Raw genomic sequence first — 144,179 nt, forward strand, 5'->3', positions numbered from 1 at the left:
TCCATCCAAATAACAATTTAAAAATTAAACCATTATAGGTTAAAGTACGGCCTTCAACACGGAGCCTTGGCTCACACCGAACAACAAGCTATAAAGGGCCCCAAAATTACTAGTGTAAAACCATTCAAACGGGAAAACCAACGGTCTAAACTCTATTTCACACAGTCTGTGAGAAAGCTTACAGGTATTTGTGTTTTATCAATTCTAGTCTTAATTTTCTGTTTAACATTTAAGAATAGCCCAAACAAAATATACTATTACAAAATCGTGACTCAAACCTTTAATATAAAAGTATGTTTTCAATTTGAGAGCATTGACACAGGCATTTAAATCTATTTTTAATGCTTAATCATCATGATCATCGAAACTTTCCAAATAAGACCGTTCAAATTTCCTTATATAGATCATATGTAATATTTTTTAGAGGTTTGTGACTAGACAAAAATTCATTTAGACAAATATCACATTTGTCATGTTTGTGTTTTCTTTTTTCTGATTACTTGACCCATTTGAAAGATATTAACCTAAAATGACATGTATGACCATATTTGGGATAAATAACTGCTGCTTCTATAACAGACAAACAATAAGTATAAACGCAAAACAAAACATTATTATGGCATTACGTACAAACAGGCCACATTAATCAAAACTTATTTAAAGCCTTTAAATGATTTTTAGAACCTTTTGATATTTCATATGACCAGAAATATTTTGTTATTATCGTATATAATGATGCTGTGTTGGTCGTCGTCAAGACATTTGATTATCAGACAATAACCTGAATATAATAGTATGGATCTTTTTGATTTTTAGCGTATGGGAATTTGTGTTATAGTTTTTATTATATATCGTATATTATCTGATTTTTGTTTGGGGTGTTGTCTCTTTGATATATTCCCATTTTCATTCTCAATTTTATGAAATTTACTCTTCATTATTAGATATTTTGAAAAAATAAAATATAAGTTTTATAGATTTTTTAATTGTATTAAATTAAATGACGAAAGATTTGGAAAATTGTTTACTTTCATGTTTTGTGTTAATGTCTTAAATAAACTCGATTCCGTTTTGTTTGTTATCCGACAGTAAATTTGCTAAATGTCAAATATAAAAACAAAATGTAGCGAACCCCTTAAAAAAACTGGACTCATATTTCTATCAACAAATAAATTAATTAAATTATTGATGAATTTATATGTGCCGTGTATTCAGGTTTTGTATATTATACCATAACACGCGACAATTTTAAATTTGCCAGTTCGTCTGGCGTACTTATTTATAACCCTGGTACCTTGGATAACTATTGCCAGTTCTTTCACCACTTAATTATGTGTCAGAAACATATGCTGTGTCGAATGATTAATCTTAACTATTTTATGCATTTTTCCTATGATTTTTTGCTACTCGCTTGAGATGACAAATTATCGCTTGAAACTAAGCAGGCACGTGCCGTTACTAACGAAATTGACATGAAATTGACAACGTCGTCATAGGTAAATAGCGATAAACAAATTATCATTGGTCATCTCAACTCGATTGCCTTTCTCGCTTTCGCCGTCCCGGTTCAGGCGAGAAAATCAATCTCATTGAGATGATCAACGATAATCTATAATTATAATACAAATTCAGAGCTGTACCAAATTATAATGAAGGATCCATACTTGTCCCAATTGTATCAAGTTCCGCCCTGCGGAGCACTTTATTTTATCATACTATGTATCTTAAAAATAATTAGGAGAGGGTGAAACACAAAACGAGAGAAATACAATGCCTGTTTTGTGAAGACCGACTAAATAGTGGTACTTGGATGACTTATCATTTTCACTCATCCAGTTGAATATCAGAATAAATAATTTTCGCACTGAAGAAATCAGGTATAAGATTTGACTTTACATGAAAGAACTCGTATATCTACATATATGATCTCTTTATGAAATCTTTATGGGTTTACATGCGTTATGATTTTCCTTCAAAAGCTTTTTTTGAATGCCTTTAAATTTTATTTGATAATAAAACTGAATGCTATATTTTTTTCATCTGGAATTTTAAATTAAAAGTTAAATGTTTGTACACTTTTGGTTTTTCCAAAAATTTCTCCCTTATATCACATCTAAGAATAATCTTATTCAATTTAAATAATGAGAATTCAGTTAATTAAGGTTAGCAACCGTATCCAAATGAAATGTGATATTAAGACATGAGTGAAAGTCAGTTTTAAACATTACAGGTAAATATATTTATAACACAATGATCATATGAAAAAATATACTAACAAGTTATTAAGGACTTATAAAGTAAATAAGGATATCGAATGTGGAATGTTATGAATTATAATTTACCACGAATACCTCCCGATGGTTTTGATAAATCTCTTGAGCGTCGAACATGTTGAAATTATTTTTCAAAAAACTCTTCGCAACAGCAACATGTAGCTACTTGACAATTTATGTAACCAGTATCTGCTAGCTAATGCGTTATGGAAAAGTCAATAACAAACATATTATAAGAAGCGGCAATTCCATCTAATTAAGTTATGTCAAAGAGAAGGCAACTGTTTAAAGATTACATTTTACATTGATTCGGCCGAATTTAAAAGGGCTACTCACATTTCTTTACCATAAATGTCAATCAATGTTTAGTTGACCTCGTCTGAACTCCGAATCGAGAGTCCTTGCCATGCAAACTCTGTTTCGATAACAAGATCGAGCCGTTCACTATAATCAGATTTAAAAAAATGTATGAAAGCAGCACACACGGGAATAACCCTTTAGCTATTCTCCGAAAAAAATAAAAAGAAATGAGATTTCAGCTCTCACTGGAAAACAAGTCATTCCAACTAATGAGATAGAGTTTTCTTGTACATTTTGTTCTCGTTACTTCATAAATGATTTAAACATGTATGGTTATCTGGCTCTCCGTTCACTTCCGAATTACTGGCATACACTAGTATATTTGTATAGTATAGTAAAATTGAGAATGGAAATGGGGAATGTGTCAAAGAGACAACAACCCGACCATAGAAAAAAAAACAACAACAGAAGGTCACAAACAGGTCTTCAATGTAGCGAGAAATTCCCGCACCCGGAGATGTCCTTCAGCTGGCCCCTAAAAAATTATATACTAGTTCAATGATAATGAACGCCATACTAATTTCCAAATTGTACACAAGAAACTAAAATTAAAATGATACAAGACTAACAAAGGCCAGAGTTTTATATTATTTATATTTGATATTTAATATTTTGTGTTTTAAACTTGAATTATATATTTAAACTCATCATAGATACCAGGACTAAATTTTTACGCAAGACTCGCGTTTCGTCTACAAAAGACTCATCAGTATCGCTTGAATCCAAATAAATTTTAACACATATTCTTTTAAGAACATCATGCATCATTATCTAACAAATACAAACGTTTTGACAACCACGGAGGTACATTAGTTTTATAAGTGTGGGATAACATGACATAATATATAAAGGGCAATATATTTGGTAGGAATGCATAACAATTTAGTTAATTTCAAAAACCAATAAGTTGAAATAACTGACAACATCTGCCAAAAATAGAAAAGACGATGAATTGTCAAACAAATTCACCAAGGACTACATACAAAACTGACAACAGAGCAATACGAAATATATAAGAAACTGTGTGTGTGGTCACATATGCTCTCAAAGGATTAGCAGATCCTGCTTCACTGGGGGTTTCGGTCATGTTACTCATGGTATGTACAAGTTAGATGATTATCTCATTCGATAATGTGACAGTCAAGGGAACCTAACTCGTGAGGGCGTCCGTAAAACAATAGAAGCAATCATTTGATTCAAAGCTTCCTTGAAAGAAACAAACTGTTTCGAGCCAATCATAATACGAATCTAAATCATTAATATATTGTATCAACTGAAAATAACACGCTCTATATGCAGGCGCTGTCGATGCTGGAATGTTGCTGTGTGTCATATGTGTTTTTTGGAATTTTCGTTCTCAACCCAATCCCATCGCCAATCAAAGGTGTAAGTCAACCTATGAAATAGACTTACCTGCATATATACATGGGGTATTCTTTATTTCAAGTACAACAGGGTATATGAGGGGGTAGGAGGGGTCCTGATCCCGAAATCCCAGGCTTAAAAACACGAAATCCCAATATTTTTAAATAAATTTAAATCCTGACATCTCGGAATTCGGAAAAAGGATTCCGGATCGCAAAAGGGTCAATTCCGATATCCAGAGCTAAAACACACCCGTTCCCGAAGTCGCGATGAAGGTCCTATCCCCCTTCATAGATGCGTTCAACTTTTGATTTTTTAGAGAAAGAACATCATCTACATAGCGTGAGGATACTGTTAGCAATTAAAAAAAAATATCAGCACATTCATTGCTTTAAACACGTTTTTGTATTACTAAAGCTTTTGAATCTTTAAGCATTTTCAAATGGAGCTGTAATTGTATATGTATATATATTTAGTTACAGTATGTTCAAGTCATCACTTTTTATAATAAATGATTGTATTAAATGATATTAGCAAATAAGCCCTTATACGGATAAATCAGCATATGCAATACTGAAAACGTTTCACTGTCGACATAAATCAAGATTAAATATAGCTCTTCGAACAGGGCCAATTCTAAAAAAAACCAGGTCCAATACAAGAAAAACCGGGAAAAAGGCCGTTTAGGTTTGACTACGGGTTTTAATGTTCTTTTAATCATTTAATAAAATGGTTATGATCACATACGGGTCTCGAGGCCAATACAGCAAACCTTGAATCTATACCAGTGCCAATACAGAAATGGCCAGTTAATTATTCTATAATATATAAATAATTAGATTTTTTCTTTTCAGACATGGAATAGAAAATATATTTTCAACCGAATACTCATCATTTCAACGTCTGTGTCATCGTACAAACGTGCAAAACATTATTTGACGATGTTCTCAAAAGTCCAAAAATGTAAAATGCTTAATTTAACAGGTTAAGCGTAAATTCTAAAAGTAATCGATTCGAAAAAAGTTACGAGTTGCAATGGAGGAATCTCCGTCTGATCTTGCAGAATTTAGGGGAAAAAACAAAGTAATGCTTGATACTAAAGAGAAAAAATGTCCGGAAAATATAGATACTGAAAGACAAAAACCTACAGTCGATAAAGTGAGGAATAGCGATATATATAAAGATATAATGAACGAATATGTCAATAAACAGTCAACGGACAGTACAACAGTGATTACCCGCTGTACTGACGAAGAACATGAATTATTAGTCGAAAGTAGCTGTCGGGGTATACTAGTACACAATACGGAATGGGAGATAAAAGATAAGGCAATTGAAATTACAACCAGCCTATTACCAAGTCGTGTAAAAAATAAAAGTTTCAGCAAAACAAAAGAATTTTTCTCAAAAAAGGAAATGAACAGATATGAAGAACAACTAAAAACAAATGAATTAGGTTTCGATATTTCGCTCGAATTTGAAGATATAAAAATAGGCACATCGCATAGTAAAGAGGACAACTCAAAACATGGCGCTGACATTTTGACAGACAATGTATTTTTTGCCATCGTTGATTATCATTCTGTCACAACTATGTCGCTGCAGCTATCTCAAACCCAAATCAGGCTTGCTCCCTTAGTGCTGGAAGAAATACAAATACTACAAAAGCTTATTTCAAAAAAGGACTACAGCAATAGTGCAGTTATGGATGCATGTTGCAAATTTATTGACACATTTGGATCCCATGTAAGCACTGGAAGTGTTGACATAGGCGGAATCTTTAAGACGTCGACAATATATGACAGCACTACGCAGATGACTGAAAAAAAATATAAAGACTTTGCAAAACAGGGACATGCCGCTTACATAAAATTGATGAAAATTGCAAATCTAGAAGCTAGTTTAAAGATAGAAAATGAACAAAAAAAGGAAACAATATATATTAGAGAAGACACGAAACTTCAGCATACTTGTTCACAGATTAATTATCCCTTGAATGTTTGCAACTCTGAAGAATGGAAAAACAAACTTATTAACAATCCGGGTGCATGGTGTATTATAAGCCGTGAATCCCCTACGGGAATTTGGAACATACTTTTAAATCATAAAGACGAGATAAGAGAATGCGCTACTATTGCATCAATGATCAGAAATGCTTGGCAGAAAACGTGGCGTCAGTGTGAAATTGATAGATTCGACAACGTAGTTCATATTATTATCGAATCCCTGTTGGAGAACATTGACAGAAGCGAAAGCTTTTCACGAGAACAAATAGAAGAATTCATTGATAAATTAACAATGGCAGCATCTTTAAATAACAGATTTAAGGAATATTTTCCAGTGACCAAATTTATTCCATTCTTTCGCAATGCCGTGTCGAAAAGGAACGAGCTACAGTTAAAATACAAAGTACATCTAAAGGTATTGCTCGGTTTCATAGACGATTTGAAACTTATTGAAGATAATGAAGATATTATGAATTGGTTTTTATCGCCCCTGTTTAGTTGTAAAGAAAGCGTTTATGAATATACTCTTCGATTTCTGACCACTGAACTTTGTCCTATTTACAACGATCTTTTAAGAGCTAAAGAAAAGCACTGGATGATTCAAGTTAACAAACAAATACAAACAGAAATAGCGCACATCATAAAGCACAATGGGTATAATTTAAACGACGAAACGCAATGTATTCTGTTTGCACGATGCGCTGTTAAACTTGGATTTGACTTTGAAAATATGCAAACAACCGATCAACAGGGACACAAATCCGTTGAAGATTTTTTTCTAGCAGTATCTCAAGAGAATGCCAAAAGTTCGCTCTCCCTATTTTTACAGTTTAAGCAAACGATTGAACGCGATTTCTTCCAAGCATTACAAGCATTTAAATCGATATCAGTTAAATGCAATAAGCAACAAGTTTATAAAGCTTTCCAAAATGACTGCTCCAACATCTGTAAAAATTGTTTGGAAAATGCTATAAATCAGAGGGATTTAGAAACAGTTTTACTATTAGCAACACTAGGATTTGATATTGATTTGCGGAAATTTACAATAAGCGAAAACATGTTGATGCCTTGTGTGGAAAGAACATTTCAAAGGTATGCAGTAGTTTGGGATGCGGGGCGTAGTAAAACATTTTCCGGAAGTGTCTCCTGTTATGATGTAATATCTGCACTTAATTCAGTATTTATACAAACAGTAGAAACACTCGAAAAGAAATTTCCAGAATTCCTTGATAAAGCATTCGAATTCTATGTCTGCCTTCGTTCGAACATCCGCGCACAATTGAATGATACGCAGAAAGACATCGTGAACCAGAAAGAATGCATTTTGTTAGAAATTAGTATCTCAAAAGCTTTACAAAATATGGAGGACAGCAACATTTCACAACTAGCGTCAAGTGATGATTTACGAATACTAATTGAAGACATGGCCACTCGTTTGAAAACATCTTCAAAACAAATCAGCCTATATTCGGGAAAAACACCAAACGATCAAAAAACCTTCATTAAATTTTTGAAGGAACGCTTTCTGTCTTTATGGCAAACCTCACGATTACAGTTGCTTACTCGAGGTCGAAATGAAGACCCTGCAATCAAGGTATTAGACGAATTCTTTAAAAGAGATTTAGAACGTTTGTGTCGTTCGACACTAGATATGTGTACAACGGCTAAATTTAAAGATATTCGATATAATATTCTTCAGAATGTTTGTAATCAGTCTGAAGTAAACTGCAAATTAGAGGTTGAAATATTGGTAGATATTTATTCGTCTGTCTTCAAAAATTTTTGGCATAAACTTGTTAAATTTATAAAATGGTTATGTAATTCAGTTAAAAAATTGACCAATTTAATTAAATCAGAGATGTCTTCCAATTTGGATGTCAAGGAATGTTTACCGTTGTAATGCAGTCTTGATAAACGAAAAACCTTACGTCTCAGAAAAAAAGAAATCGGTTCACCAAGGTTAAGACTAAATGACTGACTTGATAGCCATTCAAAAACAACTTCCCTCAAACGAAAAATAAATACATAGATAGATTTTAGTCAAAACAAAAATCAGCAGTATTACTAAGTGGCAACTAAGACATCTAAAATATAATAAAACGGGGCTTAAATCGATTATTAGTTCACAATGTGTAAAATGCATATATCTAATACAGTGATTCTGTTTTAGATAATTCATGGTTGTTAAGAATGGATTTTTTCGAGGGACATAGTGTTTGGTCATATAGATTCCCCAAAATACTGAACTACGAGGCATTGCCTAAACGTGATATAATTGTGGTTATGAATGTAGGAATCATCATTTTGTTAATGTTATGGCAAGTCAATAAATTTTAAATCAGTGTGATTACTATATTAACTATCAATATCAATGTTCCTCAACAAATACTAACGTGGTATGCGAGGTCATTGAACTTTTAAAATAGATATTTAGAAAAAAAAAAAATGTTTATCAAAAGAAAAAGTAAACTAGAATTGCCATTGCAAGCAATAGCGCATGTCACCCTGGTCCGCCAATTGCCACTAAGTGGCAGCCATTTCGAATTTTTTTTAACTGAATTAACTTAGATTTCTTCACCATACTTCGTAGATGTAAGTACTGTTTCTTTGGCAACGACGGCCATTTTGGAATTCCAAATAAGGAATGGCAAGTCTTCGCATGCCAAGTAGCATTTTCACAAAGTTTCATTCATTTTGGAAGACTTCACACTTCATCATTTTGCAAATTTTAAGAAACTTTAAATCGTTTTGAATTTTTTTTATGCTTGTACTGTTTCTATGACAACGACGGCCATTTTGGAAATCCAAAAATGGAAAGCAAGTCTTTGCATGCCAAGTAACATTTCCACACGATGTAAAGATACACTGATAAACTTTCATTATAACACAATAAGAAGTTTAAAATATATATTTACAAACATTAAACGTAACCCAATAAGTTTTAGGTTTTTATAACTCACTTTGAATGTATATATGTATATATTGTATTTTTACCCTAGGTATTATATGTCTTCGTTTTGGCTTAAGGACCCTCTAATAAGTTTTGCTTAGATTATTCTCTTAAAATAAAGATGACGAAATTTAGATTATTACTGTTTATATAAAATGAATGCTTCCCTTTTATGTCATTGAGGCGCTAACGAGCTGACCTGATCACTTTCGTTTTATGTAGTGTGATAAACGCTTTCACTTCCCTACACAATTATAAAAAGTAGCATCAATTATTATGTACAAGGGACTTTTTTACTTCTTTTTCCACTTTTTTTGTAATAAACATGTAAGGTATCCAATTTTCAAGTTCCAGTTTCAATACAACATTCATAAATGCTGATTTTTTAAAGATAGAGCAATATTTAGATTACAGCCCATACTGCGGCCAATGTATATTTTGGTATATTAAGTTGCACATTGACTTTTTTTAAAAGAATGGTGTAAGATGTAGTGAACCTGAACGGTCTTTTAATTTATTTGATACTTTTTGCAGACGACACTGTCTTATTTGCCAAATCTGCCAAACTTCTTCAACAGCTACTTGACAACCTATCCAAATACTGTAGAAAATGGAACATAGAAGTTAACACTGATAAAACTAAGATAGTTGTGTTTAGAAATGGATGGCAACCTGTAAACAATCATTTCATATATAATAATCAAGAACTTCAAATCGTAAATGCATACGTTTACCTTGGAATGTTGATGCACTTTAACGGGAAATTCGTACACACGCAAAAGCGACTATCCCAACAAGGATCAAGAGCTCTCTCATCACTCTTAAAATGTTTAGATAATATTTACATTTCTATAAAGCAACAATGTCTTCTTTATGACAGTATGGTTGGATCGGTACTGAACTTTTCTTCCGAAATATGGGGTTTTCACCGTGCCAACGACATAGAGATTATTCATAACCGTTTTTTGTAGGTTTGTTTTAAAATTAGGTAAACGTGCTCCTATTAATTTTCTTTGTGGCGAACTTAGTCATCTACCTATGTATGTTTTGAGAAAACAATTAATCTTAAAATATTGGTTACGTATTGTTACATATAAACCAGCTTTTGTATATGATGCATATAAAATTTTATATGACGATGCAAATCATGGTAAAATTAATTGGGCATCTAATGTGCGTGATTTTTTATTTAGTCTTGGAATGAACCATATTTGGATTGATCAGAATAATATTGATATATCGTTTGATGTTATAAAGACACGCATTAAAGACCAATATCTACAAAAATGGTCAGCAGATATATGTGACTGTGAGAAATTAAGTGTGTATAGTAGCATAAAGTTTGATTTTTGTCTTGAAAATTATTTTGGCTACATTAATAATAGTATCATTCTTACAAAACTACGAAGTGGTACATTGAAACTTAATGTTGAAATTGGTCGCTTCTCTGATATACCAAGAGAAATGCGTCTTTGTGTATGTTGTAATATGCAATGTGTCGAGAACGAATTTCATTTTGTATTGGTATGTCCAGCATATAGGGCAATTAGAATATTGTTTTTGCCACGCTATTATTGTTCATGGCCTACTATTTTTAAACTATCTTGTTTGTTGAAAGCTAATTCAAGATCTCTAACAATTAAGCTCTGTAACTATTTAAAGAGTGCATGGCAAGCTAGATCTGATATTATTGGTTAGCTACATTATGTATGTTATTATTGTATTGTTCTCTGTTACCAGTCTTTTGTCACATTATGTATATATTAGGTATTGCCATAGCATGTTCTATATGCTTTTGCAAATAAAATTCATTCAATTCATTCAAGTAACTTGTAGATGGAAAAGATGATGATGCCTGGTTTTGACGACCTTGGCTACAGATGAGCGTCTTGTACGGTCGAGATTAAAAAAAAAAGTACTCAGCAACGTTCATTTAATTAACCTTTTTTCAAAATTAGTAATATGAGACAGCAAGTTATCGACAAAACAAAACCAAATATTTCTTCATGAAAAAGATGATGTCGAGAGTACGTAGATGAGACATCGACACATCCAAGAAAAAGCATGAGAAATTCAAAGATGAAATAAAATAACAATTTAAGTATACGTATACATTTTATCGGACAGAAATCAATCGAGAAAATATGTTGACTTATTTCAATATGAATAAAAGAAGATGCGGTATTGTTTGACAAAAATGATATGGTTAAATGTTGTCTGTCACATAACGGATTTATTAACAACTTTGTCTCGCACGTGTTTGAAACAAGATTTGACGACTGTCCTCTCCATTTTTGTTGATAGTCCAGAATTCAGAAATAAAAACTGTTATGACAAAAATGTTCAAAAGCAAGAAAAATCTCATATTTATAACTTTATCCATTGACTTTGATACAATTAATTAATTTCAGATGGTATGTACTTAAAAGTCGTTTGAGTGACACACGTGTTCGAAGCATTGTTTTACATCTCAAACTTTTTCATTTTAATACGATGGTCTAGAAAAGGAAGCTGTCGTTATGAAGAAATGTTTTCAAAGATTGGGAACCATGTCCAATAGTTTGTTATATTTCCGCGACTTGTATCTTCTTTATTATCAAAAGGAAGTGGGTCTTTTAGGAAAGTTGTTCCAAAAAGGGAAAAGGACAATTTTAAACGAAAATATATTTATGTTACTTGAGGGAGAATAAAGTGGCGAAAAAAATCAATTATTTTGCGAAAGAGGTGGCGAAACAAATAATTGACCATTAGGCAACCCTACATATATACGCATATGAAAGAAATTGAGAATGCATGAAAACCGGAAATGTGTCATACCCATTCGCAGAGACAACCACACAACTAAAGAGCAGAAAACAGTCGCATGCCATTCATGGATACACATCATTGCGAGAAATTCCGCACTCTGAGGTGGGCTACAGCTTGCCCCTTTAAATGCCCAAAAGATTAAAACTAGTTCGTTCAGCAAAAAAAAAGATGTGACACTAAACTAATGTTATAACATCGCAACCCTCCCCCTCGTGTAATGAGACCTATTAAAACACATCAACACAATTTTTAGTGTATTCGTATTGGTGTCAGCAACCCATGAACAAAAGCAATTAGAAGACATTGTAAAAAACAGAAGATGTTTCATAAACGTTAACGTTATGAGACAGAAACCAATTGTCAAATTAAATTAAAAAAATAGTTATAAATGAATAAATGAAAATAAGAATCAGCAATAAATTAAAATAAATCAAAAGACAGTCGAATATTAAATAAAAGAAGACATCTGGTGATCATTCGCAATATCATATTTAAAAAAAAAGTTCAATATGATATATATTAAAAAATATTTCGGGTTCCGTTTATGAAACAAAAACCAGCTGATAATAGTTATTGTATCTATTATGTTTACTGTAGCTAGATACTGTATTATACTTACTTGCAACCCTAACATTATACAAGTTTTGAAAAAGATATGGACTGCATCGCTCTACACGAATTTAAGGTTATATGTGTGGATGTGGTTGTTAAATTACTATTGGACACGTGGTATTTTTAGATAATGACTGATATAAAAAGGATATACTTTAAGAGTATGCGTTATACACCCATGATAAAAAAAAAAGAAATCTTCCTGAAAATTAAAACAATTTTAAATTTAGACACGACTCTTGAGATGTGCCTTTCTGGAGGTGTGCCTATATTATCAGAAGTTATAGAATACAGATAATGCATTTTTGTAAACATTGTATACATATGAACGTTGTTTAGCAAAGCAAATCGCGCAAATTGCAGAGTAACAAACCAATTAAGCACGTATTAATGCCATTTCAAAATTGAATTTATCTGTGAGACGTATACATAATAAAACGAACATGGATTAATGACAGTTGATCGGAACTGAAATACCCATAGTTAATTTTCCGGCATTTGATGTCTTATCCTGGACGAGTTAATTTCCCGGCATTTGATGTCTTATCCTGGACGAGAAAAGTCTGTAATTCTTTATCTCATTAAAGCCAATAGCTGTTGCTGTATCTCAGCCTCATTATGCAACCAATCAGAATATATACGTCACTTTGAATAAGTAATGTATTCATGATGGCGAGTATTTCCACTGAAATAATAGCTCCGCACTGTGATGCGAAGCAACTAGTAGTATTTGGTCCATGCATTGATATGATAAGACAAGATAATTTTATTAACCAATCAAGCCGAGGTGCCTAAAATTTGAGCAAAACAATCAAATGAGTTACTAAATTAAAGCTCAGAAAATGATTAGAACGATTAAAGTACATGTAAACTAAAAAAGACATGAATTCATATCCACACTAAGTAACCGGATTATATATCAAGTTGTTGACGAAACAAAAAGTTATTTCGGGTGTCACTGTAAACTGGAGAAAATTTAATTACATATTTTGTTTATAGTTCTAGGTCTATTGGAGACAACTCCTGATCGATTTTATTACATAATATACATATTTATAGTTATCTTCTTCTATTTTTTTCATACAGCAATGATATTTTCTATGATTTTATTTCGTTCTTCATTATAGCTAAGTTGATCAATACTCTAAATCAGTATCTGAATATTCAACAGAAGTGTTTATCACTTGATTCAAATGTCTCTCAATCTCTTGTGTGATGACATATACATTTTCCGTATGAAGAAGTATATTTGGCTACCAATATAAAAAAGAAGATGTTGTATTATTGCCAATGAGACAACTATCCACAAAAGACCAAAATGACACAAACATAAAACAACTATAGGTAACCGTACGGCCTTCAACAATGAACAAAGCCCATACCCCATAGTCAGCTATAAATGGTCCCGATAAAAACCATGTAAAACAATTCAAACGAGAAAACTAACGGCCTTATTTATGTAAAAAAAAAATGAACGAAAAACAAATATGTAACTCAGAAACAAACGATAACCACTGAATTACAGGCTTCTGACTTAGGACAGGCACAAACATAAATTATGTGGCGGAGTTAAACATGTTAGCGGGATCCCAATCCTCCTCTAACCTGGGACAGTGCTATAACAGAACAACATAAGAACGAACTATAAAAATCATTTGAAAAAGTCTTAACTCATCAGATAGATAAAACATACAAGTGGACGTGGCAGGGTACTTATACATCCTGACACAAAAAGACACAATGAACAGATCTGAGAGTACTCGCAGTTATTTGACAGCTAGTTCAAAACCACGAATAACTTCATTTCAATCTTAACCGCTTTATTCAGATTCAGGAGAGTCATGACCATCTTCTGTTTGTTAATTGGACATACAGAAAGACAATAGGGAATACCGGTTTGATGTCTTTCAGTTTTTGTAGGTGGAAAGGATTTCTATATAATATCCCCCTTTCCGTATTTCAAAATCACTGATAATATCAATTTCCCTCTGATAATACTAAAAGTTGTTTTTTTACATGATCAATTGTAAAACTCACGATCGAGCATATCTTTCAAATGTTCTATGTAATATCTAGGAGTCAAAAGTAGAAAGTTTTAACTTGAAAAGTGTTCATAGATATAAATACATGTGGTACAAGTGGCAATGGGATAACTGTATATCCAAGCCACACCAAAAGCTTCCGCCTACAGATTAAAAGAAAATTAGCCGGAAAGACATCTTGTTATCGCCTTGCTCCACTCGACTTTTTTTCCTATAAAAATATTAAGTTTAAAAAGTTCTTCCTGGAAGTAATGAAGGAGCTGAAATAGAATGAATGCAATGTGACCACAACAGCTATGTATACTCTAAATAAAAGTTCCCAGTAGTAACAAACATCTTGCACACTTCAAGCAATATTGCATTACCGATATGCATTTTTATTAAATGATAATCATATAAATAGAAACTGTAATTACGTATGTTTGATGTAAAGAATAAAATTATTGAAACTTTTTTTTTGGGAGGGGGGAAATTTTCATGTCTCTGTACTAAACATATTTTCCATCTTTTGAGGTGACTTCAAAACGTTAGAAAAAATCAGATGTTTTCTCAAAGAACATGCTCTCCAAATGAGAGAAATGACCTTCAATGCATACCCGTTCTGAGAGCTCCCCTCATGAAACTCACTGTCTGGAAGTTTTATTTATAAACATTGAGATGGCCCCTTATTTACATCAGGAAGTCGACGAAATTCAGAGTAAAAGATAATTTCATTCAGAAAATAAATAATATACATTGTTTTGAGGACAATACACAAGGCCTAGATTGCAGGTTAAATATTTCCGAATTAAAAATTAATAACGAAAGAAGAAATGTCCGGATATCATACAGGTAAATGATATACACAGGTGAAAATTTACAAAGGGAGATAATCGATGTCTATTTTTGTACCAAATGTTTTTACATTTTTGTAAATATTGAAATTATGTATGAGTAGTCGTAGTTTGGAACATCTTAACAAGTTCTTCTATCCGCTATTAAGAGGACGAAAGGTACGTACCTACTATTGTTTAAAACTTGTTTTAGATTCATCCTGGGGTTAAAAAGTTGTGAACTAGAACCACCCCCCTTTTCCAAACTTCTTTACAGGAAAAGATACGATTATAACTTTGAACAGTTTTCGGTCCCTTAGATCTCAATAATGCAGATCATATCGTTAAGGAAGTTCGTATTAATGGAATCGGATCCTGCATTATAGTTTAGAAATATTATTTATAACAAAGGAGGCCCTCATTAGGGACAATATATTGGCATTGAAGTGGGCTGTTCACATTAAATATGGACACTATGCCAAAACATCACAAATATTTGATCAGAAATGTGGTTCACATTAATAGAACAATTAAGAACCAGATTTAATCCAAACGGCATACCCCATATACTTCTAAGAGGGTGGTAATGGGGGTACCTGCATGACGAATCACGATAAAAATTCTTGCCAAATTACATTAACAGTCATTTTTGATGCATGACGATAAAATGTACACTTTCTTTTAGACAATAAGAAAATTGACTGATTTTGACGAATCATGTTAAATTTTCCCTCAAAATATGACAGTAGCGTTAATTATTTGAGACCTCTGACGAAAAACAGTAAGGATAGTTTGTCGAATCACAGTAAATAAAAACCAATTTGACGCTAACAGTAGCTCAAAATAACTGTATGACACATGACAGTAAAAGGCATTACTACCCTCTTCTAAACTGACTTTGTTTCATTGGCAATCATACCACATCTTCTTTTTTATAATTAATGCCAGTACAATATTTACCCGGCCACGTCCACTTGTATTTTTGTCCATCTGATGAGTTAAGCCTTTTACAAGTTGTAACAACTGATTTTTATAGTTCGTTCTTATGTTTTTCTGTTTTACCACTGTCTTAGGTTAGGGGAGGGTTGGGATCCCACTAACATGTTTAACCCCGCCACATTATTCATGTACATGTATGTGCCTGTCTCAAGTCAGGAGCCTGTAATTCAGTGGTTGTTGTTTGTTTATATATATGTTACATATTTGTTCGTTCATTTTTTTTTATATAAATAAGGCCCTTAGTTTTCTCTTTTGAATTGTTTTACATTGTCTTATCAGGGCCTTTTATAGCGGACTATGCGGTATGGGCTTTGCTCATTGTTGAAGGCCGTACTGTGACCTACATGTATAGTTGTTGGATCAGTCACTGCCTGATATAGCAAGGTCCAATTAGTCCGACAAATAATTAGTCTAACATCCCACTGATGTTTATAGTCAGCATAACATACTCATATCACAACATTGTACAATTGTACTAGACTTAAAAGCTGTGACAGATTTTTAATGTTTTAGTTTACAAATTACAAATGGCTATAGATACAAAAAATGTACATAAGATCTCAAGAGCAAGAGTCATTATACACTCAAGAAAAGTCTGACTCTGTATTGAAAGAAGAAGAAGAAGATACCCAAACACATTATTTGACTTCAAGCTGACCAGTCCATGTTTTATCTTCTAGATGTTGCATGCTTCGCAGAAAAGCAGCAAATACCAATTTTCAAGATTGTTTTTTTTTGTATACGCCAGTCTAAGACAGGACATATTATGGTATACCTTTGTCCGTCTGGTGTCCACACTTCGACAATTTCTAAAAAATGCTTCCTCCAACTTTTATGAAACTTTGTTGAATTGTTGATACAAAAATGTATCTTTTGACATAAGCTCCCTTTCCATTTTTATAAATTTCAGATTTTTGGTTTCAATGTTATTATAAGTTTTCTCCTTAATAAAAGGCGGGATTTTCTAGTTTTCGTACAATAACTCCAAAATGCTTTCATCAACTTTAATGAAACTTTGCTTAATTGTTTATACCTATTGACGTATGCTCCCTTTCAATTTTTATAAATTTCAGAATTTACATTTCCATGATTTGAATTTTTATGCTTAAAAAGGGGGGATTTTTCAGTTTTTGGACAATCACTAATAAATACTTTCCCAAAATTTTATGAAACTTTGGTGAATTGTTTATATCTGTTGACTAAAGCTACCTTTCAATTTTTATAAATTTTTATACTTAAAACATTGTAAAAAAAGCCTAATTAATGTACAAAGAAAAACACATTTCAAGCTTAAAGACAAGCAAACTACTAAATTATTTATATATCACCCTGTCCTTCTATCCCAGCCACTCTGTATGAGTGTTCTTTCTGTACTGCACTCTGCCCTTTCTATTTTCTCTATATCCTCTTTATTCTCCAATTTGTCCTTTCTATATGCTCTTAATTTTGTTATAGTGCGATGTAAAGCAATCAACAATCAATCAATCTATGCTCTTGTTGACCTGTGTATTGGCCTCTCCTTTCTATACCCCCTTTCCTTTTCTATGCTCATGTTGCCTTGTTCATTCGCCTCTGGCTTTTCTATACCACCTTTCCCTTTCTATGCTCTTGTTGTTCTTTTTATTTGCCTCTGTCCTTTCTATACCCACTTTCCCTTTACATGCTCATGTTGTCCTGTTTATACTCCTCTGTCCTTTCTACACCCCCTTTCCCTTTCTATGCTCTTGTTGTCCTAGTTTATTCTCATCTGGCCTTTCTATACTACCGTTTGCCCTTTTCCATGCTCTTATTGTCCTGTTTATTTGCTTCTGTCCTTTTAACAACCCCTTTCCCTTTCTATACTCTTGTTGTCCTGTTTAGTCGCCTCTGTCCTTTCTATACATCCTTTGCCTTTCTATGCTCATGTTGTCCTGTTAATTGCCTCTGTCATTTCTATACTCCCCTTTGCCCTTTCTTTGCATATGTTGTTCTGTGTATTGGCCTCTGTCCTTCCTATACTCCCCTTTCTATGCTCAAGTTGTCCTGTTAATTCGCCTTTGTCCTTTCTATACTCCCCTTTGCCTTTCCTATGTTCATGTTTTCCTGTGTATTGGCCTCTGTCCTTCCTATACTCCCCTTTCTATGCTCAAGTTGTCCTGTTAATTCGCCTTTGTCCTTTCTATACTCCCCTTTGCCTTTCCTATGTTTATGTTGTCCTGTTTATTCGCCTCTGTCATTTTTATACTCCCCTTTGACCTTGATATTCTCTTGTTGTCCTGTTTATTCGTGTCTGTCATTTCAATACTCCCCATTGAACTTTCTATGCTCTTGTTTTCCTGTTTATTCGCATATAGCCTTTCTATACTCCCCTTTGCCCTTGTTATGCTCTTGTTGTCCTGTTTATTCACGTCTGTCCATTCTATACTCCCCATTGCCCATGTTATGCTCTTTTGTTCTGTGTATTCGCCACTGTCCTTTCTATACTCCCCTTTGTCCTCTCTATACTCCCCTCTGTCCTTTCTATACTCCCCTTTGTCCTTTCTAGGCTCTTGTTGTCCTGTGTATTGCCCCCTGGCTTTTCTATACCCCCTTTCCCTTTCTGTGATCATGTTGTTCTGTTAATTCGCCTCTGTCCTTTCTATACTCTCCTATGCCCTTTCTATGATCATGACGTTGTCCTGTTTATTCGCCTCTGTTCTTTCTATACTCCCCTTTGCCCTTTTTGTAGAGCCTTCGACTTAAGTCGAAAAAGCGAGACTAAGCGATCCTACATTCCGTTGGCGTTGGCGGCGTCCACATATATTCACTCTGTGGTTAAAGTTTTTGAAATTTTAATAACTTTCTTAAACTATACTGGATTTCTACCAAACTTGGACAGAAGCTTGTTTATGATCATAAGATAGTATCCGAGGTAAATTTTGTAAAAATAAAATTCCATATTTTTTCCGTATTTTACTTTTAAATGGACATAGTTTTTTTCTGCGGGGAAACATTACATTCACTCTGTGGTTAAAGTTTTTAGAATTTTAATTACTTTCTTAAACTATCCTTGGTTTGTACCAAACTGAGACAGATGCTTGTTTATGATCATAAGATAGTATCCAGAGGCAAAATTTATAAAATAATAAATCCATTTATTCCGTATTTTACCTTTAAATGAACTTAGTTTTTCTGCAGGGAAACATTACATTCACTCTGTGGTAAAAGTCTTAAAATTTGAATAACTTTCTTAAACTATCCTGGGTTTGTACCAAACTTGGACAGAAGCTTATTTATGATCATAAGTTAGTAAATTTTGTATAAAGATAACTCCATTTTTTCTGTATTTTACTTTTAAATTGACTTATATTTTCTTCCAGTTAACATTACATACAGTCTACAGTTAAAGTTTTCAACACATTTATTAGATTCATTAACTGTCCTAGATTTTTACCAAATTTGGACAGAACCTTCTTACAACATGTACAATCAAAATATAGTATCAAGAGGAATATTTTTATTGATTTTTTGCCTCTTTTTTGTTGAGCCTGCAATTTACAGCAAAAGTAGGCGAGACACTGGGTTCCGCGGAACCCTTACAAATTTTTATGTTTTTTTTGTCCGATTTATACCCCAGTGTCCTTTGGATAATCCCATTTCCCCTTTCTTTGCTCTTTTTGGTCCTGTTTATTCGCCTCTGTCCTTTCTTTACTCCACTTTGCCTTGCCAATGCTTTTGTCCTGTTTATTCTCCTCTGTCCATTCTATACTCCCCTTTGCCCTTTCTATGCTCATGTTGTCTTGTTTATTCACCATTGTCCTTTGTATACTCCCCTTTGCCCTTTCTATGCTCATGTTGTCGTGTTTATTCGTCTTTGTCCTTTCTATACTCACCTTTGCCCTTTATATGCTCTTTTTGTCAAATTTATTCACCATTGTCCTTTGTATACTCCCCTTTGCCCTTGTTATGCTCTCGTTGTCCTCTTTATATTCGCCTCTCTCCTTTCTATACTCTCTTTTGCCCTTGTTATGCTTATGTTGTCCTGTATATTCCACTCTGCTCTTTCTATACTCCCCTTTGCCCTTTCTATGCTTATGTTGTCCTGTTTATTTTTCTCTGTATTAACTATATTCCCCTTTGCCCTTTATATGATCTTGTTATCCATTTTTTCGCCAGTATCCTTTGTATACTCCCCTTTGTCCTGTGTATTCGCCTTGTCCTTTCTATTCTCCCCTTTGCCCTTTATATGCTCTTGTTGTCAAATTTATTTGCCAGTGTCCTTTGTATACTCCCCTTTGTTATTGTTATGCTCTTGTTCTCCTGTTAATTCGCCTCTCTCCTTTCTTTACTCCCTTTGCCCTTTATATGATCTTGTTATCCATTTTTTTCGCCAGTGTCCTTTGTATACTCCCCTTTGACCTGTGTATTCGCCTTGTCCTTTCTATACTCCCCTTTGCCCTTTATATGTTTTTGTTGTCCAATTTATTCACCAGTGTCCTTTGTATACTCCCCTTTGTTATTGTTATGCTCTTGTTGTCCTATTAATTCGCCTCTTTCCTTTCTTTACTCCCCTTTGCCCGTGTTATGCTCTCATTGTCTTGTTTATTCTCCTCTGTTCTTTCTATACTCCCCTTTGCTCTTTCTATGCTCATGTTGTCTTGTTTATTCGTCTCTGTCCTTTGTATTCTTCCCTTTGCCCTTTATATGCTCTTGTTGTCACATCTATTTGCCAGTGACCTTTGTATACCCCCTTAACCTTGTTATGCTCTTGTTCTCCTGTTTATGTTCGCCTCTCTCCTTTCTATTTTCCCCTTTGCCCTTGTATTGCTCTTATTGTCCTGTATAGTCCACTCTGCCCTTTCTATACTCCCCTTTGCCCTTTCTATGCTAATGTTGTCTTTATATGATCTTGTTATCCAATTTTTTCGCCAGTGTCCTTTGTATACTCCCCTTTGCCCTGTGTATTCACCTTGTCCTTGCTATACTCCCCTTTGCCCTTTATTTGCTCTTGTTGTCAAATTTATTCGCCAGTGTCCTTTGTATACACCCCTTTGCCCTTGTTATGCTCTTTTTGTCCTGTTTATTCGCCTCTCTCCATTCTTTACTCCCCTTTGCCCGTGTTATGCTCTTATTGTCCTGTTTATTCGCCTGTCCTTTGTATACTCTCCATTGCCATCTATATGCTCTTGTTGTCCTCTTTATTCTTTTCTGTCCTTTGTATATTACCCTTTGGCATTTATATGCTATTTTTGTCATTTGTATTCGCTTCTGTCCTTTCTATACTCCCCTTAGCCATTTTCTATAATCTTGTTCTTTCTAAACTCCAATTTGTCCTTGTTATGCTCTTGTTGTCCTGTTTATTCGCGTCTGTCCTTTGTATACTCCCCTTTGTCCTTTATATGCTCTTGTTTTCCTGTTTATTTGATCTGGCCTTTCGATACTGCCCTTTACATTTGTTTTGCTCTTGTTGTCCTGTTTATATTCGCCTCTCTCCTTTCTATTCTCCCCTTTGCCCTTGTTATGCTCTTATTCTCCTGTTTATTCGCCTCTCTCCTTTCTATACTCCCCTTTGCCCTTGTTATGCTAATGTTGTCCTGTATATTCCACTCGGCCCTTTCTATACTCCCCTTTGCCCTTTCTATGCTAATGTTGTCCTGTTTATTTTTCTCTGTCTTTTCTATATTCCCCTTTGCCCGTTATATGCTTTTGTTATCCAATTTTTTAGACAGTGTCCTTTGTATACTCCCCCTTTGCCCTGTGTAATCTCCTTGTCCTTGCCATACTTCCCTTTGCCCTTTATTTACTGTATACTCCCCTCTGCCCTTGTTTTGCTCTTGTTGTCCTGTTTATTCGCCTCTATCCTTTCTTTACTCCCCTTTGCCTGTGTTATGCTCTTATTGTCCTGTTTATTCGCCTGTCCTTTCTATACACCCCTTTGCCCTTTCTTTGTTCATGTTGTCCTGTGTATTTACCTCTGTCCTTTGTATACTCTCCATTGCCCTTTATATGCTCTTGTTGTCCTCTTTATTCGCTTCTGTCCTTTGTATATTACCCTTTGGCATTTCTATGCTCTTTTTGTCATTTGCATTCGCTTCTGTCCTGTCTATACTCCCCTTAGCCATTTTCTATAATCTTGTCCTTTCTAAACTCCAATTTGTCCTTGTTATGCTCTTGTTGTCCTGTTTATTATCGTATGTCCTTTGTATACTCTCCTTTGCCCTTTCTATGCTCTTGTTTTCCTGTTTATTTGATCTGGTCTTTCGATACTGCCCTTTACCCTTGTTATGCTCTTGTGTCTTGTCAATTCGCGTCTGTCCTCTCTATACTCTCCTTTCTTCATGTTATGCTCTTGTTGTCCTGTGTTTTCGCGTCTGTCCTTTCTATACTCTTCTTTGTTCGTGTTATGCTCTTTTGTCCTGTGTATTCGCCACTGTCCTTTCTATACTCCCCTTTGTCCTTTCTATGCTCATGTTGTCCTGTTTATTCGCCTCTGCCCTGTCTATACTCCCATTTGTCATTTCTATGCTCTTGTTGTCCTGTGTATTGCCCTCTGGCTTTTCTATACCCCCTTTCCCTTTCTGTGCTCATGTTGTCCTATTAATTCGCCTCTGTCCTTTTTATACTCCCTGTTGCCCTTTCTATGGTCATGTTGTCCTGTTTATTCGCCTCTGTTCTTTCTATACTCCCATTTGCAAAGTAAGATTGACAAATAAGTCAACATGACTGAAATGGTCAGTTGACCCCTTTAGGAGTTATTGCCCTTTATAGTAAATTTTTAACCATTTTTCGTAAATCTTAGTCATCTTTTACAAAAATCTTCTCCTCTGAAACTACTGGGCCAAATTAAACCAAACTTGGCCACAATCATCATTGGGGTATTAAGTTTAAAATAATGTGTGGTATGACCCGGCCAACTAATTAAGATGGCTGCACGACTTAAAATAGAACGTAGAGGTAAAATTCAATTTTTGACTTATAACTCAAAAACCAAAGCATTAAAAGCGAATTTGACAGAAGTACAATTGTTCATTAGGTCAAATATATCTGCCTTAAATTTTTTAGATGAATGGGACAACCCGTTGTTGGGTTGCTACCCCTGAATTGGTAATTTTAAGGGAATTTTGCTGTTTTGGGTTATTATCTTGAATATTATATAGATAGAGATAAACTGTAAAAAAACAACAAATGTCAGCAAAGTAAGATCTACAAATAAGTCAACATGACCCAAATTGTCAGTTGACCCCTTTAGGAGTAATTGCCCTTTATAGTAATCTTAGTTATCTTTTACAAAAATCTTCTCCTCTGAAACTACTGGGCCAAGTTAATTATAGATAGAGATAATTGTAAGCAGCAAGAATGTTCAGTAAATTAAGATGTACAATTTACAAACACATCACCATCACCAAAACACAATTTTGTCATGAATCCATCTGTGTCCTTTGTTTAATATTCACATAGACCAAGGTGAGCGACACAGGCTCTTTAGAGCCTCTAGTTATGCTCTAATTATCCCATTTATATGCTCATGATGTCTTGTTCATTCGTCTCTGTCCTTTCTATACTCCCCTTTGCCCTTTATATGCTCTTGTTGTCCAATTTATTCGCCAGTGTCCTTTGTATTCTCCCCTTTGCCCTTTTTATGCTCTTGTTGTCCTGTTTATTCGCCTCTGTCCTTTATATACTCCCCTTTACCCTTTATATGCTCTTGTTGTCCAATTTATTCGCCAGTGTCCTTTGTATTCTCCCCTTTGCCCTTTTTATGCTCTTGTTGTCCTGTTTATTCGCCTCTGTCCTTTCTATACTCCCCTTTGCCCTTTATATGCTCTTGTTGTCCAATTTAATCGCCAGTGTCCTTTGTATTCTCCCGTTTGCCCTTTTTATGCTCTTGTTGTCCTGTTTATTCGCCTCTGTCCTTTCTATACTCCCCTTTACCCTTTATATGCTCTTGTTGTCCAATTTATTCGCCAGTGTCCTTTGTATTCTCCCCTTTGCCCTTTTTATGCTCTTGTTGTCCTGTTTATTCGCCTCTGTCCTTTCTATACTCCTCTTTGCCCTTGTTATGTTCTGGTTCTGTTTATTCGCCTCTGTCCTTTCTATACTCCCATTTGCCCGTACTTTGATCATGTTGTCCTGTGTTTTCGCCTCTGTCCTATCTTTACTCCCCTTTGCCCTTTAAATATGCTTTGGTAGCAATACACAGTTAGGAAAAAAACTTAAAATTGACACTCATAATTTTTAAACACCCCCTTTCCCCTCCTGTCTAACAAAGAAGGCTTTATATGTGTGTTATGCATGTATATACTTGTAGAAAGAGAATCTTCCATAGATTTGATTTCTAATGGTCATAAGGGTGAAATATAATCCCTTTTGGGTGTAACCATGGCAACAATCTGCATTTCTTAGATACAAAATATAGCAAAAAAGGGGGGTGAACATGTCACAAAAGTCTCCAAAATTTGGTCTAAAGGAAAATTTCAATGAATTCCAGTGATACCTTTCCTGAATCCATAGGTTTATATCTATCAAGTGGTCCAAAAAAAATCATATGTCTTCCTGCTCGTTTTTCCATAAAATTGAATTGAAAAGATCGAGCGCAAAATCTTTGTTGATAAACACTACAATAATTTATGGACCTATGAACGGTACGGATAGGAAAATACGGACTGTCAATCATTGAAATGGCCTATAAAACATGTTAAAATCAATATAAATGTTCATATAAACCCACTAAGAAGGCTATATTATTCTTCAATTACCTAAAAATCAATTTTATTGTACAAAAACTTTCATATTTAAAAAATTCACAGGGGCCATAATGCGAAACTAAACTTCTAACTGTGTATTGCTACCTTAAGGATTAACATTTTTTTTCCCAATTCCACTTTAAATGGATTTCTGTTTTCTACTAGTTAAAACGAGCATTTTCGCCTGCTAGTTTTGATAATCGGTTCAGAAATAAATATTTTATGAAGGTTAGCAGTTGACACTGAAATGCAACAAAAAAGTGATTTTATGAAACATGCCATGTCAAAGTGCATTTTCTCCTTTTTTAGTCAATTTTCTAAAACTATACCTTCTAAGCCTGTCTTTCCTTGTTTAAAAACCTAAATTAACCTTAACAGTAGACAACTTTTACAAGTTAAAGCTATTTTAAAGATCTAGAATGTCAATTTTGTTGTGTATTACCATACCAAGGCCTTGGTTAAAATTTAGTCAATACTGAATTTATTTATAACAGCGGGGAAAAAATTGGGCTTAATTCATGCTAAATTGTGACTTTATACTTGCTAAAATAATAAATTTGATTTAGTCGCATGAAAAAATATAAAGCGTTCCCTTCTAAGGTTTCTACATAACGCGCAATCTTCTTTTCCAAGGGGTAGCCAATAAAGTATCAATTAATAACGGAACCAAGTCTATGTGTCAAAATGTCTATATTGGTTGCTAAGGACAATAAACAACAAAACTAACATACATTGTCATACTAAAGGTTGTTTCTTCCTTAGAATTGTATCTATAACCTAAATATCAATAGTTTTGTGGTATGTTTGTCTGAAAAAAAGGCAATTATTTGCTTTGTCAAATGCCATAAGGTAGCAATACACAGTTAGGAAAAAAACTTAAAATTGACACTCATAATTTTTAAACACCCCCTTTCCCCTCCTGTCTAACAAAGAAGGCTTTATATGTGTGTTATGCATGTATATACTTGTAGAAAGAGAATCTTCCATAGATTTGATTTCTAATGGTCATAAGGGTGAAATATAATCCCTTTTGGGTGTAACCATGGCAACAATCTGCATTTCTTAGATACAAAATATAGCAAAAAAGGGGGGTGAACATGTCACAAAAGTCTCCAAAATTTGGTCTAAAGGAAAATTTCAATGAATTACAGTGATACCTTTCCTGAATCCACAGGTTTATATCTATCAAGTGGTCCAAAAAAAATCATATGTCTTCCTGCTCGTTTTTCCATAAAATTGAATTGAAAAGATCGAGCGCAAAATCTTTGTTGATAAACACTACAATAATTTATGGACCTATGAACGGTACGGATAGGAAAATACGGACTGTCAATCATTGAAATGGCCTATAAAACATGTTAAAATCAATATAAATGTTCATATAAACCCACTAAGAAGGCTATATTATTCTTCAATTACCTAAAAATCAATTTTATTGTACAAAAACTTTCATATTTAAAAAATTCACAGGGGCCATAATGCGAAACTAAACTTCTAACTGTGTATTGCTACCTTAAGGATTAACATTTTTTTTCCCAATTCCACTTTAAATGGATTTCTGTTTTCTACTAGTTAAAACGAGCATTTTCGCCTGCTAGTTTTGATAATCGGTTCAGAAATAAATATTTTATGAAGGTTAGCAGTTGACACTGAAATGCAACAAAAAAGTGATTTTATGAAACATGCCATGTCAAAGTGCATTTTCTCCTTTTTTAGTCAATTTTCTAAAACTATACCTTCTAAGCCTGTCTTTCCTTGTTTAAAAACCTAAATTAACCTTAACAGTAGACAACTTTTACAAGTTAAAGCTATTTTAAAGATCTAGAATGTCAATTTTGTTGTGTATTACCATACCAAGGCCTTGGTTAAAATTTAGTCAATACTGAATTTATTTATAACAGCGGGGAAAAAATTGGGCTTAATTCATGCTAAATTGTGACTTTATACTTGCTAAAATAATAAATTTGATTTAGTCGCATGAAAAAATATAAAGCGTTCCCTTCTAAGGTTTCTACATAACGCGCAATCTTCTTTTCCAAGGGGTAGCCAATAAAGTATCAATTAATAACGGAACCAAGTCTATGTGTCAAAATGTCTATATTGGTTGCTAAGGACAATAAACAACAAAACTAACATACATTGTCATACTAAAGGTTGTTTCTTCCTTAGAATTGTATCTATAACCTAAATATCAATAGTTTTGTGGTATGTTTGTCTGAAAAAAAGGCAATTATTTGCTTTGTCAAATGCCATAAGGTAGCAATACACAGTTAGGAAAAAAACTTTAAATTGACACTCATAATTTTTAAACACCCCCTTTCCCCTCCTGTCTAACAAAGAAGGCTTTATATGTGTGTTATGCATGTATATACTTGTAGAAAGAGAATCTTCCATAGATTTGATTTCTAATGGTCATAAGGGTGAAATATAATCCCTTTTGGGTGTAACCATGGCAACAATCTGCATTTCTTAGATACAAAATATAGCAAAAAAGGGGGGTGAACATGTCACAAAAGTCTCCAAAATTTGGTCTAAAGGAAAATTTCAATGAATTACAGTGATACCTTTCCTGAATCCATAGGTTTATATCTATCAAGTGGTCCAAAAAAAATCATATGTCTTCCTGCTCGTTTTTCCATAAAATTGAATTGAAAAGATCGAGCGCAAAATCTTTGTTGATAAACACTACAATAATTTATGGACCTATGAACGGTACGGATAGGAAAATACAGACTGTCAATCATTGAAATGGCCTATAAAACATGTTAAAATCAATATAAATGTTCATATAAACCCACTAAGAAGGCTATATTATTCTTCAATTACCTAAAAATCAATTTTATTGTACAAAAACTTTCATATTTAAAAAATTCACAGGGGCCATAATGCGAAACTAAACTTCTAACTGTGTATTGCTACCTTATGTTGTCCTGTACATACGCCTCTGTCATTTGTATACTCAACTTTGCTCTTTCTATGCTCTTGTTGTTCTGATATTTTGCCTCTGTCCTTTGTATATTCCCCTTTGCCCTTGCTATGCTCTTGTCATATATATTTGCATCTGTCCTTTCTCAACTCCCCTTTGCCTTTGTTATGCTCTTGTTGTTATGTTTATTCGCCTCTATCCTTTCTATACTCGCATTTGCCCTTACTATGATCGTGTTGTGCTGTGTATTCGCCTCTGTCCTTTCCATACTCCCCTCAGCCCTGTCTATGCTCCTGTCCTGTTTATTCGCGTCTGTCCTTTCTAAACTCCCCTTTTCTCTTGTTATGCTCTTTTTGTCCTGTGTATTCGCATCGGTCCTTTCTATACTCCACTTTACCTTTTCTATTATCTTGTTTTCCTGTGTTTTCCTCTGGCTGTTATATACTCCCCTTTGCCATTGCTATGCTCATGTTGTCCTGTTTATTCGTCTCTGTCTTTTCTATACTTCCCTTTGCCCTTTTTATACTCTTGTTGTCCTGTTTATACGCCTCTGTCATATCTATACTCCCATTTGCCCTTACTACGATCGTGTTGTCCTGTGTATTCGACACTGTCCTTTCTTTACTCCCCTTTGCCCTGTATAAATGTGCATGTTGTCCTGTATATACGCATCTGTCCATTGCATCTGTCCATTGTATACTCCCCTTTGCCCTTTCTATGCTCTTGTTTTCCTGTTTATTCGCCCCTGTCTTTTGTATACTCCCCTCAGCCCTGTCTATGCTCTTGTCCTGTTTATTCGCGTCTGTCCTTTCTTAACTCTCCTTTGCTCTTGTTATGCTCTTTGTTTTCGCCTCTGTCCTTCTATACTCCCCTTTGCCCTTTCTATGCTCTTGTTGTCCTGTTTATTCGCCTCTGTCCTTTCTATGCTCCCTTTTGCTCATCTATATTCTGTCATGTTTATTGGCCTCTGTCCTTTCTATACTCCCCTTTGCCCTAGTATGCTCTTATTGCCCTGTTTTTCGCCTCTGTCCTTTCTTTACTCCCCTTTACCCTTTCTATGCTTTTATTGTCCTGGTCTTTTTTTCGTTTTGTCATTCCTATACTCCCCTTTGCCCTTTCTATATTCATTTTGTCCGGTGTATTCGCTTATATTCTTTCTTTACATTCCTTTGCCCTGTCAATGCTCATTTAGTCCTGTGTATTCGATGCTGTCCTTTCTATACCCCCTTTTGTCCTGTCAATGCTCATTTCGTCCTGTTTATTTGCCCCAGTCCTTTCCATACTCCCCTTTGCCTTTTCTATGCTCATGTTGTCCTGTGTATTCCCGTCTGGCTTTCCTATGCCCACTTCCCCTTTGTATGCTCTTGTCCTGTTTATTCGCATCTGTCCTTTCTCTGCTCATGTTGTCCTGTGTATTCGCCTCTGTTCTTTCTATACACCCATTTGCCCGTACTATGATCATGTTGTCCTGTGTTTTCGCCTCTGTCCTTTCTTTACTCCCCTTTGCCCTTTATGTATGCTAATGTCCTGTATCTTAGCCTCTGCCATTTGTATACTCAACGTTGCCCTTGTTATGCTCTTGTTGTCCTGTTAATTCGCCAGTGTTCTTTTTATACTCACCTTTGCCCTTTCTATGCTTTTGTCTTGTATATTCGCCTCTGTCCTTTCTATACTCCCCTCAGCCCTGTCTGTGCTCTTGTCCTGTTTATTCGCGTCTTTCCTTTCTAAACTCCCCTTTGCTCTTGTTATACTATTGTTGTCCTGTGTATTCGCATCTGTCCTTTCTATACTCCCCTTTGCCTTTTCTATGCTCATGTTGTCCTGTGTTTTCCCCTCTGGCTTTTCTATACCCGTTTTCCCTTTCTATGTTCTTGTTGTCCTGTTAATTCGCCAGTGTCCTTTGTATTCTCCACTTTGCCCTTGTTATGCTCTTGTTGTCCTGTTTATTCGCCTCTGTCCTTTCTATACTCCCATTTGCCCTTACTACGATCGTGTTGTCCTGTGTATTCGACACTGTCCTTTCTTTACTCCCCTTTGCCCTGTATATATGTGCATGTTGTCCTGTATATACGCATCTGTCCATTGCATCTGTCCATTGTATACTCCCCTTTGCCCTTTCTATGCTCTTGTTTTCCTGTTTATTCGCCCCTGTCTTTTGTATACTCCCCTCAGCCCTGTCTATGCTCTTGTCCTGTTTATTCGTGTCTGTCCCTTCTTAACTCTCCTTTGCTCTTGTTATGCTCTTTGTTTTCGCCTCTGTCCTTCTATACTCCCCTTTGCCCTTTCTATGCTCTTGTTGTCATGTTTATTCGCCTCTGTCCTTTCTATGCTCCCTTTTGCTCATCTATATTCTGTCATGTTTATTGGCCTCTGTCCTTTCTATACTCCCCTTTGCCCTAGTATGCTCTTATTGCCCTGTTTTTTCGCCTCTGTTCTTTCTTCACTCCCCTTTACCCTTTCTATGCTTTTATTGTCCTGGTTTTTTTTTCGTTTTGTCATTTCTATATTCCCTTTGCCCTTTCTATGTTCATGTTGTCCGGTGTATTCGCTTATGTTCTTTCTTTACATTCCTTTGCCCTGTCAATGCTCATTTAGTCCTGTGTATTCGATTCTGTCCTTTCTATACCCCCTTTTGTCCTGTCAATGCTCATTTTGTCCTGTTTATTTGCCTCAGTCCTTTCTATACTCCCCTTTGCCTTTTCTATGCTCATGTTGTCCTGTGTATTCCCGTCTAGCTTTTCTATACCCCTTCCCTTTTGTATGCTCTTGTTCTGTTTATTCGTCCCTCTCCTTCCTACACCCCCTTCCCATTTCTATGTTCATGTTGTCCTGTTTATTCGCTTCTGTCCTTTCTATACTCCCCTTTGCCCTTTCTATTTCTATGCTCATGTTGTCCTGTTTATTCGCGTCTGTTTTTTCTATGCTCCCTTTTGCTTATCTATATCCTGTCATGTTTATTGGTCTCTGTCCTTTCTATACTCCCCTTTGCCCTAGTGTGCTCTTATTGCCCTGTTTTTTCGCCTCTGTTCTTTCTTTACTCCCCTTTACCCTTCTATGCTTTTATTGTCCTGTTATTTTTCGTTTTGCCATTCCTATACTCCCCATTGCCCTTTCTATGTTCATTTTGTCATGTGTATTCGCTTCTGTCCTTTCTATACATCCCTTTGTCCTGTCAATGCTCATTTTGTCCTGTGTTTTCGCTTCTGTCCTTTCTAAAAACCCCTTTGCCCTCTCAATGCTCATTTTGTCCTGTGTATTCGCTTCTGTCCTTTCTATACATTCCTTTGCCCTGACAATGCTCATTTTGTCCTGTGTATTCGCTTCTGTCCTTTCTATACCCCCTTTTGTCCTATCAATGCTCATTGCGTCCTGTTTATTCGCGTATGTCCTTTTTTGACTCGCCTTTGCCCTTGATACATGCTCTTGTTGTCCTGTGTATTGGCCTCTGTCCTTTCTATACCCCTTCCCATTTCTATGCTCATGTTGTCCTGTGTATTGACCTCTGTCCTTTCTATACCCCCTTTCCCTTTCTATGCTCTTGTTGTCCAATTTATTCGACAGTGTCCCTTGTATACTCCCCTTCGCCCTTTCTATGCTCTTGTTGTTCTTTTTATTCACATCTGTTTTTTCTTTTCTCCCTTTTGCCCTTTCTGTTCTCTGGTTGTTTTGTGTCTTCGCTTCTGTCCTATCTATACTCCCCTTTGCCCCTTCTATGCTCATGTTGTCTTGTGTATTCGCCCTTGTCCTTAGTATACTCCCCTTTGCCCTTGTTATGCTCTTGTTGTCCTGTTTATTCGCCTTTGTAATTTTTACTCCCCTTTGTCTTTTCTATGTTCATTTTGTCCTGAGTATTCGCTTCTGTCATTTCTATAGTCACCTTTGCCCTGTCAATTCTCATGTTGTCCTGTTTATTTGCCTCTGTCCTTTCTATACTCGCCTTTGCTCTTGATACATGCTCGTGTTGTCCTGTGTATTGGCCCCTGTCCTTTCTATACCCCCTTCCCATGTGTATGCTCTTGTTCTGTTTATTCGTCCCTGTCCTTCCTACACCCCTTTCCATTTCTATGTTCATGTTGTCCTGTTTATTCGCTTCTGTCCTTTCTATACTCCCTTTTGCCCTTTCTATTTCTATGCTTATGTTGTCCTGTTTATTCGCCTCTGTTTTTTCTATGCTCCCTTTTGCTTATCTATATCCTGTCATGTTTATTGGCCTCTGTCCTTTCTATACTCCCCTTTGCCCTAGTATGCTCTTATTGCCCTGTTTTTTCGCCTCTGTTCTTTCTTTATTCCCCCCTTCTATGCTTTTATTGTCCTGTTTTTTTCGTTTTGCAATTCCTATACTCCCCTTTGCCCTTTCTATGTTCATTTTGTCATGTGTATTCGCTTCTGTCCTTTCTATACATCCCTTTGCCCTGTCAATGCTCATTTTGTCCTGTGTATTCGCTTCTGTCCTTTCTATACATTCCTTTGCCCTGGCAATGCTCATTTTGTCCTGTGTATTCGCTTCTGTCCTTTCTATACCCCCCTTTGTCCTATCAATGCTCATTGTGTCCTGTTTATTCGCGTCTGTCCTTTTTTGACTCGCCTTTGCCCTTGATACATGCTCTTGTTGTCCTGTGTATTGGCCTCTGTCCTGTCTATACCCCCTTCCCATTTATATGCTCATGTTGTCCTGTGTATTGACCTCTGTCCTTTCTATACCCCCTTTCCCTTTCTATGCTCTTGTTGTCCAATTTATTCGACAGTGTCCCTTGTATACTCCCCTTCGCCCTTTCTATGCTCTTGTTGTTCTTTTTATTCACATCTGTTCTTTCTTTTCTCCCTTTTGCCCTTTCTGTTCTCTGGTTGTTTTGTGTCTTCGCTTCTGTCCTATCTATACTCCCCTTTGCCTTTTCTATCCTCATGTTGTCTTGTGTATTCGCCCCTGTCCTTAGTATACTCCCCTTTGCCCTTTTTAGGCTCTTTGTCCTGTTTATTCGCCTTTGTAATTTTTACTCCCCTTTGCCCTTTCTATGTTCATTTTGTCTTGAGTATTCGCTCCTTGCCCTCTTTATTCGGCTTTTTTGCATTTCTAGACTTTCTAAAATCCTCAAAAATACAATTTAAAACCTTGCTAGAAAACTGTTTCACTGTTTTGATACACAATAGAGCCCAATCAATGATAGAAGTTGTTAACCTTTTAACGACCTTGAATGGCTATACATCCCTCGCACGGTTCATTAGCGTAATAAAATACAAAAATATTCTGCCATGCAGATCTAGATGACAAAAAAAAAATGAAAAAATCTTCACTGAGAAAAAAACCAACATAACAACTCCCCTCCCCCCAACCTTTTTTTTAAAGTTAAATGGTTGCTTCCTAAATACTTTTATACATGTACATTTCTGAACAGAAATAAAATGTGTATCTATTACTAGATATGTACATGTATAGTATATCTTAATGATATTAAGTAGAAATCTCGTATGTACAGATTAATATGTACCGAATAACCTCGAAATATGGTACGCTACGTCTATACACAAGTGTATTTATACGTTTAAGATAAGTGCATCTGTTTGTAATACTAGTATTAAATGTTTCTTATAATAAAAGAATATATACATTGTAGGATATTGATAGTCTACTAGGAGTTCTGATATCTAAGTTTCTAATATCGAGCCCCCACATTTAAATACGGTTTGGCATACCGGTATTATACATGTATGAAAGTAAAACCTGCAACCTTGGAGGATTTGGTGGGCGGTGTTTTTTTTCAGACATTTAGAAGAAAACCGAAATTCAAAGCAATGAAGAACTCAATAGTTTGAATACTTAAACATGAACACGTTTGGTTGGTCCTATTGCTTATAGTTTTGCGTTTATGTCTCTCAATTTAGAAAAATATATATATATGTATGCCCCATCTACGATTTCTGGTCTTTGCGTCCGTCCGTTCGTTCGTCCGTCCGTCTGTCCCGCTTCAGGTTAAAGTTTTTGGTCAAGATAACTTTTGATGAAGTTGAAGCCTAATCGTCTTCAAACTTTGTACACATATTCCCTATGATATGATCTTTCTAATTTTAATGTCAAATTAGAGAACTGGTGACACATTCTTGTTTATACATGTTATATAAAAATATAAAGTATAGTAAGTTTGGTGTTCACATATTCATCGTTTGGGATATACTGGTCCGCTTAATCACCGATTCTATACGAATGTAGCGGACAAACAAACGAATCCACATCTATACAGTTGTATGCCCGATTTTAAAATTTACTACAACTTTCCAAAAACACTTGTAAAAGTAATACAAATGTAGCTAGGTCATTGAATCATTTTACATCTAACAAAGCATACATCACCGGATATACTTGTGTTTTGACTTCCTCCCTCCCCGTTTTATCAAGCTTCACAATAATATTTCCTGATTTACCATGGATATTTTAGATAGGTGGTTGTAAATATTTGTTCTGATGAAAAGTTTTCGTTCCAGGTTGTCCACGCGGAGTAGAGGTTCCTCTATACGAGGCGTGGGCGAGGATGCAGAAATTTCATTAAGGGTAAGTTAGTTAAATGGTAAATGACAAGTGGACAAAGGTTATAAAACAGACAAAAAGACAAAAAGAAAGCTTCTAACTGTTGACGCTTTTGTCTTCATCAGCTGAAGAGCCAGAAACGATTGCACTTCAGCTACCCAGCCTTTCACAGGGATATACTGTATAGTGAATTACAAAATTAAAAGCTTACAAGTGTATATGATTGCCAATGATACATGTCTTCACAAGAGACCTAATGACACAAACATTAACTATGGGTCAGCGTTTGGCCTTCAACAATAAGTAATGACCATACCACATGGTCAGCTATAAAAAAAAAAAAAAGGCAATTGAATTGTTTCCCATGTTGACATTCTCTTGTTTGGCTTTATAAACATTTTGATGTAAGTGTCACTGATGAGTCGTGTGTAGACGAAACGCATGTCTGGCGTACTTAATTATAATCCTGGTACCTTTGATAACTATTATCTGATATTTAATTAAAGATTATATGGTGTGCAAAAAGCTTTATATATCTTTCTTGTAATGAAAGGTCCAATTATTTTCAATTTGTTTTCGTCCCAATATGCATGTAATATTTGTAACTGGACTTAAGAGTTAAACACCGTCATGATCGTCTCTTCATCTCGAAGATTTCTTGATCTCAAATTGACTATATACTTAATGTACAAAATGTATTACACGGCTTAATACTCCCGCCAATAGTAGAATCTAAGTTAAAAGAAATTGAAAATGGTCGATGATCACGTGCTGGCAGGCGCGCTCGTAGGAGATCGTGGGATTCGATCCGCACCTAGGTCATCCCAAGACCTTTAAATGAGCGTTTATAAAATTCATTTGCGAAGCATGCCATATTTTAGAAATTGGAGAATAGACTGGCCGACTCGGAATCGAAATAACGTATCCCTGTATACTATCTGGGTGACCTTTCTGATTGCGACTTGTTACTTATTAAGCTATGCACCCCTGCCACCGCTATCATGGGCCTATGGTGTAGAATGGTATATTTATTTTCTGTTAGCGTTCTGAATAAACATAATGATACGTTAAACAGTCCTGCATCAATCAAAGAAAATGAAACAAATTAAACATACAATTAGGAACTTCATTTTAAAGGTGAATATCCATATCTCTACATTTTAAAATGTGAATATACATATTTCTACATTTTAAAATGTGAATATCCATATCTCTTCATTTTAAAATGTGAATATCCATATCTATATATCTACATGTATATAAATATATTGTATAAACATACTCAAACCCGACGGAAACTGGGTATGTTTCCTTATATCGATTATATACATGTATATATATAAAAATAGTTTTGTTTACAACTTGCAGCTTCACCCTTTTAGGTCAAGGACATCGTATTGAAGGAAGTCATAAATTTTAACACGATAATTATTGTTAACGATTGATTGATACATTCGACCATGAATATCCTTCCGACTACAATCAATTCGATTGTATCATGATTGTCTAATTCCTGGAATGGTGATTTTTTTTTAACGAAAATTGAAAAATTATGGAAAATTCTAGGTTAAAAAAGTTCTTCGAATTTGTACCTTGTTTTTAGCTCACCTGGCCCGAAGGGCCAAGTGAGCTTTTCTCATCACTTGGCGTCCGGCGTCCGTCGTCGTCGTCCGTCGTCGTTAACTTTTAGAAAAATCTTCTCCTCTGAAACTACTGGGCCAAATAAAACCAAACTTGGCCACAATCATCATTGGGGTATCTAGTTTAAAAAATGTGTGGCGTGACCCGCCAAACAAAACAAGATGGCCGCCATGGCTAAAAATAGAACATAGGGGTAAAATGCAGTTTTTGGCTTATAACTCAAAAACCAAAGCATTTAAAGCAAATCTGACATGGAGTAAAATTGTTTATCAGGTCAAGATCTATCTGCCCTGAAATTTTCAGATGAATCAGACAACCAGTTGTTGGGTTGCTGCCCCTGAATTGGTAATTTTAGGGAAATTTTGCTGTTTTTGGTTATTATCTTGAATATTATTATAGATAGAGATAAACTGTAAACAGCAATAATGTTCAGCAAGGTAAGATTTACAAATAAGTCAACAGGACCAAAATGGTCAGTTGACCCCTTTAGAAGTTATTGCCCTTTAAAGTAAATTTTTAACCATTTTTCGTAAATTTTATATATCTTTTACAAAAATCTTCTCCTCTGAAACTGTTGGGCCAACTTAATCCAAACTTGGCCACAATCATCTTTGGGGTATCTAGTTTAAAAAATGTGTGACCTGACCCGCCAAACCAACCAAGATGGCCGCCATGGCTAAAAATAGAACATAGGGGGTAAAACACAGTTTTTGGCTTATAACTCAAAAACCAAAGCATTTACAGCAAATCTGACACGCGGTAAAATTGTTCATCAGGTCAAGTCCTATCTGCCCTGAAATTTTCAGATGAATCAGAGAACCCATTGTTGGGTTGCCGTCCCTGAATTGGTAATTTTAAGAAAATTTTGCTGTTTTTGGTTATTATCTTGAATATTATTATAGATAGAGTTAATCTGTAAACAGCAAAAATGTTCAGCAAAGTAAGATTTACAAATAAGTCAACATGACCAAAATGGTCAATTGACCCCTAAGGAGTTATTGTCCTTTATAGTCAATTTTTAACAATTTTCATAAAATTTGTAAACTTTACTACCAGTTACATTTTCCACAGAAACTAATGGGCCAAGTTCATTATAGAAAGTGATAATTGTAAGCAGCAAGAATGTTCAGTAAAGTAAGATGTACAAACATATCACCATCACCAAAACACAATTTTGTCATGAATCCATCTGCTTCCTTTGTTTAATATTCACATAGACCAAGGTGAGCGACACAGACTCTTTAGAGCCTCTAGTTTTATTTGAAACGAAAATATAAACAGCTGGTGCCCTGTAAGTGTCTATCTCAATAGTAATTTGTTTAAGCTGTGTCTCGCCTGTGTCGAAAGTCGCTATAGCGAGACATTTATAGTGTTATATCGGCGGCGGAGGCGAGGTAAAAACTTGTTCTTTACTGAACCGACATGCTTAACTGAAATGTTTACCTGCTAGTTAACAAAGAAACAGTCCATATGAAGGCAAGTTACCTTAGGTACCAAACATTAAAAATTATTCTGTTACTGAGCTGACCAGTCTTTGCTCTTACTCCTTAATTGCGCGTGCTTAGTTTAGAAGCGGCAAATACCAATTTTAAAGTTGTAGGTTTGAACTGGCAGGGTTCGAGACAACAATTTTCCGAACACCGTGGGCGGTTACATTGCTTTGTTAAATATCTGACCTGCCTTTCACGAACAACAGACTCTCTACAAATGTCTGACATAGTTATACACTAGTTCGTCTATCCTACATAGTGTACGAAGGATTACTTCAAAGATATAGATATGTTTAGCTAATAACATTCATTCATTTATATGCCGAAGATAACATGTACATGACAGGGTGTATACAACGGCATACTATAAAGCAAGCTTCAGCATTGAGCAACACAATTACCGATGTTTTGAATTTTTATTGAATTTTACTTTTTTTTAAATTTTAGGATATTTGTGATACAAGCATGTCATCACAAGTAATTATCTCCCCTGAGAAGGTATACTCCACGGGACTACTCGAAGGTATCCAACGTCTATGGAGTACTGGAGATCATTCAGATGTCATAATTCTCGTGGGAGAGAAGACATTCAAATGTCACAAATTTATGTTGGCAGCAGTATCTACATACTTCGACGCCATGTTTTCGTCGGGCATGCGTGAAAGTGTAAGTGGTGAAGTAACTTTTCCGGAAATGGACCCCGATCTGTTTGATTGCGTGATTAAGTTTGTATATAGCGGCGATATTGAACTCACGATAGACAATGGAGTCGAAATTCTCAGTATTGCCTCCGTTCTGCAAATCAAAATGCTACAGCAAATTTGTGAAGATTTTCTCTATCCACATATAACCTCCGAAAATTGTTTGAAAATTTGGAAACTAGCTTCATTTCATGATTGCCACAATCTTGCTAACCATGCAATAAAAATCGTTGCTGCGAACTACCAAGAAATTCGTAAAACTAGTGACTTTGTTGAATTAGAAGGTAAAGAGCTTGCAAGTATAATGAAAGAGGACAACCTACAAACCGAAAGCGAGGATCGTCTCTGTGATACAGTTTTTCAGTGGCTCGAACACGATTTAGAAAAACGGAAGAAATTTTGCGGCAATCTTTTCGAAAACATTCGCCTGTCTTTCCTTAATCCGGAATATTTACTAACAATCGAGGACCGACATGACTTTCTCAAAGATGACTTAGAGACAATGAAATACATCAACGAAGCAAAGAAATACCATCTTCTACCTGCTAGACAGCAGGACATTTGCAACAAGCAGACAAGATATCGTCTGTCATCCGGGACAGAAGAAGTGGTGGTCCTCTTGGGAGGATGCGAATCAACAACTCCACCATACATTAGAAGTCTACAGGTCATATGTTACAGTTTCCAAAGTAAAGAATGGTTCGAGTTATCTGCCCTTCCTTATGATCCTGGTATAGAGTTTGCGTCGTGCACTTATAAGAATGATATTTTCGTGTCAGGAGGAGGGTCAATGCAGAATTGCCTTCTGAGATACGACGCAGACAAAAACAAATGGGTTCAAATGGCAACAATGAAAAGCGGAAGGCGCCGACATTCAGTTGTTGCTGTGACTGGTGGCCTTTATGCCTTAGGCGGATATGACAACAAATTAGAAGATGGCTCGCGCATGCTCTCAAGTATCGAGTTGTACGATATCCGCGAAGACGAATGGTCAGAAGTAGGTCAACTACCAATTGCAATTAGTTCATTTTCAGCAGCAGTGGTTGGTGAAAGTATTTATACCTTTGGAGGTGAAAAGAACGATCGGAAAGACACCGCTTTCATTCAGTGCTTTGATACACGCATGCGTCAGTCATGTAAGCTCGATGCCAAAATTCCAATGGCTTGTAAGCTTACACGTTCCGTTACTGTAAACAGCAGAGTGTTCCTCATCTTCTATGATGGCCGTGTAGTTGAGTTTTGCAAGGACACAAAAGAAAGTCGGAAAACGTATTGCCGAACGGTCGGTAGACTGACCGCCTATCAGAGAATTCATTTCGGTGTCATACATTACCAAGGTAACATAATCGTTCTGGGTGGCGAAATTGAAAGTAATACGCTTTGTAAAGATCTTATAATGTTTGACCCTTCAACTTCTGGATGTACGACATTAAGCGACACACTTCCGGCACCTAGACTGATTGACGGCTGCGTCAAAATAGCTGCGTTAAAAAAGCACATGAAACCTTTGCAAAAATGAAACAATCCGTGTTTTACTTGTGATAGAGAACGTAAATGAAGATTGGTGATATTGCAACTAAATGGCGTTTATTTGTCAGTACACAAAACACTATGCATGATTTTATTTTTGAATTTATATTTGCCATTTTTCTGGAATTTGAAATCGTTATTGTTTTTACAACTTCTTTATCAATGTTGTTTATGAATGTTATAACTGATTTTTTATATATACACATGTGCATTGCTGGATCAATTTGCATCCTTTTCAGTTCTGGTCGTCTGCATGTACATCGTGCAGCCGTATGCCACGTGACTTGTATGGCGCATGTTAATTTCACGTTAACTTTTAAAAAATTCTTAAATTCCATAAATTTCGCTCATTGTCATTTTTAAAAATCATTGACTTATTTGATCCTACAGTAGCTATTTATTAATATTCTAGAAATTATTGGATTGTCACTAATATCATGTTACCTTAGCAATTAAAAATTGACGATTTTAACTCAAGCATTTCACTGTTTAAAAAAAGCGGTTTTGAGCGTTGAAGACAGTTGAGTATTTTAAATGATGAAAAACACATATTGTCTTAGATATAATTGGTGTTTATTGTACTCTGCGAGTCTAGCATTTGTACCTGGTTTAAATATAAAGAACAAGAAGAAAGAAATGTGTGCCAATAGATCAGTTAAATTATATTTATTTTATCTTGTGTATAGTATGGAAAAGCTTCAATTTTTAGAGACCGGAAAAAAGCTTTTATTTTTTTAATCAAATAAATGAAATAGAATAAATTAATGAATAACAAATCATGTACTCTATAACCGGAAACATTACTTGATTCTATCTTTTTTCATTTCAAAAGGATTTTTTAGGGGTTACTTAACACTACAGGGAGATAACTATGTAAAATCAGCTTAACGTTTTAATTACACTGTGTTTTTAAGGGAATATTAAGCTTCTCAATGATCGATATTAGTGTTTGTCAAACTGCTTTACAACCAGTAATTTTTTTCTGATAAAATGGTTGGTTCAATTTTTTGAAATTTTTATATTCTTCTCAAAAGGTCAAAGTAAATCCTTTGTCAAAATGTTTTGAAAATTAAACCAGCCAAATTAATTTTTGGGAATTTTAGGGAAGAGGTTGGGTACCACCTTAAGCATGTCAATATTTCGTGAAACGTAAATAGCCTACATGTATGAGATCTCTTTTGTCTTTTTATAATGTTTCATGGTGTCATTTGATTATTTTTATTTTAATGTTTTATCATGTTTGTGTTAACCGTGGGGAGCAGTCATTTGATGAATTTTAAAATGGTCACCACATGGAAGAGGGGAGGGGAGAAGTTGTTGCATTGAAATATTGCTAAATTATTTATCAATATCTTTATTTGATTTAAAAGATAAATCGTCGTTCCTTAATTGTGTGCCTTTTGGGAGAAGTGTTAGGGTTAATTATAAAAGACACTAAAAAAGACTTATCATACATGCAGAAATATTTTCCACTGAACATTTTGCAACCAACAATTATTTAATCATACGAATATTGTTGTGGGAATCTGGTACAACTAAAACTTCTCCCTTTTGCATGAAATGGAATGTTCGAGTATTTTTTTTTCTCTTCTTAAATGTAATTTTGTATATACACACAGATATTTGTATACAGAACTTGGATTATTCAGAGCAATTTACACAAATACTTCGATGGCCTTAATTTAAAGATTTTTTTAATATTACTTTTTTATTTATTAACTTTTACATTTTGTATCGTTAAAAAGTAATAAATATGGAAACGGAAGTCTTTATCGTTTGTTTACTAAACATACAGTTTGTTGTCGGAGCATACAGGGAGTTTCCATGCTTCTTTTTCCTCTAGAAAATAAAAAAAATTGTGGACTCAAAATCATGCTTTTTGCTTAAAAACCAAATGTCCAGCGCTGTTATTGATATGCCTCATCTCAAAATCACAACTTCATGTGGCCTTTAACAACGGGACAAATTATCACTACATGTACAAATCACTGCAAGTTTGAGTTAGTTCTTGATACTGCTTGTTTCTTGCACGAAAGACATGATATAGAGAGGCATCGCAATTGTTGAGTTTGACCTGTCCATGCAATTACAGATCTGTCTACGCTTGGTTTATTTCCCAGGCAGCATTGGACATATCAAAAAAGTTACGATTGTTGAAAAACAGATCAGAAGTCATTGGAACTTTGAAATATGTTTTTCTTTTAGACAACATATGAATTTTAGAAAGGACACACCAAAAAAGAAATTAACATATACGTAGCTTTTGACTTGTGTGTGATTTTGGCACAACTTTCTTTTTTTTTTAACTTTGTACTTGTTTGGCTTTATAAGTATGTTGATATGAACGTCACTGATGAGTCTTATTGGCGTACTAAATTGTAATCCTGATACCTTTGATAACTATTTTATTCGACCGCAAACATTATTTGTTGGTTAATATTTTGCCATGATGTCGTCGTCGTCCGAAGACACATTTGGTTTCCGGACAGTAATTTTAGCTTTAGAGAACGGAACTCTCTAAACTTTAACAAGACAGTTTAATACCACAAAAGGAAGGGTTGGGGTTGTGGTACCAACAGTTTATGAATTAGGGGCCAACAACAAGCATGTTTGCAGTTTTCAGACAATAACTTGTGTGCAAGTGAATGGATCTCTCTGACATTGTACTACAAGGTTTCATACTACAAAGGGCAGACTTGGATTGAGTTTTGGGGTAATTGCTTCAAAAAGGGGGGAGCATTTTTGTTCCCAAATTTTTTAAAGAAGGTTATTTTTTTTTCTGCAAAATTCATTTTTTTTAAAGTTTCAAGAAGAATTCTTTTAATTACATGTAGTATTGTGCAAAATATTTTTAAGATCTTTGACCCATTTGATTTTGTGTCAGTAAGTGTACAAATGGAAAACATCGTAAAAAAGAAATTTCACGATGAAATAATTAATTGTGAGATGATAATACAATCTTCTAATAATTCAGTATTCACATGTGAAAGATAAACAGTACTTACATGTTACAAGTTTATACTTTTGCATTTATTTTAAATTTTGTGTTTGAAGGAAAAGTTTTGTTGTGAACAGCAAATACGGCAAGGTAGAATACCAGTTTGTACAGCTTATTTTATCTAAATAAAAATAGACAAGTAATTACTTGTACAATCGTGACAATTATAATATTTGTACAAGTAATCACTTGTACAAAATGATAATTTGTGCACGACATATATATGTATTGTCTCCATGCAGTGATCATTAGGAAATATATAGACATATATAGAAGGTCAAATTATACAATTTGAAAAAAAATAGACAGAAGAGGAGTTTTGAGATTTAATTAAAAAAGGCAGGATGATACACTTGCAAAAAAAGTCAGGATGACAATTTAGGTAAAGAAAACGTCAGGATAAACTAAAAAAAAAAGCAGGACAAATTAGAATGAAACATAAAAAGTCAGGACAGAGATGGTTTTTTAGATATCAACTTAAAAAAATTGCAGGACAAAATTGTTCATTCTAGTCCCATCCCCCCACCTCAATATCAAATGGTAGCTCCCTTATTTAAAGCAAGACAATACGCGAGGGTGCAATGAAAACAATAGCTTCTGTTTTATAAAGACTTATAAAGTCAATCGCCTGTGAGCAATTCACTATGCTGTTGAATATTAATCCTCTCAAAAAAATGTTTGAAGAAATTTTCTTTTTATTTATGAAATCTGAAATGAGAAAATACATGTAATTGTATATTGTATAAAACAATGATTTAAGTTGATTCAACTACTATTCGGGACAGAGAAAGATAACTCCAAATTCTTGCTATAGCGCAATATTGTGCAATTAAATATTTCTTGCTATTGCACAATACTGTGCATTGAAGATTTCTTGCTATTGCTGAATACTGTGTTATTGAAAATTTCTATCTATTTTGGATCCTGATTTTGACCAACTTGAAAACTCGGCCAATATCAAAGAAGCCCAAGAATTCATTTTTTGTTAAAATCAAACTTAGTTTAATTTTGGACCCTTTGGACATAATGTAGACCAATTTAAAAACGTGCCCAAAAATAATAATCTACATACACAGTTAAATTTGGCATATCAAAGAACCCCAATTATTCAATTTTTGATGAAATCAAACAAAGTTTAATTTTGGATCCCGATTTTGACCAACTTGAAAACTTGGCCAATAATCAAAAATTCAAGTACATGTTTAGATTCAGCATATCAAAGAAGCCCAAGATTATTTTTTTTTGTTAAAATCAAACTTAGTTTAATTTTGGACCCTTTGGACCCTTTGGACCTTAATGTAGACCAATTTGAAAATGGGACCAAAAATTAAGAATCTACATACACAGTTAGATTCGGCATATCAAAGAACCCCAATATTTCAAAATTTGATGAAATCAAACAAAGTTTAATGTTGGACCCTTTGGGCCCCTTATTTCTAAACTGTTCAAACCTCAACTCCCAAAGTCAATCCCAACCTTCCTTTTATGGTCATAACCCTTGTGTTTAAATTTCATAAATTTCTATTCACCTATGCTAAAGTTATGGTGCAAAAACCAAGAAAATGCTTATTCTGGGCCCCTTTTTTGCCCCTTATTCATTAACTGTTCAAACCTCAACTCCCAAACTCAATCTCAATCTTCCTTTTGAGGTCATACACCTTTAATTTAAACTTAATTGACTTTTATTCACTTATACTAAAGTTATTGTGCGAAAACCAAGTATATAACTTATTTGGGCCCTTTTTTTACCCCTAATTCCTAAACTGTTGGAACAAAAACTCCCCAAATCAACCGTTAACCTTCCCTTTGTGGTCATAAGCCTTGTGTCAAAATTTCATCAATTTCTATTTACTTAAAAAATAAAGTTATAGTGCGAAAACCAAGAAAATGCTTATTTTGACCCTTTTTGGCCCCTAATTCCTAAAATGTTGGAACCAAAACTCTTAAAATCAATCCCAACCTTCTTTTTAAGGTCATATACATTGTGTTAAAACTTTATAAATTTCTATTAACTTTTACTAAAGTTAGAGTGCGAAAACTAAAAGTTTTCGGACGACGACGACCACGACGACGCCGACGACGCCAACGTGATACCAATATACGACCAAAAGTTTTTCAAATTTTGCGGTCGTATAAAAACACTGTTTTGTATATATGTTTGATTACTTGATTTCCTCCCTTTTACTGCATTTTTTCTACAATTTTTTTTTCGATTAATATTCAACAGCTCAATAGCAAAAAAAATTTTCATTAGACCACATTCATTCGATGTCAGAAACCTATAAAAAAAAACTACGTAATCACAATCCAAATTTAGAGCTGTATCAAGCTTTATATAAAAGATTTATATATTTATTAATATAATTGTTTCTCCAATAGCTCTTTGCATCCATGACAGCTGTTTATTCGGGCCAATGATATAAGTTTTAATGTAAGCTTTGTTGTACATGACTTTTAGAACGCACCTACGCATGTGAGATTGAAGACCCAAAATGTTATACTGTGTCAAAAACCGCCATTTAAGGGTAACAAATTGCTTCAGTCTATAAATAGTATTTTCGGTAGTATAAATTGAGATAAGGAATGATTGCCAATGAAACAACTTTGGAGCAAGTATACGTCGCCGTACGGCTTTCAACCATGAGTAAATCCCATACCACACAGTCAGCTATAAAAGTCCCCGATAAGTAAAATGTTGGGCAGTTCAAACGAGAAAAGTAACGGCTTATTTTATATTGAAGAATTCAATTAAAAAAAATGACAGACTTGATCAAACGACAATCACTTAATTACTTACTCCTAACTTGGGGGCAGGCACATACAAATTGAAATGTGGCCGAGTTTCACATGTGTGTAAGCGCTTAACCCTCCCAAAACCCGATACAGTAATTTTGTTCGACAAGAATTACATATATAAATCTGACGTTTTGACTTTACGATAGTAAATACGTAAACACAAATTTACAATAATGATTCCATTAAACACCTCCGTTATTCCATTGTGCTCGTCAGTTATTCGATTATGTACCTGAATTATTCGACACAATTATTCAATTATGTAAATAAGCCAAAAATATTCATTGTGCAGGCCTGCAGAGGAAAACCAGTCCAAGAATAGAATTAACAGAACACGTAGCAGACGATGAAATGGAACTTGAAGACGAATTTATTGACAGCCTATCTGTGCCAAAGGATGCCGATATTCTTATTGCATATGCAAGAACAGATGGTTGGTATTTCGCTCAAATTTTAAAAATATTATTTATGAAAGGGTATGGTTGGGGTTTTCAGAATGGAAAAAACAGACAAATAAATATAGATTAAAGAAAATAGGCTTACGATCAAGAATAAAGAATAATGTGGTGCTTAAACATAAAGAATAACGGATAAAAGAATAGAAAATAGAGAAACAAGGCATAAAAAGAGTGCCACAGAAATAAAGAATTCCCCATCCCATATCAAGACTGTTAACACTATTATGATCAAAGCCATTTTTTTATAATTTAGAAATCAGGCCTGTGACTTTTGTCGCAAAAGCGAGACAGGGATCCTACATTCCGTCGTCGGGGGCGTCCACAAATATTCACTCTGTGGTTAAAAGTTTTTGAAAGTTTAATAACTTTCTTAAACTATCCTGCATTTCTAAAAAAAACTTGGACAGAAGCTTGTTTATGATCAAAAGACAGTATCCAGAAGTAAATTTTGTAAAAAAAAATCCTGGTATCCGTATTTTACTTATAAATGGACTTAATTTTTCTGCCAGTTAACATTGCATTTACTCTGTGGTTTAAGTTTTTTAAATTTTAATAACTTTCTTAAACTATCCTGGACCGAAGTAGGACAGAAGCTTGTTTATGATCAAAAGCTAGTATCTAGGAGATTTTGTAAAAAAATATTTCCTGTTTTTAGTATATTTCTTATAGATGGACTTTGTTTTTCTTCCAGTTAACATTACATACAGTCTGCACACAGGCACTTGTTTCTGTCAATATGGGGTTTACTATCCATACCAGTACAAAAAAAAAACACAAGGTAGCTAACGGGAATTTTCAATGTGTTCGCTTCAACCAATATTTTATTACTTTCCCTTGCCCCTTTCACGAATAAAAGTACACCAGTCTTTCGGTAATTGAATTATCTTTACAATGAAACAACTCTCACGTACCTTGAGAATACCCCTCAAACAGTATAACACACTTGAGATGAGAATTATTGACCTTTTTCCAGACCATGGAATTTGGAAGGACTAAACTTCCGGTTTACTTAGGAAATTAATAAAACTGAGCAATCCCATTGGTCACATTTTTCTGGTTTCTGGTAACTAGTATAAATAAAAAGGTAACCAGATGAATTCGACCAATCAGATTGCTGTGTTCTATTAACTTCCTAAGTAAACCGGAAGTTTAGTCCTTCCAAATTCAATGGTCTGGAAAAAGGTCAATAATTCTCATCTCAAGTGTGTTATACTGTTTGAGGGGTATTCTCAAGGTACGTGAGAGTTGTTTCATTGTAAAGATAATTCAATTACCGAAAGACTGGTGTACTTTTATTTGTGAAAGGGGCAAGGGAAAGTAATAAAATATTGGTTGAAGCGAACACATTGAAAATTCCCGTTAGCTACCTTGTGTTTTTTTTGTACTGGTATGGATAGTAAACCCCATATTGACAGAAACAAGTGCCTGTGAGTCTGCAGTTAAAGTTTTTAAAACATTAATTAGATTCATAAACCATCCTGTATTTGCACCACTGCTTACAGTCACAAGATGGTATCTAGAGGAAAATTTTTAATAATTTTTTCTCCATTTTTGTTGAGCCAGCGACTAACAGCAAAAGTAGGCGAAACGCTGGTTTCTGCGGAACCCTTACTTTTTTTTTATATATTCTATCAACTCAGTTTCGCTAACTGCTATCCTTCTTCTCTTGGGCAAAGCAAAACATTCATAATCTGAATTGTGAGATCTGTTGGAAATTAAATTTATAACATAAAAGAAAGTTCATATTAATCTCTATTTGGACTGAAAAGATTTTCATTGAATTTTGATATTATTCCGTTTTGATAATTTGACTTGGTGACAATTGGGGTTTGGACATACGACTCTAAAAGTCTCTCCTCCGATCGTCCTGAACATGCATGAAATATTTGCCACTGGACGTTAAGCAACCAACAATCAATCAATCTAAAAGTTCCACCACCACCACCTCTTACCATTGTCTACCAAGTTGTGTATACTTTTTTAAAACCCAAGTTCGGTTTAAAAATTATACACAATTTATGAGTTTCCTGTCGACATTAAAATGTTAATACACTAAATTTCAGGGCATTTATCATTCAGACATAGAGAAACCGGATCTTGGTTCATCAACGCATTGGTACAATTCTCACAGAAACATACGAGAAGCGACACTTCGAGGAGATGCTAGTTGGTGTTCGACACATGTTAGCACGTGATCCAAAATGGATAGGGCTTAGATACGACCCGGAGAACAGTGAAAAGAAACAAATATTATGTCAAATGCCATGTTCATGGACAACACTTACGAAACTATTTTATTTAAAGGCTGCTGGAGATTGTTAAGAATAATAAAATGATAAGTGTTTTTTAAGGAAATTTTATCTTCAGTCAAATACAAAGAAAGAAATGCCGATTCATCAGAAATTTGAATGTTTTCTTATCCCAACCTCGTAAATACACCGAAAGCGTTTCTTTAATCTGTTATCAACTTCTCAGATATTTAATCAACCTTACAATTGGAAAATCTTTTCGTGCAAAATAGTGGAAAGTTGTCTCATTGGCAATCATACCACAACGTATTTGTAAAAGATCTTTGCAAAATTTGACATTATGAAAATTTATGTTTACCGTCAATTATAGAATCTGCCGCCAAAAAACATTTTCAAAGGTATTTCATGGATTGTTTCTGCTTTTTCTCTCGACACCCTAGCATCAGTAGGCAGATTACAGTACGGTCATCCCTAGACTTTTCATGTCTGCCGGTAAAAACCCATGCTAAAGTGGGCGTCCACATCTTCATCACATAATCCTATTCAATCTATCTTGCAGCACATACCGTACAATTGCTAATTTATTTTTCGTCCTGTATATGCATGACATAATTGCCACTTCCTCAAATCTCAAACTTATGGCCTTATGGCACAACTGTTCTAATATTGGTGCATATTACGCCCTATGTGTATCTTCCTCCATGTATTTTCCTCCATGTACTTTAATTTTGTGTTTGCTGTTACTATTGAGGTTGCGGATGTTCGGGTAAGTCGAAACGTCCTGTTTTTGCAATAAAGGCCGAAATGATTTCTAACTTCCGTTTATATTCTTCTGTGCTTTCTTGTTCTAGTCTTCCTAGCAGTGTGCCTGTGTTGATTTTACGGATTCCAATTTCCTTTGTAATTTGATGGTACATTTCTTCTCTATAACACTCGTAGTTGGGGCACTCTGTGAGGTAGTGTTGCTGTGTTTCCCTAGTTCCACAGCTGCATAAATCGGTGGTGTTTTGTCCTGTGCGTTGTTTATAGTAGTTGAGGGTGGTATAGCAAGTTCTTAGTTGTATAAAGATGCTGAAGAATTTTTTGGTTGGATAGTCAAAGATTGGGATGTTTTTAACGTTTGGGCTATCTCAAAAAGGTCTCTTCCTGTGTTGCTTCATTCCCATCGTCTTTGCCACTTCAGCATGACACTCTTGTGTGCACCTTGTTTTACGTCTTGAAGGGTGATTATGTTGTTTTTTGGCAGGAGTTGTGTTGCTTCTTCTGCTGCTTGTTTTGCCAATAAGTCCGCTTCATCGTTCCCTTGAATATTTGCGTGTCCTGGTGTCCATAGGATGCAAATTTCCATCCCTTTAGTTCTTAGGTCCTCGATGTGTTCTCTGATGTCTCGAATCACATCAATATAGGATTTGGGTGCCCAATTTAGTTAGGAGTCCTACTGCACTTTGACTATCAGAGAAGATCTTAAGTGTGGTGATGGTGTTGTATAGTCTTTCCAGTACAATTACAATTGCTACCAGCTCTGCTAGCAAGATGGATCCTCTTTGAGCGACAGGTCTATGTAATCGTATGGCTGGTCTTGAGTCTTCTGTGAAGTTGATTGCACCAGTTCCACATGGTCCCGGGTTTCGCATGCATGATCCATCAGTCTTGCTTAGTCGTCTGCTGTGTTACCTATTATTTCTGTCATGACTGTTATGCATAGTTTTTTTTGTTCTGATGTTCTTGATTTCGAGCTGCCGAGTCTATTCCAGTAGGATGGTGTTGTTTTTGTCCTTGATCTTTCTCCAAGTCTATAAGTAAATTCCGGCTCTATTAAATTGATGTTAATGCCAGTTTCCTTTTCCATTTTAACTGATTGACATAGCGCTTTGCCCATTGGTGTTATATGGATGTCATGACCTATTTCTTCTTGGTAATTTATAAGTTGTTGTTTAATAGGTTCGTTTACGGACTTTGATTGGATTTTTGCAATTTCCCTTGTAGAAATCTCTTCGATTCTCAGGTCTATTGATAGAACTTCAGCCTAAATTTCAAAGCTTCTCTGCCTTGAGGTTTAGCAAGCAAGTTGAGATAATCTTACAAAAGTTTCGATATGATCAACATGAGCTCAGTCACAGTGGGACAACTGGGATCCTTTCAACCGAATATACAATAGGGTAGGGATGGGGTACCCCATATGACAAATGACAGTAAAATATTTTGTTTAAAATAACGTAACCGATAAACATTTTAATTCTTTTGACATTAATGGTAGCTACAAAATGAGATTGACGAATGACGATAAAAAAAATAAGGCGCATTTGACGCTAACGCCTGTAAAAAACGGACGTTCGACGTTTTACATTAAGGGCATTCCTACTATAATACATACATGTATGAATACAAAAAGTCATTGTCATTAATTGACATCGTCTAATGGGACTTGTCACAGGATTTGTACTTGCAGCATGAGCAACACATTGGATACCACATGTGGAGCAGAAACTGCTTACTCTTCCGGAGCACTGGATTACACCCCCGGTTTTTGGTGGGTTTCGTGTTGCTCAATTCTTATTCATGTTACTACAAAATCGAAAATAAATAAACAGGTCTATCAACAGGTAAAAAGGAAGTCATTCTCATCACACACACTCTCCCAAATGGTTGTCTGAAATGTCATCTCATTCGTCATGTGTATCCTTGTTGTGCAGGCGTTTTTTATTATAGACAAAAATGATCAAATACTGACAAGTAACAAGTTTTAATAAATGTATAACAGACACAAATGCTGATTTGTCAAAACAAAACGAATATAAATGCTAAACCAAATGAGTGGTCCTTTCCCAAAACTCATATTCCGATTCCATCTTTCAACGGTATATGTATTCACTTTGTAACATATTTTGATTCAAATATACTTGCAAACAAACTGAATTATATAAAGAAATAAAGTATTTTTTGTTAGAGCTAATTTCTTTATGCTTGTAGATTAGGATTTTGGTTGGCTTGCTTGCTTTGTTTGTTTGTGTTTGTACAGACGTTTGCTCAAGCATTTTAACTTAGACTGACTTCTACAAACAAAGTCCGTAGGCGGAGTTAAACCTGTTGATAGTTTTAAATTTAGTTATTCAATAATGTCAATTCAAATCTGAATATAATGTTAACTGATCTGTATAGGTTTGACTCGGCCTTTTTATATTGTTTGCAGATGTCAATCTTAATTGCAAACATTTATACAAACAGAGCAAGCTTGCAAATTCTTAATCTACGAACATTTGGAAATTACCTCTAAAAATAAATATCCCCTTGCATTCTTTTTTTGCATGTTAAAAATATTCCCATGACAAGAGGATAACCTGCTTTGTATTACAGTTTTGAAATTGACTTTGAAAACTAAATCTTAAGAAAGGCTAATGAACAAAATAATATAATGTAACGTTTATATGCATATACAAATTAATATAGATATATAACAAAAACAAACACAAATATATTGAAAAAGTTTTTAAATGATACTTAAAAAAATACAACAATCTCGAGTTCTGTTGCATTTGAAATAACAAATTTCCGCATAATTTGTAGTGTCATGATAGAAAATAAATACCTTTATTGATCAAAAGAAATGGTTTTGGAAAAGTTATTATAGGTCTGTAAGCAAAAACAAAAGGTTACTCAGTGCAATACTACAGAACTCGAAATATGTGTAGAGATGCAGTCTGAGAACAATATAGAAATTTTCAGGTACTATTCCTATGTACTGCATCACAAGAGATTAGTTCCTTGAGGTAGTGTAAAACTGTTAACCCTTTCTTCTAAAAATTATTATTTTTATATAACAAGTGTTGCTTTTTACTATATATGGCAATCACATATATTTTTGAAATTCAAATCTCCACATTTTGATTTTTTTTAATGAAAAAAGGGAAACTATGGTAACAGTACAATACAATCTTAATTAAATGTGTGATCATTAAATGCATTATCTCACAATATATCCTTCAAAATGTAGATAGATATCTAGTGCAGGTCAAAAGCAGTAAAAATATATCATTGAAAATTCATCATCTTATTCAAATTGCTTGCAATGAAACTTAAATATACTAAATATATATTGATGACTTTCTTTTATCCATAATTATTGATTTGCATGAAATTTCAATGGTATATATATACTGCTTGTAAAAAATAATTTCTAACTTTTATTATCAAATTACAGCTCCATTCAACGTGTGCATATAAAACTACTGAGGCATGATATTTTAAACAATTAAAGATCACAACTCTTCCATATTAACTTGAAAACAAATACAAAATGAGGTCTGAGAAATATAAAGGACTTGTATACAAAATAAAACACATCTTACAATGAAATATGTCATGTGCAATGTCTATGTGTAAAACAGAGGGTAAGTGTTTGTTTCAGTGCATTACTGGATATATTTGTTTTTGTCTGATCTTATTACAACTTACACGATTTGGCCAATTGTTTATTTTCTAGCAGAAAACCACTATATCAATAAAATATATTACATGCATGTGGGTAATTTTTTTTTTCTATAATATTTCTTATAATGTAATCTGCATTGCTAACCTGGTTCAAGTATTACAGGTTTCATTAAACAACATCATCAATTGAGATATGCTGTAAAAATATAACATGTTGGCCCTTACGCCAGGGTCTCTCAAAATTATCATAACATTTCTTTATAACCCTGAAACCATACATTTACATAATTATTCTAATATTATTTTTGAGATTTTTTCTTGGTCAAGCTTGGTCGTCTTGTCCCTGTATGTCCCATCCCTGCCCTACCACTGTCTTGTCTTTGTTTAGCCTTTTCCTCAATGTCTGGTGCATTTTGGATAAGCTTGAATTTAGTGCTCTCCACTCTATGTTCAAAACAACCAAATATATATCTTCCTGGTCCGTAGGGTGTTCTCCCGAACAAGAAATTGGAAAAGATCTGTTCATATCCTTCTAAGTTTAATGGATATCGTCCATACTGAAAGTGTAAAGTTATAACTCTCTTCCAAATCAAGTAAAACATTGACATTGCAAACATATTCTCTTATTACCAACTATTTGATGTTCAGGAAACAAAAACTATGAATGAAATAAAAATTTTGGTCAAATACATAAATTCAACATGTAATAAGTGACCATTCTCATTTTCTGAACTAAAATATCCATAATTATTTAACCACTTATATAAAGTTCTTATATCTATAGCAGACTCTTCAATTTGAGATCTAAAAGAGGCTGTTTTTTTGCTCTTTGATCTGATTGTTGTCTCTTTGACACATTCCCCATGTTCATTCTCAATTTTCGGAATACATATAATACAAAGAACAAACTGTCTATGATGTCACCCATATAAACAAGGTTCTCTTTCGCTACAAGGAACACTGTTGTTTTTTATTTGTTTGTTCCACGGAACATCCTCTTGGATAAGCTTTTTATTTTGCCATTTGATACAGGACTTTCCCATATGAATTTTCCATGCAGTTCATTTTTATTTTATTTTACTTTTTACTACTTTTGCGGGTTTTTTTTGGGTATTTTTTGTATCTTTATCCTGCTCTTTTTGTCCCTGACTTTTTATTCTGTAAACTCTATCAAGACCCTCATATCAGAACAGCCTTGTACCCGAAAATGTTTCATATTAGTAATGAGGTCTAGAATAATCTTGTTTCTTCATTAATAACTTACATCTGTCATTTCTTCATAACCTTTCTTCGCTATTTTCTTGGCATCTTCTGGTTGTAAATTGACAAGTTCTATGTAGAAATCACGCAATTCTTCTTCATCAATTACATTATCTTCTGTGAATACATAAAAAAAAGAATGTATCCATAGTATCTGGATGCCCCACTCGCACTATTATTTCCTATGTTCAGATGACCGTGAAATTTGGATCAAAACTCTAATAAGGTATTAACATTTGAAAGATCATAGCATAGGGGAAATGTATACAAAGTTTCAAGTTGATTGTACTTCAGCTTCATCAAAAACTACCTTGACAAAAACATTTTGTAAATACATAAAACAAGAATGTACCCGCAGTACAGGAATGCCCACTCCCACTATCATTTTATATGTTAAGTTGACCGCCAAATTTGATTAAAACTCTAATTTTGCATTAAAATTAGAAAGATACATAGGGAATATGTGAACTACGTTCAACTTCATCAAAAACTAACCTAGACCAATAACTTTCACCTAAAGCAGGACAGACGAACGACCGGACAAACGGACGCGCAGACCGATAAACATTATGGGGCATAAAAATATCTCTACTTCACAAGTAACTGATGTACTGTTATCAAATTCTACAGTGAAATTGAAATATCTGTGTAGATTTCAAAAGGTTTTGGTATAGATATCAATAGGGCCAGACTCGGTAAAGATGTCAAAAGATTCTAGTATAAATATTAAAAGGTCCTGGTGTAGATATTAATAGGACTAGTCTCGGTAATGATGTTAAAAGATTTTGGTATAAATATCAATGGGTCTGGTATAGATATCAATAGGGCAAGACTCGATAAAGATGTCAAAAGATTCTAGTTTAAATATCAAAGGGTACTGGTATAGTTATCACTAGGGCCAGACTCGATATAAATATTAAAAGATTCTGGTATAAATATCAATAGGGCCTGATAAGATATCAAAAGGTACTGCTGTAGACCTAAATGGGATCTGCAGTTGGGAGATACATATTACATATATATGTTGGTTCTACTTGAATGTATCTTCATAGGAATTGGGAAGCTGAAATCATTTCTCAAGTAGTTAAGTTTTGTTCTCAATCTACAAAGCCTGTTGCTATTGGTGAATTTTTAATTACGGAAATGCTAACTATTTCACGATAAAGTGTGAGCTTTTGTGAATTTCGCCCTCCTACTCGCAGGTCCTCTGTCCTCAGAACGCCGGGAGGGCCTTCAGATCAATTGCCTAGGATTGAGCTTAAACTTGAAAATGGCCTGGCTATACCACTGACCTGGTCTAGATATAAAAAAATACTGGTGTAGATGTCAAAAGCATGGGACACATATTGTATAAAAAAGAAGATGTGTTATGATTGCCAATGAGACAACTATCCACAAAAGACCAAAATGACACAGACATTAACATATATAGGTCACCGTACTGCCTTCAATAATGAGCAAAGCCTATACCGCATAGTCAGCTATAAAAGGCCCGATATATAAGACAATGTAAAACAATAAAAACGAGAAAACCAACGGCCTTATTTATGTAAAAAAATTGTGTCTGTTTGTTTTGTTCGCACATGGTTGTCAATATAATGGAATTGTATGCGACTGTCATACAAGTGAGCGGTTTCGCTAGCTATAAAACTAGGTTTTATAGCCCCTTTTCTACAGAAGAAAATGCCTGTACCAAGTCAAGAACATTACAGTTGTTATCCATTCGTTTGATGTTTGATAATGATTTTTTTGTTTGAAAATTGTATTTCAGTTTTGATTTTTTCTTGAAGTTCGGTATTTTTGTATTTTTCTTTTTATTGTCAAAATGTATCCAATTACAGTAATCAAATTGTAATACTACCTTTTCTGTCAATGATTCTGAAGAGAGATCGTGGGAGTAGTCGGAGCCATATTGGACAGTTCATCATGCTCATACAACCTGGTATGATGGCTTCCCATAACGCCAGCCATTCTGACAAGGTTACCTTATCTACAGAAGGAGAAAATAACATGTGAAAACAAAAGTAGGAAACTGTAACATAAGGCCACACTTTTTAAAGGCATCATTCAAATTACAGCCTTCAGATACCATTTTTCTCTATTCTTTATAAACATTCGGTGTTATTCTCTATTCATTGTATTTTAGTAGCTGTTGTGCTTTTTCTTTATTGTGACCCATTTTTTCTATTTTTCCTTCCTTTTTTTCTGCATACTTTGCCCATTCTCTTTTCTGTGAACCCTGTCAACATCCTTATGTATATGCAATATAACACCTACCATCATAATATTCCCCAGCTTTTTCTTTTAATACTTCGTAGAATGTCTCATGAACTTCTCCAAATTCCTGAGCTGCAGTTGATGTTGGTGACCATTTCGTAAATTTGAATATTTTCTGAAAAATTCAAGATTAAAATTCACACATTCTACTTATATTTCAAGGAGCTGAATGAGATACTATAGTAGAATAGCAAATTCGTTTGTGGATTTCATGGGTTCAGGACAATGAAGAAATTCAAGTGTTCAACAGAAATACAAATTTCAAATTACCTGTATATATAAATATAAGTCTTGCAATGATTTATAAACTAATATAATAATATACGTCTTTGATGCTTGTAACAGTAGAATTTATGAAACCCTATTTCTTTTCCTTTTTCAGAAATTCAAAATGCATTCATGTCATTAATACCTAGTAACATGGCATCTCAATTGATTAAAAAAAATAGGCTGCCATCTAACGCACTGTATGAAAGCCTGAGGGATCCGGTGAGTTGAACCCCATTTTTTTTTTACATTCAATGCGTTTGAGGGACATATGGCTTGAAACACCCCGCCCCTTTTTAAAATGGCTGGATCCGCCCCTGTAATATGGTCTGCAGGTTAACATCTCACTCGGCTATATCCCTGGTCATATCAACCTGCTTATACAAACTGACTATGAGGGTCTGGATTAGGTTAACCGAATAGAGAATAATGACCAAAAAGTATAGGATAAAGGCCAACACATATATATAATAGAGAAGTATTAGACAACAAGGGAAAGCCTGAGAATAATTAATTAACAGAGTATTATTTAAAATATAAAGAATAGAGAATAATGAGCCAAACAGATAAAGAATAGAGCGAAATTGTCTATTTGAAGTAAATAATAAAGAAAAGGGAGAACCCATCGAAACCTTCATATACATGTACCAGACACTGGACCTCTTTACTTGTTACTACATATATACATGCATAACCACTTACAACTATAATAGTTTAATTTTTAAATTGTTATTTGGATGGAGAGTTGTCTCATTGGCACTCACACCACATCTTCCTATATCTATATGTATGTACACACTTACCTCTCCAAATTCACCGATATTATTATATTCCAGAAAGTTGTTTCCCTTTGTATCTACAAAAAATATATTCCAACTTTCAAATACTTGTCATGCAGAGATACGGTGAGGATGGTTAAAACTGTTTGCATAGTGCAAATAATTGTGACGTCTTGAAAGGCTTTTTTTATTAGTCCGAGAAAAGCAAAATTACAAAAAACGACACATTTACATGTATTTATTTTGCTGAACAATGAAAATTCAAAAAAATTACAGGATACTTATGGTGAATAATCTGCGCCCAACTACTATTTTTCTATTCTGAAGTTATATAGGAAAACATCAAACATCTATCATGTCTAAAGATCTCAACGTGTCGACTTTTCTTATTGCGCTTTCCTTTGTTTCATTGATTTTGATATTGTCTAAAAACATTACAATGAAAATCTATTCTTACCGAAAAATCTGAAGTAAAATTCCAACTTTTCTTTTTGAAATGGAGACAGCATATTCTGAAAATAAAAAAGCAAAGACTATTATCTAATACTTTCGTATTCCAACACGGGGTCCAAGTTACTGAGCCTGGCATCCTGGCCCAATCTAATACTTCTGTTTAGCAGTAAGCCAGGATCTAAGGCTAGTTCCATAATAGACTATTAGGAAACCAAGCGTTATCTAGTTAACTTCCGACAAAAAATATACAATTTCTCGTTAAAGTATCGCGACCGCGTACGTTGATTTTGATTTCGCTGAAAACTGTGAAACATATTGAATCAATAAGTAAAAAGAAAAATATAAAACTTTTATATTTGAAGTAGCCAAAAACATTTTGTGTATGAAATTTCGTCTTTGTTGTAACGGTGACAATCTCGGATTTTATGTGTCTACAAGAAGTACAAGTCCTTCTTGAAAAATTGGCAAAGTTCATGTTTACTTTGCGAAAACAAAATAACCTTCGATACATGTATCATAGTGCACAATAATACATGTAATATATGCATTTAATTATCTTTGCATGCTGTATATTGGATCTTTAAGTGTTTATGATGCTACAGCGCGTTTGAAAATAGCACTGCTAATTTATTATTGGCCACTACATACATGATATATACGTACTAAGTGGTTTACAGTATGCAATTTAATCAAAAGCCAGTGTTCGTTATTATATTCACCGGCACCAGAGACATTTAAATATACATGTCTCTTCCGGCACTGAGGTTGTAAGTTCGAATATTTACCAGAATGATGTTATAAAGTTATATCGAGTTTGACTTCAATTGCCAGGAACACTTGCAAATAATTGAAGGCAATACAATCAGTTTTAATATATAAAAGTACAATTTTCGCGCCTTTAATACAACTCAATGCTATATTTGAATTGAACGTATTATGGTATTTTTGTATTTACGACTTACCATTACAATTTTGAAAAGAATAATCTCCGTTCCTTTAAATATATATCAGAGTACAGTAGATATACTATTGTTATTTATATAGAGTGTGTTTGATAAGAATGTTTGCCCTAGAGCTAAATGTATACTTTCAGCATTTATCATTATTTATAATTTGAATTTTAGTAGAAATATATACTGGGTCATACATAGTGTAATTATATAATAAAAAATAAATCGCAATTTTGTATTTGCGTACTATATATGTATCAACTACTTCAATGTTCAGTTCTTGTTATTATACATAAAAGAAGATACGGTATAATTGCCAATGAGACAACTCTCCACATGAGTTCTTATGACGCAGAATATAACAACTATAGGTCACCATACGGCCTTCAACTTGTGTATAACTTAAATAGACTGCTTTCTTTTAAGTATTCCTTCTCATGGAAGGATAATATACGCAAACAAACATAAAGCACAGGAGCATGGACCCCCTTTTCTCTTCTCTCAAACTTTGTTGAATGTTTAAAGGTAATTTCAACCTTTTTGTACTTATTTAATGTGTTTTTGCTATTATTTATACTACATTACCACACCAGTAGTTTATATATGTTTTACCCGGTATTCTTATTTTCTGAACTTTACCAATGTTTTCCAATTTTGGATTTATTTTAGCATCAATCGATAAAGAATATTTCTGCTGATACTTACATAAAAATGATGAAAATTGACCTTATTATTCTCAAAACATTTTAGATATCCAATTGTAATAATTATAATTCTCGACTGAACATGCTGAAATATTAATACAAATGTTCAGAAGTTAATTATTCTGATATTAAACTCACAACACTTCGTAAACAGATATGTAACGTGTACTTCACCCAGATAAAGGGCGTTAAGAAATCGACATGACAACCATCTATTACAGAGAATTGGGGTCCATCGTTTCCGTTGTTTTTTCTATGTTGAGACCATTTCTGTCTAGTCTATACCCTCCCCCTCCCTTTATTGTCAATTCTTTATTGTTTAGCATCCAATTATTCTCTTTTCTTATTTGTTCATCGATTTTTTTTCCCTATCCTATTTTTTTTCATCCACTATTGTCAATTCTGTAAATACTCATATAAAAAACAGCAGTGTAGCATTGTGTATAGACTCTAAATACGGTGCATGTTAGTCCGAGATTACTCTGACGTCCGACGGCTGTTTAGTCAGACAAGCTGGGGCCGTTGGTCCCACGGCCCCAGCTTGTCTGCTAAACAGCCGTCGGACATCAGAGTAATCTCGGACTAGCCGTCGGACATCAGAGTTATCTCGGACTAGCCGTCGGACATCAGAGTAATCTCGGACTAGGTGCATGAAGGTCAAAGTTAATTCTGCTGATCAAGCACTTGTCGATTTACGACATGTAGTAAATACTTTGTTGTTCACGTGACTGATTTACTGCCTTGACCCCTATATGAATTCATTAAATGACAACATGGACTTAGATTTTTTTTATAAACAAGGAAGTATATAAACAAAGTATATAATTACTTTTTCAAAAAGTAATATAAATATATTAAACAACAGAATAAAGTACAAGACAATTTTAACAAGACTGCTGTTTGTTAGAAATTAAAAAGTTTTTCTAATAAATTGAAATTGCTGGACATTTATGAAATTTCTGCTAATTAATAGTACATGCAAATCGTATATTGATATAAAAAAACCAGATGGCAACTTGATGAATAGTTACCTGAAATTAACAAACTTTGAAAAAAATCCGATTTTATCCCTCGATTATTCAGGCATTTCACCTATTCCTTAATTGATTTCTTACATCTGACAAATAGCATTTAAATGTCAGCAAAAGCAAGAATAAACTGGATTTAACTTCAATAAAAAAAAAGGACAAATATAGTAACCGATGCAGGTCATTTGAGGGAAAAATTATATAAAGGTCACAAATTTGACGCAAAAATCAATTTAGATAACAATTGAATTGAGCAAACCTTGAAGTTGTCGAAATCCAAATGTCATGCGAATCAGAAAAATGAAGAAAAAAATACAATTGTGTAGACATGTGGTTTAAATTTACGGAAAGGTTTACCGACAGTCCATGTAATAAAGGCAAGCTATACACACAAAGTGAAATGTATAATAAATCAATATTTAACACCGATACTACAAATGCGGTTAATTATTAGGATAATGATAAACAATCTCCTCCGTCAAAAGATCTTATATGATATTTCTTTTTTTAATTATATATAACATATATGATAGAATATATATAGACTAACTTACCACCTATCTACTAATGGATTATGTGGCCTTCACCTATTTACGTTAGTATCTGTTTCAGTCAAGGTTGCAGTTTTCTAATTAATTTAGAGTTATCGTTCTTAGTGCGTGATTTTATACATTAACAAAACGTAAATGGAAAAATACTTGTACTTTAACAGAGTGATTTTGAACTAAAAAAAACAAAGTAAACAAAGCTTTTTTGAACCCTAGATGCACCCTAACATTTTATCTAAATAGAAAAATACTTTAGTTATATACATGTACTTATTTCATTTGTACAGGAACATATTTATGGAAATCTCTTACATGTGACTGTATATAAATAGTTGATTAAATGCTTTATTTAGAATATATAAACTTTTCCATATTAAATCAAATTCCGATTTAAACACTTCTAAATTTGGACGCTGTGAATGAAACGTAACCTAAACCACAAGCTTTGATTATTTTTGCTAGATTTTTTAATGTTTTTAAACTGGCATTTAAAATGGAGGTTACTCTAAAATAGTGTATTTTCTGAAGGAATCAACATGAAGTTTTCCTGTTTCATATTTAAGCCGGGGAAAAGAACGTACGGTGACCCTATTTTTATTCTTTTTTATTATCTCAAAGTATTTTCTTAAAGCTATCTTCTAGTATTTTATTTTACAATTCTGCCATTTAGTTCTAACTAGAATCTAATCACACAATGAACGCTTTTTCCTGTATACACCTAAAAAATGTGTCATTTTGTCACAACCTTGAGAATATGCTCGGTGACCTATCATTTCTGGTATATTTTTCTACATTTCACAATATATACTACATTTTGGCAAAGTATGAATAAGTTCTGTCGACCATTTTAAGGTTATACTCCCTTACCACCTAAACTGAGTCCTTTGTATGTTGTGTTTTTCCCTCAAATAGTCAAGGGCGTTAGTATAGAAAGTCCCTGAATAGGCACAACACAGTTTAACCTCCCCGTACATAACTACATGTATAGTATATACAAAAACAAACACATTTGTCCGAATTGGATTTATCACGCAGACCACTTTATCAGAACGTCATGTTGATAACCCGAATTCATCACTAAAAGTATTTTTGTATTGCAAGATACAAGTATGTCTAAAGAGCCTTCTGGAATCATGGTATCGTTTTAGCGTACTAACGCATAAATCCTTTGTATTTCGCATAGAGATTGCAAATAAACGAATCTTTATTTATTAATAGTTCTATAATTTAAGGTTTATTGAATTAACAATTGTTTTACATTATGTGAATGTGTGATTGAAACTCTCGTATATATACGTTTTATTTGACATTTTGGTATATCTTTTATTTTTCACTCATACATTGATGCGGCACATGAATTCAAGTATTGCAGTGTACAAACCTTTAAAAATCTTTTTTTTTTAAATCACATGGTTGCTATAATGAATGTGTTGTATGTTTCTCTTTTGCTTTACTTAATGTTATGGTAAGTGTTAAAGAAGTGCGAAAGATACCAGAGGGACGAAGATACCAGAGTGACGAAGGTATCATACAAGAGGGACGAAGATACCAGAGGGTCGAAGGTATCATACAAGAGGGACGAAGATACCAGAAGGACGAAGGCATCATACAAGAGGGACGAAGGTATCATTCAAGAGGGACGAAGATACCAGAAGGACGAAGATACCAGAAGGATGAAGGTATCATACAAGAGGGACGAGGATACCCGAGGGACATTTAAACATTTAAAGTTCGCACGTTACAAACACGCTTGATAGATACAAATCTCGTAATTAGCTGTCGGCAATTTCATATATAGGAAAACATTTCAATTGTCCATATATTAATTGTTGTCGTAGATACACTTCTCCCGTTTAAAATAATTGTGTATAATTGACAACTTTCGGTTAATTTCTTTTTTCGTCAAGTTAAAATTTTATGATACATTTTCTACAACCCTATCACAAAGAAAGGTTCATTTATCTTTTTTGAAGCAAATACATTGTACAAGGCCATATAATGTGATTTTATGAATAAGTTCGTAGGTTAAGGGCAAAAGACGCGTAATTTATTTGTTTCTCTCCAAAGTTTTTATGAAGGACATTCCAATTTGCTGTATATCATATGCATAACAATATGAGTTCCTTTGCATTGTTTTTACACAGGTCTTGTACTTTTGATTTCAAAATATTTAAACATGTATAAGTACTCTCTGATGCCATTTGTACAAAATAATTTAAAAAAAGGATAAACAGTGGTTGAATTTAAAATATATATATATATACATTACCTTAATGAGATTAGAAATAAAACTCCATGAACTTTCCAATTCAGTATTTGTTGAAAGTTAGTAAATACACACCGTCTACTAGTATAAACAGAAGAGGTTCGACAGAGGGGTGTTTGTTTGCCATCAATATATTTCCCAAGTTTTATCAAAAGCAAGAAATAGGATATGCAATCGTGCTGGAGGCAATTTTAAAACATTTTTTTAAGCTAAGAAAGTGGCATTTATCGAACATTTGGCATCAATGTAACTGATGCTTTATTCGAATTGCCTCGGTAGTCTCGTTGTGAGGTGCATGATTGCCTCGATTACAACAAGTCGTTGGTCCACCACTGATTTTTGATTGAACCATAAAGACGGTGACCGACCGACGATCTGCTCCAATCGAGGCAATCACAAGACCACGAGACTACAGAAACGATTAAGTCGAGTATTCATTTCATTGATGCAACATGTCCCAATTTGTTTGTAATCATAAAAGGAAAATATATTTTCATTTGGTATACTATATACATGCGAGTGGTCTACTGACTCAAGACAGGAGCAACAGTGGCGGATCCAGCCATTTTAAAAAGGGGGGAGGTTTCCAAACCCAGGAAAAAAAGGAGTGTGTACCAGCTATATGTCCCCATTCAAATGCATAGATCGGCCAAAAAAAAGGTTGGTTCGAACCTCGGACCCCCTCCCCCTCACCCGGGTTCCGCCACTGAGCAAATTTAGACAAGGTGCACACTGCATCCACCCTCTAATAAAAGAAAAGAAATGAAATGTACAGGTAAAATGGTAAAACCATTACTTTGTTAAAATGTTATCCTATTACCACAACGTTCCTCCCCCTTTTAAATTTAATTCTGGATTCTATAATGCAAGAGCGTTAGTATGAAGTATACTTTAAATATCTATGTTTATTTATAATGTTGACCTAACTTAGCTCCAACTCATAAATGCATAGCAACACTCAAGCTAGAGTCAACCAACACTAGTGTGTGGTTTTTTTTTTTATTAAGAAGTGAAAGTATCTTGTGGAAAGAAGACGCATTTTCTTAGTACAACCTTAGGGTACGAATGTGACTCCTTTATGAGCCTCTTGTTATTGTATGGTCTTTACGGCCACAGGACAAATCCTCGCTTCGATGAACTACTTCATAGGTCAGAAAAACACTTAAATGACAATAGTTTACAATTGGACAATTAAACGAAGGTCATCTTAGCAAGGGAGAGACATGTTTATGAAAATTATTCGTACACATAATTTTACAAGTAAAAAAGGAAGATGAGATATGATTGTCAAATGATACAATTCTCGTGGCTACTAGAAACAAATTAACGTATAAGCGAACAAGTATATATGTCATCGTTTACTGCCTGCATCAATGAGCAAAATGCATATCGCAAAGTAAGCTATAAAAGGTTTCAAACAAATAAAACAACACAAACGAGAAATATGACGTCCTGATTAATGGTAATTAATGATTTGCATGCCCACTTTTAAATGTGCATATGTTGCTAACAAATTATAAAAAACAATATATCAATGTCCATCTCCATACATTCTGGCAAATACACATCATATTATATGTCTCTGTTGCTGGTAACACAATTGGCAAAAAGAAATTAACAAAACAATACTCTAAATTGTGATATTTTTTTTTATATTTTTTATGTTTATACTGTTAGTGACTTACACCAAGATGTAGTTAAATGGAATTTGACACTCGGATTTGACACCCTGCATTTATCATGCTTATCAATAAGATGTGGTCAAATCGCTGAAAGACCTCCTTTTAAATGTGGAAACTATTATTCCGCATTGACAACAATATGTGGGTGTAAATTAGATACACCCATTTCGAATATACATGTAATATTTCAGTAAATTGCAAAATCAATCTCACTTTTTATTCGTTTTCAAAAACGAAGTCTTCAATTTACCGACAGAGCTCATGTTTTCTCTGTTATTATGTATATATATGCCGACTTTAAATATAAATTTACTTACTTTCTTACTCTGAATTGACTGTAGTTATACTTTCCGATTTCTTTAAAAGGCTGAAATACTTTTATATTTATTTTTGTCGAAGTTGACCTTTACGCACTGTTCTAAGTGTTAAATACAGGTCAGATTAAAAAAACTGGACAGTGGTCATTGAAGAGAGGGGCAACAGAGGGTCCGTTAATATGTTAACAACATCTCGATTTGGCAAAAACAGCAAACAACAAATGCAAAATTAAAATGCTGGAAACGGTAAGTTATTATCAAAGTGGGTTAAAAACAGTTAACAACACCTTTAAAAGGGCAAAAAAAACAGGTTAACATAAAAAAAAATGTATAGTCCCTCTTAATTGAATTGTAACGTACTGTTGGACTGTAGTGTACTAAGGATATTACCTAACATACGAGAGGAAAAGAAATTGCAACCCTCTGTGAAGTTTCACAACTCTATTGAAGAGCCAAATTGTAAGCGGATCTGCTCAAATGAAGAAAAACTATAACATTAGTGTTTGAATTGTGTTTACTACAAAATGAAATAATGTGTCATTAGTCTACATAATATGAATATATGTAAGATACGGAGGGGATTCGTCATAATATAAGTGATGCGTCATGTGTATATTGAGACAATATAAAGTTAACTCTGTATTATCTATTGCAATACCTTTAATACCATTACTATTTCTGACTTAAATGCCAAGTATTTCTGCACAAATAAATAATAATGGGAAAAACTATAGAATGGATAATAATGTTTAAATTAAGGATGATGTATGCATAACATTTATTGTAATAGTCGTGCGTCAATTAGGGAGCTCCCATTTGATTTTTATTGCGGGTGGGTGGTGAATTAGGGGGGGGGGGGGCGGGGGTTGTAGTATAAAATATATAGTCCTGCATCGCATATTTTTTTTTCAGTTGTAAAATCTACCCTGCCCTTTTTCATTCAATTCGGTTCTGACTTTTCTCTTCATAACGTTTTGTTTGTTTGTTTAGCAAGCTCTCATCCTACTAGCTCATCCCTTTTCCCCCTAAAACACAAATGGTACGTATGATAGCACCCTTGCATGACATCTTAAGCAAATGGTACTTATTGTAGCACCTTTACAAGACATTTTAAGCAAATGGTAAACACAGGATGTGTATTTGAACCAAATTAGAAATTATTCAAATTTAATTTCGATGATAATGATTAATGTTGAAACACTTTTGAAGATATTTGGGATCGAGTGGACTCAATGTACAGAATATATGATACTTGGACAGTTTTAAAAGCAGTTACTCTTATTACCTCTGAATAATAAACATAGTTGATGTCATCTTGTTTCGCTTTCAAATTTAAATCTATAGCTTGCGCTTCATTCTGGTTTTCGTCAATTTCAACATCCTTGGTTCCAGTACCGTCTTTTAATTTCTTGTCATGAGAGGAACTGGGTTGGCTGATTGAGCACATCACCTAGAATTTAAATAAAAATTCCGTTGTTTTTCGCTGTTTATCTGCTTTTTTTCGTTACGTTTGAATTATTGTCTTTACAAAAATATCTTCGTTTTTTTCTGAATAGTTTTTGTTCAGCAGGAAACGACCGGGTCTAGAATCGATTATATAATGTTCACTAGTGATGTATTGATGTTCTATTTTGCTCACTGGACCCCTAAAATGCAAAATGTGGGACGGAATTCATCCAATCAAATACTGGATTTGTTTTTTCGAGCACACCTTTTGCATCTAAATTACTGAATAAAGAACGGACTTTTAAACGTTACAATATAACTGTAAAAGTGAGGATGGAACATCCAGCTTTTGATAAGAATTGACTACAATGCCTGGATTTACGGCTATACAACTTTGCTAAGTACTAGGATGGTGAAAACTTTCTAGCATTCAAACTTCAGTTACATGTATCTGAAATATCTATATATCCCTAATGGGACGGACGGATTGGACAGACGGATGGACCAACTGAAGGAAAAACAGGAGGACAGAGGTAAAACAATATGCTCCTATTCAATTGATGGCAAAAACATAATAGATCATAGGAAAATTCCGCAAAAACACGCATGAAAATGCGTGAATCTATAGCGGGAGACAACTTCTCAAGTTGCAGTTGACAAATTGTTGTGTTGTACTGTTTTGTATTGATTGAATATGGACAGAAAAAGGATAATATATAATTGATAATGATTGATAATGATTGTTGGTTGTATCCAGTGGCAAATATTTTATGCATGTTCAGAACGAGAACAAATTAATAATAAATACAATAGGTAGCTAGGTCCTGTAATAGAGGCCGTCTAGGGTAAAGTTCGGGGAATTGGAGGTATATTGGATTGATACACAAAGTTAGATTTTCAACAGGAAGATTGTATTTTTTTTCAAGATTTTGAGATTCGTTTTTAGCTCACCGGGCCCGAAGGGTCAAGTGAGCTTTTCTCATCACTTGGCGTCCGTCGTCCGTCGTTAACTTTTACAAAAATCTTCTCCTCTGAAACTACTTGGCCAAATTAACCAAACTTGACCACAATCATCATTGATGTATCTAGTTTTAAAATTGTGTTTTTTGACCCTGCCAACCAACCAAGATGGCCGCCATGGCTAAAAATAGAACATAGGGGTAAAATGCAGTTTTTGGCTCAAACTCAAAAACCAAAGCAATTAGAGCAAATCTGACAAGGAGTAAAAAAATTTATTAGGTCAAGATCTATCTGCCCTTAAATTTTCAGATGAATCAGACAACCCATTGTTGGGTTGCTGCCCCTAAATTGATAATTTTAAGGAAATTTTACTGTTTTTGGTTATTATCTTGAATATTATTATAGTTGGAAATAAACTGTAAACAGCAATAATGTTCAGCAAAGTAAGATTTACAAATAAGGCAACATGACCAAAATGGTAAGTTGACCCCTTTAGGAGTTATTGCCCTTTATAGTCAATTTTTAACCATTTTTCGTAAATCTCCATGATCTTTTACACAAATCTTCTCCTCTGAAACTACCGTGCCAAATTAATCCAAACTTGGCCACAATCATCATTGATGTATCTAGTTTAAAAATTGTGTTTTTTTACCCAGTCAAACAACCAAGATGGCCGCCACGGCTAAAAATAGAACATGGAGGTTAAATGCAGTTTTTGGTTATTACTCAAAAACCAAAGCATTTAGAGCAAATCTGACAAGGGGTAAAATTGTTTATCTGGTCAAGATCTATCTGCTTTGAAATTTAAAGATGAATGGGACAACCCGGTGTTGGGTTGCTGCCCCTAAATTGGTAATTTTCTGGAAATTTTGCTGTTTTTTTATATTAAGTGCCAGTCTGCCTAAGAACCAGGCAGTGGTGAAAACATGACCAAAAAACCCCACCCAATTTGACTTTGATTTCAGTTCATAAAATGTAGTTATGCACAAAAATAACATTCATTTCTGTTTTCTGTTCTGGTAATAGAAGATAAAATTTGGTTGAAATGCACTAGAAATTAACGAATAAGGGGAGATAACTCTGTAATTTGCTATCATTGTATTCAATTTTCTAACCAAGTTATTCGATATTACCAGACACACACAAACAAAAGACCAATTATTTTTAAGTCAGGATGATGATAAGTATTAAATAGCATGATTAGCTTGGTGGGTTTTTTCTGATCATGTTTTGATTTTTACCTAAATTGCCTGATTCTTACAAAGACTTGCACTTAATTTATCTTGAATATTATTATGGATAGAGATAAACTGTAAACAGCAAAAATGTTCAGCAAAGTATGATTTACAAATAAGTCAACAGGACCAAAATGGTCAGTTTACCCCTTTAGGAGTTATTGCCCTTTATAGTAAATTTTTAACCATTTTTCGTAAATCTAAGTTAACTTTTACAAAAATCTTCTTCTCTGAAACTACTGGGCCAAATTTTACCAAACATAGCCAGACTCATTATAAGGCTATCTATTTTAAAAATTGTGTTTTGTGACCGGGCAAACCAACCAATATGGCCGCTACGGCTGAAAATAGAACATAGGGGTAAAATGCAGTTTTTGGCTTATAACTCAAAAACCAAAGCATTTAGAGCAAATCTGACAAGGGGGTAAAATTGTTTATCTGGTCAAAATCTATCTGCCCTGAAATTTTTAGATGAATCGGACATCTCGTTGTTAGGTTGCTGCCCCTGAATTGGTAATTTTAAGGAAATTTTGCTGTTATGGGTTATTATCTTGAATATTATTTTAGATAGAGATAAACTGTTAACATTAATAATATACAGCAATTTAAGACTCAAATATAAGTCAAAATGACCAAAATGGTCAATTGACCCCCTAAGAAGTTATTGTCCTTTATAATCAATTTTTAACAATTTTCATAAAATTTGTAAATTTTTACTAACATTTTCCACCGAAACTACACGGACAAGTTCATTATAGATGGAGATAATTGTAAGCAGCAAGAATGTTCAGTAAAGTAAGATGTACAAACACATCACAATCACCAAAATGTCTGCTTCCTTTGTTTACTTCACATATACCAAGGTGAGCGACACAGGCTCTTTAGAGCCTCTAGTTTTCATTCCCATGCACAGAGGGTGCAAAAATAAACCCCCAAAAATGAGACGTTCTCCTATACGTAAATAACTGCAAAAAGTTATATCGATTAATTGTACAATAAATATTAACACAGCAACAGGTGATTTAAACTGTGTAATTATAAATGAGTGGCCATGGACCTTCACGGCAAATCATTTTGCGAAAACTTGTGACAAAACACCAACAAAAAGAAACTCCTTAAAAATTAGCTAAACGCATGTACATATACAATTGGGGTTCAATAAATAAAATTTGAAACAGTTAACTGAAATAACACATATAAACAAGAATATTTTCAAACTATGTTATTGATTTTACTCACTCCAACTTTGTTGACCCTTATAATTGATGTCACGTGGTAATCCGGTCTGCTTGATTAGTCCCCGAACGATCTGTCTAAAGTTTACACTATTATATGAACGTAGATAATTCTTTTTTACAGAAGGTCAAGAGGAAACTTTGTTATACACAATGCTATAACATATCTCTACATTACTATTTGTGTGGATAATGTGCAATCGGTGACATTTCTATAACGATCATGGTCAGAGGAACCCTACCAGAGAGACATGTACACCCTCTTATACCACCATACACCATATATATAGTTAGCCTGAAATAGCTTGCTTACAGCACATTTCAGGCAGTATGTAGCTAAAGGTAATATCTTTGGTTAGCTTGCTTGTTAGCTGAACCGAGAAGTCATTGTTAGGTTAGATAAACTACCCTCCTTAAATAGTAGACTAGCCCAACAGATAAACAACCTATCTCTCTGTAGGACTAAACTACTTTAAAAGGAGGGTAGTATACCTTACCTTACAATGACTTCACATTTCAGCTAACAAGCAAGCTAACCAAAGATATTACGGTAAATTACCATTAGCTACATACTGCCTGAAATGTGCTGTAAAGCTATTGAAAGAAAAAGGCCCCATTGCACCAAATTGACACGCAGCAAAGTTTCGACTGCTTTACTAGCCATAACTGATTAATGATATTAGTTCAAGTAGCAAATAAACTGAACCTTATCAATACGTAGAAATAATATATGTTTCTGACGGAACAAATATTCTTCAACCTTTATTCGGTCATATCTTTGAGTCACACGTTCTTTCCACTACCACTACATATGCAGAAACGCCCCTTTTCACCAAAGGATGAACGTTTTAGTAGCGATGAATCGGATACACATTGTGAAAGAGAATAGGCGTTTCATAGTACACGATGCACACTAGGACAGTTTGATCGGACTTGTGATTTACCCGTGTTCACCCGCACACGAGACATACACTTTACATAAAGATGGTCCTCGAACAATTCAAAAGTAAGACTATTATAAAAAAAAAATGTCTCCGCTTTTTTGCATTATTTAATTATAACAAACACATAAACCGAAAATCGTGAGAACATTGTAATGAACTGGCACAATAGTGTGACAACCATTGAAAATGGACATGTTTAAACCCGCTGTATTTGTTTGAGATCAACAGAATATATATCTATATTTCGTTTCTTACAAACAATCGTCCAAACTTATGACAGAAACACAGTTATCTTTGACAGATAATAATTGATTGATTGATGTTTAACGCCACTTTCAGCACGTACTATTGTGCTATTTCGTAGCGGTCATTTTTGGTGATAGAGGAAGTCAGTTGTCCAGAAAATACGACTTCCCTTCGGTAGGAAAATTGACAATCCCAGTCAATTAAGATTTAAGCCCGACACATCTGCCACGTGCGAGCTTCAAAATCAAAATATATTTATATGTTAAACTTTCAATGGTATATTTAAGTACAATGTAACGATTATGGTTTATAGTTTGCATGAATAACTTTATAACTACACGTACATGTAGGAAGTGCACATGTGTACAGTGTATCTATAAAAGATAACGCACGTTTACTTCCACACTGATTATACATTATTTGTTTATTTACTAACACCACGTTTTGAAAGTTTATCTTTTGATTACATATACTATTATAGTATACGAGAGCATGTTTGTGGTTTTTGTTAAATGCGTCAGAAATATTTTTTTACGAATTTCGTTTCTTTTAACATGTTTAATTGTACGTAATTAAAATCGTGTTAATTATATTCTCTCTTTATATATCTTTTCAGTGGCAGATCCGGGGTTGCATTTGAATATGGACATATGGTTGGAACACCCTTTTTTATTCTACTACGGGTTGTCCCCTTTTCATCCCCTTTTTCGCCTAGATTGGGAACCCCCTCTTAGAAATGGTTTGAACCGTTGCTGCTCCTTTCCATATGAAAGAAGTTGACTATAACATATGGACTAACGATGATTTAGAGCTTTAAATACAGTTAAGACACATGTCTATTGCTGAAGCCTGCATGCTGTCATCTAGAAGGGGACGGGGTCCTAGATGTCTTAGATTATTATATGTGTCGTAAATGAATATCAGCTTTGCCAAAAGTCAATTAAACCACATATTCGAAACAAAAGACAGTTATTGTTTTATTGTGTATTCCAAGAGAATGTACGAAATGACTTTTACTTAATAACAGAAATTGTAAATCAAACGATTACAGCCGATTGCATTGAGTGTGCATGAAGGTAATATCTTTTGTGAAATCGTAATTAGGTAAAGTAAACTACCCTCCTTTAACAGTAGACTAGTCCGACAGATAACCAATCTATCTGTATGTAGGATTAAGCTACCTCGAAAGGAGGGTATTATACCAAATAATGACTTCACAGTTCAGCAAGCAAGTAAGCTAACCAAAGATATTACCTACATACTCAATGAATATGCTATAACTATACATGTAAAAGCACGTGACGATTTGAGTAGTGAATATATAATTGTTTTCGCAGGTCGTTTCAAAATCCAATTAATATAGAAAAACATACATTGCATTAAAATTCTATCGATATGGAATTCAATCCTGCATGATTTTAGTACAAATCTACTATTCTGAAAATGGACTCATAAATGAAATGTTTCCAATTAATATAGAAAAACATACACTGTACTAGAGTTCTATCAATATGGAATACAATCCTGCATGATTTTAGTACTAAGGTACTGTTCTGAAAATGGAATCATGAATGAAATTTATCCAATTAATAAAGAAAAACATACATTGTACATGAACTAAAACTCTATCAATATGGAATTCAATCCTGTATGATTTTAGTACTAAGCTACTGTTCGGAAAATGGACTCATAAATGAAATGTTTCCAATTAATATAGAAAAACATACACTGTACTAAAATTCTATCGATATGGAATTCAATCCTGCATGATTTTAGTACTAAGCTACTGTTCGGAAAATGGACTCATAAATGAAATGTTTCCAATTAATATAGAACAACATACATTGTACTAAAGTTCTATCAATATGGAATACAATCCTGCATGATTCTAGTACTAAACTACTGTTCTAAAAATGGATTCATAAATGAAATTTATCCAATTAATATAGAAAAACATACATTGTACATGTACTAAAACTCTATCAATATGGAATTCAATCCTGTATGATTTTAGTACTAAGCTACTGTTCTGAAAATGGACTAATGAATGAAATTTTTCGATTAGTACCACACACTAACCTAAGTTCAAAGTGTCTGCCTTATCAAATAATTTGAGATAACACGAAGTTCTCCAGGTCACAACTCCTCCAAATGTTATTTGGTCAGACATTACATAATGAAGGGAGCCAAGGAGAATAATTCACTTGTTGTTTACAGTTTAGTACTGGTATCCATTTTCCATCTTTCAGCATTTGTTACATTGACCGTATACCAGTTTGGAAGGATACAAGATTTGGAAAAGCAGACAGGTTTTCAAAATGTAAGAAATGATTTGCTTGACGTATGCAATGTATATCTTAGGTTCATATAGGTACAATGCATATGTACTGGTTCCATATCCTTTTCATTATTTTTTTTCTTAGCGTAAGGTTATTCATTTGCAAAGCGTCCAGTGGCAAATAGTTAATGCAAATGCAGGACGGAGCAACACTCCGTACTAGGTACTTAAAATGGGTCAACCAAGAATCTTGGCAGGACATATGGACTATCGCTGTAGAAAGTGGATTGTTGTGTAGTGACACGAGTACCCTTGCAGTATGTCAACAAACATGATTGCTTATAGAAGTGTTAATAGGATAATTAAACGTGCAGAGCAGAAGTGCGTGGTACGCCTTATATACGTATCATCGCATTTAATATTCAAAGTTCCCATCGGACGTGGCTTGTTTTTATACACCCTATACAATAATTATGTATTTTCAAAGTCATGTATATTAAATTTGTAGTCATTACCGGAAATATGTTTGTATTTCAATAACTATGTTCTATGAATGCAAATAAGAAGACAAACTCACAGACCTTTAGCTAAAATAGAAGTCTAAAGGTTACACTTTTTTGTACTAAAAATATACTTTGTAAGTAGTATCATTTGCTTTGAGAATAGTAGCATGTATGAATAAGCGAACATGTCTTCTTCCGAAATATTCTACACGATCCAAGAAATGATAAATTGAGACATCTATTTATAATAGATATATGCAAGTATGCTAATCAAATGATTGCGAGTGAGACAACTCTTAACAAGAGACCAAATTACTCAGAAGTTCTATAGGTCACTATTTTGTGGAATCAAAAGAAAACATATATGGAAGTGTTTAACGACCTTGACTGGCTTTTCAGCCCTCGCACGGTCGGTAAAGAAAACAGGAAACGGTACACTCAGGGTTTTTTTCTGGAACTAATCTACAAAATGTCACCAAAACAGCAATACATTTCTGCATATACACTTTGTTTTATTCATGAAGAATACTTTGAGAAATCCCTAGTTAACTTTTATTTAGCTTATTATCTCCCCTTTCTGGTACATTTCAACCAAATCATATCTTGAAAAACAAAACAGGAGAATAAAATATATGTTTACATGTCGAACTTAAGTAAAGTGTTTGTCATATTTTCATTACTGACTGATTCTATTCCAGGGCACATTCACTATAATTAATTAGTAACATTCAATTATAATAACATTCAATCCATTTATTTTTCCAGACAGAATCGTTCCTTGAAGTCTTACGGAATACAGTAGAAGGGAAACATGAGAACCATAAGCGATCTCTGGATCAAAATATCAATGTAAGTTATGGAAACAATTTACAACCAAAACAAGTAAGTGTGTACTACCTTTTGCATATTCAAGGTCAAATGTGCATGCGTGAGAGGTTTCTTCTTTTTCCAAATACTGGTCATATACAATATCATGAATATTCTGGTTAAGGAGGTTCGCGGGTATAAAATTTTTAGACAAAAATTTAATTTTTTTTCATTACAAATTTTATTTATTACCTTAAGTAGTTGTTACTTCATCTTATGGTACAAAAATCATTTCAAAAAATCAATTCGTGTTGGCCCCAGGTGACTTTTAAAAGGTAGATACCATTGAAAACGCTCCAAATTATCTCCCTTTGGTGCAAACATGCCATTTTTTTGGCATTGAAATTGAAATATCTTTTTTAACTCATCGTGACCTATATTTTTTATTGTTGTTTTCGAATAAGCTGTACATAAATTTAAGAAGCGATTTCTGTAATTTAGTTCTTTTTTGATTTCGATATTAAATTTCCGCTATTTCTCCTATTAGTTCAACAGAAAACAAGGACGTTAACAAAAATGTATGCTTCTTTCGAAGACAGATTGTGAGCGTAAATGAACGGTGACCCCATTGTTTTATTTCAATTTTCTATTAAGTATAAGATAACGTTCATTTATAGAGAAATAAAACGAAATCCTATAATAAGTTTTAAAAAAATGATTTAGACGGCCGCGAGCCCCCTTAAACCGGATAAAAACAAATTGTTCTGTTGATTTAATTTGTGGTTTGGTAACTTGAATATTAATAAACACTTATGTCAAAAATGTCTATGAACTTCATTCCAATTTATTTTGGGAACTGTTGCACAAAAACAATAAATCTGGTACAGTTTGATCATATACAGTACCAACGGCACTTCGTATTGGTACCAAGGACGACACAGATATATTCAAAAATTTGCATTATGATTCAACTTAAATGTTAGTGTAAATAAATCACTTATGCAAATACTCAAAAGAAAAAAATATAATACAAATAAATACGAAACAAACCCAGGTACTTAAAAATTAGAAATGTAATCAAGAGCAATATTTAGCCTTATGCAGTGACGTACATGTATGCCTTTTGATAGCAAAATATCATGTTTTGGCATTAAATTGTCTTATCAAACTTAGTATGACCATTTTTACCATTACCGACAATGACGCCCAATTTCCTAAAACCATAATTATGATAAATCCGTCCTGTTACTCAAACCGATTTTCCTGCCTGAAAGTTAATTTCAATCTTCTTTCCACAGTTTGTTTTATAGGTAAATAGCTAAATTTGATGCAGGAATGCAAATAACTAAGATAAATTTGCATTTAATAAAACAAATCTTATACATATTAATATTGTTACAAGTGTAGATTATATTTTGCTTGATTTTTAGTGGTTTTGAATTGGCATTTTAAAGTGAGGGAACTCCGAAATAATGCATTTTCTGAAGGAATCTACATGGAATTCTGTTATTTTGTATTTTTGCGGGGAAAAAACGCACGGTGACCCTATCTTCTCTTTTGATATTCTCAAAGCGTTTTCTAAAAACTATCTCTTCGTATATTATTTTACAAATCTATCATTTGTTTTATACGGAAGCCCTGGAGTGCCATGCAAAAAAAAAAATTCAACTTGTGCGCACAAGTTACCAACTTGCGCGCACAAGTTACAAACTTGCGCGCACAAGTTACTATCTTGTGCGCACAAGTTACACAACTTGTGCGCACGAGTTACACAACTTGTGCGCACGAGTTACTATCTTGTGCGCACAAGTTACACAACTTGCGCGCACAAGTTACTATCTTGTGCGCACAAGTTACACAACTTGCGCGCACAAGTTACTATCTTGTGCGCACAAGTTACACAACTTGTGCGCACGAGTTACTATCTTGTGCACACGAGTTATTTAATATGTGCGCACGATTATTTGAGCCCTTATTGACATGCGCGTGATTTGTACATTGCGGATTTCTTGCTTGGATGAAGTTTATGAAGAAAGGTTAGTTTAATGATATTTAATCAATGTGACATAATGCATGGATGTTAAATGTCTGCATTTGTGAACACAATCTATGTAGCCACCGTTAGGAGCCGCGGTCTGAGACTTATACTTTTCAACAACCATACTAATTCATGCTTTTTTCGTTATTGGAGATAAAAATGTTTTAAGAACGGTCAAATCATAAACCACAACCTTATTAACCCGAATAATCCAGTCGTTATATTACGATCACTACGACCACTCCATTACCTCTGAGCACAATGATCATAAGGGTGCGTTGTTATTATTCAAGTTACAACCTTATTACAAATTCAACAATTATGGGCTTAAGCTGACAAAATAACATTTTCCAAGTATTTGGTCCAATCGCATTCTTGTCGATTTCACATTGACAAAAAAAAAACTAATGCATTAGAGAAATAATGACCCGGGAAAAGTGAGCATAAACTGAATGTCCGAAACGTATTTGGTATGTATAATACTTCTAAAATCATTTCAGGTTATGAGAGTTTACCTCTTACTCTAACCTCAAAAATCATATTTAATCTATGTTTAAACTGTTAAAACGGGTACATATAAAATAAGAGTGGAAATCGAAACCAAAACAAACAAAACGCAACGAAACAAAAAGAAAGGGAAAATGAAGAAACGAAATACAACCGAAATCAAAACTATAGATTAAAATTTTAACCCAATAGCACTTTAAGAATCCAACCCTTTAGTTTTATGCAATCATTCAATTGTGTGGTGTCCTTGATAGTTTTCATTGTTACAACTACGTTAAAACAGTAGGCTGTATATTTAAGGAAATATCCCTATTATCTCTTATTTGATGGTCTCTAAATTGATGATTGCAAATGCATTTACACTTTTCTACAAAACTGTGTGGATGTGCAGTACGTGTAACGTACAATATAACATTTGATATTCAAGAATACTTTTTACGGACTTTGTCTTTGATCCTATCGGCTATCCTTATATGGGTAAATTTGAAGCGTGAGAAAAAAGTTCATGTCTTTGAAGTTTTCTAAAATGTATTCAGCACCAGGTGTTGCACGAGCCTCAGCCGGGTATACATGTATATAAAAGAGATATTATTGTTCAAATGTTATAACTCAAAATAGAGCCAACTGAGAAGGAAAAGGTAATGTACGTACATTTTAGAATTATTTGACGGTGTTTTACACATTTTGATGTTGCGTTATTTCCAGTTTCAGTAGCAAACAAGCTGATATTTGAATGGCTAAATAAATAGAAGATTTTAGTAGTCCGGGTCAATATATATAAATTAACCTAGAATACTTTATAAGTATATTGTTCAAGAAAAGTATGATAAAATCATAATTCATAAATATCGACAAATAATAACAGTGCAAAACTTTACCTTTATATACCTTATATACTTATTTTATAAATGCATTTAATTTAAAACCGATTATCCCAATTTTAACCAACTTGACTCTAACTCTTAACTTAAAACAATTATAGATCCCAAGTATAAATTTTTTTATGTCCCATTTATGGACATTATGTTTTCTTGTCTCTGCGCCCGTCTGTTCGTTCATCTGTCTGTCCGTTCGTCCGTCTGTCCCGCTTCAGGTTAAAGTTTTTGGTCGAGGTAGTTTTTGATGAAGTTGAAGTCCAATCAACTTGAAACTTAGTAAACATGTTCCCTATGATACGATCTTAATAATTTTAATTTCAATGCCAAATTAGAGATTTCCCCCCATTTTCAGGGTCCACTGAACAAAGAAAATGATAGTGCGGATGGGACATCCGTGTACTGGGGACACATTCTTGTTTTCTATATAAAGAAAAATAATGGAATTGCGAACATAAGGTCCACATTGGTCAATTATCTATTGTCTATATAATTATATCTTGGGGAATACCCCGTTATTCTGATACCCCAGTAGTCCGACACCCCAATAGTTAGACACCTTATTGGCCCGACACCCCACAAGTCCGAAACCCCTTTATCACGAATGTGACCTACCGATTTCGACTATTTACCCCTATTTGTAGCATTTTTACTTTTGTGTCTGTTTGTTTTGTTTACGCCTCATTATCAATATTATAATATTTGACTATTGATTATGTACCTAGCCTAGCTGCTTAATAGATCTAGGTAGCAGCTAGGCTAGATACACGTTCATCAGTCAAAAATCTACGTAGCCCTATGTAGCTGTTACGATATTGCACGGCACGCAACCCCGTTAAAAACATGCGGCAGTTTAAAAGGTGTTTCGTTCGAACTAGTTAGTGTCTAGAATCGATAACGAAACAATAAGCGACGACGAGCTTGAACACGGTTGTCGTCCCTTAATTTTCGTTATCCTCGAAAATATTTTCCTTGGTGTGGACAGTGTTACTTACCAATTTATTTCATACCCTTTCACAATTCATTTCTTCACCCCTTCAACATACAATTGTCCATATTGTGAGTTAGATCTGATGAGGTTTTGGATAATTTTGATATAATTTGTCTAAATTTTCTAATTGTCTAAAAGAAATGCACCACGGAATAACTTCTGTTCTCGGGCCATATATAAGGTAGACCCTCTTGCAAAATGGATTACTGTTTTAAAATGGTTCTTTAATATTCTCTGCAAATGTGCAGGTTGATTTCGATTTAATATGCATTTCTTATGTTTCAAAATTGGTATCCGAAATATTTATTTTAAAATATTTATGAACAAAGAATGTACTTGCGTAGAAATTCGATATCAATAAGATTCCCCACCATTTAAGATGAGGGGCAGCTGTTTTAGGTCCGTGATTTTGTTAAATTTTTCGAACCATTTGTTATTATTGAAATTAAAAGAACGGTGAGTAATTTGGATCAAGATTTAGATTTTAAAAAAAAACAGTTCTATGGAAACTGGTTAGTAAATTACTAATTGATTATCGTTAGCTTTCACTTCTATAAAATTGGGTAAAACAGACTTCTTTGAGTTTCCTTTCCGAAGTAGGGAGCTTCATTGCTGACAGGTGAACAACAATACTTCAATTATAAATTTATTTTTTATGTTATTTCAGATGTCTGAACCTGACCTTTATGACTTCATGAGAAGTCGCAATATTAAAGATGATATTATAAGAACATTGATAGAGGAAAAGGTAAACTTATTCATCAAAATGATTTTTTATTTAGTCCTTACATTTTATGCCTGATGGAGAGTTGTCTCATTGGAAATCATACAACATTTGCATCAATAGAGGGCATAACATCCTGATTTTATGTTTGTTTAATCTTAATTTTAGAGACATTTCGCTTTTGTTATACATCGACATATCTCTTTTTTAGTTCAGTTTTAAAATTCCATCAACGACAAACATATTTGGGATACCTTTGATTGTCTATGTCAATTTCTAACACAAGACGATTTTTGTCTCGCTTGTGTTGAAAGTCTATTATTCGAGACACCAGGACTACTAAACAGTGATGGTGTAAACTATTTTTATAAATCTTTTTTTTCCCCATGGTGCCTCACATTGTAGGATGGTGAGATCGAATTACCGTCTGCTATATGTCCATTCACGGTCTTTGATTTAATTTCATTGTTCATAGTTAAATGCTAAGTTTTTTTGTGTTTTGGTCTGTTTATCATTTACTTAATCTTTAAGCTAGCAATAGGTGAGCTATACTTTTGATATATGGGATTATTGAATGATGTACCTGTTTGTCTGGAAGGTATCATATCTTCCTCATTTTTATGGTTCATTGTTCAATGTTAAGTTTATGTGTTATGGTTTGTTTTTTCAGTACTTTAAGGAGAAGTTCAACTATGAACATATCTGTCTGGCAGATATCAACCTTGGCCTCATTTTCATGGTTCATTGGTCAATGTTAAATTATTGGTTTCGGTTTGTTTTTCAGTTACCAATTAAAGTAATAGGTGGGCTATATTTGGTGTATGGAATAGTTGTAGGGTGTACACTTGGCCTCATTGTCATGGATCTTTACAAATTACAAACGTAACGGTTAATGTAATACTTATTTAAGAAATTTGCACGAGAACTGTATGTTTTAATGCAGTGTCTGTGCGTACCAGCATGCAGGTACTAATAGTCAGATTGCCGTTCGTAGGCTAAACTGGACCCCTGTTGTGTTCACTTATCGCTACACTGACAACAGGTATGGCCTAAATCCCGTGGTCACAATTCTGACCACGGGATTTGATAATTCGACGAGACTAGTGCATCATGTGCTATGTTTATTATGTGTTATATAGTCTGGGGTCCTGGCTAATCTTGTCAGTATACGACGCGCAGCTAGATTGGGCCGGATCCCAGGCAAGAAACAAGAAATTATCACATTTATAACCCTACTGAGATGTTAAGGGAATAAAAGATACCGGTTCAGTTTTTCAAGAACATGTTAACATGCTTGTTGGTCATTTATCTGCACCACCACCATGGGGATACCAGATACTTATTTATTTTGCGGCATCACAGTAATAACATTTCACGGAGGTCAATTTCCTATCATTATAATTGGTCAATTTTATTAGCGAATCGATGAATTTTTAAAACTCGTCCAATTAATGCCAATGTGACAATGGCACACCAACCTGTTCCTTCGGTGCAAAGCTATAGATGGAACGGCGGACCAGTTTATTCGTAGGCTACGCGTACCCACATCCGGTTATATAATAAAAATGCTATCGGATCGGAAATAAAACGTGAAATATGATTAAATTTATACGGAATTTGTCGTAATTAGAGAATAGATTACAACTAATCATATATATATATAACTCGTCTAAACATCAACCCAACAATGTTAGATCTGTAAATTTGCTTTCGCAAATTTTTGGTTCTTCCCTCGTCGGGATTCGAACCCATGCTACTGTGATATCGTGACACCAAATCGCCTGCACTGCAGCCGTCCCGCTAGACCACACGACCACCTGGGCTCTCAAAAAAAAAGAGCTTTCGGTGGGCATGTGTTACCTTTCCACGTCAGTTTTAATCTAGCGGCGTACTACAGTACATGATATATAAGGCATGAAGATGTTATTGTTACAGATCAGCTAAATTATCTATAGTAGAGGATCCTACAAATTAATGTAAGATACAATCACAGAAAATAATTATATTCATAAGTACGTCTGAGTCAGTGACAACCCTACAACAGATGTATCCATCGGATATATATATAGGTACGTGAACAGTTTTTTCTCAGTTAATAAAAATTCTTTAAATGGAAGAGTGTGATATACATGTGGGGAAGACATTTCGTAGTTAGTTTTGAACAAAAACTATCAGTCGATTAATTTTATACAATTATATATAAAAAAAAAACCTCGGGAGTCAATTGCAGTTGCAGAGAAGAGAAGAACGGGAAAATAAATAAATAAAAAGGATTTAAAGTTTAACAGATTTAAATTGTAATGTGTATCAAATGTCAGAAAACCTCAGTTCACGATAAGGACTCTTTGTCCTGTGATTGTTGTTAGGACTGGCAACACTTGAAATGTGCAGGGTTCGGAAAAATGTGCCAAAACAATCCTATTGGATATGATGGTAAAATTTGTTCCAAATCTTAATTAGTTACATGAATCTTTTAAAATTTGTTTATTTTGACACTATTACTTGCTTCTTTAATTCTTATATAGACATCCAAGCTTTAATTTTAGTAGTATAAGATATTTCAAAATTTCAGTTTCTGTTTTACATTTTACTAAAATCTCATATGGGTATTTTTAAAATTCAGATATATATAATTCTTTAAATTCTTTTCATTTACAGGGACTGTACAGTTTCATTTACCATCAGTGTGCATTTAATTTGCAATGTATTATTACCTGATAAATACAATTTGAATTATATTTTTCATACTCTTCACTCGTTCTACACGAAATCGATAATCGAAATCCACATATCATCGATAATTTCCGTTTATATTTCACGTTTCATTCCCGATCCGATAGCATTTTATTATAAAAACGGATGTTGGTACGCGTAGCCTACGATCGACTTTTTGACTATTCTAAAAAACCGACCGTACCCGCATGCGGATACGCGCAGACACTGCCATGTTTTAAACTTGATTATAAACCATCAATTTTGCATACCAATATTTTTATGCTCTTTGTCCATTTCAGATAGATTCCCAAACTATCATTCACATGTCAGAAGAGGAATTGACAAAGTTTGTGCCGCTGTATGGGGATCGCAAAGCAATAATAGCGTTTAGCAGGGACAGAAAAGACACGTCTTGTGAAAAGAAAAAGAAGACAAAGACGTCGTTAATGAAAAAACTTCGGGCAAAAGTGAATGCAATAAAGGGAGGGGCCTCTTATAGTAGTGGAGATGAGGATGAGGATGAAAAAGAGGTACGTAGTTCTTTGAGTAAGAAACTGAAATGCAACAAGAACGCAGAAAAAAAGAAACGTCTTGTGGATCTAAGCTGTTTCCATAATGACGGTGATGCATATCATCAGATACGAGGAAACAAGGGCGGTGGCCCTAAGTCGTTTGACATGGAAAAATTTGATACGATGGGACAAGTATTAGACCTTGCCAAACAGCTGTATTTTCCAAATGGACACAACGCAGTGAGAGGTAAAATCACGGAATATAAGATAAAATTAACTGACACATATTTTCAAAACATCGACTTACAGTCTACCGTGGAGTCCTGTTATAATCGTTTAAAGATGAGACAATTGAGGTTCAACTTCTGCACAGAAGGCACTACTAGTACAATTGAGAGTGACGAGTTGCCACCTTTATCAATTCCAAAGAATAGGAATGCAACTGCTCAGAGTGGAGTTATTGAAGTAATGGAAATTATTGACTTGCCTCCAACCTGTTTAAGCAAACCTGAAAAATCAAATGACATTTTTGTCACTAATGATTTTTATAATGCAGAACTTCCGGATATCCAAACAAACTTTGATATTGCTGATTTTTCGTTCGACGGTGATATTGCATTTGGTCCTAATGTACGGGCAAGCAATGTAAGCTTAGACTCGACATTACCATTAGAGAGTGGAAGTGGTGATACTTTGGACAGACCATTAGAATTTGGAAATGCTGGTACAGTGGAGAGAAAAATTATTCGTATACATAGGGCTTCAGCTTTAATGGATATGATAATTCATTTTAAAGATCCAAACATCATGACTGTAGACATTGATGCCATCATGGTATTAGACAATGGTAAGGAAGAAGCCGGAGAAGGAGATGGTGTTTTCAGAGATTGTATAACCCAGTTTTGGGATGAATTCTATGAACAATGCACAGAGGGTCGTATTTTCAAGGTACCTGTACTTAGGCATGATTTCCAAAAGGAGGAATGGAAAGCTGTTAGTAGAATAATAAGAAAGGGGTTTGAAGTCAGTGGTTACTGGCCCATTTCAATTATGCCTGCTATATTCGAAGAGTGCATTCATGGAAGCATTGAATCAAGTCTGATTGAATTGTTTTCAGATTACTTACCTGAAATGGAAAGTCAGATTGTTAAAAAAGCTATTTCCAATTTCAATGATGTGGATCAAGATGACTTCCTTGAATTCCTTGATAGTCATTCTTGTAGAAAATTGGTGAATTCTGAAAATGTCCTGCCAATTATTGGAGAGTTGGCACATAAAGAGTTGATTCAACAACCACGCTACGTGATCGAATGTTTCCGTTCAGAATTACGACAGTTACAAGTCACTCCAGGCAAACTACAACAAATTTATCAAGAAATGAAACCAACATCTAAGGAAATTTTGAAATCCTTGAGTGTACCGGAAAACATGAAAGAAGCGGAAAGGCTATGTGCAGGCTTTTTAAAAAGATATATCAAAGATCTAGATGGAGAAAAACAAAAGGCTTTCTTGAGGTTCTGCACAGGTTCAGATGTCCTGCTGGGAATGAAAATAACGATTGAGTTTTTTGAATCTAAAGGGTTCACACGGTCACCAATAGCTCATACATGTGGGCGAGTATTACAAATTCCATCAACTTATGACACATATCCTTCTTTTAGGTCTGAGTTCAATTATCTGTTGAACAGTAAGGTTTGGGTAATGGACATAGTTTAGAGTTCATATAGTGTAATAGTGCTGGCATTCCAGGATGTTCCGATGAAAATGGACATTAACTCAATGTATGAGTACCGTTCTAAATGATTCAAGTATTCTTTGTTTAATAATTCATGTTTAAAGGAGGTTGTGTAATGATTTTGTGTAATGATTTTATGTCGTGAGTTCGGCAGAGGGAGTTTTTTTCAAGTTTTTTTTTTTAAGTGTTCACAGTGTTGAACAGAAAAGCATTTCAGATTTATGTGAACAATTTGTTCTGTGTTTGTTTATGTCCATTACCCAAACCTTACTGTTCAACAGTTTTGAGAGAAACACAAGCTGCATTAAAGTTTTGCCATAAAGGCAAGCCACTTGATTTTATTGTATTATTGTCAATATTGTTATGTTAAAATGATTTCAGTCAAATAGCAGTAGGTATTACTTTTTATTTACCTTGTCATTAACTATTTTGTTGTTTTATTTCAATTACAAGTTTCAGTGAATCTATTTCATTTAATTGTTAATTCCTCTTGCCATTAACGATTTTTTTCTCACTTTCTTCGGTCTTTGTTTCCCATTATTTTGATTCATGCGTAATCCTAAACATTTTTGAAGATCTTTTCTTACGCTTTAAGATTGATTTATCCTCAGTTTATAATAGAAGAAAAGTATAATATACATAGTTATATCACAATATTGTATTGTTATCAGGCAAAAAATAGATAAATTTTCATCGATAAAATGATTTCCTTCTTATGCCTTTTCAGACCTGATTGGCGACCATTACTGAAAAAAAATGTTCATCAGAATACACCATGTATCGTAAAAATTGATAGGAGCTATTTAATTCAGGTCTTCGATTGAAATTTTGCTTAGATCAAATGTTTTAAAAGATGTTATTCGATAGTGGACATGACTTTGATACTTTATTGAAAAACATAGAATATAAAAAAGAAGATGGGGTATGATTGCCAATGAGACAACTATCCACAAAAGACCAAAATGACACAAACATTAACAACTTCAGGTCACCATACGGCCTTCAACAATGAGCAAAGCCCATACCGCATAGTCAGCTATAAAAGGCCCCGATAAGACCATGTAAAACAATTCAAACGAGAAAGACTAAAGTTAGTGTTCATTTAGTGTATTTAAGAGCTTCCAAATGAGATAAAAATAAATCTCTCCTTAATTAAGAAGAATTCCTAGCGTAAAGCTTCCTAGCTTAAAACGTATAGTGATATACCTGTATCAACTTGATGAAGTTGCAAAGTTGTGATGCACAATTAACTGGTTACTATCAGAAGATTGGAAGTTATACAAACCCTATCGCTTTTTTATGTTGGTTTAGACAAAGCTTCTTTATGTTGGTTTAGACAGAGATTGTCATTGTTTACATGTATGGTAGAATAAATATATGTCTCTCGTTTAGGGGTACGAAGGGGGACCTTCTTCTGTCATAGGTTTCCTCCTCCTTCTTTCCAATAATTGACCTTTTACAATTAACACTGGTTAGAGGCAACCTAAATTCGACCCATTTCTTCTTTTTATTTTAAGCTTATTTGCGTAGTGCTGTCCTTTGTTTGGTGTCTTGCTTTATTGTTACCAGTTGTGTTTTTGTCCCCGGTTTACTTTTGACACTTTGGTTTTCGCGTACTTCTTTACAATATCTGTTACAAGAAAATCTTTGGTATCGAGCCTTTCAATTTATCAGACAACAAAGACGCATTGCTTCATTTTTAGAAACGACATCAACTGGTACAGTGAAACCTGGTTAAACCGAATCCTGTATAACCGAAAACCTGTATTAACCAAACATGCTCTTAAGCTCTATCGTATCAAATTGTATGCGTTAAGAACCTGACATCAACCAAAACCGAACCACATATTAAGTCCCGAAGAGGTTCTTTTTAAACAGGTTTCACTGTTCTAAGAATTATGTATTTACAGCACAACACAGAAAGGGTTAAACAGATTACCCCTTTGGAAAGGGCACCTGGCCTAAAAGGTCCAGAGAGCTTTGCTATCACTTCAGTATGTGTCGTCGTCCGTTGTTACCGTTTCTGAGATATCTGCAAGTTTAATAGGTACTTCTAGTAATGTGGCATTGCTGTGTAATAAAAGTTGCATTACTTCTAGTTTGAAGACTATGTTGAGGCCCTGCTCCTAGGGCATGATCCAGCGACTTTGAATGAACTACATTTTGCAAGTTACTTTTTCTGCTAACAGTAAAGGTAAAGGTAATATGTTTGGCTAGCTGAACCGTGAAGTCATTATGTTAGATATATCATCCTTCTTTCTGAGTAGTCTAGTCCTACAGACGGATAAATTGGTTTTTTGTCGGACTAGTCGTTTAAGTAAACTTAACTTAATGATGACTTAACGGTTCAGCTAGCAATCAAGCTAACCAAATACAAGTATATAACTTCCACACTCGAATGTTTTGCTGTTAGTTAGTTTGATAGAAACTACTAAGATTTGCTATCAAGTTACAACATCACGGTTTGTACATCTCAATTTTTTTAACAGTTTGAGGCTCGAGATTATAGTCTAGTGACTTTGAATTAATAAGCAATAATCCTGTTCATCAGATTGGTGGGTTTTTTTCGAAACATATATCAGTGTCAACAATTTATCTTTAACGTCGAGCTAGAGCTGATGACCAAATATACAATAATTCCAGGCAGAAGTTTAACGGAAGGAGAAGGTGAATGTAATATAGCCACATATTGAGGAAAAAACTACAAAATTACGTTTAATGGTCTGGCAATTAATGATTAATCCTCAAAATCAATCACAACCTTCGGTTTCTTTTTAATATGGAACCTTGTATAATATCATAAAAATGCATAGACTAATACAAAAGTTATTGCCCGGATACCAGAAATTCCTTTTTGTTGACCCCTATTACCTAAACTGTTTGGACCATAACCCCCGAATACAGTCCCATCTGGTTAGTATTGCCGAACTGATGGTACAAATTAATACAAATCCATACACTTATATATACTCAAGTTTGACTACATTACATTCGCCTTCTCCGTCCGCTGCCCCGCAAATATTACCGTTACACTTTTCCATGAAACTTCTGTATGAAATTACTATAGGTCATGGGGATTTTCACATTCAACCTTTTATAGTAATATTCTTTACAAAGCACAAAAATGTCGGCATTAACCTTAAAAGCTATCAAAACCTGTAAACAAGACTTTTTCTATTTTTCTATAGTACAGTTACGATACTGTTGTCGGGTAATTATGGATGGTATATTTTGGCTTTGCTATTCTTTCACTTATAGGGTCTTTGCATTGGAAATAAACAGTTATGTTCTTAAGCCAGCTTTTGACCTGCTACGGGTTGTGTTCTTCTTAAATATTTTATGATGGTATGATACTAAACAAAAAAAAGGGAAGAATTGAGCTTGATATTCATTTGGTGAAAACATAATCTTTCAATCATTTTAATTGAGGTCTAGAGCTGGCATGTCAGTAACTGCTAGTAGTCATTTATGTATAATTGTTATTTTGTTTTCTGCTCTTTGGCCAGGTTATTGTCTCTTTGTCAGATTCCCCATTTCCATTCTCAGTTTTATCAAGATATAGCCTGGGAATCCAAATGAATTCGGACGACTATGACGACATGGTCGTTACATTAAGTCAATTAATGACTTAAATTGTAAATTCATCCCTTATTGGAGTAATTGTCATTAACAGATGCTGTTTACCGAATGTTGCGGTTTTTTGGGGGCAAAAACTGTGATGATTGTAATCATAAAACGGCATGTCGCATAGTAAGAGTATTACTAGTAATTCTATTCTTTAATACTTTGAGCAAATGATGCTCATCAGTACAATGTGCTTTAGGTATCATATATCACAGCATCACTGATGAAAGATATACACACCTAAAATTACGGGTCTTATCTTAATAAAAAAAATACTATTCCGGCTTCTTGTAATTTCAATTGACAAATATCACGAAGATGTCTAAACAATACTTAATTCAGGAAATGAGAAAAAAAATCGAAAGCTTGTAGTCAATTTCATATTATAATACTGTTGATTTTGGAATTTGGTAAAACTTTAATACATTCTTTTCGGTGTCGGGTACGTCATGTGATGTGGTATATAATCTTAATCCGTGTCACCAGATGACCCCATTTTTTTTCATGTTCTATGCTATTGCATGGAACGTTGCCTCATTGACGCATGCCAAATAATCCGATTGTCTGTTCATGCTAAAACATTTTTCAAGTTGTATATGTTTAATGTAGAGAGATTTATTTTAGTAAATTTATAAATAAATATAATATTAATAAAACCAATATTGAATTATAAATTTTGTTTTATTATATCCCTCATTTGTAAATAAAGTGTGGCTCTGTCATAGGGATCTCTTGTTTTTGTCCAGCTGTTTTCCTCCATTAATATGTCAGCCAGGTCCAAAATGTCATTGTCACAGTCTGAATCGTCGAAGTCACACTCCTCGGCACAAGCATTTAGTTCGACATTGTCCAAAGGTAGTGAATAATCCTCGGTGCCTTTCAAGAAAGGTGCCTGGTATAAGACCATTGGACGCCCGTTTATGTCGCAATGCTTCGATTTGCGAATTCGGTGTGCATTCCATGTTTCAACGACATTTTCAAGCTCTTTCTGAAATAGAAATAACTTGATAAAAGTGGTGTTAAAATGCATTCTCTTCGATTAAAATCTAATTTGTTTAATGAAGACACGTGCAGTTAATAGAGACACATCTGGATGTAACTTGATGAAAAAGAAATAAATTACAGAAATAGCAATTGCGGATTTTATGATCGCCAAAAAATGTGTGGTCGTTTTGGTAGTACTTTGAGGCGTTTTTTTCTACATGGCACCGTGAAGTAACTGTATTTCTTCTTCACGGACCTACCTGAAATTATATCAGAATGCATTTATTTTGTTTGTATGACGATTTTGGGATTAATGAAATTAGTGGGATTATTTTCTAATAAGTAGATGTGTATGTTGTTATGACGCGTCATGCGCTTCTTGAAAAATTCCAATGTCATCTAAGATTACAATCATTGAGTTCCTTAACTTGTTTGCACACAAGTTACCCACAGTCAGACGCCAAAGACTGTCTTATAGATAGGTGTTTTTTTCTGGCATGGAACCTTTTTTTCATGAAATTTACGTTTGCCTTTTTTTCTATTCATTTCACAATAACTTTTAAGCAAGTAGATTTAAGCTCGCGCTATATCTTTTTTTGCGAGATAAAAAGGGGATTGGGGTAAATTAGAACAATGCTGTTTATAATTTGAGAACTTATAGTTAAAGTCAGATTTAGATGGGATTATTTTTTGCGATAAGAATCCTTATGAAATTCCTGTTTAAATTTCATTTAACCGTTCTAACATAGCTTTTTTTTGTTTGTTTCAGAGATAAAAGGGTCAAAAGATAATTACAAGGGCCAGTGGTTGCAAATTTTTGGAAGAAAACATTGCCAGTTTAAGTCTTTATGTCTTTACGACTTTTTTTTATATAAAATGTCTCTTTCAAGTACGTTTTTATACTGAAACATATAACATGTTAAACGTTTATCAAATTAAGCGTTTGGAATAGTTCTTCGTTGTTTCGTTTTGATTTAAGATGATATTTATATATCATATTCTATCTTACTCTGATAATATCCATGAAAAAATATTGTATCAGACTTTTATCGATGAAGTCGCCTGTGAAGTAGCCGTCTTGCTTCATCTGTTCAAAGAATTCCATCCAAAATTGTACACATTCTTTTCTAAGTATTCCCCACCAGCTCTCTATACGTTGATTGTGTTGACTTGTTCCATAGAGAAAAGCTGTTCTGCTTCCGGGACCATTCCTCCTTAAGAATGACTGCATTTCAGCAATATAACTGTTTTCGGTTCCCATGTCTGATCGTATTGAATGTGGTACCCTTTCTAAAGAAGTCAAAGCTTCTACATAAAATCCCGCTACAATTCGTGGGTTATTATTGCTTCTACCAACACGTAACCAAATTATAAACCTTGAAAACCCATCTATACATCCGTTGACACAAATTCCATACGGTTTTAACTTATCATATGAGTCAAGGTGCCATATGTAGTTGGGACCCTTGGATCTATAGTGCCTTCTTTTTAGTTTGCGCTTAACTCTCGCAGCAACGCCAGAAGGATCCAATATGCCTAATAGGATTCTTACCATCTCCTTTTGGACAATAAAACCATTCTGTAAGCATCTCGAATGCATCCAACGGTATCCATGGAGACAACCAGATGACTTTAGTTGTTCGAAGATAAACATAGCAACTTGGAAAATATCCGAAAAATTCTTTCGTCTGTACAATCCATACGAAGCTAAGCGTCTTTTCAAAGTTCTCATAGATAAAATAACATTATGTCTTTGAGCCAACAAACCAATAATTTCTTCATATTGCAAACCTAGGCTAAAGTAGGTTGAAATAATGATAGCTAAATCATTTGTGGTCATGATTATTTGATCTGACACCTGTAATAAAGTAAGCTGTTTAAAATGTGACTACTTCAATTCAAAGATTTGTAAACTAGTATTACTATCGAGCATCGTGGGTCGAATGTTAATCCTAAATGAGTATAATTGATCACAGTGACTAATGACTGGCGATAAGTATCGCTAAAGAAACGAAACTTTGATGTGTCGTCATAGTAATAATCTATTTGTTACGGGTGTGGACCCCCCTTTTTAAAATGTCTGAATCCGCCCCTAGGATAAAATTTGGTATCAATGCCAGACGGCCGTTTCGTCTAAATTGTGGCTAGTTTATACAGCCATAACTAACATGACTAAGGCCATAAACATAGTATTGACTAGTTTTGGTACTCGATGAACATCGTTTCAATATCCTCTCAGTGACGTCGATGGTAATAAGATATACCGCCTATCTAATACACCAAAATGTTAAATGTTTATATGTATCAAGTTAAGCAGCAAATAAGGAACGGTGTAATATGATACCCGTAGCCCATTCACGACACAATAATTTACACGACAGAAATAACATAACTTGAGTGTCAGTGCATTAAAACAAACTAAGTGTACCCCGGGGGGCCCTCTTACGAACAAATAACCCGTTTACATTGGAATTCATAAAAAAGGAATAAGAATTATAAGTTTCTTATTGAATAGTAACTTCGTTTTACACACTGTTCCTAATTACTTTTCTCTGAATTAATACAGTCAGTAAAATTCTACCTATGTTAAAAATTACCTTAATTTATAGAATGTTTGTCCGGCAGGATCGCCTTCCATAAAGCATAGTGTGCCCATGCTATAAACACGTGTAACTATTGATTACAATATACTAACTACGAGTTACTAACTTGTGCGCGCAAGTTACTATCTTGTGCGCACAAGTTGGTAACTCGTGCGCACAAGTTGTGTAACTCGTGCGCACAAGTTGTGTAACTTGTGCGCACAAGATAGTAACTTGCGCGCACAAGTTAGTAACTCGTGCGCGCAAGTTTGTAACTCGTGCGCGCAAGTTATGTAACTTGTGCGCACAAGATAGTAACTCGTGCGCGCAAGTTGTGTAACTCGTGCGCACAAGATAGTAACTTGTGCGCGCAAGTTGGTAACTTGTGCGCACAAGTTGAATTTTTTTTTTTGCATGGCACTCCAGGGCTTCCGTAGTTTTAGCTTCTAACCTCATAACGGTGTTTTTTCATGTATATAATCCATATAAAATGTGTCATTTTGTCACAACCTGTAGCTTGAGAAAATGCGCAGTTACATATCATTTTAATTATATTTTTGAACATATATCAATAAATACTACGTTTTTGGCAAAGTCTGAACAAATTCTATGATTTTTAATTTAGACGCACACAGTTATCTGCCTCTTGTTTTACATATTTTTCCGAATGAAATTCATTCAAACTATGGTTGTTATTTTTTATTTCTTTGAAAGTACATTTTTACCTGGTCATTTTATCAGTAAGAGTCTTGAACACTACAGTTTTAAATTATTAAAGGCAGTATACTGACCTCTGTGTAATTTTTGTTCATGTGAATTTTGTAATTGTCCCATCGATGCATTCCCGAATCTGTTTAACACTCTCAAGCCTTCTCGTGTTTTATTTTTTATTATGTGATCAATTGACCGTTTTCAAAGTGATCATTTGTTTAACAGACTAAAAATTTATAGATTTTTTGATAATTCATTTGTTTTAATTGATTAAAAATGTGATCATGTGATTACTAAGGGTCTTACTAGCAGTAAAACATAATGCTGTTATTATGTGAATGAAATTATTATTCAAATTTGCGTGTTGTCCTGAATTTGCGTTAGAAGGGAGACAATTGGTTTTTAAATGTGTGTGTGTTGTAAGGGGAGGGATATCTTCGACTAATCAACTTTTCTTTTTATTAGACACAAACGATACGTGTGACATGTCAAGAAACGGCACTAGAAATTCTCAAACACTTTGCAATGTATCTGGACAATACAAAAGGAACTGCGAGACATGGGCGACAAACGTCAACAGGGAACGAGATGGCTAAAATATTTGAACAGCTGGCAAACGCAGAGGTACTTTTATTTTCCAAATACACCGTGTTCAAAAATTGACAACAGTTTCATTTATATTACAACTGAGCACTTGTTTTTTTTTGTACATACATTAGGCCGTTAGTTTTCTAGTTTGCGTGAATTGTTTTACATTGTCATTTGGGGGCCTTTTATAGCTGACTTTGCGGTATGGGCTTTGCTCATTGTTAAAGGCCGTACCATGACCTATTATATAATAGTTCTAAATTTCTGTGTCATTTTGGTCTCTTGTGGAGAGTTGTCTCATTTGCAATCATACCAAATCTTCTTTTTTATACTTGCAATATTGTTGTCATGCAACTATAGGTTTCAATTATTCACAACCCAATTTCAGTGACATAAACAGAGAGGCAAAATAGTACAAAGTGATATTCGTTTTGTTTAAACATGGTGGAACATAAAAAAAACTCGTTCCACAGTAATCTTATTGATAAGTTCTATATTTTTTAGTAGGGGCTCCTTGAACTGTGTATTCTTTGTTTTTTTACCCATCGTTAGCTCAATTGGCCCGAACGGGCAAGTAAGTTTGTCTCATTACTTGGCGTCCGTCTTCCGTCGTTGTTAAGTTCCTTTAAAACTTTTACAGCGTAGAAAATGAACCCGGTATCTTGGACGAGTTATCCTTTATATATATAGACAGGATTCATTTTGACATTTATTTACATAAGCCAAATTTAAACAAAAATCATCGCTGTCGTAGTATAGTATAAATGAATGGGTGTTTTTATAAAGGCCCTGTTATATGTCCAAGGTCTGTAATAATGGTCGAGGAAGTCTGTTATGGCCCGAGTCTTTTTTGGCAATAATGTACTTACACTCACACCACATCTTCCTATATCTAATTAGTTGGTTAATAATGTACGGTAAACTGCTGCTGGATTGCTGATAACTTAATTAAGTTCCGGTTGACTAATTTATATTGTGGCTATCAAAGAACAGAATTAAGGTAGCAAACAAAGAAGATACATAATTAAAAAAGATACTAAAGAGAGAATGAAATCCCTTAATGATGATCGCTACTCTGTTCAAATATAACAAGCTTTTTAACAGACTGTTATGATAAGATAGTATATAAATAAAGAAATTAAAAAAGTAGAAAAAATGGAAGTGTGCTCGTTTTTCGAGATATAAGCCATTGAAAATTTGCCGGGAAATAATTTTCTCTAGATTTTTCGTTTATTTAACATTGGCACCTTTTCTGTTTCAAAAACTTTGAAAAAATAACAAGAATTCTATAAGATTTTGAAAAATAGCTGTTCAAACTTTATTAATAAAATTATGAAAAGAAAAGTAGGGGTTAGTGGGCATTTTTTTTAATGACAATACATGGATAAAACCAGAGGATTCCGAAAATCTGGCAAAAAAACCCCAAAAAATGGAGGAGAAAACATCCTTTAGTCAAATAGAGATCAGCAAAATCATCACAAAAAGAGTTGAAAGAGAAAACACCAGTCTACACAATATAACATATTAAAGAATTACATAAGAATGAGTAACACGAACTACATCAAAACTAGAGGTGATAATAACATATCAATTAATTCTTTATTTTATGCTATCCTTATTTTATAATATATTTTGACGTGCTCCTTCTTGGACAGAGGAATAAGAATGGTGTTATTTTGGATTATTTCATGTTGTTATCACAGGCACTTGTTTATGAACAAAACTATTATATATAAAGCAAAGTATTGAAGTTCAATTAAATAAAACTGCAATGATCGAAGCATCGTAGAAGAAGGAGCAACTCGAAATGAAAATCAGAATTACAAATAATTGGTCATTTTAATCAAATTCTTTACTTGCATTGCTTTGTTTGTAGGTTACATTATTTGATAAATACTGCGCCAATGATACCAAACTATGTATGCCAGGTAAGACCTCTCTTTGTCTTGAACAATAATAGAGGGTCTATATTTTTAGGAGGGGGTCCTTGAACTGTGTATTCTTTATTTTTTTTACCCATTTTTAGCTCAATTGGCCGGAACGGTGAGTGTGTCTCATTACTTGGCGTCTGTCTTCCGTCGTTGTTAACTTTTTTTAAAAATCTCCTCTGAAACTACTGTGACAAATTTAACCAATATCGGCCACAATGATCATCATAAAGGTATGTGTCTGATCCCGCTAAGTTTGCTGACATGGCTTAGAATAGAACATAGGGATAACATGCAGTTTTTGGCTTGTATCTCAGAAAATAAAGCATTTAGAACAAATCTGACTACGGGTAAAAATGTTTATCAGGTTAAGAATTATCCGCCCTGAAATTTTCAGACAACCTGTAGTTGGGTTGCTGCCCCTAAATTAGTTATTTTAAGGAAATGATGTAGTTTTTTGTTATTATCTTAGATATTGATACAGTATCTAATAATATCTGATAATCTATTGTATAATCTAATACTTTTAATTATGATTTTAACCTAATTTGGCATTATTTCAAAAATACAGCTTAGCTGCAAATATAAGTGAGCGACACAGGCTTTTAATCTAGTTCTGTATATTCTCAATTTCTTTATACTTCAACATCCAATTATTACATATAGGAAGATGTGGTGTGAGTGTTCCTTTATTTTCTTGACCCGTTTTTCGTTACGTTCAGTTTTTTTTGCAGTTTTGCCCATTGTTCTCTATTCTGGTAATCCCATCTAGACCCTCATAAAATATCACATTTCTGCTTGGGATAAGATTTAATCATACGGCATGTAAATGGGATTTTGCTTAAATCGTGAGAGAAAAAATGTACATATATTTTGCCATTCGAATTTAAAGTATGAAAAACTAGGAATTAAAGAGTCCGGTCCTTTCTTAGTACAAGGTACACATTAAAAGCATAGTTTTAGCTTCGAATTATCTATATTTACAATGCAATAGATATAGGAAGATGTGGTGTGAGTGCCAATGAGACAACTCTCCAACCAAATAATAATTTTGAAAAAAGTAAACCATTATAGGTCAATGTACGGCCTTCAACACAGAGCCTTGGCTCACACCGAACAACAAGCTATAAAGGGCCCCAAAATTACTAGTGTAAAACCATTCAAACGGGTAAACCAACGGTCTAATCTATATATAAAAAAAGCATATTTGAAATTTGTTTTATCCATCGTCGACATGAATAGTATGTATCCTAAGTAAACAAAAAGAAGATACAACACAAACACTTTTATTTCGATTCAAAGAAACCTCACACTTACAGCAATATCAGAGTGGTGAAGCTTTTGTTATAAAATAATGGCGTCAAACATTGTTGTTTTGGTTATTGGGCGTCATTGAAGTAAAAATAAATTATACAACAATTCTGAAAATTAAGGAAATTTAGTCATGTTAGTAATATTGTAAATTGGTTTGTAAACAACCTAACCGTTGTTCCCGTGTATTATTAAATATATCAAACTTACCCTCTAAAAAAAATTGCATCTATTTGTGCTTTTTATAAGATATTTCTAAGGTTATTTACGACGTTATCATACAATATTTCATACTTTTTAGGACCTGACGGAAAACCAGGACAAAAAGGAGAAACTGGGTCTAAAGGTGATTCTGGCGTTCAAGGTCCCACTGGCTTACCAGGTTTGTAAATTTATAAATAGTTTTATAGAAAATTTGTAGATTGTCAGTACTAACGATAATCCTAATGCATTTACTTCGATTATCGAAATATTATCGATTATCAGAAAAGTTTGGACGATGAATTGTACATATTCATATTTTTTTCTTAAATTTCATATATTATGGTTCATATTCTGGACGCCAATCTTTGCTCCTTTATTATGTAATTCACTAACAAAACAATGAATTTTAATGTGCGTATTGTTATGCGTTTACTTTTCTACATTGGTTAGAGGTATAGGGGGATGGTTGAGATCTCATAAACATGTTTAACCCCGCCGCATTTTTGCGCCTGTCCCAAGTCAGGAGCCTCTGGCCTTTGTTAGTCTTGTATTTATTTTAATTTTAGTTTCTTGTGTACAATTTGGAAATTAGTATGGCGTTCATGATCACTGAACTAGTATATATTTGTTTAGGGGCCAGCTGAAGGACGCCTCCGGGTGCGGGAATTTCTCGCTACATTGAAGACCTGTTGGTGACCTTCTGTTGTTGTTTTTTTTGGGTTGTTGTCTCTTTGACACATTCCCCATTTCCATTCTCAATTTTATTAGATTCTATTGTAATTTCATCAGTTTTCTCCCTTTTGAAATTTATTCCATGATAAAAATCCTGAAAATGATCTTTGGATAGAAGTTGGTATCTTTATACAGTAATCTTTATAATTGCGAAAATGAATTCCATGTCCATCAAAGGTTACATTATCAATTATAACTATAAAAAAGATGAAGTTTTTTATGTTTGTATTTGTTATTCGTTACTATCTGTATTAGATATGTTTGTATTTGTGTTTTCTTGACCCATATGGGTTTATTTTGCAAATGAAATTGTTATTAATATCTCTAAAATAATTACGTATATTACATGTATTATGCATATATCCCAAGTCAAGAGCCTGTCACTCAGTGGTTGTCGTTTATTGCTGTGTATCATAGTTGTTTTGTGTTCATTGTTTTGTACACAACTCATACAGTTAATTCCCTCGTTTGAATTGTTTTAAAATATTCATTTCGGGGTCTTTTATAGTTGCCTATGCGGCATAGGTGTAACTCATTGTCGAAGGCCATACAGTTATCTTTAGAAGTTAACTTCTATGTCTTATGGTCTCTTGTGTGGAGTTGACTTATTGTCATTTCTTTTTTTCTATATAAACATATCTCAAAAGCAAAGGGTACTGCTCTTTTATTGTGTTCAAATCATACCACACTCTAGAAATTGGAGCTATAATGCAAACACCTTGTCCATCCGTCTGTTCTATTGTCCTATTGAGTCTGGTATTGTCCTACACATATGTTTAACCCTCTTTTCTTTGAAACTATCAATATAACTTCAAGCTGCTTAACTGTACCATTACTATTTAAATCTGCAAGATATGAAAATATGAAGATGAAGTAAGATTGATAATCAGACGACTTTTCATCAAAGAGAAAATTACCTATATATGACCATGCCCATTGGGTCACCGTACGGTCTTCAATAATGATCAATATACAATATCGCATGTGAATATATAAAATGCCATGAGATATCCATCAATACAAACAATTATAAACAAATATGATACTAGTATACAGCAAAACAAATATGATACTAGTATACAGCAAAACAAATTTGATACTAGTATACAGCAAAACAAATATGATACTAGTATACAGCACAACAAATATGATACTAGTATAGAGCACAACAAATATGATACTAGTATACAACAAAACAAATATGATACTAGTATACAGCAAAACAAATATGATACTAGTATACAGCAAAACAAATATGATACTAGTATACAGCAAAACAAATATGATACTAGTATACAGCAAAACAAATATGATACTAGTATACAGCAAAACAAATATGATAATAATATACAGCAAAACAAATATGATACTAGTATACAGCAAAACAAACAAATATGATACTTATATACAGCAAAACAAATATGATACTAGTATACAGCAAAACAAATATGATACTAGTATACAGCAAAACAACTATGATACTAGTATACAGCAAAACAACTATGATACTAGTATACAGCAAAACAAATATGATACTAGTATACAGCAAAACAAATATGATACTAGTATACAGCAAAACAAACAAATATGATACTAATATACAGCAAAACAAATATGATACTAGTATACAGCAAAACAAATTTGATACTAGTATACAGCAAAACAAATATGATACTAGTATACAGCAAAACAAATATGATACTAGTATACAGCAAAACAAATATGATACTAGTATACAGCAAAACAAATATGATACTAGTATACAGCAAAACAAATATGATACTAATATACAGCAAAACAAATATGATACTAGTATACAACGAAACAAATATGATACTAGTATACATCAAAACACGACAAACACTGAATCGAGACTCAATAGGCGGATCCAGGGGGGCCTGAAAAATTTGGTTAATTATATAGGGAATCATTGAAGCATAACTGGAGCGCCCCCTCTCCCCTTTTAGAAAAAGTTCTGGATCCGCCACTGGACTCCTGCATGAATATGGACTCATAATAATGGATAATGGCAGGTTATAACTTATTTTCGTTGATGATTTGCATTTTAATATTTTATGTTGAATGACCATAAAAACTTGCTTTCTGTGTCTGTTTTCTTTACAATACGAGTGGCAGTAATATAAAAGCACGATAGCACATACAAGTGTGTTTTATTAAGAATCGCCTACAACTATGTATTAACGAGGACCGGTAGTTTGGGTAGGGTATACAGAATAAAATATTGGACAAGTGTGCAAAACAACGGGCCATCCATTTAATATAAAGAATAGAGAAAAATAGTTTAAAATGATAAAGAATGGAGAATGATTGGGTACTAAAATATACAGAATAGAGAATAATGTGCAAAATTTATAAAGAATGAAGAAAAATTGGTAAAAAAAAGTCAAAGAATACAGTTCGAAGAAACCCACATCAATAGTCTCATTAGTCCTTTATACATTGTCTTTTAAAAATACGGAATGTAGTAGTAACGCACAGCGGAACATAAACTGTTTTGTTTTGTTTTTTCTTAGCTTTGTGTTATTTCCAATACTACAAATGATTTATTAAATTATTTCAAACAGGCACAAAAGGAGATATAGGATTGCCAGGATTGAAGGGAGATCAAGGTCCGGCAGGTTTGAATGGTGCATCAGGACCTCCGGGTCCAAAAGGAGAATTGGGCCTTCCTGGTCAGCAAGGTCCCGCTGGACGAGACGGTCTTCCTGGACCACCCGGACAAGATGGCAGCCCTGGACTACCGGGTCCTCCTGGACCGCCAGGACAAGATGGCAGCCCTGGACCACCTGGTCCTCCTGGACCATCAGGACAAGATGGCACCCCTGGACCACCGGGTCCTTCTGGTGCCTCGTCAAACGTGAAGTCATTTGCTGGACCCAGCTGCTGTGATGTTTTAGGTGAGATATGAAAATAGATATGTGTACATGGGCATCATGGTCAATTGAAGCAGACACATTTAAGTGAATTATGAAACAGCTTAAATGTTAATAAATTACTTGTATTAATTTTCAAATTACGTCTTGGGAGTTCATATAGTCTGTACACTTTTATAATAGTTAGAAATAAAGACAAAATTATACATTAATGTGGTACCAAACACCTTCACTAAAAGTAATTCGGCATAAAGTTTTGACAAAATATTTACTTTGACGCTTTGACAAAAATCGGGAAAAATGGTGGGGGATATAAAGCAGTGTGACAAATACTAATTTTGATTATTGAGACTTCAAAGTGATTAAAACGTTCGGCTGATTTTACAGAGTTAACTTAAGAATGTGCACATGCATGTCAGTCTATTTATGATAAATCTCTTTTGACCTGAATTTATTTTGCATCTGAACAGGAATGCAAATACATGTATAATTAGTTTAATTTGTACCTTTCAATTTAGCAAAGCCAACATTCACGAATATAAACCAATTAGTAAAGGTCACAGAAGGTTCAACAGTGAAAATCATATGTGACGTCAATGCTTCACCCACTCCTAAGATCACATGGTCTCCACCTCCAATGTCATTGGGAAGTCGATATGACGTGAACGGAACCGTCATCACCATTAAAAATGCGACTACGGCGGATTCTGCCATATTCAATTGCATAGCAACAAATGCACTTGGATCCGCTAGTAAACAGACTGTTTTAGAGGTATTCAGTACGTATTTTACGTGTAATATTTTATTTTGGATGGAAGCTTCTGTCTTTCAGCTCACAAAAATATTTAAGTCATGTGACCATGTTTTTTTCTCTCGAGTCTACGACTTTTGCCACCAAAGCGAAAAATAGCAATCCTACATTCCGTCGTCGGCATCCACAAATATTCACTCTGTGGTTAATATTTTTTAAATTTTAATAACTTTCTTAAAGTATCCTTTGATTTCTACCAAAATTGGACAGAGGCTTGTTTGTGATCATAAGATAGTATCCAGAAGTAAAGTTTGTAAGAAAGAAAATCTGTTTATCCGTATTTTACTTATTTATAATGAACTTAGTTTTTTTCTGCCAGTTAACATTACATTTAAATTTTACTCTGTGTTCAACGTTGTTGAAATGTTAATAACTTTCTCAAACTATCCTAGATTTGAGTCAGTCTTGGACTTGGATTTACTCCTTTAACATGGAATTTAGAATTAAATTATAAGAAATGATTTAATTCGAGAAAAAACTGACAACACAATGACCCACTAAAAGATCAAAAGACAAACATACAAACAACAGTACAAAAAAGACACAAAAAAAACCCTATTAACTGAAAAACAAGATCAATTGTGACCATAAATCAATCAATTGTGTATACAACATTTTTTTATGAAATTTGTCCCAGAGCAATAATGACTAAAAGAGCAGCAATACCACAAGAAACAGCAGTGGTATTTCAAAATTCGGTGTGTTATACTAGTATCCTTAAGTACTTATATGAAGACACCTTTTGTACTTAATATTTAATTAAGTCCTACTGATTATCCAACTCGAAACAAAATGCACGTCATCTTTTTTAAATATCATTTCCATTGATAAATATTATTTCTGAGACTTGCTTTTTTATAATTATATTTCAGAGCATATTCAAATATTGGAAGTTCCTCAAAATCACACTATACTCACCGGACTTCCAGTAAAAATGGAATGTAAATTTGGGGGGAATCCGACACCAACAATTCGCTGGTACCATATAGCAGCAAATGGTCAAAGGGTACCAGTAACACAAGGCGTGTATGGTATACCGGAAGGATCACAGATACAGATTATAAGTGCCTTAGCAGGGGATGCCGGGAAATATGAATGTGAAGCCTCAAATGGCGTAGAGACTTTATCAAAGTCGGCTTACTTAATAACTCAAGGTATGCGACGAAGAATAATAAACAGCTAAAAGTACTATACTAAAGGTGCACAAAGAAATGATAGCAGCTTAACTATTTATGTAATCCATGTAATGCACTGTTCTTATATTTTTGTCGGTTTTTAAGTATGTTACCAACTAGATACGTACATATAATAACGTATTAATTTAATCGATATTGTTTTTAATTTTTTTTTGAAACTTTAGTAATTTTTATTACATTATTATTATAGATTGAAGTTAAACATCAATGTTTTTAAATCAGGGCCTGGATGAGGTTTACAGAAAAGAGAATAATCGACCACGGCTTCTTATTGTGTCGAGTAACTGATATTTTACATTCTGAATCTGCATCTGAATGAACACGTTTCAGGATCAGTTTATGGCATCAATGGCAACCGGAAAGAGGCGCTGTAAAATAAGTCCAACTTTGTGAAAGCAACCTAAGTCTTTCAGCTCTCAATTGTAGTAGAACACACGAGATTGTCTGGAAATCTCGTACATTATCGATATTTTCCTTTGATTTTACTGACTGATAATTTCCTTTCTCAGCACAGTAGAGCGATATAAAAAAATATCGCTAAAAACTAAGGGTGCAAGTGCTGTTGTCAATGAAAAAAGGTAAAATAGCGATAAACGGTTATTATTGGTCATACGTGTCGGCTCAAACGAGAAAATCGATCTCGGTGATATAACCAACGATAATCTATGAATATATCAATATGCATACATCCATATAATCGATTTATCGTGCTGTATTTGCGTATTTTGCACGTATGAAACAAATATTTTCTTTGTTTCACCAGTAAAGAGGAAGATGACTCAATCCTGATCAGTTTGAAGTATGTCGGTTCAATCATTTATAAAGACTTTTGTCGTTTTATCTAATAAAAAAATAACGGTACCAATTTTCTTGCACCAGATGCGCATTTCGACAATACATGTCTCTTCAGTGATGCTCGTGGCCAAAATATTTGAAATCCATTCATAAAATAGCAGTAAGATGTTGACGATTGTAAGATCTTGCAAAATTATATTTGAAGCACTATTAACAATCCAAATAGCACGAACTTGACGAAGAAAGACGGTTTTTAAGAATAAAAATATTTCACCATAATAAATAATATGATTCATAATTTATTGCTACTTTAAAGGCCCTCCAAAAGTTCAAATGCCAAGTGTTATCACTGCAGTAGCTGGGGAAACTAAAATACTTCATTGCAATGCTGTAGGAGAGCCGAAACCCACAACCACGTGGTCTCCACCGGTAAGTATCGTAACAACCATGTTGTCTCCACCTGTAAATAGTTATCAAAGGTACCAGGCTTATAATTTGATACGTCAGACGCTGTAAGTTTCATAACAACAATTTGGACACCAGCGCGGTAATTTTCATAACATCCACGTGGTCACCAACGCTACGTTTCATAACAACCACGTGGTCTTCACCAGTCAGTTTGAAAACAAGCACATGATCTTCACATGTAAGTTACATAACAACTACGTGGTCTCCATCGGTAAGACCTGTTGGAACCACATCGTATTAATCGGTTAATTTTGTTACAATCAAATGGTTTTTTTTCAGACGAAAACTGTTTATAGACTCTTATCGATTTTGAGCCTGACGTTGTACAGTCACATGTCTATTGTTGAAGAACTACTACGTTGACACTTAGCTCATAATTGTCGTTTGAATATTGTCTCATTGACGTCTCTCACTCTCACTCAATTTGATATCGAACTATCATCGAAAGTAGCATGATCTTCTTAATAGTATACAATGTATTTGTTCTATGTGATTTTAGCTTTTAGCTGGCCAGAGGGATTGTAATACAGCCTGTTTTTATGTCCACATTTTAATGTAGTTACTCCATCTCTAAGCCCTTATTTTTAAAAGACAAGTATCATAGGCGGTCTTAATTGGGTTTACATAATAGAGAAAATTCAGAAAAAAAAGTTTAGAATTAAGAACAAAATTAGAAAAAAATAAGGTAAATAGAAAAAAAATATAGAATATAGAAAAAAAATATAGAATTTAGAATAATGGGGTGTTGAAATAAAAACCATTTAGAATAATGGAGAAAATATAAGGAATAGATAAATTGTTAAAATGATAAGAATAATGAAATGAAGGATACCCCATTCGAACCTTCAGATATTTGTCGTCAGTCAACCATCAATCAAATGTATATTTTGCAGCCTAACGTTAATAATATATACGAGAACAAAGACAAAGATCTTGTCATGATCAATGTAGAGAAGAAGGACCAAGGACCCTATCAATGTACTGCTACTAATGTATTCGGTACTGATACGTTCACGGTACTGTTACAAGTAAAAGGTACGTACGCTCTTGTCCTTTAAGCAGCAACTATGATATTTCCCAAAACTATTTCAATTGTTACAACTTACAGTGGTGGTCATTTTCTCATGGATGTGTTTCACGGCGGCTAGTATCAAAATCTCAAATATTCTTATAGTTGAGATTGAAAATGAAATATTCAACAATTTTACCTATTTGTCATTAAAATCAAAAGATATTCATGCAGTGCTATCATACATTGTTACCAAAGAGGGACGGAAGATACCAAAGGGACAGTCAAACTCATAAATCTAAAACAAACTCACAACGCCATGGATAAAAATGAAAAAAACAAACAGACAATCAATAGTACACATGACACAACATAGAAAACCAAAGAATAAACAACACGAACCCCACCGAAAAACTAGGGGTGATCTCAGGTGCTCCGGAAAGGTAAGCAGATCCTGCTCCACATGTGGCACCCGTCGTATGTGATAAAATATACGGTAAATAGTCTTATTCGGTAGGTCACATTCATAAAAGGGAAAGGGACTGTAGTTACGACGTAAGGAACATATTCGATATAATTTGTGAAACGGTCAACAAACTCGTGATGGCGTCCGTAAAATCTACGAAGGGATGATATCAACTTCACCATTTGGAACTCTTGGTTTAATAGCTTCCTTGTGAGCAGTAACCCTTTATCAAAAACATCATGATAGTTGATGCAAGCACGGGAATATCGTATCAATTGGGAGATATATATCCCGTATGCAGGTGCTGCTGGAATGTTGCTACTTAGAAATGGTAGTTCACAATTGGAAAGCTGAAATCATCTCTTTTGTCGTAAAGTTTTCTTTTCAACCGACTCTCGTTGTCTAAATTATATTGTAAATATAATGCTGTACCAACTTTTCACATGTCTACATGCTTTTTTCATTTATATATGTACTAATATTGCATCTGAGATCATGTACATTTGTATGTCTAAAAGCAAAAATTTGACTTCTAAAAGAACTGTTCGCCCTTATTTCATTTTGTTATTTCTTTAAAATTACTCAAAATTTTCAAAAAAAATCCACGAAAGTCCTTTGAGATAAATTTAAACATGTATAATTTGTTTATATCTTTAGATTGTTGGAGCTGAACGCTGTTACACAGTAAATTTAAGTAAAGCTTTTTTTTTTAAATTAACCTTCTTGTATTCAAAATAGCACTATGTTGTAAATAAATGATAAACTCTTGATATACTTATTTTACAAACATTGCTTTTATATTAAAAAAATCAAATTCGAAAAACGGTATCAGAAAACTTTTGTTGAGACTTTAGTTGTCATTCTAGATACATGTTGTTTGTTTCTATTCTTAGAATCACCCGTCGTTAAGATCAAAACAAAACACATTGCTGTTGGCAAATCTACCACCAACTTTGGAATCGACTGCCAGGCTACAGGGGAAGCACCTTTGAACGTTCAGTGGTATCACAACGGGGCACCAGTTGTCAGGGACGGTAAACACATCATACTTCCGGACAGAACTCTACTGGTCCTGGGTGTATCGTCACCTAACGACCTTGGGAATTACATGTGTGTTGCGTCCAATAACCTTGGTTCTGCCAATAGAACAGCTGTAGGTATGTCTAATAACAGGAGATAAATAAGCTAAGGGATCAACCATTTAACTTACAAAAGGGGGAGTTACACTATAAGGTATGGGAAAATCTTGATTCAGAATAAAAAAAAATTGTCAACTGTTTGACTACTATATCTTTTTTTTTTTTAGGAAAAACCATAAATCCCCCATTGAATGTAAATGGTCGTTTCCTTTACAATGGGTTTTGAGACAATGTGTTGAACTTAACTTTAATGCAGTATTGGTTTTCTCCAATTAAATGCTTTTTCCAAATACGAACGGTTTCTCTAGATTGCAAAGAGAAGTGTTGATAGCTGATTTACATCATTCCTCCATGTGCTGGATTCTCTCGCTGAGTTGCAGACACATTTTTGACCATGGGTTGTTTTCTACTATATGGTCGGGTTGTTGTCTCGTTGACATATTTCCTATTTCGATTCTAAATTTTACATTCCGTAAACCTCCAATTACACCAGGGTTGCGTTCAATATTGTAGCAGCTAGTTGTCCGCTATATCTTAGATATTTAATCTATCTATGTTGAACAAAATGCTACGTAGCTAACCTTTCAAAATGATGTCATTGAAAATCTTTTCGACGCCATTTTGGCTTCATTAAAACGCATGAATATTTGGGGCTATGTAGATCTATTAAGCGACCAGGCTAGCTATACATTCAAAGCCCAAATCTAGGTAGCGCTACGTAGTAGTTAAGATATTGAAAGTCAACCTGGTATCGTTCATGACAGTGCTTTTTATATATTTTAGCAGAAAATATATTGAAAAATGCAATTCCTTTGCATTCCTTTGAAAATGTAACTAAATACATGTACAATGAAAATACATATATTGTGTTAATTTCATTGTTACAACATTGCAGATTTTTGATCGTTGAATATATTTTCAGTATATGAAGACAAGGGAACCGTTACTTGTGATTCCGTGTTTTTACCATGCGAGCTAATGTGTGGGTGAGACAATTTAAACATTTCTATATAGCAAGTTATTGGGTATTGCAGTTATTATTTAATGTGTTGCGTATAATATTTTATGCACAACGTATAGTAAAGAATAGTAATCGCGTTCCATACAATGATTTAACATTAAATGGTTTTAAAAAAAACTCAGGCAGACTTTGAAGATATACTACGCTGATGTTATTAACGCAAATGAACTTTTCTGACAATTTCAATGTGTCATTTAACTTTTTTCAAACTTAACATCGTCTATGATAAAAATAGTGCTTTAGAATGAACCAAAAACATAAGTTTAGGTTGATTTGAGATTTGATTGTGTCCTCGTACTTTGTTTAAATTAAATAGCTTTTGTTTTATGTATATAGTTAACATCTTATTAAATGCAATACTAGTAATTCTTATGTGATTTGTTTTTTAACCTAACCAAGGGAAGACTTAATAAATAATTGAACTTTAAAACGTATACTGACTATGAATAGTCGTGATATAGTATGTTTGTACAAGTACAAGTTGATCAGTTTGCAGCAAGCGCAACTAAGAACGGAAATCAGTTTTGTTTAATGTATATGTAATGTATTTAATCCCTTTTTCAAATAATATTATCTGTATATGACACGTATATTTGATTTCAGAGTACATTGCCCGAACGATTGTCCATTGGCGTCAGCACCTGTGTATGGTACTGGAAGCTATGATGTGGTAAGACATACGTCAAACGTTAATCAACCAATCAAATTTGATAATTTTAAACTATTTGAAATTGCTTTTTCGATTATCATTAGTGATGACCAACCCGTACTGTGCCCCATTATCGAAATGCAGTTTGTTCTTGTATTCAACAGTAAAGACATAATTGAAAGTTTCTGCAATAAAGCTACTTGTATAATGTGCAAAGACATGTATGTGATCAGAATTTTATTTCTCATTAAAGGTTCTTTGTTATTGATTATAAAAAGAAGGTGCGGTACAAATGCCGATGCGAAAACTCTTCACAATATATAACACGAAACAGAAATTAATACATATGTCAACGTACAGCCTTTTACAATGAGTAACTGCTATAAAAGGCACTGAAATTACAAATATTAAACTACATACGAACACCACTAAATTACAGGTTCTTGCCTTGGAACAGGCACATACAGAATGGGGCAGGGCTGAACCAGTTTGATGTATCGCGATCGGGTATTGTTAAATATCATATACTTATACTCTGCCCTCTTTGACACAAAATAAACTTGCTTATTGCGACATAGTATGCTAAATGTGACAAAATTTAGTCCTCAAATCTAATATTGGCTTCAAAACAAATTTTCTTTTCAGAGTTCATCCGTATGTAGAAGCGGAGTGCATAGCGGCGTGATCAAAACACGTGGTGGTGAGGTTATCTGGGAGAATGCAGCAGCATCACCTCCTTATACAGCTTCCACTAGAAATGGTATCTCAAGTTCGGCATTAAGGTAATACTTGTCTCTAGTTCGGCATAGATGTAATATATGGTGTCTCTAGTTCGGCATTAAGGTAATATATGGTGTCTAGTTCGGCATTCAGGTAATATACGGTGTCTCTACTTCAGTATTGAGGTAATATATAGTGTATCTAGTTCGACATTCATGTAATGTATGGTTTCTCTAGTTCAGCATTGAGGTTATATATAGTGTATCTAGTACGGCATTCAGGTAATATATGGTGTCCTTACATCGGCATTGAGGTTAATAAATATATATAGTGTATCTAGTTCGGCATTCATGTAATATATGGTGTCTCTACTTCAGTTTTGAGGTAATACATTGTGTATCTAGTTTGGCATTCAGGTAATGTATGGTTTCTCTAGTTTGGCATTGAGGTAATATAAAGTGTCTCTAGTTCGGCATTCAGGAAATATATAGTGTCTTTAATTCGGCATTCAGGTGATATATTTACAAAACAGAAGTGAAAGATACCAAAGAGACATTCAAACATATTAGTCGAATGTAGACGGACAATGTCATAGTTGAAAAAGAAATATACCAATAGACAAACAGACAAATAACAGTACACAAAATACAACATAGAATATTAAAGTCTGAACAACAGGTATCTAATCAATAATTAGGAGTGATCGCAGGTACTTCAGACGGTTAGGCACATCCTGATCCACCTGTTACACCCTATATACAGGCTTGTCCAGAAAAATGATTTAAATAAGGGAATTATCATGATTATATGCAAACACATTTATATAGCAGATAAAATAAACTTGCGTACAGAGTGAATGTATGTGCTTTGAAGTTATTGCAATCATTGATATTTTTTTGTTGGCAATATTTTATTATCATGTCTGACTAAAATGAATCATTGTTATTTTATACTTTCATTCTTGTTTTAATCCTCCTTTCGTTTGTATATCTTTATTAATAAGATACAGTATCAAAATAGAATAAGACGATGTGGTACGACTTATGAATAATGAGACATCTTTACACTATATATCAACTGTAGGTCTCTGTAAATCTACAACAAAAAGCAAAATTTAACCTCATAGTCAGCTTTATACATTTAAAAAAAAAAGAAATTATTATAAACAAAAACACAGCTTTGAAAGAACAGGACAGACATTGGGAGGATATAAAATCGCATATAATGTCTGTTTACAAGTTGAACTTGGGGAAATCAAGTCAAGAAATTTGAAGTATTGCATTACATGTATGTTTCATCAGAATCGCTTATTATGCTTTAGTTTTTATTGCCTAACAAGAATTGCGTGTCATAAAAAAAATATCCTTTATATCAAAATGAATTTTTATATTTCTAATGACACGTGACAAATGCACAAGTAAGTAAAAGAAAAAATGTATTAACTTATTTGTTCCTAGTCTCAGCTTAAAAGATAATAATTACAAGAAATTAATACATCTTTTAATAATTTGATAGGGCCGTAAACGTATCGATAATGCACACATTTCTACAAAATGTGCTTTGTGCAACAATTTTACACCCCAAAAAAATCTCAAAAGGCGCATTCGTTTCTTAAATCTCATACTACTTTCCTGCTATGTGTTACATTTTCTACAACTTTATCATGTTTATATCTTGACATATATCAAAATTAGATTTTAAATGCACTCCACTTATTTTGTTTATGTGCACACTTATTGGGGTTATGTGCTCACATATTTTATATGTGCACACATATTGTTTATGTGCACACTTATTGTTTATGTGCACCGTATTGATTATATGCACACATACTGTTTGTATGCACACATACTGTTTTTGTGAACACTCATTGTTTGTTTGCACACTTTTTTATGTGCACACTTATATTTTATGCACTCCCATATTGTATATTTGCACACTTATTTTGAATGATTTATATTTCAGTACGTCAACATCCTTGTCTGAAGCTATTGTTGTTTCCGTTTGAGCTTGGGCTGATGATGCATAGGATCAAAATAAACATAAAAAACGTTAGTTTTCCCGTTTAAATTGTTTTACATTGTTATTTCGGGGCCATTTGAAGATGAGTATGCGGTATGGACTTTGTTCTTTGTTGAAGGCCGTATGGTGACCTGTAGTTGTTAATTTCTGTGTCATTTTGGTCTCTTGTGGAGTGTTGTCGCATTAGCAATCATATCACAACTTCTTTTTTATATAACTTGTTGAAAATATGTGTTATTTTTATGCCCAACTTAAAGGCATTATGTTTTCGGTCTGTGATTTCTTTCGTCCGTTCGTCCATCTGTTCCTTCTTCTATTCGTTCCGCTTCAAGTTAGATTTTCGGTTATTTGTTTGTGTTTGAGGTAGTTGTTGATGAAGATGTTGTACTATATAAATAATTGTTCCTGTAGTCTAAATTTTGTGCTGGAAAATGTGGGTCTTGTCTGTTCGTCTGGTCTTTTAAGAATTTTCTTGATTTATTTGTCATTATTTTAAGAATATTTTATCATAAGGTTTACACACATGTAACTATGCCTTCATTGTACGAATTTGAGTTCGACAAGACAAAGACAAAATATTGTATTTCTGCAGACACAAACGTGTACATTAATCATGATCAGTCAAATTAAAGGAGTTAAGCCCCTTATTAATTACATTTTATTCTGCTTAATTGAATTGTGCACTCCTAAGAATACAATTCTCGAACAAAGTGTATGATATTTTAATCATGGGTTCAAATCAAGCCCATCTTGAAGGAGATCGTTAATCTATCCCGATAAATGAAATTAACTGAAATAATGTGCATTTTAAAGATAAATTATATTTGATGATTTAAGGTAATACATTTTTCTGTCTATGAAGGAGAAACACCAATCAACAATGCTATTTCGAATGGACAGATCAAAATATTACTTATAATTTAATTTAAAATTTCATTTTCAATGAGAAATCTAGAAAATTAAGTCTAGTCACTAGGCAACATTATTTCTTTGAGCTAATAGACAAAAAAAATCAGCAAATCAGATATGTTACATAAAAAAAATGATTATTTATAACTACACTGTAAGCACTCGGAATAAAATGAAGTTAAAAATACAAGTTTCACTTTATAACAGCAAGGAATTTGATAAGTTTATAAACAGAGCCGACAGTAAAAAAAGTACACTCACAGTATGTATAGAATTTGCCAAACATCAAAGGTTATCATTTAAGGCAGTAACTCTAACATTGCCGTAAAACAGAAATTTGGCATGACACAAACCAGGTTCTACCGGCCATTTTATTTTCTTAAAATGTCCCGTACCAAGTCAAGAAAATGGCCATTGTTATAATATATTTCGTTTCTGTGTGTGTTACATTTTGATGTAGTGCTTCTGTTATGTTGTAGTTCTCCTCTTATGTTTGATGTGTTTTCCTCAGTTTGAGTTTGTAACCCGGATTTTGTTTCAATCGATTTGTGAATTTCAAACAGCGGTATACTACTGTTGCCTTCATCTATCATGCAGAAGTAGACCTGGGGTGTTGAGAGGCTGGAAATACCAGAAAGACCTTCAAACTCATGAAAAGTACAAAATAAACTTTCATCACAAAGCTTAAAAAGAAAAAGACAAATAATAATATACAAAACGCAACACAGTACTAGGAGGACCAAGCAACACGAACGAAAGCTACAAAAAAACTGGCGGTGATCTGATGTGCTAAGGAAGGATTATCGGAACCTGCTACGCATGTGGCACACGTTGGGTTGCTCATGTTAGTACAAATCCGATAATTAAAATTCAGTATAGGGAAACAAGGACGGTATTGCTGTTAAAACATAACATGCGTATGTTCAGTTCTAGCTCTTACATTAACAACTTTAATTTTCTATTTGCAAATATGATGACATAACATTGGTATATGTATGGAATCAAATCTAAATTTGACAAACAAAGTGCATGCATAAAGATGGTTGATTTGAGAGATGCGTGATCACTCTAAATTACAATATCACTTTCTATTCTTTTATTGTGTATAGTTCAGCATATCTTTATCTCTTGCAAGGCTGACTTACTGATTTAATATAAGAAGGGACGTAACTCTAATACATGACGCAAACACAACTTTGGAGCGCAATACATAACAACAGCCTTATGACTGTGTATTTGGCCAGGTCTTTATAAGAGTGACTTTTGTTATTTTTGAAGTCGTAGCATTCAATCAGAAGTCGATAAGTTGGATACAAGCTTGTCAAGTCTACCTCCGGTTGCATTGCAAAACAAAGAATAACTAGTATTGCAAGCCTGAAAACCACGTACTCAAGAAAACCAAAAAAATCATTATGAGATGTTTTTTGAATAGTTGCAATAGAAAAATTGTTTCTGATACATGTACGATTGTTTTCGATGTGTTGTTAAGAAATCAAGTTTGTAATTAAATCATACAGACACAATAATTCAACGAAAAAAAGTGTAAAAATAGTCTAAAAATATTTGTTGATAAATGTATAGTACTAACTATGCCAATGGCGATCGATTATCACAAACACTCGATAAGGGTACCTCGAATTGATTTACAAATTGACGACATATAATCCAGTTTTGCGTAGTGTTGTTACATGAAAATATACCGGTAAATCGACTAATTTATTATTTATTATAATTCCATTTTAGGCGAAATATTTACAGTTTACCAAAAAAAATGATCCGAATATTCACATATATAACATGTAAGGTACACAGGCACTCACGGCACATCACTTTCACAAGTTACCACAAACGGATTTCATAACATTACGTATCAAAAAATTAAGCAACATATATTAGCACTGTTCCAATTTATCTTTGGCTAGACAATTATAATAACATGTTACATCGTGTTATATTATGCATATCATATATATGCAGTAAAGAACTGTAGAATAATAAAATGAACGCATAGTTCTTAAGTATAGATTGTATTTTACAAAAGCTTGGCATACAAACATGTAACTTAAAAACCAGTATCAATAATTCACAAAATGTATTAAAGATAAGCTTGAAAAAAAACTATTTCCATTTCTCGAAGGAAAATAGAAATGAGTATAACCATAGATCAAGGTCAACTTAACACGCATCCTTTTTTCCCTTTAAAACTCTATTTTGTTTTAATAAATATTTGGATCTAAACGATTCTAGATTAAGGTATTCAATCTGTAAGATTAGAAATGCGGTCATTCATTAACGAGCGAGACTGATATATATTCCAAAAGTTATGTGAATAGAACACGTAGCAAATGATTATAACGTAAATTGAATAAATTTGAGGATGAGATATACTCTGTGAATGAATGCCCACTGTATGTTGATAACAGAAATAAGTGTTTTATCTAAAATTTCTTTAACCTGTATTTATTTTCATTCGTTAGACAATATTTTGAAGTTTACATTGCTATTTACACAAGAACATTTGGATATATATAATGTTTGGGAAAGTATTTATCTAACAGTCTTGAGATAGGAGATGTTCAAAGATAATAAATGCAAATTAACAACGAATTAAGCGGTTTATTATATAAAGGTTATTTGCATTATCTGGTTCTGTACTGGCCTTATAGAACATTTATTATAAAAAGATGTTGTTTTCTTTTGTTTCTCGATGTATGTCTTATCAACAAACAAAAAGGCAACCATGTCTGATGCATCACGTAGAATGAACAAATCTTTTTGCAGGTCGTTCGTTATATTGATTGTTTTCTGTTGTTAGTTTGTAGTCTGGTTAATGTTTACACTTATATATATTTTGTTTAAGTACCATCATGGTATTGAGAATACAATTTTGTTATTATTATTTCACAGTCAGTTCATTTAATTTGTGTTCGTTTAAAACATTCTTATTTTAGTTTAACTGCGGAAAATGATGACCAGTTTTCATACAACGTTACATTACCATAACGATTTCTAACGTTCAAAGTATCATTAACATTAAGCTCAACAACAGCTGTTCCTGTTCCTGAATAACAATCTTCATTGGAATTATCTGAACGTCCTAAAAAGTAATACATGTATTGCTGATTGTTTTTATAAATGTTAAATCCGGAATTGCTTTTAGAACAACCCATTACTGTAACAATCACTAGATAAAGTCCTTTCTTCTCACATATAAAAGTTCCAGTATTCTTCATAGAGGACAGGTTAGAAATGCCAACAGAGGATTTGATATGAGGGAATTTTAACTGGTAACCAGATGATCTTACACCATCTTCTGAACCAAAGGCTGTGAAACCAACTGCAATAAAATGTGTTTTATAGTATGATATATCTTTCAAAATGACGTGCGGTCTAAAAAGTATGTAGTTATTGGTAATAATGGAAGAACACGCTTGAAGAAATATTACTGATTTATATATTTAATTTAAAGCTTGTTGAATAGTATGGATACTGGTCTGTTTTTGATATTAAAAAAATAAGATGTGGTTTAATGTAGATTGACGTGTTTTTTAAATATCATTTTCTTTATATCTGCTATCAAGAACAGACAGAATTCAAATATTCTGATTTATTTTATCTTTTCTTGAAAACACAACAACTAACGACTAAACAAAGAACAATGAATAAATAAATCTGAAATGTATGCAGAACACCTAAAGAGCTGTACTAAAATGTGAAAAGAAAGCAAGTGATGGAAATCGAAAAGACACAATACAAACAATATGACGAAGTTAAGTGTAAATTCAGGTTGCATACGACAGGTACTAAGATTAAATAAAAACTGTGATTTTTAGTCGCCATTGAAAAAAAATCATTGTTAAATATGGGTCTGTGTATGTTGCCCAATTAAGCTTTATAGTTGTTTATTTCAATGAAACGGGACATTTTCAAAACAGTTCATGACCTGCATCCAAGCTGTTCCTAGGGGATGGGCATGCTGTCTCATTATTCTAATCCAGTACTTTTTCTATATTACAAGACCAGTCTGTTACATTCAACTTGAGGTTGAGCACATCTGTGTAATCCTTATTATGGTATACTGAGAAAATAGATAAACCGTGTTCTACAGAAATTATCCTATTTAGGAAAATCAAAATTGGAAAATTTAAAAAAAAAAACATACATAAGGTATAAAACCACGAATGCATGGTTTTCTTTGTTAAATTCATTATTTTCAATTCTATTGAGCAGTTGTTTTATAAGTTATAAAAAAAGCTGGAGGAAGTATATTTCCTAATTTTCTTATACTGATTCATATTTACCCAGATCTGTGCTGTCTTTAATCTGTTTTTGTAAACGAGAGGATGTCATATTGTATCGATTTTCCATTTCCTGTTCTTTTATCTTGTTTTTTCTTTCAACATCTTTTAATTCCTTTTCAATTAAATCCATTTTAAACTGCTTGAGATGAGCTTAAGTTATAAAAACATAAATTGAATCAATTGATCACTTTTTGAAAATAAAATATTTTGCATCTACTAGATGATGAAAATGTTTAGTTTCTACAATTTATTTGCCATACATATTCTTCCAGGGAAAAGGATATATTTTACCGTTGTGCCTCATTCTTGAAATTGTACACCCTTGTGTCAATCTTTGGCGATCCTGTGCCATTCTGCACTATCATAAATTGATTTATCTATACGATGTGTCTGTGTATAAACTAAGTAATGACATTTTCTCTATGTCGTAGAGTTCGATGTAATATCTATTTCGTCTGTCTTCAAAGAACTGAACGTGACCAATTCCCTAAAATGACTATTTTGCTGAGTGTGAGTTTGCATTGTTAAACGACATGTCTCAGTATTTATACGTCGATGCATATGTGGGGGTTTTGGCTAAAAATGTATATTTTCTTGAATTGATAGATAAAGGCAACATAATGATTTATATTTACCCATATATGTGCTGTCATCAATCTGTGTTTGTAAACTAGAGGATGTTAGGTTGTATCGCCTTTCCATTTCATGTTCCTTTATCTTGTTTTTCCTTTCCGCTCAATTTCTTTTCAATTAAGTCCAATGTAAATTGCTTGAGCTGAGCTAAAGTTAAAAAAATCAAATTGATTACTATTTGTGATAGTAAAGCTTTTTGCTGCGACTTGATGACAAAGATGTACAGATTCTATAATTTACTTGCCATACACAGTTTTTCAAGAAAAACAAATATTTGAACACTGCGCCCCATTCTTAAAATTTTGCACCTGTGTATCGAGCTTGTGTGCTACTGTATCTTTATCAAGTAACAAATATTTCAAAACGATTTAACAACCCTTACCCTTCATCAACCAAAAATATTTGATATGTTAACAGTCAATCAACGATTCCTGTTGAATTGTGACGGTTTCCTGTTAAGTAGTTGGATTTTGTTTAATTGGCTTTTAAATCTTGTTTGTCTTAGAAAAATACCTGTTAATTGAACTTCGAAGCCAGAGGGACTCGACTGCATTAGTCAACAAATGTTTTGTAAGAGTTATTGCCCCGTCTTGTCTAAATCAAAACAAACGTTATTCTAGTTAAACTGAAATTGCATATATGATATTTGTTTTTGTTTTACAGATGTTTATTTCCGGTGTAAAATGGAATACTTGAACTAACATCAGCCTGTATCAGAACCCCCCCCCCCCCCCCCCCAAACACGGCATGTAAGTCATTTAATAAGCACCGTTAATGATAGCACTGTGCTTAATGTTGACTTATTTGGATATAACGAGGGATTAGCCAGATTAAGTATCTATATATTATATTTACCATGATCAGTGCTGTCATTAATCTGCTTTTGTAAACGGTTGTCACGGTGTTCAGTGCCATTTTGCCTTTCAATGGCTTTTAATTTCACATCAAGGATATTGAATTTCTCCTGCAGCTTAACTAAAATTTAAAACAATTCATTACAAACTAAGAAAATAATGTATACCCTTGATCCAATATAAAGATTAGAGGAATTGCAGGTATTTTTTACGAAACGATAATGAAATCGTAAATGTAAGTGCCATTCACAATTCTCCAGGGAAGAGGAAATATAGATCCGCTGCGACCCATTCTGAAGGTTTTGTACCAATTTGTTGTTTTGAAACCTGCGCCTTATTCAAGTAGGACAATAGTTTAAAAATGATATTCTTCCTTTCTCCCCTTATCACCAACAATTACTTTTTTTTCCACAGAAAGTGAGTAATGAAACAAGCAGCTTCACGAAAGATTCATTACCTCCCACAGTATGCATACTGCAAATGGTGAAAGAAAAAAACTAAATTAGAAGATATTCCAACAGAGACAATGCCTCTGTATAAACACATGCATGAGGATATCCTTATGTGTATAAGTGGGGCATTACAGATTTACTGTTTAAAGTACGTTTACTCTGGAATGGCAAACCAGACAATTTCACATTCACCAATCCAAACCACATATATAGTGTTACGTTTTTGGTACTTTAATCAAAGCATACTATGAGTTAGTGCATGTTATTTATATAACTTCTTTTATCCATCTAACAGTTAACGCCCTATAACTTTAAATAAACATATCGAAATGTGATTCTGGATTCAACAGTGTGTTATCTTACAGTTCTAATACTGAAGTTATCAAACTTTCTAGAACTTTGTCGATTAGAATGTTTTGAAAAAAGGTATATTATTGTATAAAATAAAATGGAAATGAAATAAAGAATTAATTTGAAAAAAAAAGCAAATATATACGTTTTCCATTAAAGTTTCCCGAAAATCAATCCACTTTAAAACACTTGATATTTTATTGCTTTGAAAATTTCTGTTATAGACGAACACGTATAAAGTATGCAGATTAATTGAAAAACCTTTCATTTCTGACTTACCACACATCGTTAAATACGTTATAGTTGAAGCAATGACGGCAGACAATACAGATATTAGCAGTATCAACAAAAACTGTTTCAAACATTGTCTCCTTGGGTTGACTTCCAAATGGTTCATTTCAGGTATTTCTTTGGTCGTCTTGATTTCATCGTACATGACATCTTCTTTTTGTCTAAGTCCTTCATAATTCTTCATTTGTAATTCTGCCATTATAATTGTCACATTAATTTCATCTCTTAACGATATATCTCTAATTTAATGAATGAAAACGTACGTCAAGCTTTCCGTTTATTTATACTAGAAACACGGATGTATTATGGGTAAACCAAAAAACACGTGAGTACCATCAGTTACATTTGGAGTACATCTCTTGATGTTGAATTCAAGTACTTGTAAAGATAACTTAAAAATAACTGGCATAACTCTTAATTGTTGATGGTCCAAAAGTAGTAGTAGAAAAATCTATATAAATTTAATATTCTAATGAATCTAAAATATATAAATAAAAAACGTTATTATTATGATTTCAGGATATTCTGTATCTCTGATTACAAATATGTAAAATGAGGCGGATGAAAAGTAAAAATCGGATAACTACTGTATTTTTTTTCTTAGTAATAGAATATCAATATTTCCCATCTTTTATATGAGAATGTTGATCTATCGATACCAGATGCATTAAAAATAAAACGAGTGCTTTTTCGTCAAGGCGCTGAGGGAATTTAACTTTTTTTCATATTTTTTTTAAATCTTATTTTTTGTAAATATTCTTTAAATTTTATTTTTGTAAATATTCTTTAAATATTTATACTCATTGTTCACTTTCAATGGATTCTTTCTCTTATCAATATTTTCTATCAATTAATACAGATCGAAAATTTTAAATTGTTTACCTGCTAGCCACGGGCACAGTGTATGTACCATGTTTCTCTAAAAATCATTCATATTAGGACGCAATAATCTACTAAGTAATGCCGACAAGTTTTCTGGATAAATTTAATACTTTTTGCGAAAAACGATATGAAATTTAATCAAATGTTTACAACGTAATCGCAAGAGACTAAAATCCTACTATATCAACAGACTTTTTTCCTTTAAGCAAACGTTGATCAATGTCCTTTATTATTTTTATTTTTCAAGCAAGCGTAGATCAGTGGACTGAAAACGTGATAAACAGAATTACACCATTTGGGAAACTGATAGTACATATAATTAAAGGACCTGTATGGGGTTTACAGAATATAGACAAGAGAAGCGAAAAATATAAGGAATGGAGAAAAATGTACCATAAAAAAGAGAGTAATAAGGTGCTAAATATAGATTGAGAGAATACTGGTCAAAATTATATAGAATAGTGAAAAAGTACCTAAATTTGATAAAACGGAGTACTGATAATTCATTGTATATTAAACAAAATGTAGGATAAATTTGAATTTCATCATTTAGATTACAATTTCTTATTTGACAATTTTAACTTTTTTGGATTCGAGCGTCACTGATGATTCTTTTTTAGACGAAACATGCGTCTGGCGTATAAACTAAATTTAGTCCCGGTATCTATGATGAGTTTATTTTGCCCTCATATACATTAAGAAAATTTGATAAAGATAAATGAACAAAAGTTTAGATATTTTCCACTGATTAAAGAAAAACGCTGGTCTTTACTATCTTTCATCCGTGATGTCAGTATCTTTAGTATAAATAAAAAAAGAGAGGAAGAGGATTCATTGTGAAAGATGAAACAACCATACTTGTTAAAAACTTCCCACTATTTTTCTATTTAACAGAAATGAAAAGTGACTGATAAAACATGTGAAACTCTGGTAAGGGAACACGGAATAATCAGGATTCCTGAAACTTAATGAGGAAGCTAGCTTTTTTTAGATATAATAACATAGATTAGTTAATTTTACCGAAAACTAAAGATGACGTGATGGTTCATCAATGAGTCATCAAACATTTTGATATCACGAAAAGTCAAAGGTCAAATTTACTCTACGAGTTTTCAACTCTGAGATTTATCAATAAAACAGTGGGTAGAAATAAAAAAAAAACAAGAAAAGATGAGCAGATGCAAAGCACACATATAATGACAATTTATTTGCAGCCGTTTAAATGATAAAATATAGATGCGGTGTCCCTTTTCTTACAAAGCAACTAACACCAATTCTTTCAACGTTCTATTTTGGTAATGTAACACCATCCAGTGAATATTTGGCCTCCATTTTAAGGGTGTGAAAAACTATTTCAAAACAAAATAATCTTTAAAAGTTGTTTTTATCAGATTGATGTAAACGAAGCGTAGATACGGGATTTATATTCTTCAGTCTTACAGTGAACAGGATACTAATGTAGGTACAATAGGGTAACAATAAAGATTAGCGTCTCTATCACAGTAAGAAGTGCCTATCAGAACTATGTTATTTTTTTTGGTGCGACTTGAATCAGAATTTTCCTTCCAATGGTGAACAGGTTTTTTCATGCGATTAGGATTTTTTCATTTAACGGGGTCTACATTTTTTCATGCGATTAGGATTTTTCTTTTAATGAAAAATCAGAGTTTTTCATGCAATTAGAATTTTCTAGAATGCAGTCCATATTTTTGTATGCAATCCGAATTTTTTATTTTAAAAGAATTCCGGGTTTTTTCATGCGATCAGGATTTGTCATTATTGAGTCATATTTTTGTCATGCGATCTTTATTTTTCTTTAAATATAGTCCAGTGTTTAATGTAATAAGAATTTTTCTTTTAATAGATTTTTTTCAGGTGATCAGGATAACATTGAGTTGAATTGAACGAAAGTAGCTTATTTGTAAAAGCTTACTATGGTCAAGTTTGATACATAAATGGTTAACACGTGGTTTTTTTTAATCTTAAAAGATGAATGTAGGTTCACCATTTGATTTGTTGAATGATAGAACTTTATTCATGAAACAGCAGATAACGCTAGATTTAAGTAATATTAGCATACATTAAACAAAAAGAAAATCACAATCACATACAGACAAATGATTGACCATTCAATAGAAAATTATTATTCTTAATCTAGATATCAAGGTTACATGTTTTTGTTATAATAACAACTGTACTTAAAAGTGGATCGTTACAACATTCTGATTGGATGCAATTGAATTATCCAAAAATATATTCTTTTTGGTTTTTTTCTGCCATTTTCTGCCATTCACTTATTTTCAATTCATTTTTCGGCGATGGTGTATGCATTATTTTATTCAAGATATTTACTTTAAAGTAATATTTCAATTTTCCATTCTATAGCATTATCATAAGATTCACAAAAATAAAGACCTTGACCACACACTTTTATTTAATAGTGTACCAATTCATACCTTACCGTATTGGATACCTAAGCTACATAAATGTCCTAACAATCAACGGTATATTGCTGGGTCTTCCAAGTGCTCCACGAAACCTCTTTCTAAATTATTAACATCTATTTTATCAACAATCAAAGACTGACTTCAAAGTTATTGTGAAACTTCCTATTCCAGAGGTGGCGTGAATCAGATGTGGATACTACAAAAAATTTCAAAGATCTTTTAGAGTACAGACAATCTAACTCTCTTTCATCTTGTAATAGTACTAAACATTTGACTTTTCTACACTTAACACAAGTATTACACATTCCAAACTAAAAGACAAATTGAAAAAGTTGTTATTGCTTTGTTTCATAAAAAAGAATGGTCAACGTAGATAAATGATCGTGTCTTAGGGAGGGATAAATCCTACGTTGTAAAGGATCGGATTCAAACAATAAATTCTTTGAAACTGACATTATAAAGATGCTTGATGTTTTTTCGAAGTATGTGTTTTCAACAGACTGTCGGCATTTCAATGGGAAACAATTGTGCCCCCTTTCTTGCCGAATTGTTTCTTTATTATTATGAGGATGACTTCATATAGGAACTTCTTAGAAAGAAAGATTAGGAAGTTAGCGATATCTTTAACTGTACTTTCCGCTATAAAGATGATGTTCTTTTACTAAATAATTCAAAATTTGGTGACTATGTGGCACGCATCTATCCTATCGAACTTGAGATAACGGTTACTACAGACACGGATTTGTTATCACATAACCATCATGACGGGTGTCACATGTGGAGCAGGATTTGCTTACCCTTCCAGAGCACCTGAGATCACCCCTAGTTTTTGGCGGGGTTTGTGTTGCTTATTCTTTAGTTTTCCATGTTGTGTCATTTGTACTATTGTTTGTCTGTTTGTCTTTTTCAGTTTTAGCCATGGCGTTGTCAGTTACTTGCGAAATATGAATTTGACTGTTCCTCTGCTATCTTTAATCCCACTTTTACCGAAAATTATGTATAGTATGTGTTATACGAATTAGATATAAAAAAAGAAGATGTGGTATGATTGCCAATGAGACAACTCTCTTCAAGAGATCAAAATGACACAAACTATTAACAACTATATGTCACTGTTAGGCCTTCAACTATGAGCAAAGCCCATACCGCATAGTCAGCTATAAATGCAATTTTACATCCGAATTTTTAAAGTCTACCAGTCCTTGCACGTAATATTTTTCTAAAACTTGTTGGATGTTTCGAACTTTTCAATAATGTTACTTGAGATTAAGCACTTATATAACGCCATCTTCCATTCAGCTGCACCTGTACACTGAGTATATATATTGTATATTTATCGAGTATATTTACATTTTGTTTATTGTATATTTATATATACATTCTTATTGTGTTTACAATGAAGCTATTGAATACATTATTCCCAGTGGTGAAGTTGAAATCTACTTTTTACCAAAATCACCACGAGATGGTTGCCCGTTATGCAATAACTGTATCACAAATAATGACGAAAATATTCCAATGTTTTTAAACATAATCTCTCATCCTCAAATTTGACCAACCGAATAAGACAAATCAATAATTGTTTTGTACTAACATAAGCAAAACGACGGGTACCACATATAAAGAAGATGTTGATAACCTTTGCGGAGCTATTCACATCAAATCCAATTTTTGGTGTGATTTGTGTTACTAAGTCTTTAGTTTGCAATGTTGTATTTTGTAAACTTTTATTTTACGTGTTGGTCCTTCTTATCAGTGAAGTTATCACCTTATTTTCGACTTATAAGCAGCAACCATCTATCAAGGAAATCCTGATAGGAAATTGAAGCCCAGGAATATCATACTGTACCAGATCAGAGGTTCGTTAAAGGTTAATTGATCGACTTTTTTAAATATTATTACAGGATGAAAGAGTCTTAGATAGTGTGTATTCTCAGAGATCGTTATAATTTTGAAGTATACATATCTGATAAATTAACACCGCCTCCAGAATAGTTAGCTTCACCATAACTTGAAGTAAGGCTTTGGTTGTTGATATAATTGATGTTTATCATTAAGAAAGAGGTTTTTGGAAGCACTTTTAACGCCGTAGCAATATGATGTTGTTTGTATGGATACTTAAATAATTAATTTATATCCAATACAGTGAAAGAATATCATTTACTGATTTTTATACTTGATTGTAAAATTCTGATAAAGTTTTAGATAACAAAAGAAAAACATGCAAATTTCTGAAATCATTTTGGGATCAAATAAAACTATTACTTGATAAACTTAAAATAGGACATCATATCATATCAATTAAATCACTTTTGTACGGATACAAAATAAACGATACAAGTTATTACATTATTAATGATTTAATAACAATTATTCTTGTTACTGTATACAAAGGATACTATATGTCCGAACAAAAAACAAAACAAACTAATATCTTAGAAATTTTCAAAAAAGAATTTCTTCAATATCATGAAGTATTGATAAATAAAGAAGGCAAATATGAAAAATTCCATAATCTGGTCGCAGCAAAAATTAAATTAATTCCATAAATACATCATGTTATCCTATTTCTATTCAGTTACATACATGTCAGTATTACTATATATACATATTGTGCACTAACCAGTACTAACTTATCAATGAAATGCTATATACTAACGTTAACGAGGCCGGGATAAGGTACCGGTACTTCATGTATCTCTAACAAATGTAAAATTCAAATAAAATATTATAACACTTAAAAAAAAATATTTTTGAGGCAGTAACTCAGTTTATGGGTAAATGTTTATTTATTTGAATTATGTATGTGTAGGCTTATTAATCCCATCACATTATGTAAGAATGTGCCTGTCCCAAGTCAGAAGCCTGCAATTCAGTGGTTGTCGTTTGTTTATGTGTTACATATTCGTTTTTCGTTCATTTAAAAAAAAAAAGGCCGTTAGTTTTCGTTTGAATTGTTTTACATTGTCATTTCTGGGCCTTTTATAACTGCCTATACGGTATGGGCTTTGCTTATTGTTGAAGGCCGTACAATGACCTATAGTTGTTAGTTTCTCTGTGTCAGTTTGGTCTCTTGGTGACAGTTGTCTTTTTGGCAATCATACTACATCTTCTTTTTATGCCCCACCTACGATAGTAGAGGGGCATTATGTTTTCTGGTCTGTGCGTCCGTTCGTCCGTTCGTTCGTCCGTTCGTCCGTCTGTCCCGCTTCAGGTTAAAGTTTTTGGTCAAGGTAGTTTTTGATGAAGTTGAATTCCAATCAACTTCAAACTTAGTACACATGTTCCCTATGATATGATCTTTCTAATTTTAATGCCAAATTAGAGTTTTTATCCCAATGTCACGGTCCAATGAACATAGAAAATGAAGGTGCGAGTGGGGCATTCGTGTACTGAGAACACATTCTTGTTTATGATTAACCTAATGTGTCATTGGTGGAAAAGTCTTAACCGAACCCCTGTTACGTATACTATACACTGTCATTGTCACAAAACGTATCTGCCAATGATTACTATTTTCAAGATTGAAAATGATTTTAAAGGACGACACTATAGTGAGTGTTTTTTCTGTCATAAAACCACCAAAGATTTCTCTTTTATTGGATCATTTTAGTTGTTACTTGTTCATACCTTGAGTTATAACAAGCTTAACTTTATTTGGATTGTTATCAACATGTTAAAGCCCGCTACGGCACAAATACATACGAATGCCTATGTGTACCTTTTTAAACAATCCACATCAGTAGACATGTGGATAATTGAGGATGAAAATTTGTTGATGACATCACTTCTCAATTGACGGTTAGTTCTGTTCTGTTTTAATTACTTCAATCAAAAGAAGGACAAAACAATGCATGTATATATATAAAAAATAATACTATGTAATACTATATAGCTTCGCGGTGTAAAATCTCGCAATTGAGGGGCGGAAACAACTTTTACGATAAATGTTGGCGGATTCCTCAATGCAAAATTGATATCTTTGGAGGATACTGAGTTGGTTGCAGTTAAAATAAGCTTTAAAATTGTCAAACAAGGGTTTATTGTAATGGTTCAATCATTGCTTAACCTGCTTCACGTCTTATTATTGATAACAGTTTGATAAAGTTATTCAACAGCTTTCTGTTACTTAAATATTTGTTTAAAATTCTTGTGAATGTGTTGGTTCGATTGTTTTGACATTAAACGGACCTTTATGATATTAGCAACACTGAATTGTAACTGATATATGAATTTGACACCATTACACAAGTTAACACCTGATAGCCATTTTGTGTTTTTATGATATACATAAATATACATGAACAATACCCTTTGGAATTTATGTTGTTCAAATTGTCATAAATTGTCATTTAACCGTCCATCTGGAAAACCATATATCGTTTACAAATAGAAAAGATAAAATAATTAAATCGTAAACGCATGCATACATTTTCGTGGGCGGGTAAATGAAAATCGCGTAAGTAACCTGCAAAACGGTACTACTTTGATTAAATCCATCCTTTTTTGGTAAAATTCTTTTGTTTTATTCTGAAAACATTATTGTGTCATAGAGTTAACGCATGGGCAAAGGGAAATAACTATTACAGTTTTTAAAGATTTCCTTCTGTATACTCTAATACATGTACTTCCTTTTAGAATGAAACAACACTTTTAATTTGATTCGTAAGAAAAAAACATAAATTACCAGACTTGCAAATTTAAACGTTAGACGTGCGATTTGTCCACACGCTCGAATTAAAAAGTGTACGGTCATATTGCAGGTTAATCGAAAAACAAAGAAAAGCTATTGTTGCGGGCCCGAAAACCACATAAATATACCCAATTAATCCATAATCACATTTTGTGGAAATCGATAATAGATAAATAGAAGAGGGACGGAAGATACCAAAGGGATAGTCAAACTCATAAATCTAAAACAAACTGACAACGCCATGGCTAAAAATGAAAAAAGACAAACAGAAAAACAGAAAAACAATAGTACACATGATACAACATAGAAAACTAAAGAATAAACAACACGAACCCCACCAAAAACTAGGGGTGATCTCAGGTGCCCCGACAGGGTGAGTAGATCCTGCTCCACATGTGGCACCCGTCGTGTTGCTTATTACAAATCCGGTAAATAGTCTAATTCGGTAGGTCACATTCATGAAAGGGAAGGGGATTGTAGTTACGACGTAAGGAACATATCCGATATCATTTGTGAAACGGTTATTCCATAACGGTCAACCAACTCGATTCTAAAATTTACGAAGGGATGATTTCAACTTCACCATTTGGAACTCTTGGTTTAATAGCTTCCTTGTGAGCAGTAACCCTCTATCAAGAAAATCATGATAGGAAATGCAAGCATGGGAATATCGTATCAATTGGGAGATAATCAGAACAATAGACAAAATAACCACCATATTTAAAATAATACTGTTTTGGTTTTCTTGTTTAGAAATCAAGATTCTTACCAACAATTAAGGCGTGTTTTTAGAAATTTGTACTTATTCATTGTTTGCAGTCGTTAAAATGTAATTTTACCAGTTACATCTATAAAGTTAAAATTCAAATGATTTTCAATTTAATAACATTGTGATCCAACTTATACTGAAAATAAAGTTCACATATATCATTTCTTTGCTGAATTGTTGCAGATCTTTCATTGATAAATTGAAAGCTTGAAATGTCAAGATTTAAATCATAATGATCATTGGAAATTTCAAACATCTGCATATATAAGGGTGGTATGTGAGTACGTAATTAAAAATGAAAGAATGTGTTCATATTTTGCCATAAAGAATTTATATTGATAGATGTTTAAAAATATAATAAATATGATAGGTCACAGTGTATATCGTAGGCTACAGGTTTTGACAAATGACACATTTTGTATATATTATTCAGGATAACACATGTGATAAAAAGCTAAGCTTAATCAATAAACAAAGTTTAATAAAATACGAGAAGATAGCTTTAAGAAAATGCTTTGAGAATATTCAAAATATTGAAAGGGTAACAGTACGATTTCCCGGTTTAAATCCAAAATAGCGGAACTCCTTATAGATTTCTTCTGAAAATAAACTACTTCAGAGTGAAATAAGCTTTAAATACCAATTTTAAAACTCAAAATCAAGCAAAAATATTCTACACTTGTACAAATATTAATATTGATAAGTTATAATCTTATAATTGTGCTCCATTACTCCTCGGGCATTCCTACACAACATTTTGCTAACTTGATTGAAAATCTTGTCCTTAACTTCTCTGTTCAAAGATGTTTCTTTTTATCCAAATGTGAATATGCGACTTTTAGTTTGTGTATACAAAAAAAAAGAGTTAAATAAAAAGATTGATTTTGGGTCGGATTTTTTCGCAGCATGTCGTGTGCATAACACATATGTTTTAAGTCTAGAAACTTGAAAATATACTCATTATAGATACCAGGAATTCATTTTATTTTACACCACCAGTGCGCTAATGACGAAATGTAAAAATGTGTTTGGTTTTGCCAGTATTAGACATGTCTATATATAGTCATTACCTCTGTGTGTTTTTTCCCAAGATTTCCTCCTAACGTATTTTAAATTTAAATGTACAGGAAGAAAACACACATTAATTGTAAATCGATGAGAAGAGAACAATATGTTCGTCTGACCTTTATAGCTTTGGATAGAATTAAGTAGAGCGTCACTAATGAGTCTTTCGAAGACGAAACGCGCGTCTTGAGAAAATACAAAATGTCAATCCTTGTATTTATGATGAGTTTATTTACAATCACTTGATCGATGCCACTGCAGGTGGAGTTGTTGTTCCAAGAGGGTATCAACAGCCCACTAGTCAGCACTTCTGTGTTGACATAAACTATCACTGATGTGTATATAACTATAAGAAAGTGTTTATTAAACCTTGAAATTTTGAAATAATCAGGCTTTTAATTTCTAACTCAGAAATACATAACTTTAGCTGTATTTGGCAAAACGTTTAGGAATATGTTGTCTGCAATGCTCTTCAACTTCGTACCTTATTTGGCTTTTTTAACTTTGGATTCGAGCGTCACTAATGAGTCTTTGTAGACGAAACGCGCGTCGGGCGCAAATACAAAACTTCAATCGTGGTTTATCTATGCTGAGTTTATTTACGAAAAACTGGGTCTATGCCACTGCTGGAGTTTTTATTGCCCGAGGTTGTCACCAGCCCAGTAGTCAGTACTTATGTGTTAACGTGACCTAAATCAACTGTTTACGAAAATCTGAATTTTTTGAATACTAAGGCTTTCTACCTCAGGAAAAGATTACATTAGCTGTATTCGGCAATACGTTTATAATGTTTTGGTCCTCAACATGCTTAATGCTCTTCAACTTCCTACTTGGCCTTTATAAAAAAAAAATCGATTGTCACTGATAATTTTTTGTAGATAAAACGCGCGTCTGGTGCCAATACAAAATTCCAATTCTGGTATTTACGACGAGTCTGTTTACAAACACTGGGTAGATGCCACTTGCGCGGTTCATTGTAAATAATATCTAAATAAGGAAATAATTTACAACTCACATTTTGGTGTACAATTTTCAAATTGTCTTTCTTACACTGGTGTTACTTGGATTTTTTCTGCGTGTCTGAGGTCAGTAACAAAAAATATCGAAAACCACTGAGGATGACAACATGTTTATTTGTTTATTGCAGATTTACAGATTGATGGTAAACTCATTAATTTTTTAAAACTATCAAAACTAATAGTGAACATATAATCAGACATATGTAAATGACGCCCAATGTGTAGACCACTGAAATCAAGCCATAAGTTTTATTGTTTGAATTGTTTTACATTTTTCATTTTTGGCCTTTTATAGCTGACTATGCGGTATTGGTTTCAACTATATAAAAAAGTGTAGAGGTACAGAAATGTCGGATGATTTTTGTAAAATAGACAGTAAGAAAAAAAATATATAATTAAGATAGGTCTATTGGTATCACATTCACAAACTTTTCAGAAAAAGAGTTGGAAACAGTTGTGTTCAGGACTTCTACGAAACGACAACTGTCAAATTTTTGTAATATCATTTTTTGTAAGTCATATGAAAAAGATGGAATTAACCATTGTTGGAGTGAATAACAAAAAAATATAGATAAATTAGTTCTTTATCTTGGTCCACAGTCTTAGCTTTTACGCTCTTTATGCTACACGTCTTAACAAATCGAAGTTTGCCTATCTTATTAAATGATTATTTGATAAATCCGAATCGAATGTATTTGGTGCATTTCGTATCAAGAACTTTCTTCTTATCAGAAAGGTAAATATGCGAGATATTCCTACTGTCGTATACGGTGCAGGAAATGCTTACCCTTTCGGAGCACCTGATTTCACTCCCGGTTTTTAGTGGAATTCGTGTTGTTTCTTAATTATAATTTATAACTGTTAATGTAAATGTCCTTTTGTTTTGTGAGTCTTTGTTTAATCCTTGGTTTTTATTGTTTTTGTCTTAAGGTGTGCTAAGATGATAAAAGCTATTTATTTTCTCCTTGAACACATTTATGTACGTTTCTGCAATACAATTCATCAACAGGTTGTTTGTATCCCTATCAGCACTAGTTTTGCCCCTTTAATTGCAAACTTATTGCAAATCATATTTTGCGGCAAAATTCAGTAGAAACCGTATAAATTCCTTTTAATTTATTAAATCAACAGCACGTTCTCTAAACACAGAGCTCCACTTGTAGAACTTGTTACAGCTTTTGATTATGTTGCTTAACGAGCTCGTACATTTTTATACGATCCGGGTAAAAGGTATTAATCCTTCAAATAGACGTATTGAAAACAGTTATCTATTCAGCACTGTAATCAAATTTTTTGAATACTGTTTTTATTTGTACATATATTGATTCTGTTATCCGTAAATTAAAATCATACTAAGCATTACACATATGCACCTTCACGGTACTACAATCTGTTGATACCTTTATTGCAAGGTAATAGTTTTTTTAATGGTAATGGCGTCTTTACATTAAATCAATTAGATATTTGGTTTGTACTTATTGATGTTTCAGTTAAGATGCATTATTCTTTTAATGGCTAGTATTTGCTTTGAATTAGCTATGGTAACTGCAAGTACTCTTAAAACTGTATTTGGCTTTTTTTTATTGTTAGGGATGAGGGATACAAAGAAATATACCCTGTCACCACGTCCTCTTTGTGTTTTTGTTTGATGTTTTTCTTTGTATCAATCTGACGAGTTCAGCCCTTTTCAACTGATTTGTATAGTTCATTCTTCTGTTTTGTCGTAATACGAATGTCCAAGGTTGGGAGAGGGAAGTGTGTGAACTCGCAAACATGTTTAACCCCGCCAAAATCTGTATGCGCTTTTCTAAAGTCATGAAGTTTGTTGCTGTACATCATATTTGTTTTTGCGTTCCTATACATTACTGAGACTGTTACTTTTCTAGTCTGAATTGGTTTACATTTGTAATTTCCGGAACGTTTATAGGGGTATGGCCTATTTGATATGTGTTTTCTCCTTGTTAAAAGCCATACCATTGCCTTTAATTGATCAAATCCATTTCATATAAACCTTGGCGGATAGCTGTCTAACGTACAATCATAACACATCATATAGACTTACATCTAGTTTATGTTAGTGATGCATTCGTAAATTTTATACTGGTTTCATTCTACGATAGCAGATATGGGATCAACATGACTTAATCTATTATTTCAATTTTGCAGTGAAAACACAAACAAAAAGGAATAAAAAAATTATCTAAATAGTATGTATTTGCAAACGTGATGTAGTTTATCCTTAAAGCACATTTCGCTCAAAACACTTATTAATATAAAAAAATTGCTTCTTTTTCGCTATTTTTCGAATACACAAAATTCGGATTAGGTTTTGCATATTGCTTTCTGTATAAGGACATTATGATGTTCAAACCAGAAACATTGTTTTTTTAAATCATTGTCCCCAAAAATATTATTTAACAACACTTTGTCAAAAATTCAGGAACATTTTACAATCAACACACTGATAAACAGAATATTTGTGTCCATAACTGATACAATGTTTAGTGGAACTTTGTCATCATACACCATTGATACACTACTATTTAGATAGTTCGAATAAAATACATATATATAGTATAAATCGCTGCTGTTCGTTTATAACGATAGGTATGACGTCTGATTAACCGCAATATATAGTTTTATCGCTATTTTGTGCATGTTTCCTTTCATCTTTTTTTGTGATAATTTTTCATATTATGCTACTCGCTTGAGATGGAAAATCATCGCTAGAAACTAAGGCGTGGCGTTGCTAATGAAAAAAAATCAATTGATAACGTCGTTATAGGTAAAATAGCGATAAACAGATTATCATTGGTCATCTCAACTCGATAATAAGCATTATTATAATTTTGCTTTTGGTTTCAAACGCCTTGACATGAATACGAAGTGTTTGAAAAGAAAATATAAAATTTGAAATTGAACAATAGGAATCTAAATTGTTTCTGGTATAGAGCATGCATTCACCTCAATAAAATAATCTATATACATGAAATACTTAAAATAAAAATACATTCATTGCAATTGTGTATGCAACTTATTTTTGTTCCTGTCACATATAATGTTTTTTTCTTCAATACACATCAAATCCTAATTCTTTTTTAAGCCTTAACGTGTCTTCATCGATGAAAAGGGATAATTAGGAAAAATGATTATGTATAAGTCAAATAACACCTTGCTTAGCAGATAAAGAAACAAAACTGATGATGATGATAAACATTCGAGATTTAATTTGTTCCTGCAAAATCATGAGAGAAATACTGTATATTCCAAAAAAATGGTTCGGATTTTATTTTTCACTCTCTCAGAGGTATTTTCATTACATTTTAATCTAGATAGAAAGGGCAACTATGATTCAAAATTAATTTAAAGTACCATGTACTTTAACTTTTTATTGATTTAACTAAAAGTTGAAAATTTCAAAATTTTCTAGATGGAAAGTACACATTTACCTTTCAACATGTTTAAGATAAATATAAAATAATAGATGCAAATTAAATGAAAATGAGACAATAACACATCAGAGTCAAAGTGGAGTGGATTTGTCGCCTTGACCCTTTTAACATTGAGAAAACGATATCAACAGCTATTAGGTGCTCCGACATTACCAAATGTGCAAGGAAACAGACATTTAACCAGCAAAAAAATGGGTAGATAAGAATATAGTAGTACCGATTGTGATGTTTTACTGTTATGACAACCGATTAATTACTCTACACAACAACATATAACACATGATACATAATTCCATAAATATTAAATAATATTTAATAATCCCGCACCATGGTTTAAAACTGTTCATAAAAAAATTGGAAATATTTTTCCTTCTTTCAAAGCGGTAAAATGTAATGATTTTTAATCGCCACTTGAAATTGATATTTCATTTCATTTTATCTTTGATATCGAAAAGGAAGACCACCTGTCATAGACGTTCATTTTACTATGACTAGTTTTTAGGTAAAGAGTATCCTTTGTATTTAAACGAATGAATATTGTTCCCGATCCAGAACTACATACATCGTCTTGTGTAACGTAATATGGCATCAGTAAAATGTTATTTTTATACAAATCGTATGTTGAATCACCTGATGAGCATGACATTACAGTAAAGCCTACTAAATATAGTCCCTCCTTTTCACAGGTAAATTTACCAGAACTGGCAAATGTTGAGAGGCCTGAAAGTCCATATGATGTCTTGATATCAGGAAACTTTAAAATATGCCCTGAGGATTTTACACCGGAAGATTTCCCAAAGGCTGTAAATCCGACTGAAAGAATAATAATAAATGGACATGTCACTTATCAAAGTTGGATTATTCTGAATAATAAGTGTCTATTCTATGCATCTTAAATTCCAACGAATTTCAGAATAAGTGAGCTCACGTAACGTTGGTTTTATAGGTATATTTGTGTTTTAGACAACATACAAACCGGTCATAAGCAGTAAATACGCATCATGACATGCCCATTATGTACATACTGTGCATACATATCGCTGCATCGAAGACCCATTGTGGCCTTCGGCTGGTGTCTGCTCTATGGTCGGGTTGTTGACTCTTTCCCCATTCCCGTTCTTAATTTTACGTAAATACGCTTATAAAATGATGGAGTATTAGTGTTACCAATTTCCTTGCGCATAACATTTCTTTTCGAAATAGAGTTACTGACAAGGGACGTTATTCTCCGGTCTTGATTGACCAGTATAGCTATTTTATCGCTTATATTTAGTCACTGTGGGTGCTCATACTTCCGCCATCCCAATTAAATGTAATCACCGTGATGTAGCTAAGTTCATGCAAATATTTGCAAGACACCAACACAATCGATAAATCAAATTAACTTGCACATTATATATAGCTACGTATTGGTATGTTTATTGTTAACGATAAATGTTCACAGTCAAGAATAATATATATTTCAAGCGATGAATAAATCTACTTATCAAAGGGCTTAAATCAAGGTATTACAAAACTTACCACGTTCTTCATTCTCCTTACTTTTCTCTTTGATATGGACAATCTGCGATTTTAATTGTGTCTGATCATTGTCAATTGCCGTTATATTATCCAATATCACACGCTGATTGTTTGCCAGTGAATGGATATTGCTCTCAAGTCCGATAACTAATTTTTTACTGAAAATTTCCATTGCCGTAATATTGTCCATTATCATAATTTGATTGTTTTCCACAAATTCGGCATTACTCTCAAGAACGCCAATTCGTTGTTTACTTTCTTTTACATCACTATACATTAACATCAGGACCCGGCTACGGGCTTGGTTACTGACCACTAACGATTGAACCTGCTGTTGAACTTTGCCTAAACTCTGAAGTTGGTTAGCCTTTTTTAAATTCATAATTTCCTCTTCCAACATTGATGTCTTATTTTCAGAAGTAGCCAATTCCTGTTTTAACTTAAATTCTATAGATTCAAATTTAAAAACTAAGTCCTGATATTTTTTTTCAAATTCCTGTGTCACATTGTCTTCCTTAACCACTGGCTTTTGCCTAAACACCCTTTGACAACTGTTGTCCTGTTTGGCCAAGTTGCCCACTTTTAACTCAAGATTTAAGACATATTGTTGCAGTTGCATTCTGTGTTTCTTTTCATCAAGAAACAAACTCAGTAGTATCTCATAATGATCATCAGTCATCAACTGTCCATGTTTTGGCGGTAATGGCGTACTGCAATGAAGAGAAACAGCACTAGAAAAGTAAAGTGCACCCGCAAAAGAGAGAAGTAGCCTTAACATACCGAAATTTCAACGAATAATATAATGCAAACACAAATTATCACCAATATATTGGTGTTTAGAAATACTCTAAACAAGCGAAATGTTATTTGGTATTATTCTGAGGTAAAATTACATATTATAAGAATCCAAGTATGTCACCGGAAATGTAACTTCTTAAGACAAGTAAGTATGTTTATCACATGCTTAAACTATTTTTATAACGAAGTTCAAGAATCAATTAAAAAACTCTTGACATAGATTTTATGTGTGAGTACTTAAAATATAGATATAATATCAAAATTTCAATTAAGTCAACTAACGTACGATAATTTGACATACTTTACATCAGATACTGCATATTAACTATTTTCCGAGGTCTATTTAATGTCTCGAAAAAAAGGACATCTACGGTAGTCTATATGTGGATCAGCAAACAGTATGTAAAATAAAGAATTTACAAATAATCTTTCGCTTATATGATTCTGTTTGGTGTTGATAATACCAATTACCATCGAAGAAGTATACTACATAAGTGGAACTGAAAAGATATAAGAAACAACGCAATATAACTTTCCTGGATATTACAAGATTGCATTTAAGGTTCCAACAACGCAACACATCTGTTTCCCATGCAATAAAATAAATTGTTCTTTTTATGTAAATGTTTCCCGTTTATAATGTGAGCACATCCTCACTGATAGAACTACATGACCAAAGACCAGTAAAAACAAAAAAATCATTAAAAGCAACGTTCGCAAAACTCGTCGACATGCATTCATATTTTAAAAGTTGTATAACATTGGGCGTAATGTCTGTTAGTAACGGTTTATTTCTTTGAATATTTAACTACTCTTTATAAACAGTAAACTTGAGATCAAAATACAACAAATAAACAACAAACCCATCCATGTCAACCTTTTTTCCGCATCTTATGGGATCCCGGTAAAGATAAAAACAGAAAAAAATATTTACTTTATACAAAACAACTTTCGTTTGTAACATTGCTCATTCGATTTACAAGAAATTTCTAATTTGAATAGCACACATCAATCTGTTACAAAATTTATATAATTCCGGAATAACGGTCCGGGACGTCTATTTTTTTTTAATCCTCACTCCGTTCAGTTCTATCACTGTACAAGCCACATGTCGATTAGCATTTCACATTGAAATTGTTTAATTAATATCAGTTTTAGGGTTTATATTTGTCTTTACACTAGTTTTATATTTGCTATGTTGTTAATTTCATTGTTTTTTGTTATTTTGAACACCCAGAGTGGTAATATATACTGGTTTTTTTTTATCATTGTTTACATTCTGTTAAGTTATCGCTTAAAAATTATTCCGGATCTGTTATGAAAATTTTCTGGATAATGTCACAGTTAGGTAATCCTATAAAACTTACCCCAACAAGTGCCAAGAGAGAAGTCTTCCTTAGATTGGCCGAAAATGCATAATTTGTCAGATTTAAAGCCCGAAAAAATTATGTATTACATTTTTCACTGACAAGGGCACAGTAAGTTTTATTGAAGCAACTAAACTACGGAAAGATGAGATATATTTGAAGATTGTAGAAGAATTGTCTTCTATTTATCATTTTTTTTTCGAAAAATATTGATGTTAATTCTAATATGACGTTCTTCTTTAGCTTTGGATACAAAGCCATGTTCTAATTCAAATAGAACATGGGCTGCATGTGATTGACGTCACAATTGAAAGATCTTGAAATTGCAACATCAGATGATTTTTGAACAACTCCAGAGATCAAAATGGACATTGTTGTTGGTGTTGCTCGCTAGGAAATTAAATAAAAACATTCTAAAAGTAAGTTAAGATTTTTCTTGGAGTTTTTTATTGATAAACTGTTGATTTTCTATAAGGATTTTGGTTCATCAAACCAAAATGGCGACATTTCGAACGTGTACTATAGGTCCGCTTCATAGTACAAAAGTTCAAAATATTCCTATTAGAATCGAAATAATTCTATCATGCCATGCTCTATGCTCATTTTAACATGGGTAGGCATTATATTTGTAAACATTTAACACCTCGCTAACGCTCGGTATTAAGATATTAACAAATATAATGCCTACCTATGTTAAAATGAGCATAGAGCATGGCATGAAAGAATTATTTCTTAAATATCATAGATCTTGTTAAAAATATTACACCAGTAAGCAGAATCTATCTTGTTATAAACAAGAATTTATGGAAACGGAGCAGAATATAGGTGGTGCTTGCAGTTTTTCACCTGCTGCAAGCACATCTATAAACACAACTCGATCAGAGTGGTATTCATGTATTGTTTGTAAGAACAAAATCTACAAAAAAGATACTAAATTGCACAAAGTGGAATCAGAAGACAGAATTAAGAATATACTTGAGGCCGCTAGAAATAATTCGGATCATGAAATTGAGTGAACGGTTTTACATGAAAACCTTACTAAAAATGCCCTTTATCATTTGGCCTGTATAACTAAATTTCTATTGAAAACACCCCAAAAAGTAAAAGCAGAATCTCCTGACCACGATACTGCATATGTGAAGTTGGTATCAAAAATTAATTCAGACCTGATGGTAAAACATCTTTATGGTGTCCACCATATTTAAGAAATTTCGTTTCTTGCTTCCACAGAACTATGCCGACAAACACACAACATATAAATTGCAAAAAAGGTTTATGAATTATTACGGCGATTCAATTGCCATACAATCACAACAAGGTCAGGGTAAATCAAATTTCATGTTCACCGGCTCTATATCTATCGGTGACGCCATCAAAGATGCATGTCAGATAAAATCTGAACTCAAATAGAACAGTTAGATTTGGAAATTGGAAGTTCCAAAAATACAACAAGTGAAAAACAGATTTCACACACCGCTGCCAATATTTTAAGGCGTGATATACATAGCCTTGATCTAAACAATGATTATTACCCAACACCTTCCGAATGTTCTCTGCCGTTGTCAATTAAATCATTGCCCCCCCCCCCCCAACCTGACCAAATTTATTTGTTGGTTAATATAGATGAAAAATCTTTTTTGGTCGTTACGAACCAAATCACGAATTTGGATCAAAACAATTAGTTGAAACATTAAATGCTCATGGGTTTTGCAGTTCGTATGAAGTGGTAATACATTACCTAACAAGCTTATCAAGTTATGATATTGATAGGATAAAAAATGGCGTGTATGTTCCAAACGGTATTGTACCGCTGTCGTCAAATGTTTTATCCAGGAAGGATCAGATAACATTGACATAAACACGAAAACGGTGGATGACAAGGATACTTTCCATTCTATGGCTAGAGCTGTGTTCCAACTGCAGACTGAAATGACAGATTCAAGCGCTGTACATGCTGAACAGGTTAAAGTTAAACAAGGACAGAACAAATATCTACCAGTCGACGAGCAGACAATGTCTTTGATAAACTGTGTAACATTCAACAGGCCAACAAGTTCTGAGCATCCCAGTCGTGAGAATGCATATAGTGACATACAATCTTGTTCATAAAGATGTGAAGCTTCTTTAGACTCCGTTTGGGTTTTGCTGCGACTTCTGTTCAGAGAAGTAAATATATTTCAAATTGAACTTCAAGAACAAATTAAGCAAGCAATCCCTCTCTGGACTGGGTTTAATGGCCTAGTCTCGGAATCAGTTCTGTAATGGCCTGACCATTAAGCTCAACCGACGATTGGGCTCAATCAACAAGACTATCAGGTGCTGATAATTTATTCTCAAACCAATCTAACAAATGGTAAAAAGCTGAAAAACAAATAAAATACAATTTTACAATGTGTTGAATTAATGTTTCCAGTATATAAAATGTCCAAAATAATTGATAGCACAGTCTGTTGAATCCGATAAAGGAGATGGAGGTCTTCGGGATCTTATGGTTGATTCTGCTGTTTATGCCGGATGCACCAGATGCTCTTAGTGAAACAGTTTAACCGATCAGTTCGAGGTTTTACACTCGTATATGAAACAATACGATCATTACGGTTTGCTTTGTATTTCAGATGGTGTGCGGAAAATGATAGAATTGGTCGATGCAATACCAAATGTCCAAATGTCAAGCAAAGTTTCAGAAGATCCGAATCTTACAAAGATGTATTTAACGAGCTAACGATTATGTATACCACCCATGTTTTACCATTAACAGTTAGATTCAGGAATTGGGGATATCTCGAGTCCTCGACATTTAAATACTAGACTATGATCCTGGACGAGGTTGAAGATGCTCCAAAAGATTCGTCTAGAACGCGAGGGATTGTGGTCATTGCATTTACATACTACTACTGTGTGTTGATATACTTCTTCATAACTAACAGAACAAATTACTCCAGATAGACCCCAGTTTATATTCTTGATGTGCTTGATATCCCTCATAAAGTCCAATCAGCATTTGATTCTGCTGAATTTGCAATTCACCAAAAAAGGGAACTTTTAACGGTATTTGCAGTGACATGGCCACTTAAAAAAAACATTATAAAAGACTCTAAAGGATATGGGGGAATTGTTTGATTAACCCTTAAACTAGAGGGAAATTAACGAGACATGTTCTCGGTCATTTCGGTTCGGAAATGCGTGATCAAACTGGTTTATCCATAGCGAGTGATTGATCTCACGAGGAAATGAAACCAGCAGCAATGACACAAGATAATCAACAGGTTAGTGATTTGATAGATCATATCATCAACCAAATGACAGATCTTTTTGATGTTACCTTACATTCAATTCCTGTCATAAACTTTTCAACTGGGTTGCACGCATCTAAAGAAGTTCAAGATTCTTTAATTTATCAAATTTTATTGATGAGGGCACACACAGGGTTAAATCCATTTGGTGAGTTGGCTATAGATTTTGTCTGCAACCAGGATGCTTGCTTTCAATATGCTTCAGTGGTTGCTGACATTTTTGATAGATATGACATTTAAAATTTCCATTAAAAATTCTGAACGGAAACGTCGATCAAAGTCTTTTTTCAATCTAAGGTGTTTCAAGTAATCGAAGGAAGAATCATTCAAGACTAGAAAACAATTCTTAGTTCAGGTGAAAACAAATAGTCACTTATAAAGTTTCTTGGTGAATTCAATTTGCAACATATGAAAGAAAATAGTTGTCTTATAGATGGACAAAACTGTACCTCAGTGAAAATGATAAGTCCCAAAGGTATATAAGAATGCACTGAATTGTCAAGTACACAAGAAGAGGCAGATACACGTATTATTCTGCATGCCTTGAATGCTGACAATTGTACAGGGAAAACGGTGTAAACGGTCGCTTTATTGTAAAGTCTCCAGATACGGACGTGCTTGTACTTTTAATACATTATTTCCCACAGATTACTCATAGTCTGGCGTACTAAATTATAATCCTGGTACCTTTGATAACTATTTACACCACTGGGTCGATGCCACTGCTGGTGGAAGTTTCGTCCCCGAGGGTATCACCATCCCAGTAGTCAACGCTTCGGTGTTGACAAAAATATCAATAATGTGGTAATTTTTATAAATTTCCTGTATACAAAACTTTGAACGTTTTAATAAAAACTAAGAATTTTCTTAACCCAGGCATAGATTACCTTAGCCGTATTTGGCACAATTTTTTTGAATTTTGTATCCTCAATGCTCTTTAACTTTGTACATGTTTGGCTTTATAAATATTTTGATTTGCGCGTCACTGATGAGTCTTATGTAGACGAAACACGCGTCTGGCGTACTAAATTATAATCCTGGCACCTTTGATAATTACTATCATATATCTTAACTGTGGTTTCAAACAGGAATGATCTATAGCATTAAGGATTGTCTGCGTTACATTCCTATTCATGAGCTGTGTGGGTCGTTAAATTCAGTTTTGTGTAAAATTCTACCAGCTGCACATGCTATTACAGGATGGCATAGGCAAGAAATCCAACGCCTGTTCATTTCAATGACTTGTCCCAGATATTTTTCTTAGATATAGAAGATTCGGTAGCCGTCAGTCGAAAACTCGTAACTAGGCTTTATGATCCTAACGGAAAGTCTAAACGCTGCCATGATAATCTGTACAGTTTTCGGGTGAAATAAGCCACATGTAAAGATTCTAGCTTGGTCCGACTCCCTTCTTGTGAAGCATCTTTTAAACAGAACGTCCTTAGGTCTTCTTTCCAAACCAAAATCTGGATGACTACACATATCGCCAAGTCTGATATTGGATCGCCTCTACAGTTTTGTTGGAAAGAAGGAAAGTGTGGTTTTGGACCTGTCTTGTTTGAAGGTCAAATGTCATCTGACTGCCTTCAAGATTTGCCGTCAAAATTGTGTGTGTTTTGAAAATAATTTGTCCTGTACTGAACTGTTTCAATGTCAAGCATCAGACCTTTGTAAAAATATCAATACACATCTCACAGTTATAGATGACGATGATGATGCTAGACCTGACATATTTACGTCTTAATAGTGCTAAATCATATATAAACTTGTTTTGCTTTCAGTTTTTTTTTTGTCCACTTTTTCTGTTGATTTAATATACGTTTAGTTTACTGTGACACTGAAGCTATTTCGGTTTATTGTGATAGGACGATCGGGACATTCCGAATGTTAAAAAACGTCAAAAAACGTTGATATGATGCATATATATTTTATAAACCTTACATGAATACATTTTGATTGAACAAAAATATAAATGAAAGCTTTTGTCTGCAAAAAAATGTAAAATAGTTACTAAAATAACCATCATGACCATCATTGCTCCTTTACCTAACTATAAACTTTTGAATAGTAGCAAGTCGTGTTCAGACTTCCTTTTTATGGAAAAAATATTACCAAAGTTCAAGGTCATCCTTGTTTTAAACTAAATGAAGTCATATCTAAAAAAAAAATGTATCATATAACGACAAACGTCAAATTTAACGTTATTGAAAATGACGTATTTAGAGAAAAAATGGCATCCCCAACAGGCTCCATATATGCTAAATGAAATATTGTCCCCTGATTGTTTAACATGTTTTCGTTTTCTACATTGGCTAGAGGTATAGGGGGCGGGTTGAGATCTCATAAACATGTTAAACCCCGCAGCCTGTCCAAAGTCAGGAGCCTCTGGTCTTTGTTAGTCTTGAATACAAGTTTCTTGTGTACAATTTGGAAATTAGTATGTCGTTCATTATCACTTATGTTCTTCTTCGCTTTACTCATACGAACATAAAAATTGTCTTAATAATACGTAAATTAAACAAAAAGCAATTTGGGATGAAAAATTGTACCGATCATTTTAATAAATAATAGAAATAAATTGTGACAACTCTGGTCATGTAAATCATGTAAATCGTGGTCTCTGGCTCTCCGAACAATGGAAGGAATTCTACAAATATAAAAATGTTCAATCAGAAAAAGATATAAGTGCTATTACATATCATGAATGCAAAATATACGTGTCGATCTGATCAGTAATTTTTTCTCGACAAGAGAAAAGGCGCGAAATCTAGATATATATGTGTGAAAACCGAATAACAGATTTAAGCGAATATTTATACGACAAGTTAAGAAATGAATCGAACTAGTATATATTTGTTTAGGGTCAAACTGAAGGACGCCTCCGGTTGCGTGATTTCTCGTTACATTGAAGACCTGTTGGTGACCTTCTGTAGTTTATGTCCCTTAGTTAAGCTCAAAATTGAAAGTAAAGACAAATTTGTAATATTCAATTGTTGACCTTTGACCTCAATAATGCAAAATTCCGACCACTTCTCATGCTAACGGCATCATGACTATGAAAGTTAACAATTTTTTTCTTTTCAATAATATATAATTTAGCCGTGTGTTCGGTGGTTACAATAAAAAAATATTTTCTGATTCTACCGCTGGTCTATAACAATAGAGTATATCAAAACTAAAAACAAATAGACAGTATCACACATTTGACTTTAATTGATTGAAAATATCCTTTTAAGACTATAATCTTGATAACAGTTGTTTTCTTCTTATCTGGTACAGTACCATTTTTGGTATTTATTGTACACTATATAATTATCAGGACGAAATGATTTTTTTCGGAGGGACTTTCGACAGACACATAAAGATGCAGATTGGTTAATGTTTGAAGTCACGAACCCTCTCCTAACCTAAGGCGGGTTAACTCATCAGATCGATACATACCATCACAAAAACAAAATTATGGGTATAGATAGATTGTAGTGCCGTTAATGTATGTATATGTTCAACAGTAGTATTTAGTTTGGATTTAATTTACTGAAGACAAATGAAAACAATATTTTTTTTTAAATAGACAAACACAGACTATGTTCTACTCGTTGGTCGGGTTGTTGTCTCTTTAAAACATTCAATATTCCCATTATCGATTTTAAACATAGAAAATTGTATAGGGTATCATCTATGACACAAATCCAGCATACACGCACAGCAAAAAACACAAAAAGTAAGGTTATAGCGCTTTAATCTGTGTAACATTGCGCCATTAAAAAACACAACTAAAATGGCTTAACTAGTTCGATCAAAACGACATATAAACAAAAGCAAGAAAATGTATGATTTACAGACAATCAAATTATCATCACATTAATAGACTACTAGCCACACGCTAGTTACAGCTTGATAAACAAGAACGACTTACTTATCAATGGAAGATGTAATGATTTTGTCCTTTTTTTTTCTTTTTTTTTTTGTTATTTGAGGCAGTCATAGATTTCAATGAAATTGTTACTTCTGTCTATACAATCTCCAGTGCAGAGCACATTTCCTTTCCGTTCTTCCTTTGTATCAATAAACTGAATATGTAGTGAAGTACTGCGTAAACACAAAGGAAACGAGCGCTATACGGAGATTGCTTCCTTTACTGGTCATGTCTAGCTTTAGTCGTTACAACCGTATTTTCTGTTCAAATTTTCACATCAAAATTGTTTTATCCTTAATCACTATGACATACCATATGTCTATATATATGGATTTCTCTTAAATTCGACCTTTCAATTTAAAGC

General features: G+C 33.6%; 4 protein-coding genes across 13 annotated transcripts; 2 read left to right on the top strand and 2 right to left on the bottom strand.

Annotated features, from left to right (window-relative positions):
- The first annotated feature begins 34,206 nt into the window (after nt 1-34,206).
- On the top strand, nt 34,207-41,502 carry LOC134718807 (kelch-like protein 24). Its single transcript, XM_063581537.1, has 2 exons — nt 34,207-34,399; nt 37,954-41,502. The coding sequence occupies exons 1-2, from the start codon at nt 34,313-34,315 to the stop codon at nt 39,724-39,726; spliced, it is 1,860 nt and encodes a 619-aa protein (XP_063437607.1). The 5' UTR covers nt 34,207-34,312; the 3' UTR covers nt 39,727-41,502.
- A 9,463-nt stretch (nt 41,503-50,965) lies between these two features.
- On the bottom strand, nt 50,966-70,205 carry LOC134718810 (sarcoplasmic calcium-binding proteins I, III, and IV-like). 7 transcript variants are annotated; one of them, XM_063581541.1, is made up of 8 exons: nt 70,078-70,205; nt 66,483-66,647; nt 57,707-57,761; nt 57,274-57,326; nt 56,204-56,318; nt 55,788-55,916; nt 53,931-54,043; nt 50,966-53,223 (listed from the first exon to the last, which is right to left on the bottom strand). In XM_063581541.1, exons 2-8 carry the CDS (start codon nt 66,642-66,644, stop codon nt 52,966-52,968), a joined length of 885 nt encoding a protein of 294 aa, XP_063437611.1. In that variant the 5' UTR covers nt 66,645-66,647; nt 70,078-70,205; the 3' UTR covers nt 50,966-52,965. The 7 variants fall into 7 exon arrangements, with proteins under 7 accessions (XP_063437611.1, XP_063437616.1, XP_063437615.1 ...); XM_063581546.1 differs by lacking the exons at nt 66,483-66,647; nt 70,078-70,205 and adding an exon at nt 65,198-65,304; XM_063581545.1 differs by lacking the exons at nt 66,483-66,647; nt 70,078-70,205 and adding an exon at nt 63,202-63,285.
- A 3,150-nt stretch (nt 70,206-73,355) lies between these two features.
- LOC134718811 (hemicentin-2-like) lies at nt 73,356-110,835 on the top strand. 2 transcript variants are annotated; one of them, XM_063581548.1, is made up of 15 exons: nt 73,356-73,583; nt 74,810-74,926; nt 93,315-93,473; nt 95,314-95,365; nt 96,978-97,058; nt 100,198-100,530; nt 101,025-101,285; nt 102,190-102,471; nt 103,625-103,737; nt 104,670-104,811; nt 106,145-106,408; nt 107,313-107,376; nt 108,015-108,081; nt 108,706-108,842; nt 110,746-110,835. In XM_063581548.1, the coding sequence occupies exons 1-15, from the start codon at nt 73,440-73,442 to the stop codon at nt 110,786-110,788; spliced, it is 2,259 nt and encodes a 752-aa protein (XP_063437618.1). In that variant the 5' UTR covers nt 73,356-73,439; the 3' UTR covers nt 110,789-110,835. The 2 variants fall into 2 exon arrangements, with proteins under 2 accessions (XP_063437618.1, XP_063437619.1); XM_063581549.1 differs by having other exon boundaries at nt 73,361-73,583; nt 74,810-74,893.
- LOC134718808 (uncharacterized) lies at nt 88,657-92,314 on the bottom strand. Of its 3 annotated transcripts, XM_063581539.1 has the most exons (3): nt 92,154-92,314; nt 90,566-91,414; nt 88,661-89,560 (listed from the first exon to the last, which is right to left on the bottom strand). In XM_063581539.1, the coding sequence occupies exons 2-3, from the start codon at nt 91,394-91,396 to the stop codon at nt 89,240-89,242; spliced, it is 1,152 nt and encodes a 383-aa protein (XP_063437609.1). In that variant the 5' UTR covers nt 91,397-91,414; nt 92,154-92,314; the 3' UTR covers nt 88,661-89,239. The 3 variants fall into 3 exon arrangements, with proteins under 3 accessions (XP_063437610.1, XP_063437609.1, XP_063437608.1); XM_063581540.1 differs by having other exon boundaries at nt 88,657-89,560; nt 91,109-92,314; XM_063581538.1 differs by having other exon boundaries at nt 90,566-92,314.
- Nucleotides 110,836-144,179: the final 33,344 nt, after the last annotated feature.

The sequence above is a fragment of the Mytilus trossulus genome, chromosome 5 (assembly GCF_036588685.1).
Source record: "Mytilus trossulus isolate FHL-02 chromosome 5, PNRI_Mtr1.1.1.hap1, whole genome shotgun sequence".
Taxonomy (NCBI): domain Eukaryota; kingdom Metazoa; phylum Mollusca; class Bivalvia; order Mytilida; family Mytilidae; genus Mytilus; species Mytilus trossulus.

Excerpts from the sequence above, each read along its gene's own strand:
- LOC134718811 (XM_063581548.1), top strand. The coding sequence starts at position 73,440 with ATGAAGGGAGCCAAGGAGAATAATTCACTTGTTGTTTACAGTTTAGTA. Across the intron at positions 104,812-106,144 it reads GGTACTGTTACAAGTAAAAG|AATCACCCGTCGTTAAGATC; the intron begins GTACGTACGCTC and ends TTCTATTCTTAG. Across the intron at positions 106,409-107,312 it reads TGCCAATAGAACAGCTGTAG|TATATGAAGACAAGGGAACC; the intron begins GTATGTCTAATA and ends ATATATTTTCAG.
- LOC134718810 (XM_063581541.1), bottom strand. The coding sequence starts at position 66,644 with ATGTGCTCAATCAGCCAACCCAGTTCCTCTCATGACAAGAAATTAAAA. Across the intron at positions 57,762-66,482 it reads ACTATGTTTATTATTCAGAG|AATATGCTGTCTCCATTTCA; the intron begins GTAATAAGAGTA and ends TTTTATTTTCAG. Across the intron at positions 54,044-55,787 it reads CAGAATCATTGACAGAAAAG|AAGATAATGTAATTGATGAA; the intron begins GTAGTATTACAA and ends ATGTATTCACAG.
- LOC134718807 (XM_063581537.1), top strand. The coding sequence starts at position 34,313 with ATGAAAAGTTTTCGTTCCAGGTTGTCCACGCGGAGTAGAGGTTCCTCT. Across the intron at positions 34,400-37,953 it reads ATGCAGAAATTTCATTAAGG|GATATTTGTGATACAAGCAT; the intron begins GTAAGTTAGTTA and ends TTTAAATTTTAG.
- LOC134718808 (XM_063581539.1), bottom strand. The coding sequence starts at position 91,396 with ATGACCACAAATGATTTAGCTATCATTATTTCAACCTACTTTAGCCTA. Across the intron at positions 89,561-90,565 it reads TTTTCATGGATATTATCAGA|AAAGAGCTTGAAAATGTCGT; the intron begins GTAAGATAGAAT and ends TTTCTATTTCAG.